The following is a 126,238-nucleotide window of genomic DNA, read 5'->3' on the forward strand; positions in this document are numbered from 1 at the left end:
TTTTTGTATTCTGCCTCTGGACTCACATTTCTCTTCTTGGAAATGTTTCTTCTTTCCTCCCCCACTCCACGTCTGTTTAAATCCCTGCTGGCTAAGGCCCTCCTTCCCACCCCCTCCCTTGCACACTCCGAATGATGTCTTCCCTTTGCAGACCAGGGCTCCTCCACCAAGTCAGTGTGGGGGGTGGGGTCACAGAGCCAGCGCTTTAGGGGCCGGATTGGGCTAGAACCCGGAAGGCAGTCCCTCTGTCTTCCAGCCCAGCTGTCCCCAGCCCCACGCCTCTCCCTAGGACTTCAAAGCCATGGTAGACCTTCCTTAGGCCTGTTTGAACCGCAGGTTTTTTGTGTGATGATAGAATGATGACATTCTGCATTTATCAAATCTTTTTTTTTTCTTCATTGTGTAGCTCAGTGAATGGTCAACTCGCTGCTGTGTGCGCTGTGACCCTTCTGCCTCCGCATTTAGCTGTATTGTGACACCCCTTTTAACCATTTCCTGTCTCCATCTGAGGAAGGCATTGCTATTTAAGCGGCAGTATCCCCTATCTCGGGCCAGCCTAGCCATGGGAGCTGGGAAACTGGGTGAGGGATAGGGATGGGGGAGTTTGCATGAGACCTCTCCTGAAATACCACCCCCTCCCCAATACGCAATTATCTCTTATTACTTGGCATTTCCTCTTAAAACGGGTGTGGAACATTACACTAGGCAGAAATTCAAAAATGATTAAGAAGGATGTTGAGCCTGAAAGGATAATTATCCTGATTAAATCATTATCATCCTCATTAATACCACCGATCTCTAAATACCATTGCAGGATGCCGATTCCATGTTTTGAAATTCAAATTGCTCAGCTGCCTTTAACTTTTATTTTTAATCCCACCATCTCCATTCCCCCCCCCCCCCCCAAACAACCACAACAATCCAACAAAACCAATTCTGCCTTCAGTCAAAGTTTTACTTTCAAGGCAAGCACGCCCACAGGAAATCCAAGGGCTGAGGGGAGAGTTGGGCTGCGGGTCAAATTTAGCACAATGTGACAAGAATGCCTGCATGACCTTTTGATAGAGGATACTAATGCTTACCCCAACAAGGTCCTAAACCACAATCTTCCTGTAAAACTATTAGGTAGTCTGCCAGCTTAAATCTGTTCTTTATGGTTTCATTGTAGTAGTGTAGGAGGTAGACCATTTCAGAATACATATAGAGAAATAACCATTTTTGTATCTTCATCTTGTTTAGCTGAGTACATTGCTCTGTAAATCCCTGTTAAGTGGATTCCTTTTGCCTTGACTTGGAGGCTGCTGTACCCCATTTCCTGTTATCTGGGTGGTCATCAGCACCTAACCGTACCCAGAAGTAACAGAAGAGATTACATTTAGTCGGAGGCAAAAAACAAGAAACAAAAAGCCATGAAATCTCTAGATTCTAAAGAAAAATCTTTGAAGAAATGACACTGAGGCTATGCCATAGTCACTCACAATTTGGTTCACAAAGATCCCTGGCTTAAGGGGGAGTCACTGCCATGGTGTCTTAACTGTTTAATTGTACAATATCGAGAGCATCTTTGGACATCCGCCCTGGCCCTTTAACAGCCGGCTCCCTTCTGCTGCCTCACCAGCTAGACCTGCTTGAAAACGGAAACAAAACAGCAGCAATCTTGAAAGAATAAGGCCCCTACTTGGAGGGCCCTTCCAAAATAAAGCCTCAAATAGCCTCCCCCCAGACTGCCATTTGGCAATCTGAAAAAGAAAGAAAGAAAAAAGAATTCCACCCCACCACTACCCCGCAAAATGGTTTTCCATTAAACAGGGATAGCGTGTTCTGCTGTGCTGAATTACTTCCTGTTCTTATTTTGTGGGTAATTTTTTCTGTATCAAATATCCTTTTGGTTGTGTATCTTTTTCACTTTTTCTTGTACTAAAACTAAAGCATGATCTGTATTTTTTTACATCCCCCCAGTTGACAATGTACAGCCCTCGGTTAGAGACGTTGCCCTGCTGAAATGTACTGTGGTCGTGTAGCCCGAGCCATCTGCTCATTGTACGCTGCTTTTGTTCTGTTGCCCTTCCGAAGCATGGTGGGCCCAGCCTTTTTTTTTTTTTTTTTTTTTTTTTTTGGTATCGTGTGCATGACGACATTGTTACACACAGAATCCACTAATACTAATATACAATCTCTCAATAAAGAACTAGTTTTCCTATATTAACCTAGTGTGCTTTTTCTCTTGCTGTTTTCCCATTTATTGTTGTATCCTGCTGTTTAGATTTTCCCCTTGCTTTTCTATCCCACCCTCACCCACCCCACCTCCCATTGTAAGATTCGAGTGAATGCCTTTTCTTTCTTCCTTTATTTTTCTTTTCTTTCTTTTCTCTTTTGTGGTACAGATATGGTGACTTGAAGCCTTTCTAGTCCATATCTTTTTACAGTAGAAGTCTGGGGTGAGGGGAGAGGGTTACTTGGCCTGTCACAATGCAACAGCTCAACTGCATAGAGAGAACCCCTAATTCTGGCCACCTGTGCACCCAACAGCCTCCCCATTTCATCCTGATTTCCACGTTACATGGATATGGGTCTATGGTGCCGTGAGAAAAGGGATACTGTTCTTAACTAGCAACCTTGTAGCATTTCAGACTCACCTGAACAACCAACCCATTTTCAGCTGTGTTTTTACTGTTTCATTGATTCACTGTCCTTTTAAATAATGCCGGGACTGATATGTTACATGACATTGAAGCCATCATCTGGAATTTTAAGGTACCCTTGTCTGTCTGTATATTTAAATTCTTGGGATCTGCAAGGTCTTTTGATTGAGATCCTGGATAGGTTTGAAACACAGATTCAAGCCAGCCCTGCATCCTACTTTAGGGCCCACAGCAGAATGAGGGCCTGGCCTGGTCTTTCCGCCTGAACCAGTTCAAGCTGATTACACTGCCTACTGCCCTGACAGCTGCTGCATCAGTGGCCTTAGGGCCTTCAAGAGAAAGCAAACCTGTCTCTGCCATTGCCTTAGGGGAGAGCATTGCATATGGGATAGGGAAACAAGGGTGGGAAGTCAGGATCCATTCTCAAATTGAATTGGAGAAAGAGCCCTTCAAATGTGCCAGATACCAACCCCCTGTCCCGCAACCCCGTCCACCAAAACTACCATTGAGAAACCAGTGGAGAGGTATTTTTTCCTCAGAATGGAATGCAAATTCAAGCATTGGTCAATTACACCTCTTCAGTTTCATCCTAGAACAAGACTTGCCAAATGGGGCATTTTAGACTGGAGGGAATCAGCTGGTTAAAGAACTTCACAATTCGTTCAAAGGGTTATCATTTTGGAGCCTCTTCTACTTTGGCTGTGGTGCCTGCTCTTTGCTCCTCTGGGCTGTCTCCCAGGCTTGCCTCTGCCCATGTTCCTCCCCTGAGCAGGTGCACCCCTGCCTGACCACAGTGCATCTTTGCTGCTTTTGTGGCTTTATGTGACTGTCTTCTTCCCCCATGACTGCTCTCTCTGCTCTGGCCCTTTGTTCTCCTGCTCTGCCCAGCCAGAGTGGGAAAGCTGAGCTGATTTACTGCGACACATGGACACACATGGATCTTCCCAGCGGAGACTCGGACTGTATTTGCATGAGTGCAGATATCCTTGTCTACAAGACTAGTCAGTCCTTCCAGGGTTTCATTTGTTTATTTCTTCTTCCTCTTCTTTTTGGTTTACCTGAAACAACTTTTAATTTTGCTTTTAGTTTGAAAAAGCAAAATAAAACATCCCCCAAAACCAGCTTCAAAATAATGGAACCCCAAATTAATAGGATCACCTTCATTTTATTCTAAGAGCAGACGTTCATTAGACTCCCATTAACCAACACTAAGATTTTATTTTTCCAAATTAGTGTTAAGTACAACCAGTCCTTGTGGTCCAAAAGTGATTTATGGACAACGCATACTTATTCATTAATGCTATGTAAACTTGTTCTCACTTTGAACCAACCCCTACTTGAAACAAATTCTCCTTCACAATCACACTAAAATAAGGCTAAATAAGAACCATTTGCACTTGTTTTGACTTACCTACAAACTCTACTTATAGACACCCTTAAGGCAGGGATCTCATTTGTAACCTGGGAACTGTTGGTTTGTCAGAATTGTTTGAGCAATTGATTACATTTTGAGGATGGTTTGGTAACTAATATATAGAAAGCTCTTGAATTAATGGGAAGTTATGTTTAACAATTTATCAAGTGCATATGTGTTTTGACCCAGGTTGTTAGAACTGAACACATGCATATTGTTGTTAAGTGCCATCGAGTTCGTTTTGACTCATAGCGACCCTGTATAGAGTTTCCTAGTAGCAACTGACGGGTTTGAACTGCCAACCTTGTGGCTCGCTGTCCAGTGCTGATCCTACAGTGCCACATCAGGAGTACGCATATACATACATAATGTTGTTGTAAGTGCCGTCGAGTTGGTTCCAACCCATAGCGACCCTGTATAAGGTTTCTGAGGAGCAGCTGGTAAGCTTGAAACACCGACCTTGCTGTTTAAGCCGACTTTGCAGTCCCCCACATTAACTCACAGCGCCACACCAGGACTCTACACGTACATGTTAAGGAGACCTTTTTCCTTGGACTTTTCCCAATAATCACTAAAGCATTGTACTTTATATTACTCTCTAAACCATCTGATGCAAATCCATTTTAATAACTTTAACTCCAGGATTTTGGGAAAGCCATCTGTTAAGTAGATCCCATGCCATCGACTTTGAAATAAGATGGAACACAGCTTTTGTTGACAGGTCTTGTTTTTGAAGGAAAGAACTCTCGCGAAACCAGCACCAGATAAGGCTTCCTTAGTTCATTCGTTTTCTGAAGTAATAGTTTTCCACAAACCAGCATCTAATTTTAATCATCCAGAGTTAGAGGAAAAGGCTGCCAAGGATCTTGACACCGTAATATGCAGAGGACAGAGTCTGGGCAAACTCTCCATTTGCATTTTGTTTACTTCCTGCCCACCCTTCTCCCATGCTCCCCATTTTAAAATAAGTGCATTGCTGTGTTGCATTGGCAGGTTTAATGGTTTTCTAGGCGAAGGAAGCATTGGCTCTGTGCTTCATCCAATACAGTGTGGGACCCCTTTCCTTGGGTGCAGGTCAGGGGAATAGCAGACCCTGCACCCTGATTTAGGGTGTGGCCTTGGTTCTCTGACCATAGTCAGGTAAATGTGCAAGATACTTGTGCCTTCTTTTCTCTAAGGATATAAATAGCTTTGGCCAATTCCTGGCTTCATATAGTTCTGACTGTTAATTCATATTTATTAGTTTCTGGTCTGGCTTAGCTATAGATGTATTTCCAAGAGAATTGAGAGGCAGGGGATTAAAATTAGAGAATTAAAAACAAACACACAGCACCCTGTAGCTAAACCACTCACAATGCTGGTACTTTCTTTTATTCATTCATTCATTCATTCATTCACTCATTCACTCCCTCACTTGTCTGTTCATTTAGTTAGTTAGTGTTTATTGAATACCATCTTGGGGCCCAGGATTGTACTAAAGGAGATACAAGAGAAATGTCAGGCCTAATCTCCTCTCCTGAGGCTCTTGCTGAGACTGGGAGAGAAATGCTGAGGAGGAAGATGCTGTGGGTCTACCCTATTCAATGCCAAAGCATCCAGGTGAATGGCGTAGAGTCCTGACCGGTGATGTAGAAAGCCTCGGAGCAGTCTGGGGGTCCAGTCCTAGCCTCCCCCTGACCTGAAGGGATGGCCCTAGGCCACTGGGCTGAACACCAGCTGAACAGTGGCCAGCAAAAAACCCAAACTTTCATCATAAAGTAGGTGTCTAGGACATGCTGGAGGCCTGGTGTGGCGCTGTGGGCTAATGCGCTGTACTACAAAGTCAGTTTGAACCACAAAGTTGGTGGTTCAAGCTCACCAGGTGCTCCTTAGAAACTTTATACAGAGTCGCTATGGGTCAGAACCGACTCGGCTCAGGAACAACAGGACATGCTAGATGCCTATTCTTCCCTCTCACAGTAGCAAGAGTTTACTGATCCAAGAGATCAGCCAAAGTCAGAGACAACCTTTCTGAGGTGGTAGGATTGAGATGTGCTTCAAAAGCTGGTATGGATAGGAGGTGAGGACAAAAATGGGAACTGCAGGAGGGCTGTGGGGACCGAGTGTGACTCCAGCTAAGGTCAATGGCTCTGCTGATTTGGTAAGAACAGGACATACTGTGAGAAGGTGTGTGTGTGTGTTGTGCACGCTCAAGAACCTGTTGCCTCACATGGCATTGGAGGCACCAGGTCATTGGCCTATATGTGACTGGCTCTCCCTAGAGCACAGCTCCAGAAGTTATGTAGCACCAAGTCTGGCCAATTTGGGTGAAGAAAGTTTTTAAAAGCTGTTGGAAGCCCCAGCAGAGATTAGACGTGAGCCTTCAGCATTGGGAACTTTCTGGGGAGAGTGTCGTTGAAACAACTTCTGCTGACCGCTGATGACCTGAGTGAGATTAGGAGTGGAGGCAAGGGAGGAGGCCATGGCAGGATTCAAGTGGGGATGGAGGCCTGGACCGGGGTGCTGGAGGATGGGAGGAGGCATGTGAGGCCTTACCACGAGGGAGACAGTGGGGAGGAGGCCGAGGGCAGGGAGGTCTCTCAGTGCCTGGGAGGATGTAAGATGACAAAGACCAACAGGGAACATGGGGGAACAGCAGTTTAGGGGAGACATGAATTCAGGGTTTAGGTGTACATACAAAATTTGAGATGCTGAAAGTCAGAGGGTCGGGAGCTATTGTTATGTCCTTGGAGGCAGAGATTCTAGTATTTTAAAATATAGATTACTAATTAGGGTGGGACACTTACTTTAATAACAAAAGTTCTTTCTTACTTACATAACTCCCTCCTTAAAAATCTGTCTTTGTGCCCAGACCTCCCTTACTTGATGATTCACACATAGCATTTGACTCTTGAAGAAACCTCTTAAACACTAGCTCCCTGGACACTGGACCACAGTGACTCTGACATCACCTTTGGATCAGATGGTACCTAACTGAGCCCTTTGTGAGTGAAGCAACCCCTGAGGCAGGCAGACAACAGCAGTGTTGTTGCCCTGCAGGGTGCCAAAAGGCCAGGTTCAAACTCACCAGCTGCTCCTCAGAAACCCTATACAGGGTCTATACAGGGTCGCTATGAGTTGGAACTAACTTGACAGCACTTTACAACAGCCATAACCAGGAGAGAACGTGGGACTGGAGGGGGCTGCTAAACACCAGACAGGGGCATAAAGGGCAGACAGAGGTGTGGTAATGAGGGGCTAGGGCCAGGATGAAAAGTGGGACCTGTCTTCAGAGAGCCCATTTCTAAGCTCACTCTGTTCTGTGACCTCATTTCCTCCTAGGCACTGCTGAAATAATTGGGGACCAGAGAGGAAACTGAGGCCTAGAAAGGCAAAACCCTTTGCACCCCCTCTCCCTGCCTCTCCCCCAACCAGTAAATGACTAAGTAGAACTAGACCACTCAGGTGTCCGGGTACCCCTTTATCAGCCCCCATACATAATCCCAGCTTTGCCTCTCTAAGTGGGGGAGCCATGTGGTCTTCTCACGCCGACCAAGCTACGAGGGGGTCTAAGTCCCTAACACTGAACCCCGCACCTTGCAGAAGGGACTGTGAGGGACAGGAAACCCCTGTCAGGAAGTGAACCTGACACCTTCAGACTGTCTCAGGAGACTCAGGGAGGTGAAGCTTTGCTCCTCAATGGTGGGCACATCCTGTGTTATTTTTTTCTCAAGATCACTTTGATGCCTTCATCAATGATGTCTGTGTTATATCATGGAAATAATAATCACATTTTGGAACACTGAGAAAAGAGACAAAAGTAAAAATAATCTAGCCCCGTGATCATGTTGGTGAAATGCCTTTGGGATTATCCACGTGGGTTTTTCTTTCTTTCTTTTTTTTGTAGCTCTGTAAACAAAGTGTTCATGCTACTTTACATCCTCCATTGTTGAGCTAACATTGATTGTATCACAAGTGTGTTCACATTTTGCTATACTGTTTTCACAAGCATACCTCTTAGAGGCTGCATAGTATTCCAGTGATTGGCAGCTAGACGCAAAGTTTGATGGATTCTGATAGACTTACACTGCTAAGGGCTGTAGGGTCAGTCCACGCTGGCCGCCAGTTCACCAGTTCTCTGGGCTGCTGTTTATTAGCAAGTAAGGAGGAGATGGTTAGTAGAACGGGTCTTACATCCCTCTCCAAGAGTTTCTGCCACCATTGTCCCCTTCCCCATAGACAGATGTGTATGTAGAATCAGATTCCATGGAGATTAGGGAAGGAATAAAATTTGGATAAACTGTCCCAAGACCTGGTTCTGGTCCTTGCTCTGTCACAGTCTTCTTTTGTGATCTTGAACGAGGCAGCCTTCACCAAGTTTCAGTTCCCTGTTCCATCAAATGGGGACAGTGTGCCCATTGTTTCTGCCCTACGGGACTTGCCATGTGAAATAACACATATGAAATAAACCAGGAAGCCAGTAAAGGCAGCAGTAGTAAGGACTCCTAGCACTGGGACACTGGACTCAGGCAGGTCATGCTGCATAGTTGGAAGAGGCCTGGCCTGCTTCCCTGAGACCTGGCTTCGAGTCTTGCTCTTAATAACACATGAGTGACGTTTGGGCACGTCTGACTACTGTGTCTTCCCGTCCTCATCTGCCAAGGGAGGTAATTGGCCTAATTGCCCCTTCCTACTCTAAAAAACTGTGATTTCCTCCCAGTGATGATATCTTCCATTTCCATTGCCTTTGGGCTTTTCATGGAGACAGTAGCTGCCCGCCCCTTAGTGTTCAGTAGACACGTGGCCATTCTGTGTTGTGTGGCAGGTGGGAAGATAGCTTATGGCAGGGGGTAAGTCAGTGAGGCCCAGAGCTGACCCAAGCTTAGGGTGGCTCGGGCTGTTCAGGTTGCATCTCAGCAGAAAGTCTCCCCCAACACTATTCTGTCCTAATGTTCCTTTGAGCACGCCCCCGGGGGGGGGACCACTGTTGGCCATTGCCAGTGGGAGGGGGTCAGAGGGGAGAACCCTTCAGCAGTGTGAAGACAGTCACCCAGGTGGTGGCAGGTCCCCAGATCCCACGCTTTACCACTCCCCCTGCGGCCTTAGTGAGGAAGAAGTGTCCTCAGCCTGCAGCAGCCTGCCTGGAGAGGGGGTGGAGGAGCCTGCTCATGCTCAGCAGGGAGGAAGTGAGAATCCAGCCAGCACCTGTCTCAAGGAAGGGCAGGAAGCTAGGGAACAGCTGCTTCTCCCCCTCTGGGGCTGAGAGTGGGAGGGCATCGGGTGGAGGCCTCTCCAAATCCTCACCCCCAAGCACACATGCCGCCTGCTTTGCTCCAGCTCCTATTCTCCACTGCCAGGGTCCCATCATGGCTCAGGAAGCCCCCTCTGCTGCCTGTTTCCAGTATCTTCCACCTCCTGCTCTCTAACTCTGTGGAGCTAATGGGTTCATGTCCCTCCCCCACCCCATCCCACCCCTTAAGATAGGGGTCCCTCAAAGCCATTCCTCTCAGGGTTGAGGTAAGAATAGACTGAAGGGAAGGGCCTCAGAGTCAGTCCACCATCCACCCCGTTCCCCTATGACCCATGGCTCTGCTGACAAGAGCTATAAAGCCAACTCTGAGGAAGGTGAGGTAGTGTTGGGGAAGGCTTCCCAACACTAACAACCACATTTTAGCTCAGCTCCTGGTGTGGCACTGTACGGCAAGCATTGGGCTACGAATCAAAAGGTCGGCAGTTCAAACCCACCAGATGCTCCTTGGAAACCCTATACAGGGTCACTATAGGTCAGAATGGACTCGGCGGCACTTTAACAACAACACTGTGTACCCAACTCTATGCGAAGGGTGGGGGAAAAGAGGGGAAGCTGGGATAGAACCTACTCTCTCGTCAGCCAACACTCCCCAGAGGCCTCTGGACACCAGGGTGCAGAGGTGTGGCCCCACTTTTGAGGACTCACATCACTCAGGGCTTAGGTGGACACCAGGGTGTGAAGGCATGGCCCCACTTTTGAGGACGCACATGGCTCAGACTCCCCTTGCCTGAGGTGGGACTTCGGTGGCCACAGGGCTGTGGGTCTAGAGGACAGGAGTGAAAGGGCTGTTGGAAACCCAGGGAAAAAGTGTGAGTCTGACCCCAGGAGGAATGGGGTTCCTAGAGGGGAAGGGATCAAGTGGAGAAAGACCATCAGCTTCACCTGACCCAACCATTAAGGTGAGAGTATGATCGGGAAGAGGCCAGTGGGGTTGTGGCTTTTTGCTCTGTCCGCACTCCATCCTGAGAGGCCCCCACAAGGGCAAGCTTCCCCCATGTGCAAGGTGAGGGAACAGAAGGGTAGGCAGGAAGAGGGGAGGTGGGAGGCAGGTATAGAGCTGGCTTCTGGAATACTGCCCCTCCCTTCTCAAAGGCATCGTTCATCTCTCACCTGGGTGTCACTAAGCCTGTGCCTGCTGTCTGCAGTGACCTGTGACCAGCAAGCCCAGGGTGGTGCCCTGCCCTCTGGAGAACCCATACTCTAGGGGAGGCAGACTCAGTGAAACCTGTGAGAGCCAGACCGGACGGGACTGCCTTGTTTTTCTGGGTCTCACAAGTCGTCTGTCTTTGAGAGGGTTCAGTCCTACCACTTTTTCATTGTTTTGTTGTTGTTGTTATGTGCCATGGAGTCGGTTCCGACTCATAGCGACCCTGTACAAGGTTTCTGAGGCTGTAAATCTTTATGGGAGCAGAAAGCCTCATCTTTCTCCCGCTGAACAGCTGGTAGTTTTGAACTGCTGACCTTGTGGCTCGCAGCCCGATTCTTAACCACTACGCTACCAGAGCGGGGGAAATATTTGAGTTTTCCTCCTCTGATGGGTTTCTACCTTACATAGGTTCCCTGCTCATGCAGGTTTTACTGTATGTACAGAAGGCAGAACCCTCAGTCTGAGGACAAAAGAGGGCCCTGCCTGGCCACAGGATAAGCAATGCAATTCCCATTTGTACCTTTAAATTTTGGGAAAAGGTGATGATTCTATTCAACCCAGCAGGAACTCTTTTTTCTTTTTCTCGAGATAACATTCACGTAATACTTAGTGTTTAAAGGGTGCAATTCAGTGGCCTTTGTGTAGTCATCTAGTTCCAGAACATTTTTATCACCCCAAAAGAAAACCCTGGACCCACTGAGCAGTGACCCTCCATTACTCCCTGCCCCCAGCTCCGGGCAATCCCTAACTGCTTTTTAAACCTGAAACTCTTATGTAGCCAGTTGCAAAGTTCGCGTGAAATTTGGAATGAAAACGTGGAGCTTCAGTGATTTATTTGCATTCTCTGAGAGCTGGGCATTTCTGAAGGAGTCTGAGGAGTACATACGGGGAAAACCCCTCCTCTCCACAGAGCTGGAAACCCAAACTGTCAAGGGGCTAGGCTCGCAAAGCCAGCTCCCGAAAGCCTCTCTGGCCTGGACTCCAGGTCTCTTCACTCCAAGGGCCCGTGGGGACTTGGATCTTGACTCAGGATCCTTGAGAAGCTGCAATAGCTCCATCCAGGTGTAGTCATCAGGGATGCTTGGTGGGTGAGACATGAAGACAGTGTGGGGTGTAACTGGGCAGAAGGGCGAAGGGAGGACGCTTCACTATGGTCTCACTCGCTCTCCTGCTTTGAAGAGCCACAGCTGGAATTGGAGTGAGTCCAAGTGGGGAGCTCAAGACACAGAGAGGAACCCCATGAGCAGAGGTGTGAGGGAGGCCTTCCTGTGGGGTGGGGGATCCTTAGGCACAGGGTGGCACTCACTGAGGGCTTGTTTGATTTTGGGGCTTACTCCTGGGCAGGGCAAGGCTACCCTTGCTAGGGCTCCTTAAGAATGCAGAAGAAGGTTGGCTGCATCAGTTTTGGCATCAGGAAATCTTGGGCTCAACTCTTGGCTTCACCACCTGCTGTCTGGCTGACGTTGACCCTCTCTGACCTTCAGTGTCTTCATCTGGAGATCACTGATAGTAATCCCAATGCCATGGGGAGGTGAGGATGAAATGAGTTATGGAGCATCTGAACTATGAGGCACACAAACCCTGGCACATGCTTACAAGAGATGGCCTGCCCTCCCACAAACATATCCCTGCTTGTCGGAACTTGGGGGAGTTCACCGGGGGCACTGGGCAGGCAGGAAAGGGCTGAGCATATTTCTGTTTCAGTTTATTTGTGTAAACCGTTGCCTCCCCTTACCAAGAGTCTCCCTTGGACTTTGGGCAAGCTAGGCAGAGAGTCTACCTGGGGAGACCCCTGAGCACACCTGAAGTGGGTGAAAAACATACAACCTTGGCTACACAGAGGGCCAGGTTGGTGGGTCACACTGGTCAGAAAGTGTGGCCCAACCTGGAGACATCCGGACAGGGTTGGCACACGGATCAGGGAGAGGTCCCAGCAGCCCTAAGAAGCCAGGATGGTCTCTTGGAGGAGGTGGGGACTGGGGCTGTCCCCAAGGAGGGAGCAACCCTCTCACTGTGTAGGCCCAAATCTGATCCAAGAGGTAAATGTTCAGAGCCCTGTGGCTGTCACCCTTGTCTGATTTTTCCTTCTGGAGCATTGGGCCTTCTCATTTCATTGTCATCCCACCCATTCAGTCCTCTCTTCCCTCCACGTCCCCAGGCCCAGGCAGCTTCCCATCATTCTCTGCCTCTTCGCCTGCCCTCTTCTCCTTGGAGCACAGCCCTGCAGAAGGATGTGACTGAGAGGCAAGCTGGTGGTTTCACGACCTCCCTCTGCAGTGACTCTGACTCTGGCTCTGCCCTCTATAGCACAGGTGCTCCTGCTCACCCGCTGGGGGCTGCAGGGGGGCCACTTATCTGCAGGGCACATGACGCACCCTCCATGGCGCCTGGCACAGCACGGCACTGCTCTGATTGCTCTATGAAGTCAACTTGACAGCAACTGTTTGGTTAGTTGGTTGGAACCTACTTGGGAAGTGCCACCTACAAAATGCTCCCACCTGCTCCTGGGAGGATTGGATTTCAAAGTGGATCATGGAGTAGAAGAAAAATGTCTGTGAGCGGCAGTATTCTCATCTGTAAAATGGGAGTGACCTAGTCTCTCCCCTCCCCCAATAGAGTTACGATGAAGCTCCAATTTGTTCAGCTTTTTTCATAGATTTTCCCGAGCACCTGCCTTGACCAGGCACTGTGTCAGATGCCTGAGTCGGAGGACAACAGCCACATAACAACAGTAGCAGATGTTTACATAGCACTTACGAGACCTGGTGGCACAATGGTTAAGTGCTTAGCTGTTAACCAGAAGGTTGGTGGCTTGAATCCACTAGCAGCCCCACGGGAGAAAAGACTGGTGATCTGCTCTCATCAAGGTTACAGCTTAGGAAACCCTATGGGACAGTTGCCTGTTTTGTAGGCCCTATGACTCAACGGTCCACACAACAATGACAAGGAAGTGCTAAATCTGTGCTAGCCAATTTGCCTGTCCCCAAGAAGCTCGGTCTTGTGGTTAATGGACACATGAAGGTGAAAGTACAGTTCTGTGTGAGCCAGATACTCTCTGGCCTGGGAGACACCTCCTAGAAGGGGCCGCCTAGAGGAGGGAATGTCTCGGCCAAATCTTAAAGGACACATGGGGTGGCCAGGAGAAGGGGCAGGGTAGAATACTATAGGCAAAAGAACTGACAGAGTAAAGGGCAGGCTGAGAAACAGGGTTCAAGGGGTCCCAGGAAGTGGGAACTAAGGTTAGCTCCCACTAAGGATCTGGGGCCTTGTCTGCCTAAGCCACACAGCAGTGGTGCCCGTTAGTATTGCTGAGGGCCAACAGGCTTTCGCTGACAACAAAGTGCACACAGTCTACCCAGAGTCTCTGTGTATCCAGAGCTAAGGGCTGTGGGTGAGACCTGGGAGCTGCCCTTGACAAGCTGGAGACTGAGGTGGGAGTCTGGACAGATGATCAGGCAGGACCCTCCATCATCAGGGGGGGTCCTCTGAGCTATTGACCAGAAGAGGGTATGGGGTCTGCAAGACCTCCTTGAGAAGAGCGATATTAGCTGACCTCCAAAGCCAGGGCCTGAGGCAGCATTTCTCACATTTACCAACCAAACACTGTCCACCTGGTAAAAATTGTTTCCGAAAAAGAGGAAACAATTTTTGGAAAATGCTACTATCATGCACATTAAAGACGCTAATAAGTCCCTACACACCTACATACGTGAACTCACAGAAACACAAGCTTACCTGTCTCCAGGTGCAGCCCCTTTCCCTTCTTCTCTCTGACCTGTCACCTGCTCCCCCATGAGGTCCCCACCCCAGTGAATTCATACAGTAAGTATCCCACCAAGGAGATGGAAGACTTCATCCACGATGACATAGGATTGAATGTACCACGTGCCCCAGCCAGGCAAGCGGAGTTAGTGAACCTCAGTGTCCGCCTGCAGCCTCGACTTGCCACTCTTCTCAGGGCTCTGCTGTCTCCAGGGGTGGTTTGGGTTCTGGTTAATTAGGGAGGTACAGCCGACTAGTATAGTCTCCACTCCAGCCAGGATAAAGCAACTGTACAAAACCCCCTTCAGAAGTTGTGTGGCCTGGGAGGGCTTCCTGAAGGCAGTAGCTCTTGAGTTTCCTGTCTGTGGCATGGGTCCAGTGTGGGCAGAGGTGGGAGAAGAGGCGGCAGGAAGGAGCTCTGCTCCTCCTTGGTTGGTGTTGCCCCGTGCCCGCTGGGGAGTGGCCCAGATGCCTGGCCTAGGTTGTCACTAGCCAAGAAACTCCTCAACCACTGTCAGCGGGCAGCTGGTGGAGTTAAAGAGACCTTCAGGTATTAATATTGCTGCTCAGTTTTATGAAGTAATCTAACAAGCTGGCAAGCTCCACACACTCATTCTTATTTACGGCCGATATTATTTCTCCGACATGGAGATTAATTTGACGATAGCTGGTTATAAGCTCTTCCATCATCAGATAGGCCCATTACCTGGGAGGAGAGCAGGACTGGATCTAATTTGTGAAGGGCTCGGGTTCCCCTGCTCCTGTAGCTTGTGTGGGAGCTGAGGCCATAAATCACAGGAGGCAGTGGGACTGAGTGAGTTCGCTGGCATGTGCTGGAGGGTGGGCCATCCTGACAGATGGGCTGGTCGCAGAGCCTGGAGAAGAGGCCCTGGGAGGTGAGCTGGCTGCATCTCTGAACCCTGACTCTGCACTAAATGAGAATGGTCTGAGAGCTCTTTAATAACACCATGTGCCTGCTCCCACCCTAGACCCATGGAGTGGCCCCCTCCAGGTAGGACTTGGGGCTCTGCATTTTATAAAGCCCCTACCCAGGAGATTCTGGTGCAAATGGGTGATCTTGAGTCACTCTGAGGTTTTATAGGTGGCTTGGAGAAGGGCCGGGGAGGGGGTGGGGGCAAAGTTTTTTTGGGACACACTGTGCGTTGAATGCAGAGCTGGATTGAGTCTGAGGTCTCTGATCCTTCAGTGGGTGGCCCAAGCACTGCCATCCGAGGAGGGGCATCTCTCGTGCTGCTATAACAGAAGTGGGTTATGGGCTGAGCTACTGACTGTAAGGTCAAAAAGTTCGAGTCCACTGGATGCTTTTCGGGAGAATGATGAGGCTTTCTGCCTTGGATTTACAGCCTTGGAAACCCTATATAGGTTGGCTATGGAGTCCTGGTGTGGCGCTGTGAGTTAATGTGCCAGACTTGCAAAGCTGTTTGAATTGCAAGGTTGGCAGTTCAAGCTTACCAGCTGCTCCTTGGAAACCTTATATAGGGTCGCTATGGGTCAGAACTGACTCGACAGCACTTCACAACAACACAAGTTAGAATCGACACCATAGCACACTACCAACCACCACCAACCACCACCACCACTACCACCATAGTGGGTGGCTTTAACAAACAAATGTGGCCCTGCGGGTTAATGCACTGGACTGCAAAGTCGGCTTGAACTGCAAGGTTGGTGGTTCAAGCTCACCATCGCTCCTTGGAAACCCTCTACATGCTTTGGGTTGGAACCAATTAGATGACATTGAAGACCAACAACAGGATAGAAATCTGAATTCAGGGGGTTGGCTTTAGAGAGAGGCGTTCTCTCCTCTCCTGTTATCTCTGGGGAAGGTCCTTGTCTCTTTCAGCATCTGTTTCTGGGGTCCTTGGCAATCTTCATGTGGCATGGCATCTGTCTTATACCATCTCTGCTAAATCTGCTCCTTCGGTATCGCAGAAGCTCCAAACACACCTGCACTCATGTTTCCAAATGGAGTGACCTTCATAGGCTTAAGGGTGAGGACTTAGAGCACACAAGTTTGAGGGGGACACAATCTGATCCTTAACACATGATTTTTCTCCTTTCTTCACCCAACTGAACCTCCCCAACACACACACACACACACACACACACACACACACACACAGAGTCCCTGCTCTCTGCCCCAGGCCTTCCCAGAGGGAGGAGCGGAGAAGCAGGAATTGCAAAATTCATTCGCTTTTTAGGTGGGTTTAAAGTGCCACCACTCTTAGGGGGAATCACCCAATAACCAAAGAGGACCCACCAAGGCAGAAATTCAAAGGAATGGTCTTGGTGGCGAAAATGTTCATACGTACAAGTAAATACATAGACTTACACCACTCTGTGTGCAAACACTTCACGACACCTCCACACGTGATCTCAGAAAGACAAGCTTAGAGTTCTCAGTGTCCCCCCACTGAATTCACACAATGGGTATCCTCACACAGAGACAGAGACTTTCCTCCAGGATAACATAGGAGGCCTGAGGGAGCCACATCACTAGTCTGTGAAGACATGAACATAGGGTGGTCTTCTGATTCAGTCATTCATCAGATACTTACAAAATGCGAATTATGTGCCTTAAGCACCTGGCTAACTGGAATGTCAGAAATTTGAATCCACCAGTTGTTCCTTAGGAGACAGATGTGGCAACTTGCTTCCGTGAAGACTCACAGTCTTGGGAACCCTGTGGGAGGTCTACTCCACCCTATAGGCTTGCTGGGAGTTAGAGTTAACTTGATGCAATGGGTTTGGTTTGAGATTTAGATGCCAGGCTCTGGGGTCAGGGGTTAGGAGATACAGAGGACAGCAATAGAGACAGCATCCCTGTCCTCATGGGGCTTGTTGTCTAGCAGGGACACTGATGAGAAGCCAATAGACATGCCAATAGACTCGGCTCCTCCAGGCAGGGCGTTGCCATGACGACAAGTTCCCTCAGGTCCACCCTTGGTCAGTTGCTGGTCTGGCATTAGTGTTGGGGTACACTCTCTCTCTACAGTGAAGTCATGGGCTATTTGCCAACTCTGTGTCCTAGGAGATGTCCTTCTCCTTCCTGGAAGGGCAGTGAAGTCCAGAGGAACGGGAGCCCTCGTCTGCTCATTGGCAAAGTAACCAGATGTCATCAAGTTGACTGACTCAGGGCAACTTCACACCAGTCAGAGTAGAACTGTGTTCTGTAGGGTTTTCAGTGGCTGATTTTTCAGAAGTAGATCACCAGGCCTTTCTTCCAAGGTATCACTGGGAGGAATCAAACCATCAACCTTTCAGTTAGCAGCTGAGTGTATTAGCTGTTTGTACCACCCAGGGACTCCACCACCCAGGGACTGAAGCAGGTGTTCGGTAATCATTTACAGAATAAATGCTCAAGGGGGAGGATTGATGACTGAGCAAACCAAGTCAGAATTGATTAACTGAGATATCACTCCAAGCTGTTAGAGACCACTCAGGCCAACCTTCCAATACCCAGCCAAGGCGGTGAGGACACACAGGAAGAGACCCCTCACAGAATCAGGTGGCAAATGGGAATCTTTTCCATTGAAGATGGCAGGTCTGGGAAGTGGGGAGGGGTGGGAGGAAGATGCTCCCTGGCATCCCCTTCTCACAACTATCTGTGATGACCCTAAGAACCAAGGACTACAAGGAGCATGGTCAGCTGGGTGTCAGTGTCCCTGGCACTGAGGTGAAGTCCTTGGGGGTCCACCTTGGCCCTTAGTCTCTTCCTCAGGATAGGGAGCTCTCAGAACTCAGTTGAGGGGGCCCCTGTCCCAAGCACCTATGTGGGTCCTGTCAAGTCACCTTGACTCATGGTGACTACATGTGACAAAAGGGAACTGCCCCATGGAGTTTTCTGGCTGTAATCTTTATAGAGAAGACTCACCAGGTCTTTCTCCAATGTAGCTGCTGGGTAAGTTCAAACGGCTAACCTTCAGTTAGCATCCATGCATTTAACTGTTGCATCACTAGGCTCTTAACTTTCTTTCTGGGGATAGATATGTTTTCCATGGGCTATGGGAGCAAGAAGTCTTCAGAATTTCCCACTGACCATCTCAGCTGGTTCAAAACACCTACATGCCAGCTCTTACCTGGATCCTGGTTAGCAGTTGCCTAGGGTCCACTACACTCTCTCAGTTTTAGAGGGGACTAGAAATTTCTCCATGGCTTCACCCAAGTAGGCAAGGACACAGTCTGAGGCAGGATGCAGGAAGCCACCCTCCAAGTTGGCTTTAAACCATCAACGTGTATTGATTGTGCTCAGTCATTTCATTACAAGTCCTCCTAGTTGTCCTTGTGACTGGTTCCCGTTTTCTACCTGCTCCACACGAATATAATAGTATGTTACAGCTAACTGCTGTGATGGGTTAGGGTGTAGTCTACAGTTGTTGTTAAGTGCCATCAAGTCGGTTCGGACACATAGCGACCCTGAACAGGGTTTCCGAGGCTGTAAATCTTTACGGGAGCAGAAAGCCTCATATTTCTCCCATAGAGCAGCTGGTAGTTTCGAACTGCTGACCTTGCGGTTCACAGCCCAATTGGTAACCACTATGCTACCCTCAATAAAAGCAGTGCGTCCTTGGGCAAGCCACGTAACCTCTGGTGCCTTCGTTTTCTTAGCTGAGCTATGGATGTAAGAGTCCACAGAAGGCACCTGGTGCCGAGTTGGGAACGGGAAATGTAGCTGCAAGGATGTGGGATGGCCAGGTGCACTGCTGGGTGAGAACTAAGCAAGACATATATCACACTGAGTCATTATGAGTCAGAAATCCACTTGATGGCACCTAACAATGGATATATTTGTCGGAGCCCTGGAGGTTCAATGGTTAAGCACTGGGTTACTAACCCAAAGGAACCCACCCAGTGACTCTCAAGGAGAAGAGATCTGGAAATCTGTTTCTGTAAAGATTTCTTGTTCTTGTTAAGTACCATTGAGTCTGTTCTGACTCATAGAACCCTGTATAGGGTTTCCAGTGAGTGGCTGGTGGGTTTGAAGTGTCATCCTTCCATTTAGTTATCCAGCGTTTATCCTACAGCGGCGCCTGGGACTCTGAAAGACCACAGCCAGGGAAAGTAGTTCTGCTTTGTCACTTGGAGCCGCTAAGAGTTGGAAATGACTTGACCTCACACAACAACTTTCACACACACACATGCACACATATACACCATGCCTAGCAAACAATATTGTTGTTGTTAAGTGCAGTCAAGTCGGTTTCCAAGCACACAGCTGGTGAGTTTGAACCACCGACCTTGCAGTCCAGTGCTTGTCCTATAGCACCATAAGCACTCCCTGAATGAGAGCCCTGGTGTGGTGCTGTAGGTTAAGCATGGACTGCTAACCACAAAGTCGATGGTTCAAGGTCACCAGCTGTGTACTTGGGAACCCCATACAAGGTCTCTATAAATTGGCACTCACTAGACCAACGGCACACAATAGTAACAAGTGCTTGTGTGTTCCTGTCTAACATCACACCACCACTGGTAAGGAACATTGCCTAAACATTCCTGAATTCCATCTCATCCATCTAGAGATGGTGGGAGCAGTGTTGGGGAGGACTCTGAGCATTGGAGAATCAAAACCAAGGGGCCAAGGCAGCCGATGGACCAGGACTCTGGCCCCTTAGGCCAGTGGAGTGTCATTCCTCCCCCTTGTCCCCCCCACCCCCCCATCCCCGCCATGCTCCTGTCATGGACCCTTCCAGTTGCTTACACACATGCTGTCCAGAGGAGATAACTGGAGGGTCCAGAGACCTGGGGCTGGGGGTGGGATAGCAGGGCTGCTGGCTTGGTCCTTAGGTGATTCTTTTGTCCTGTTCACCAAGACGCAGCACTCAGAGATTTTACTGAGCTTGAGATGAATGTAGGGCTGTGAAGAACTCCAGAGATATCCAACCCAACACCTACTCCTCATCTTACAGAAAGCAGAGGCCAAGAAGCTGTGTGCGAGACAAACACCTCAGTCTCCACTCTCCTCCCTCGGCCAAAGGACAAGCCACAGGGTCAATGCATTCCCTACCTCTCTCCTCTTTTCTCTTTCCAACTTCCAAGATGATGAATGATTCTGTTTCTTCCCATGAAGCAGAGACCCCGAGTCCAGGGAAGGGCTTGGGCCTTAGCAGAAGGCAGCTGCAGTGGATGGTGGACTTCCTTCAGAGGGGGGCAGCTGTGGTTGGAGGGAATGTTGCATGTCAGGGAGCAAAGCCCGTGCTCAGAGGCCAACTCTGCTTCTCACGGCATGTGCTGAAAGTCAAGAGGGGAAAAGCTAGCCCACCGCCTAGGTCAGGATGGAAATTCACCGAGACAGATGGGAAGCTGTCAGGGGCCTTTCAGACATAGGACGTTTGTTCATTCAGGATGTAAGGATGACATGTCTCATGTACAGACACAGGAAGGAGGAAGTGAGACCGGGGTCTGTAGGTGCTCAGATTGAACTGTAATTAACAACATCAAGAAACCTGCTGCCAGCGAGTCAATTCCAACTCACAGTGACACTGTAAGACAGAGTAGAACTGTCCCATGGGGGTTCCAAGACTGTCAGTCCTAATGGGGACAGACTGCCATGGTTTTCTCAGAGCAACTGGTGGGTGTGAACAACTGAACCCCAGTTAACAGCCCAGTGCGTAACACACAGCTCCGTCACGTTTCCTTCATTGACAGCATTGGGTTCCCTTATATTTTAGAGTTAAATTAGAACAATCTTGAAAAGATTGTCTCTAGGGTATCTTCTAGATAGGAGCCCTGGTAGCATAATGGATTCTGAGCTGAGTTGCCAACCACGAGGTCAGTAGTTTGAATTTACCAGCCACTCCATGGGAGAAAGATGAGGCTTTCTGCTCCCTTAGAGAGCCTCAGAAACCCTACATAGGGTTGCTATGAGTTGGAACCAACTCAGTGACACACAAACATTACCACCACCAGGGTCTACTTGATATTCTTGAGGGTTTCCAAAGAACAAGCATTACTGCCGCCCACAACACTGGTGCGATTTTAAGTCAGAGAAGCTTGTACGTCTTAAAATCTGGGATTGGGATGTGCTTGTATATCCTGGGTGTCTTAGTTGAATCATATTTTTCTTGCTTAGTGGTCCTGAGCGTGGTACAGCATGTTGTTGTTGGTCTGTCCCGGTTTCCTAGGGTTGCCATCACAAAATGCCACCGAGTGGGTGACTTTTAAGAATGGGAATGTATTTACTCATGGTTCTGGACATTAGAGGTTCAAATTCAGGGCTTCAGCCGAGGTTATGGCTGTTGTCAAGTGCCATCAAGTCGGTTCTGACTTACAGCAACCCTGTACTGTGTTTCCAAAGAGCAGCTGGTGAGCTTGAACTGCCAACCTTGTGGTGCAAACTGACCGTGCGGTCCAGCTCATTTATCCTCAGCGGCACACCAGGACTCCTCAGCCAAGGTGGGAGTGGTTATTTTATGTGACCCTCAGGAAATGTCTGGTTCCTCGTGTTGGCCAGACTCCTGAACTTGAGGCCAGAGAAAAGAGGAAGTCTGGGGGATCAGGGCTGAACGTGCCTTCCTTGTCATGGGTGGGATGTGGCATGGCACCTCATCAGCACAGGGTACCCACACTGTGACATCCTTCCTCCCTTCCTGGCACGGGTCCATGCTACCTCACCTAATTCTCACACAATCCACTGAGCTTGATGTTATAATTATCCCCGTTTTACAGAATAGGAGGCTGAGGTGCTGGGCAGTCACCAAAAGACACACTGGGAGGGGCTCATCCAGGTTTCACTCTTAGGCACAGGGACCCCAGAGTCTGAGTTGCTCCCAGTTTTTACCTTCAGGGCAGTTCCGAAGCTTCCTTCATGCAGGTTCCTTGTTGACCCCTCTTACAGATGAGGAAACAGAGGCTCAGATGCGCTCACATATTAATTAATGACCCAATAGTTTTGAGGATTTGATTTCTTTCTCTCATCCCTGCCTCTCACTTTGTCTAATATCTTGGCCATGGAGCTTCAGGGCAGGTGGCGGGGTCCTGAGTGGGGAGGTGGTGGTACCACAGCCCATCCTGGTTCTAGACACCGTCTCGGTAGACACAGTGTGTGTATCTGCAGATTTCCTCAGGAATTCCCATGAATTAAACCAGAAGCCAGGCAGTTGAGGGAGAGTTGATGAAGGGCGTGGGGGTCTCTCAGGTCTTCTGTCAGGTTCCTCGTTCCCAGGCCTTGCCATCTGCTCCCTCACACTGCCCCCTCTTCTCCTGCCCACTCCCTGCCTCCCTTCTAGACCTGGTCACATCTGGTTACAAGCTAAGGCAGATATAGCTTTCAGGGAAACTGAGATTCCTCAGGCTGACCAGGCTTCCTCTGAAGCCACTTGGTCTTGGTTGGAAAGACTGAGTTCTGGGTCTTATAGTTGCAGCGGGAGCTCAGTGGGGGCACCTGGTTTTTCCAGATCCTGTACCCATATTCCGAGGCCCACACTAGAACAATCTGTCTGAGGGAGGAATCTGTATTTCTGTGTATTTTAAGTAGAAACTAGTAATTTTGTCACTAAGGAGAAAGAACCGCACAAGGACAAGATTCAGATAGATGACTGACTGCTCTCCTCTTTGTTCCCTTCTCCACCCAGACTCTTTCCCCAGAGGTAACAGCTGTTAATATTCATTTCTTAAGGATCAGAACTATATCAGAGACTGTACAGTATCATCCATGCCAGAGCGAAAGGCACCAGGATAGGCACAGCAGGGACGAGGGGATCTTGGTGAACTATACTGAGGAGCTATGGTAAAGTACTTGACAACTAACTGGAAGGTCAGAGTTTGAACCCACCAGCTGCTCCACAGGAGAAAGATGTGGCTGCCTACTTCTGTGTAAAGACTTACAGCCTTGGAAACCCCACGAGGCAGTTCTACTCTTCCAGTAGGATCGCTAGGGGTCAGAAGCCACATAAAGGGTGACTGTAGGTTGGTTTGTTTGCTTTGTGCTGAGGAGGTGGTGGTGGGCAGGCAGAGGATGTCCTGACTTCCTTTCCAGAATCCAGCTTTGCAAAGCTCTTGAGTGACACTGAAGGAGCTGGTCTGTAAGCTGTGACTTGGAACCTTGGGTAAAGCCACAAGTCCTCTATTCTCCCTTCCTCCAAGGGCACTGGGCTCGATGCCGGGAGGGCCTTCCTGGTAGACAGGACTTCATCCATGATGCAGATGCCAGGACAGGAAGTCAGGCACTGGTCAGGGCTTCAGGAGTTCCTGCAAGTGTGTTGCTTGGGTCAGGCTTCAGGGAAGGAAGAGTCTCAGTGGGTTGGGAAGGTCCAGGCAGAGAGTAGCTGAATAAGTGGATACTTGTGGAGACCGGAGTACAAAGGGACGAGCCCAGACCTCCTCAGAGCCGCCTTCCAGGACTATGATCACGACAACGAGGCCATGGCAGTTTTGAAGCTGGTGGAGCACCCTAAAAGTAACCCACTTGTTCCTCTCCTGGAGGAAGTGGTGGGTGCCATAGTGGAAGTCTCAGCCTTCCTCTGTGACCGGTCTCATCACTTAAGGACTCTTGCCTTCGGGTATGGAGGCTGCAGATGAGGAACGACCCTCACTTGGGCTCCTGGGATGAACTGATGCATGTCTCTCTTAAACCTTCGGTTAACCCCAGAGTCTTTGTCCCTTGAGAACATTCTCCAGACACCCAGAACCATCCCTTTCATCTTTTCTTGTCCCCACACCAACCTGTCAAGGTGCTTTCTCTCCCTGCCCCACCACTCCCCTTCTCATATATTCCGGGGGCTGCCCAAAGGTGGGACCACACCTGCCTTGCTCATTACCATACCCCAGGTATTCAGAGCAGGCTTTCGAGAAATATTCTGCTGACGTAACGAAAGACCAGGGAGATGAAGAGAATCCTGTCAACCACACCCTTGGAATCTTGTCTCTGCCCAGCCCAGGTCCCATACCCCTTTGTCCACATCGCTGTGGCCATGACACCAAAACACTGCACTTACATGAATGCCTAGCGAGTCACTTCCACATCTCAGGCTTCAGCTGCCCTCTCTGCACAGCAGAGACAATAATGTGACAGTAATATCCACTTCATTGGGCGCACATGACAGCAAATGTGACCAGTCATCCAGAGGCTAGAAGAACCATGCAATTCAATTCAGTCTGACAATCTGGGTTCCCGCTCAGCAACTGAGCTCTCGTTACTGGGGACCCAGAGTGGACGAGACAGTAGTACTTCCTGTCTTTAGGGGTGATGGATCCTCTCTGCAGGGAGTTTAAAAAATGGTGACTGAGAAATGAAGTCTTGATACATGCTGCAACATCTGGATGAGCCTAGACGACATCCTGATGAATGAAAGAAGGCAGTTGAAATACTGGATGATCTCACTTATATACAGTAAGCATCTATATAGAAACCAAAGACTATTAGTAGCTACGAGGAGTGGAGTCCTGGTCTGGCTCTGCAGGTTAATGTGCTGGACTGCAAGGCTGATTTGAATGGCAAGGTCGGTGGTTCAAGCTCACCAGCCGCTCTTCCGAAACCCTATACAGGGTCGCTATGAGTTGAAACCAACTCGATGGCACCTAACAACAACAACAACAACAACCAGGGATAGGAAGGAGGGCACAAGGGGGAATTTTTGCACAGGACACATGGAGTTTCTGTACATGGTGGTAGAATGAATTGGAAAAACTTAGCAACAAATGTCGCACAACATGAAGAATGCACCTAATCAATGTCACTGAACTGTGTATGTGGAAATTGTTGAGCTGGTGAAGGTTTTGTTATATTTTCACATATGTTGGTATAGATGCTACCAAGGGATCGTACTAGCAGCTCTGGGGAGGGATAGCTGAACTTTAGCTTTTCCTCCCAGGTCAGTTAAAAGTCTCCCGTAGAGACAGCATGTACAAAGGGAAGTGGGTGATGAGGAGGAGTTAGCCAGACAAAGATTGGGAGAAGAATTCATGGTGGCTCGAAGTCATGGTCTGTGCAAGAAATAAGAGGAAGGAGGAAGTCAGAGCTGAGGCCAAGAGCCTAGATGGACTCCACCTGAGGCCACTGTATTAGTTAGCAGAGATTTGTTTCAAATTCTGTAGTTCATTTCTCTCACTTGTTTAGGAAGAAGTCTGGAGGTGGTAATCTAGGGTTGGTGTAGGTTCATAGTGTCGGGGACCCAGGTTCCTTCTACTTATTTCTCTGCCATTTATGACTTCTATGCCCAACATCATTCCTGCTCCAAGAAGGCTACTGAAGCCCTTGGACCACATCCAGCAAACAGGAAAGAAGAAGGGATGAAGATGTCTTCTCCACTAAGACAGCTGCAGGCACTAATTCTACTTAAGTCCTATTGGACAGATTTTAACCACGTGGTCACACTTAGCTGTAAGGGAAGCAGGAAAGTGTCTTTATCCCAGAACGCCATACACCAGCTAAGATTTCAGTTGGTGAAGGAGGGCCACTTTAGGATGGGCTATCTTGAGATGAACCAGGGAACATGTCTTAGTCAATAAGGGCTTCCAATTCATCCCTTACAGAGCCATTCTCTCTCTTACCAAAGTGGTTCATCCTCTCCTTCATGGACACACCATTCGTCACTGGGGCAGTGGGGATTTACTCTTGCTGCTTGGAAGAGAAGAGGGGGCAATGTTTTTGTGGCTCACCATTGAGGAACACAAAGAGTGTTCCCCTATGGTCAATGAACTGAATTGGGGATCAGGGCCACTGGAAAAAACATTATTACTGCATTTTGAGGGCTAACCTGGGAATCCTGGGCTCCTAAGGAAAATGTGATTGGAATTGCAAACACCTCATTTACAAACAAACGTTTAAGACCCAGGTTGCTTGTGTCCTTTTTGCAAAGACATTTCCATGGCAACCTGTGTGCCAGCCTGCCCTCTTCTCTTCTCCCCTCCTCTCTTCTCTTGGCAGCTCAAGCACCAGGCAAAAGACTTCTGCATTAGCGAAGTCTCGGAGTTTGCACGGGGCCAGGAGGTGGAGGTGTCCCTAAGGGCTGCCTCCACCATCTGTCTTTCCCAGGCCAATATGCCTGGGGGATGCGGTGGGAGTGTGGGGTTCTCTCTGAGGTTGAGTCTTCAGAGGGAGTCACAGGCCTGACTTGCAGTGGCAGGCTGGTCCCCAGGTGCCAAGGCTGGGTGGGAGCTGAATGCCATCTACAATAGGGGTGTTGAAGTGGCTCTTGGGGACTCTGGGGACTAAGATCTTTGGATGAAGAAGGGATAAGGAAGAGGACTTCATCCCCATCACAGGATTCCATATGACGTTTCATTTAAGAAAGTTCTTGAAGATTCCACAAAACCCTCTATGAACAGCTGTGGGGGAACAGGCACAGAGGGGGAAAGTGACTTGCTCATGATCACAGAGCTGGGCTGTGAACCCCTTTCTCCGGGTGCTCAGTGTGAAGGGTTTGGTGCCTCATCTGCTGCCCTCCGTCCTCTTCCCGCTGAGGGTATGAGGCCATCAGCTGTTGATCTTAGAGTACTTGTATGCTCTTAGCTGGGCTCCCTATGGGAAAACAAAAGCCAAAAACTGAGCCCTCCTCCCTGTGGCCTTGTTTCTAAAAAGAAAAAACGAACTTGATTGTATTTGCTATATTTTGGTTTAGGTGCCATGGAGTCAATTTTCAGTTCATTGTGACGCCATGTAACAGAGTAGACGTGCCCCATAGGGTTTACTAGGCTTCAATGTTTACATGAGCAGATCACAAGGTCTGTCTCTTGAGAAGCCATTGAGTGGATTTGAACCACCAACCTTTTGGCTAGCAGTCTTGTGCTTACCCTTTATGCCACCAGAGCACCTGTATACACTATGACGTTAATCTGTATTTTGTGTCTAGGTAAGGTTTCCACATAATAGAATGTCCCCAGGGTAGGATGGAAGCTGCGCAGAGGGAGGGACAAGGCCTCTTCCTCCCCAACTTCCTCTGGACCCTCTCAAAGCCTGTCACCCTCCATCCAAGTGGCCTCCTTGACCCCTGTTAACATGGAATCTTATGTTTATTAATTATACATGGTGATGGAAGAACAGAGCAAGCACACAGTCTAAGGAAAAGCCTGCCTCACTGAGCTGGTCCGGTGCTGCCTAGGGGTGAAGTCCCACCCCCAGCCCCCCACTAGGTGTGACCTAGAAGGTTCTGGTTACCCTTCACCTCCACTTCTGCTGGCTGTGTGCTCTCGGGTGAATCTCTGGCCTTTCCCTGACCTTTGTCTCCTGCACTATATAATAAGGAGTCTGAGAGATATGCTCTCAGAAGATCATTTTAGCTCAAATTTCCATGATCCTATTATCTACTTCATGCTCTGTCTCCTCGCTTAAAGAAATTAAGAATCTCAAAGGCATTTTCAGATTGCAGCAAAATGGAGTCTGGATGTAGCTGTAGTTAGCCTGCCAAAGGCACACTCAAGCCCCACCCCAATGACATGTGGAGAGTGACCAGGGACTCAGGCTTGGGGGCTGGTCCAACGGGACAGGAGGAGAAGGTGCAATGGCTTCCCCTTCCAAGGCCAGCTTTTTCTTCACCAGGCCGGAAGGTGGACCCCACCAGGCTATTGGGGAGGCCAGGTTTGACCAGAGTTGAATCCCTCAGGTTATTTGAGAAAGCTGTGTTCTACCCGACATTCCTTGGAGTCCTGGTGTGGCACTGTAGAATAAGCACTGGACTGCTAACCACAAGGCTGGAGGTTCAAACCCACCAGCCGCTCCTAGAAACCCTGTACAGGGTTGCTGTGAGTAGGAACTGACTTGATGGCACTTAACAACATAGGTTGACTGGCTTAAAGCATGAGTCCCCCAGGGCACATCTAAAAGGATTAACCAACTGTGGCCAGGGTGTTTGCCTTAGAGGGGTGGTGGAAAGGTCAGACAGCAGAGGCCCAGGGATGGCTGCACTCATTGGGAATGCCTGGAATTCCATCTTGGATAATCATCCTCCTGATGCATTTTCTATTCTTGAAAAGTAGGACCAGAAGTGTCAAAACATCAAAGTAGATGGTGGAAGGGCTAGACCTCACTCATTCGGACTTCAAGTTTTGGTATTTGTAGACACAGGGTAACTTGGCCTCGGCCTAGGAAATTTTGGGAACCTGTGTTGGTGAACAAACAAATGTGAGCTTGCAAGAATCACACCAAGTTCAAATTTGCTGAAGTATTATTGCTAGGTGCCCTGGAGTCGGCTTCTACTCATAGCTCCCTATGCACAACAGACTGAAACACTACCCTGTCCTTCCTCATCCTCAAACTGTTACATTTTAGCCCATTTGTGATGCCACTGTGTCAGTTAATCTTGCTGTGGGGGGGGGGGGTCTTCCTTTTTTTTTTACTGACCCTGCACTTTACCAAGCATCCTTCTCTAGGGATTGGTCCCTCCTGATAAGGTCTGAAGTATGACACATGTCTCCCCTTCTTGGCTTCTAAGAAGCACTCTGGCTGCACTTTTTCCAATACAGATTTCTTTGTTCTTCTGGCAGTCCATGGTACTTTTAATGTTCTACAACACCATAAATAAAATGCATCAGTTCTTCTACAATCTTCCTTATTCATTGTCCAATTTTCACATGTATATGAGGCTATTGAATACACCATGGTTTGGGTCTGGTGTGCCCTAGTCCACAAACTGGTATCTTTGCTCTTCAACTCTTTAAAGAGGTGCATTAAATTTGCTTAATGCAATACGTTGTTTGATTTCTTGACTGCTGTTTTCATAAGTGTTGATTGTAGATCCAAGCAAAATGAAGTCTTTGACAACTTCAATCTTTTCTCCAGTTATCATGTTGTTATTTAGTGATCCAGTGGTAAGGATCTTTTGTTTTCTTTACATTGAGGTGCAGTCCATACTGAAAGCTGGAGTCTTTTATCTTCATCAGTAAGTATTTTAAGTTCTCTTGGCTTCTATCAAGCAAGGTTGTATCATCTGCATATTGCATGTTGTTCACGAGTCTTCCTGTAATCCTGATGCCACGTTTTTCTTCATATAATCCAACTTCTCAGATTATTTTCTCTGGATACACATTGAATAAGTATGATGAAAGGATACAACCCTGGCACTCACCTTTCCTGATTCTAAACCATTCACTGTTCTTTTGTACTGTTCTAACAACTGCCTCTTGGTCTGTGTACAAGTTTCTCATGAACACAGTCAAGTGCTTGGGAACACCCATTCTTCACAAAGTCATACATAGCATGTCATGATCCACACAGTTGAAAGCCTGCACAAGTAAATGTCTTTCTGGTATTCTCTGCTTTCAGCCCAGATCTAGCTGAAGTCAGCAATGAAACCTCTAGTTTCACATCCTCTTCTGAATCTGGCTTGAATTTCTGACAGTTCCCTATCGATATACCCATGCAACAATTTTAAAATCATCTCCAGCAAAATTTTGCTTGCATGTCATATTATTGATGTTGTTCAAAGATTTTCTCATTCCGTTGGGTCACCTCTCTTTGGAATGGGCACAGATATGTTGTTGCTGTTGTTAAGTGCTGTCTAGTTGGTTCCAACCCATAGTGACCCTGCTTGAACCACCGACCTTGCAGTTCAAACGACTTTGAAGACTGGCGCATTAATCCACAGCGCCACACCAGGACAGATATGGATCTCTTCTAATTGGTTGGCCAGGTAGCTGTCTTCCAAATTTCTTGGCCTGTATGAGTGAGAGCCTCCAGCGTTGCATCAGTTTGTTAGAAGATTCCAATTTGTGTTCCATCAATTCCTGTAGTCTTGTTTTTTGTCAATATCTTCAGTGCTTGGACTTCTCCCTTTAGTACCATCAGTTCTTGATTTATGCTACCTCTTGAAATGCTTGAACATCGACCATTTCTTTTTGGTGTAGTGACTCTGTGTATTCCTTCCATGTTCTTGTGATGCTTTCTGCATTATTCAATTTTGTGCCCATAGAATCCTTCAATATTGAAATCCAAGTCTTGGCTATTTTCTTCAGTTCTTTCAGCTTGAGAAATGCAGAGCATCTTCTTCCCTTTTCGTTTTCTAACTCCAGGTCTTTGCATATATCATTATAATACTTCACTTTGTCTTCTCGAGCTGCCCTTTGAAATTTTCTGTTCAGTTCTTTAATTCCTCATTTCTTCTATACGTTTTAGGCGTCTATGTGTTCAAAAGCAAGTTTCAGTGTACCTTCTGACATCTGTTTTGGTCATTTCTTTCTTTCCTGTCTTTTTAATGACCTTTTGCTTTCTTTTTGTACAATGTTATTGATTTCGTTCCACAACTCTTCTGGTCTTTGATCATTAGTGTCTAATGCCTCAAAGCTGTTCTTGAGATGGTCTCTAAATTCAGCATCTATTCAAGGTCATGTTTTTGCTCTTGTTGACTTATTTTAATTTTCTTCAGCTTCAACCTGAACTTGCATATGAGCAACTGATGGTCTGTTTCGTTTCGGCTGATGATATTGAGCTTTTCCACCGTCTCTTCCCATAGATATAGTCAGTTTGATGATTCCTGTGTAGTCTGTCTGGTAAGCCCAAGTGTATAATCATCTTTTATGTTGTTTAAAAAAGGTATTTGCAACGAAGAAATCATTGGTCTTGCAAAATTCTATCATGCAATCTCCAACATCATTTCTATCACCAAGGCCATATTTTCCAACTACTGATCCTTCTTTGTTTCCAACTTTTTCATTCCAATCACCAGTAACTATCAATGCATCTTGATTGCATGTTTAATCAACTTTAGACTGAAGAAGTTTTTAGAATTCTTCAATTTTATCATCACTGGCTTTAGTGGTTGGTGTGTAAATCTGAATAATAGTTGTATTAACTGGTCTTCCTTTGAAGGGTATGGATATTATCCTATCACAGACAGCCCTGTACTTAAATTAGATATTGAAATGTTCTTTTTGATGATGACAGCAACTCCATACCTCTTGAATTTGTCATGCCTGGCACTGGGAACCATATGACTGCCAAATTTAAAAAATGACCAATGCCAGTTTATTTCAGATCACTAAGCCTAAGATATCTATCTTTATATATTCCATTTCATTATGACAACTTCCAGTTGTCCTAGATTCATATTTTGTACATTCTATGTAGGCTCCTTAGAGGCCAAGATGGCCAAACTTCGTCTCTCATACTTTGGACAGATTGTCAGGAGGGAACAGTCGTGGACAAGGATATCATGCTTTGTAAGATGGAGGGTCAGAGAAAAAGAGGAAGACCCCCAAAGAGATGGATTGGCCAGGTGGCAGCATTGATGGACTCAAGTGTGGCAGCGGTAGTGAGGTTGGCCTAGGATTGGACATTGTTTCATTCTGCTGTGCATGGGGTCACTGTGAGTCGGTTCAGACTCAATGGCACCTGACAACAACAACAACAGCATGATCTGATTAAGGAGCTCTGGTAGCGTAGTGGTTACGAATCGGGTTGCTAACCTCAAGGTTAACAGTTCGAAACTACCAGCTGTTTCAATGGAGAAAGATGAGGCTTTCTGCTCCCATAAATATTTACAGCCTCGAAAACCTTGTACAGGGTTGCTATAAGTCGGAACCGACTCCACAACACATAACCACCACCACCACCACCATGTTCTGATTATTAATGATGTTTTCAGCTGTTTATCCTCATTTTGAGTTGTGCCCCATCAGCCAATGAAGGTCCCGAAGTTTTACTCCATGTGCATTATCATGGTCTACTCTACTTTGAGGAGGCAGCTCTTCCCCCATCCTATTTTGAGTGCCTTCCAACCTGAGTGGCTCATTTTCTGGCATTATATCTGACAATGTTCTGTTCTAGTCGTAAGGTATTCAGTGACTAAACATTCAGAAGTGGTCTTCCTAGTCTGTCTTTCTAGTCTGTCTTAGTCCGGAAGCTCTGCTGAAACTTGTCCTCCATGGGTGACTCTACTCTATTCAAAATACCAGTGGCATAGTTTCTAGCGCCACAGCAACACCCAAGCCACCACGGTTCCACAAACTGACAGGTAGATGTGTGAGCCCTGATGGTCCAGTGGATAACATGCTAACCGAAAGGGTGCCTGTTCCAACCCACCCAGTGGTTCTGCATGAGAGAGATCTGATGCTCTGCTTCCTGCGGACGACAGCTGAGAAAGCCCTATGGTACAGTTGGTCACACAGGGTCCCTGTGTGTCGGAATTGGCTTGATGGTACCCAACAACAGAGATGTTCAAAGTTCTTGCTGAACTTCTCATTTCAACAGTCCTCTCCAGACATTTTTAGCACAGCACAGTGGAGCAGAAAGGAACTTTAGGGCAGGCTCACTCAGCGCCCCCCGCCCATTTTGCAAACTGAGCTTGAAGGTGAAAAGTCATAGGAAAGGCTAATGACAAAAGCCAAGCCAAACTTGTAGGGGTCATAGACATCTTCCCACACTGCAGGAAGGCCACCTCTCTGCACTGGAGTGGGCCTTTGTGAGAGCAGGGAGTTTGCCTGATTTGTTACTGTCATACATACCCCCAGTGCCTAGGCAGGTGCTGGCAGAGTAGCTCCATTGTCAGTTTCCACTTATGGCAACCTCATGTGTGTCAGTGACTTGGACCTTTCTCAGGCAGATAGCTCTGCCTTTCTTTTGAGATGCCTCTGGGTGTGTTCCAATTGCCAACTTTTTATTAGTAGTTAAGTGCTTAAACATCCTGTTGTTGCTAAGTGCCATCGAGTCAGTTCCAACTCATAGCAACCCTGTGTAGCGTTTCCAGGAGGGGGACGCTAGTGGGTTTAAACTGCTGACCTTATTAGAGGGCTTCAAAAACTTCGTGGAAAAATGGGAATAAAAGATAATGACATTTCCCCACAAACTTTTAAAAGCCCTCTTGTATTTATTGAATGAATGAGTGAAGATTACAACCAATTTGCATCCAAGGAGTCTGGATCAATGTAGCTTTGCTGTACTGTCAGACAAGAAAATCCCTTGCTCCCTGGGCTTAGTCCCGACACTTTGCAGGTATGGTTGCAGAAACAGGCTTATGCATAGCAATTAGCTCTCCTAATTCTTCCATTTGCTCTTGCTGCACAGGAAAATCTATGTTTTTAGCCTGGAAAGATTTCTAAATAATGAAAGTCTCTAAGACATATCTGTTTATAAGATAGCTTCATCTTTCATGGGAGCTATGCTTGTCTGTACTCACAGTGTAGGGTAAGGGATTCTTCGAGTCTGCCACATTATCAACAGCCAGCTAGATAATGTGGTGTCTGTCTGATCATTCAGACCCACATGTGTTGGAGCAGAGCTGTTGCTACATAGGGCTTTCAATGGCTGTTTTTTCACAAATCGGTCACAAGACCTTTATTCCAAGGTTCCTCTGAGTGGACTAGAACCTCCAACTTTAGCTAACAGCTGAGCATATTAACTAGAAACTCCCTTAATAACACAGGGGTTATTAAAAACTGACACCATGAGACAGAGGAGTAGCAAGGTTGTCTTGGAGCCTTCTGAGCTGGGAGAAAGTCATCATTTTCTGCGATAGCTTAAGGATGGCTCTACCTTGAGACCTTTCACTGCATTCATTCATGAACTCATTCATTCATTCATTTATTCACACACATATGGACTGTCTACCATATATCAGGCACTTTCCTAAGAGCTAGGCAAACAGCAGCAAAAACACAGTTTGGACAGGGAAAATCTATGTCTAGCAAAAGGCTTTCTGTGTCCTGCTGGAAAGAATGGATTTTATGAAACTGGCTTAGGGCCCAGTACTCTGCTTGGGCTTCTGGGATTCACACCAAGAGGAAATTCATCATATACCTAATTTCTAAGAAAAAGAAAATAAATCACCAAGCAAAACAATACTGTGGCCCTTATTAAGCAAACAACAGGAAGACACTGGGGTTAGATGGATGAAAATCTCCTTCCAGGTTGTTCATCTGCTGGGGGATGTGGGGTGTCTTCTTACAAACACAGACCTTTGGGGGTTTTCCAAGGGATTTATGGGATGTGGGATCTCTTCTTACAAACACAAGAGTTTTGGGGGGTTTCCAAGGGCTTTATGGGACTTAGCTTCCTAGTCAACTGACTCAACTCTGCTTCTCCTCCCATCCTGACTCTTATTACCTGTGTCTTCAGATATTGGGTTGACCAGATGACCTCTGAGGAGTCTACCTGGGCTAAAAGTCAAGAATTCAGAATTTTCAGGTTAATTTAAGATTTATACTATAAGCACTGAACTTCAAACCACAAGATCTGTAGTTCGAGTCCACCAACCTCTCCACTGGAGAAAGATGAGGCTTTCTGCTCCCACAAAGACTTATAACTTTGGGAACCCTATATGGGGTTGCTATAAGTCAGCACTTGATGGCACTTAACAAGAACAAGCTTGGTAAAGTGGACGGTCAGTGAAAAAGAGCAAGACCTCCAATGAAATAGACTGACACAGTGGTAGCAACAATGGACTCAAGCACCGCAGTGATTGTGAGGAGGGCGCAGGACTGGGCAGTGGTCCATTCTGTTAAGCAAAGTGTCGTTATGAAATGGAACCTACTCGATGGCACCTAACCACTAAGCTTAGATAGAAAACTGCGTTAATGGTCAGCATGGGTGGGGTGGGACAATTTGTCCAGAGTAGTGACCTGGAAAGGCCTTGGGCTCCTGCTTGGAAGAAAAGTGGCTGTTTCCCTGCAACTATGGTGAATCTTTGTGCTGATATGCTGAGGCAGGGTGATATTGGATGATTGTTTGGGTTTGTTGCACCCATTGCCTGGTGTCCTCTTACACAATTTCACAGAAGAGGTGGTTTTTCTGGAGCAATTCAGCTCTGTTCTCTTTGGGGCAATGCCATGGGACTAAGCCTCGGAGCCTTGCTCAGTTCCACAGGGGCTGTTAAATGCCTGGTTGTAAATAACGAATTGTACAACATATACTGAGAATCTAGCATGGTAGTTGGGAATGTAGAGTCTAGAGTGAGACTGTCTGGGTCCAGTCACTTAATTTTTTCCAATCTCACTGTCATCATGTTAAAAATGAGAATGACAATAACCTTCCCTCATAGGAATAGCTGAAATGAGTTGATCTATGTAGAGTTTAGAGCATGCCACAAAGTCATTGCTTAGTAAATGTTTACTATAATGATTCCAAAGGGTGGCTTGAAAAGACAGAGTAAAGTATTATGATGAAATATATGAAGATCTGGAGTTAGAAAACCAAAAGGGAGGAGCTCACGTAGTATTTATCAAGCTGAAGAAATTGGAAGAAAACATTTAAGCCTTAAGTTGCTGTATTGAAGGATTCTATAGAAGAAATCTTCAAAAGAAGATGAAAGGAATACACAGAGTCACTGAACGAAAAAGAACTGGTCGACAATCAGCCATGTCAAGAGGTATCATATGATCAAGAACCAATGGAAGAAATCCTAGGTGCACTGAAGGCAGTGATGAAAAACAAGGAACTGATGGAATACTAATTGAAATATTTCAACAAACTGATACAGATGACATAACCTTGCTTGTTGAAAGCGAAGAAGACTTGAAGCACTACATTAATATCAAAGAATATAGCCTTTCATATGGGTTACAGCTCAGTATATATGTCTATATATAGATCGCTCTGGTAGCGTAGTGGGTACGAATTGGGCCGCGAACCTCAAGGTTAGCAGTTCGAAACTACCAGCGTGGGAGAAGATGAGGCTTTCTGCTGCCTTAAAGATTTACAGCCTCGGAAACCCAGTACAGGGTCACTATGAGTCGGAACGGACTCCACGGCACATAACAACAACAACAATATATATATATGGCCTCACAATTGGACCAATGAGCAGCATCATGATAAATGGGAAAACGATTGAAATAGTTCAGGATTTCATTTTACTTGAATTAACAATCAATGCCCATGGAAGCAGTAGTCAAGAAATAAAATGATTTTTTGCATTTGGCAAATCTACTGCCAAAAAACCCTCTTTAAAGTGTTAAAAAGCAAAAATGTCACCTTGAGATTTAATGTGCACCTAACACAAGTCATAGTTTTTTAGTCACCTCCTATGCATGGGAAAACTGGGCAATGAATAAGGAGGACCAAAGCAAAAGTGATGCTCTTAAATTATAGTGCTCGTGAAGAATATTGACTATACCATGGACTGGTTGTTGTTGTTATGTGCCGTGGAGTCGGTTCTGACTCATAGCGACCCTGTACAGGGTTTCCGAGGCTGTAAATCTTTACGGGAGCAGAAAGCCTTATCTTTCTCCCGCGGAGCAGCTGGTAGTTTCGAACTGCTGACTCTGAGGTTCGCAGCCCGATTCGTAACCACTACGCTACCAGAGCTCCTTACCATGGACTGGTAGAAGAACAAATCATTCTTTCCTGGTGGAAGTACAGCCAGAATGTCCCTTAAAAGGAGAATGGCAAGACTTTGTCTTACGAACTTTGGACATGTAGTCAGTAAAGGCTCCATCTCTGGAAAAGGACACCATGCTTGGGAAAGTGTAGGGTCAGTGAGTGAAAAAGAGGAAGACTCTCAATGAGATGGACTGACACTGAGGCTACCACAGTGGGCTTATGCATAGCAATGATGATGTGGATGTTGCAGGTCCAAGCACTATTTCATTCTGTTGTGCCTGGGCTCCCTATGCGTTGGAACTGACTCTATAGCACCCAACAACAACAACAACCATTAGTTATAAGTGTCAGGTACGATAAGTACTCATTTGGGTTGTTTGATAACATTTAACTGTGAAGTTTAAGTATTATTTTATTGAGATAACTCACAGCCCAGAGAATTTAAGCTCTTGGCCCAAGTTCGTACAGGTAATCAATAGCAGGCCAGGATTCGAATTGCTCTTTCCAATGCATGAGTCTGCTGTGGAAAACAAGGACAGCTCTCTATGCATCTGGAAAACATGTGTGACTGCTTATAGGTCTCCATGAGCCAATTGGAGAGGGATTCAAGATGGCAGCACCTCATGGACTAGACTGAGCCAAGGGCGGATGCAACAGGGCTCGCTGGAGGAGCACTATGAATGGGCTGAGAAGAGACCAGCAAGAAGAAGCCTGGTGTGTGTAAGCAGAAGAGGACAGGACAAAGAGAAAGTGCTTAGAGAGGCAGGTGTGTGTGTGCAGGAAGAGGGTGACACAGGATAGATTCTGGAGAATGCTGAAGTTTTGCAGCGGGCAGGTGACAGATGTGTTAGCAGGCCACTGCTGGAAAATGAGGCATTGATTTATGTTTGCAGAGCAGAATCTGGCCCGACTGCTCTTCACCACCAAACACACACACACACACACACACACACACACACACACACACACTCACACACACTTTAGTTCAAACTTTGTCCTTGGGATAGTTCCTTGGTGGAGGTTGGTGACATTTTTCTAGCTAACCTCACTTTGTCCCATTTTATCCCAAAGCTTCAATTTCCAATGGAAATTTTGCACGTGCATTTCCTCAAGGAGTTGCTCAGGGAGCCTTTGCTTGCCTTCCCTCCTGAGAGTCCCATATCAGGGTGTGGCCCACCCCCCTCAGGCCCATCTGTTACTATTTAACCTTTCCGGGAGCTATGGGGCCTCCTTACACCCTTGAGAGTGGAGTGTGAGCTACCCTTCAGCACATCTGCGTACCTCAGACTGGAAGCCGATTCTGGAGACACATTTAGATGTCTGGGTGATGGCTCTCCTTGCCTGGAGGAGATTCCTGCTGTCTTCAGCCCTTTAAGGTGAAAGATTGGAAAAGGCCTTGTCCCTCTTCCCTCAGAGTCTCTTTCTAGGGTTATTTTCCTCTCTGGGTTCCCAGGTCCTGTCTTGCCCTGACAGAAGGGAAGAATAAAATAAAATAAAACCTCCAATCATTCACATTAGCGAAGCTTACAATGAACCAGCCTTGTGTTAAGGATTTCACATATAATCCTTATTACACCCCTATGGGACAGGGATTTCTGGTGTGGCGTTGTAGGAACAGCATTGGACTGTGAACCACAAGGTCAACAGTTCAAACCCTCTAGCTGCTCCTTGGAAACCCTACACAGGATCATATGAGTCAGAACTGACTTGATGACATTTAACAACAACACAGACAGCATCATTATCCCCATTTTGCAGATGAGAAAACCCCGAGAGACTTTGAAGGGTCAATCTTTTTATCGAAGACAAAGCAAATTTCAATGAGATGCCAGTGAGCTGCAGAGCTAGAATTTGAACTGTGGAAGACAGGCTGCAGAACTCAGACTCTCAACCAATTTCTCCTGGAAGCTGAGGCAGATGGTGGACAGAGGTGTGGGAGACTCTGTTCCCCATTTAGGAATGCCTTCTGCCATCAGCCATGAGGAAAAAGTCATTTCAAGACTCAGGGTGCAGGGTGTGACTGATCTCAGACTGCAGTTCTCTGTAGCTGCTACACATTCTCCAGCTCTGATCCTGGACAATCCATCGCAGGTGTGGGTGAGGCTTCCCTAGACCCTGCCCCACACTAGGTGCTACACAGGATCCAAGAATAGGATGAGATACCTGCTCTCTTCTCTCTCGGAGCTACCTTCTAGGCAACAAGATCCAGCTGCCAGTTGTGGTATGATAGAGGTCCACATGTGGCAGAGTGCCAACCCAGGCCGACCTGGGAGGCCAAGAGCCCACTGGTTGTTAGAGCCCAGGGAACAGCGAAGTGAACCTTCAGGAGCCAATGGGAATTGGATACAGGAAGGAAGGAGGGGCAGGGAAGGATAAGGAGAGGCTAGAGAAGGCAAGAATTTGCATAGCGTGCTCCTGACCAAGGAGAAGGTTCAGTTAGGGACCAACTGAGGGGCACAGGTGACTGAGGCCAGCTGGAGAGGAGAGCTGGGACATCCTGCAGGCCACTGGAATTTTGATCATGACACTCCATCTGAGTGAGGACCCTTTCTGGATCCTCAATGTCACTCTGTTTAAGGGAACAGGAGTTAAGGGAAGTCAGACATTTGAAGACATATTTCCAACCAAAAGAGGGGTTGATTATTCCCAACACACAGGGTCCTTATGAGCAGTGGACGATGCCATGGGTGTAAAGTCCCCATCCAGACATGGTAGCCAGCAGATGGCAGCTGTTAGTATTGACAGGCAACAGTCCTGGTGTGACGCTGTGGGCTCATGCGCTGGACTGCAAAGTCATTTGAACTGCAAGGTCGGTGGTTCAAGCTCACCAGTTGCTCCTTGGAAACCCTATACAGGGTCACTATGGGTCGGAATCAACTCGACGGCACTTAACAACAACAACATAGGCAACAACATAGAGGAAATAATGAGTTAGAAATCCTTTCCGTAGCTTGGAAAAGCAACTAGTATTTACCCTAAAGCTGTTTTTGCTGTTAAGAGCTGTCAAGTTGGTTCCGACCCATGGGACTCTGTGCAGGGTTTCCAAGGCTGTAAATCTTTATGGGAGCAGAAAAACTCATCTTTCTCTCGCGGAGCAGCTGGTAGTTTCGAATTGCTGACCTTAAGGTTTACAGCCCGATTCGTAACCACTACGCTACCATCTTTATGTAGGTTTTATTTTGCAGCGTGGTGCTGTAGGATAAGCACTGGACCACAAGGTCGGTTTGAACCACAAGGTCAGTGGTTCAAACTCACTAGCCACTCCTCAGAAACCCTGAATTGGAACCAACTCGACAGTACTTACTAACAACAATATTACAGATGAGGAGATTGAGGATAGAAGAGGCCAAGTCCACCCTGGGTTTAGTGCCTTTGCTGATAACCCTTCGGATCCTGGCAGTTTGTGTGGCTTTTGGAAACCAACTGAGTCACCATTTGTTGATATGTCAGGTTAGAGCTAATGAATCACCAGCTCTTTGTTAAATTCTCACTCACAGTGAACTGACCTTGGGCTCAGGGATCCCTGGACGGGTGGGTCAGGAGGCCTCTGGGATGTGGCGATACCTCTCCTCGAGGAGTCTTTAGGGCAGGAAGAAGGGGCCCGTATATACACTGTTGTTATGTGCCGTGGAGTCGGTTCCTATTCATAGTGACCTTGTACAGGGTTTCCGAGGCTGTAAATCTTTACGGGAGCAGAAAGTCTTATCTTTCTCCTGCTGAACAGCTGGTAGTTTCGAACTGCTGACCTTGCAGTTCGCAGCCCGATTCGTAACCACTACGCTACCAGAGCTCCTTCAGTACTAGAGGTGGGGAATGTCCGGCCCAGGGACCCTATAAGGTGTGCAAAATCATTTGGTTTGGGCCTACCCAGGCAGCTGCAGTTCCAACCATCACATTGTTGTTAAGTACCGTCAAGTCAGTTCCAACTCATAGCAACCCTATATAGGGTTTCCAAGGAACAGCTGGCAGGTTTGAACTGCCGACTTTGTGGTTTGCAGTTCACTGCTATCCTATAGCACCACACTGAGCCATAGCGTTGTTGTTGTTGTTGTTACGTGCATTGAGTTGGTACCGACTCATAACGACCTTATGCACAGCAGAACGAAACACTGCCCGATCCTGGGACAACCTCACTACTGTTGCCACGCTTGAGTCCATCAATGCTGCCACTTGGCCAATCAATCTCATTAGGGGTCTTCCTCTTTTCCTCTGACCCTCCACCTTACCAAACATGATATCCTTTTCCAGTGACTGGTCCCTCCTGACAATATGTTCAAAGTATAAGAGACGAAGTTTGGCCATCTACGTTTGACAAAATATAGCAGGCTAATTTTAAGTCAATGATTTGATGTCATAAATTTTAGCAGAAAAAAGGTTCCCCACTCTTGGTCCGTTGTTGTTGTTGTCAGGTGCCATCGAGTCAGAACCGACTCATTGCGACCCCATGCACAGCAGAACGAAACAATGTCCGATCCTGGGCCAACCTCACTACTGCTGCCACACTTGATGCCATCAATGATGCCACCTGGCCAATCCATCTCGTTAGGGGTCTTTCTCTTTTTCTCTGACCCTCCACCTTACCTAGCATGACATCCTTCTCCAGCGACTGTTCCCTCCGGACAATATGTCCAAAGTATGAAAGATGAAGCTTAGTCATCTTGGCCTCCAAGGAGCACTCTGGCTGCACTTCTTCCAAAACACATCTATTGGTTCTTTTGGCAGTCCATGGCACTTTAAGTATTCTCCTCCAACATCACAACTCAAAGGCATCTATTCTTCTATGATCTTCTTTATTCACTGACCAGCTCTCGCATCCATATGAGGTTACTGAAAATACCATGGCTTGGGTCAGGCTCACCTTAGTCCTCAAGCTGACATCTCTGCTCTTCAATACTTTAAAAAGTTCCTGTACAGCAGATTTGCCCAATGCAATACGTTGTCTGATCTCTTGACTGCTGCTTCCGCGAGTGTTGATAGTTGATCCAAGAAGAATGAAGTCCTTGACAACCTCAATCTCTTCTCCATTGATAAGAATGTTGTTTATTGGTCCAGTGGTGAGGATTTTTGTTTTCTTGACATTGAGATGCAATCCGTACCGAAGGCTGTGCTCTTTGATCTTCATTAGTAAATATTTTAAGTCCTCTTCACTTTCAGCAAGCAAGGTTGTATCATCGGCATATCGCAGGTTGTTAATGAGTCTTCCTCCAATCCTGACGCCACGTTTTTCTTCATAGAACCCAGCTTCTCATATTATTTGCTCAGCATACAGGTTGAATAAGTATGGCGAAAGAACACAACCTTGTTGCACACCTTTCCCAATTTTAAAACATTCAGTGTTCCCATGCTCTGTTCGAACAACTGCTTCTTGGTCTAGGTACAGATTTCTCAGAAATACAATTAAGTGTTCTGGAATACTCATACTTCTCAGTGTTGTCCATAGCTTGTCATGATCCACACAATCAAAAGCCTTCGCGTAGTCAATAAAGCATAGGTAAACATCCTTCTGGTATTCTCGGTTTTCAGCCAAGATCCATCAGACATCAGCAATGATATCTCTTGTTCCTGGCCTCTTCTGAATCCAGCTTGAACCTCTGGAAGTTCTCTGTCAATGTATGATTGTAGCCATTTCTGTATTACCTTTAGCAAAACTTTTCTCGCTTGAGATATCAACGAGATTGTCTGATGATTTTCAGAAGAAATATTGGAAGAGATCAATATTTGTGCCCATTCCAAAGAGAGGTGACCCTTGGTCCATAGTGGTAACAAATTTGACTGTGAACCTCAAGGTCAGCAGTTCGAAATTACCAGCTGTTCCATGGTAGAAAGATGAGGTTTTCTGCTCCCATAAAAATTTACAGCCTCTGAAACCCTGTACAGGGTCACTGTGAGTCAAAACCGACTCCATAGCACATAACCACCACCACCACCCCTGGTCTATACAGAAGTGCGCTGTGGGCAGTGTGTGGATTGGCTGGTCCTTGAAGCTTGGGTGGTTGCCCTGCTCATGGAACACCGTGTCTGGGGGAACTCTAGGACAGCAGGTCTCACTTGGGGTTCTGCAGAAGGCACAGTTCAGGTCCAGGGGAACATTTCTAGAATGTGGATAGCTACGGTTTATTGCTGCCCTTGACAATCACTTGCTGTGCACCCACTCCATCCCAGAAGCGTGTGTGAGGATCCAGGGGCAAAGTTCGCTGCGATGCATATTATTGTCATTTCCACCATCCCTGTGGGAGCCCCTTTATGTGCTCCCCCAGCTTATCCCAACTTCCAGCTTGTTGAGAGCCTGGAAGAAGGGGTCACACTATGTGGAAGAGAAGCCTGGGTTACCATAGTAACAGGCAGGTGTCAGATTCAAACCTAGGTGAGGCCTGGAGAGGGGTAGGGCAGGGCACCCTGAGGGCTAGGGGGTCTTCTATTCCTTGAGGAGTTAAGGAGCCTAGTGTTAGAACTCAGCAGTGGAGGGGGTGTAGGGTTAGGAATCCGAATCTCCTCTTATTTTGGAACACAAAGCAGCTATTACCTTTGGCAAAACAGTTTAATCCACACTTTATAAACCCCGTTCTGTTTGAGAGGGACAAAATCCATATGTTTCCTCTATACTAAACACACTGCGGTGCTGTTACGTAAGAGCTGCATGGTGTCCAGAGAGCCACCAGGGGCACAGGAAATAGGAACATTCTCACCAAGGCGCCCCTCCACCTTGCCCTTGGTTTTCCAGAGCCTCCTAATGAGTGGAGGCTCCTCCCTGTAGAGGGAGGAGGACCTTCCTGCTCTGAACAGGAAACTGTGTGTGTGTGTGTGTGTGTAGGAGGATGCACCAAGAGAAACCCAAGGTGGGCTTAAAACCCAAAAGATAACACACAAGAGGGATTCTTCCCTATCCTCAGCACACACACTGAGGTAGATCAGATCTTCCTCTGCCCCATTCACTCAGCCCCTGCAAGAATGCTGTCTCCTCCAGTGCCCCCTGGGACTTAAGTCTGACACCAGGACTCATGATCTGGCATGGCTGCTGCCTGCTCTTTAGGGGTCATCACAACAACGTGCCTCTCCACGGAGCCTAACTCAGCTTCTACCATTCCATTACTGACTTCCATCCTGACAACCATTCTGTAAAGGTGTTGGTCGCCAAGCAGATGAAGAAAGTGAGGCCCAGAGAGGCTGAGGGACTGGGCTAGAGTCGTCCAGCTAGTCCTCCTGACGCCAGGCCACCCCACTGTGTTCTGGGGTGGAAGATGAGTCCTAGCTGGATACACACTGAATGGTCACGGCAATTCAGTGTGTCTCTTGTAGTATAAGACATGGATGCCTTCAGGAGTTCCTGCTGACTCCCTGGCCAAGGGCTGAGCCCCAACACTGGCTCCACGGACACCAGGGAGCGTCACAGAAATTCCCACATAGACCTTTGATGACCCTTTACTGTTCCTCCCAGGCTGTGGTCCTCCCCACAGTCCCCAGGGAGGGCGTGCTTTCTGCGTCACACATGTGGGGAAACTCAGCTGGAGCAGGGGGGCTGTCTGCTCCCAGACCCCAGACCCCATGCCCTTCAGCACTCGGCAGCTGCCTGTGTTCCCAGGAGCAGATGGACGGTGGCTCTGACAAAGGGGATGTGTGGTAATAGAGCTTCGTTCCCATGGCAAGTCTAGGCCCTCGTGTTTCTAATGACTCCCCACAGTGTGAGCCCGACACACGGGACACTCTTGTCCTGTCTCCCTCCCCTTCACCAGTATGTGTCCTCTAAGGAAACCTGGGCCCTGCAGCTCGGGGACCAGGTGGTTGCTGGATGCCTTCTATTCTGTCCCCAATGCTTGGGCTTTCAAACTTCAAAACAAATAAGCAATGGGCCTTCCTTCCCACCCTCCTTTTTGCCTCCAAAAAAATCTTACCTGGAGGCCCCGTAAATAAAACTTACAAAAGCAGAGGATCTCTGGGCTCCTTGGACTCTGTCCTTTGCTTCCATGGAACTCCTGGGATCTGCTGGGCTTTGGCCCCAAGAAAGCCTGCATGGTCAGGCAAGATGGGGACAATTTGACTCCAGTGAGAACTCCCAGATCCTTCTCATACAAGTGGTAGACCAGAGAAACTTTCTTGACTGGGGCCTTGAGGTTTCATCTGGCAAATGTCTCCCAGGCTGGGTTTGTCCAGATCTGTCTGCCAGAGTCTCTTCTGGAACCAGATAGAGGGTCACAGTCCCGGTCCCCTTCCTGCACCCCCCTCCCCACTCAGCTATGCTTGCCAAGCCCCCTCTGTTCTGCTCATTGGCCTCATCTGTATTTTGACTCTAGACATTTCCTTTCATTTCATAAAAAAAAAAAAACGATTTGTCCCAAACCTCCATTTCTCTTTCCGTAAGAGAAGAAATTGCACTGCAATTGATACACCCTGGGGTGATTCTTGCTTACAGGCAGGAGCCTTTTCCGAAGGTCCAGAGCGCATGTAGAATTTCAGACCCCGTGACCGGCAAGGTGGGAGAGAGATGTTAGGAATTTACGGGTGTCTCTTAAATCTTTCCTGGCAACTCCTGACTTGGTTAATATCCAACAACTATGTGTTGACCACCTCTGGATTAAATGCCAAGCCCGGGCTAAACTCTGGGGCTCAAATTAAACTAGTCCCTGTTCTCAGAGGGTCTGCGTGACACTGGGCAAGTTACTGAATCTCTTTCTTCAGTTTCCTTATCTGTGAAATGGGATAATAACTTCTCATAGGGTTGTCTGAGGATTAAATGAGATGGTACTTCCTACAGGGCCTGGCACAGAATCCATGCTCAGCAAGCTGTGTCTCCTGAGTGTGATCCTCACCTCTGGCTGAGGAGCCAACAGACTAAGGTCCTCTAGGGCCCTGCCTGACTTTAGTTTGTTGTGGTTGTTAAGTACTGTCGAGTCAGCTCTGACTCACAGCCAACCTGTGTAGGGTTTCCAAGGAGCGGCTGGTGAGTTTGAACTGCCAGCCTTGTGGTTATCAGTCCAAATGTGAGCCCTTCAAAGTGTTGATAGTAAAACCTGCCCTTTCCTATACGCTATGAGTCCTTTTTAGAATCAGCACACCACAGGGAGGGAACCAACGTTCACAGGATACCGTCTCTGTGTCAGGAATCTCTGGGAGATAGGTGTTAATATGCCCACTTTATAGACATGCCCACTTTACCGACACTTTACAGACATGGACACTAAAGGAACATGCCCAGAACAATGCTGCCAGGATAGGGTAGCAGCCACAGCCAACCTTGGTTTGCCCATCATGAGTCAGTGTTCTTGATGTGTGAGGCAGGGGATTCTGGGCATAAAGGAACTAAAGGTGCAGTCCCTTGGGAGGGAGGGACTTTTGTCAGTCTCCCCAGGTGTCCCCAGACCCCAACTGTGCAATGGGCTAGTAGATCAGTTTGTGGGTTAGTGTAAAATCATGCCGCAGGAGAGTTTCCTGTGGGGCCTCTAGGCAGTTCATTTGAAGTGAATTCAGCAAGTGATTCTTGGCTAAGAATCTTTCTGTGCAGGGAGGTGGTGTGAGATTTGCAGATGTGTCAACTCAGCCCCTGCCTCCAGGGAGCGTCCAGGCTGTTGGGAAGAGGCAGCTGACATTAGCGATGCTGTATCACAACTTAGAATCCACACTGGAGCAGACCACGCATAATTTAAAATTGTGAATTATATGAAAGGTCTTAAGCTTGTATAAAATGTATTACATTTAGCTACATCTTGAGTAAATAGCCTTTAATGAAAAGACTAATCTTTCATAAAATAGGGACTGGAAGTCAGAGACCTGTAGTTAATGTCTTCGATCCCTCTCAGCTACCACTCCTTCCTCCTTTTTCCTTCCTCCCTCCTTCTTTCCTTTTCCCCTTGAATTCCTTCTTTCATTCAGAAAGTGTTTACTGGGTCCTGTTAGGTACCAGGCATTGTGCTGATGCACCTAAATTAGGAGCTTTCAGTTTAGTGAGGGAGACAGACAAATAAATGTCAGCATTTCTCCCAAATGAACTCACATGGGTGTTGCAGAGCCACAGGAAGATACTTTACACAAGCCTGGGGCAGGTAACCATGTGGGGGAACACACAGTATTTTATCAGGTGAAGGGGCAGAGGTGGAGCTGGGAGCTGGGGACAGTTACCAGGGAGAGGGAAAGCCATGCGTAAAGACTGCAGGGACCCAGTGTAATGGGAGGTCAGAGAAAGCTGTGATTACTTTTGCTTGAGGACAAAGGCTTCAGGGAAGGGTAGGTATTTGACTGGGGCCTTGTGGGATGGGTAGAAGTTTTATAAGCAAAGCAGGTCTTCTGGGGCAGAGAGCAGCATGAGCCAAAAAATGCCTGGTTTGGTCAGGGTGTAAGGTTCAGTCCACCAGCATGAAGGGTACAAGAGAGTGAGAATGGTGGCCCTCTCAGAGATGGTGAATGGGGACTTGGCACAGGACTGGGGGTTTGAGAGGACATTCTGGGGCCAGAGGACTGACTGCTAGCTGTGGTGGTGGCCTGCATGAGGGCTGTGGCTCAGCAACAGAGAGGAGAGGTGGGTTCAAGAAGCACTTTGGAAAAGGGTGACAGGTTTGGCAACTGATGAGTTGCAGTGATTGGAGGCCAGTTGCAGATGGCTTTGGAGCTTTCTTTTAGCTAACTACTCTGCTAGGTCCTAATGCAGACTCCCTCCATCAGTGCCAAGGGAACCCCAAGTGATCTATAGCAATTTGCATTGGGGGAACAGTCTTGAGGGCATGGGATTCCTCAGGGAGACAAGAAGCCCTTCGATTTCTCTTGGGCAGCTTAGCTTTTGTCTGTACAGTGCCACAAAATAGGTCTTCCTTTGCCTACTGGACGATGAGAAAATGAGGCAACAGCGCTAGAGTGGTAGAACTCTCACCTTCTGTAAGGAGACCTGAGTTTGATTCCCAGTCAGTGAACCTCGTGCCCTGTCTTCCAGTGGACTCTTCATGCTGCTATGATGCTAAACTGGTTTTAGTGAAGCCTCCAGACTAGGAGGAAAGACCTGGTGATCTTCTGAAAATTCACTAAGAAACCTTATGGATCCCAGTGGTCTGATCTACAACCAATCAGGAGCCTGGTGGGGGACCTGGCACCATTTAGTTCGGTTGTGCATGTGGTTACTGTGAGCCAGGGCCAGCTTGAGAGCAGTCAGCCACAACAGGTGACGAACCATCTGGGTGGCTGCTGAAGGCCAGAGCTGGGGCTAGCGGTCAGGCCCCTGGACTTCCAGCCTGGGTACATCCTCCAGAACACTAGTCCTCTAACATGCTTTATGGGGAGGTCAGGGTGAGATTCGGTGGGCTTTCCCCCTTTCTCCATAAATCACCACCAAAATTGGAAAGAACTTGGGGAGCCTGGTCTTTGGGGGTGAAGTGCTAAGTCTGTGCTGCTGAACATTTAACTGTTCACCCACCCTCACCCCAGGCCCTGCTCAGATGAGTAAGCAGCTGAAAACCATATGTCAATGCAGGCGATCCCAGGCCCCGCCCATGTGGGCTCACCTGCTCCTAATTAGGACCAGAGTGGGGCGGGTGAGAGCACCAGGAGCGGCAGCTCCATCTGGTCCCCGGGATGGACAGGCGAAGGAGAGGGAAGGGCCTCACTGCCCCTGCTGGGCCCCCAGTCTTCCCCTTTCTCCATGCTAGAAGAGGGGAGTTATGAACCTTACTGGCCTGTTGGATCACTGGATCAGGAAAAACCCTCTTCCCTCACTTTTTGGGGCTTTGATCTAGTTTGGTGGTTTTCAGGATGTTGACTTGTTCATTCGCTTTGACAACACAAACCCTCTCATTTAAACTTGAACTTTTAAAAAAGGAATGGCTTTCATAGGACAAAGCATTAGTGTCATCTCAAGGTTTATTGCTCCTCACTCCAGATTCTGAGAGGCCCCTACTTAACCCTGATTCATTTACAGATGAGGAAACAAGTTCAGAAAGGTTAAGTGACCTGCTCAAGGTCCCACAGTGATCGTCTTTCCACTAGGTGCCCCCATGATGAGGGTCCTGCCTTCTGCACACTTGACGTCCATGTGGTCGAAACTGTATCCAGGGGGAGGTGACCCAGTAAGCAACATAATTAGCACACAGAGAAACCCTGAAATTCTTCACACAGATTAGTAAGTAAGCACAGGTAAACCCGTGCTTACCTTGCTTATTAGGGAATCTGAGACTGAGTACACTTTCTGCTCTGGTCTCTCTGGCAGTGTGATGTCAGTGCTGGGGGAGAAAGCCCATTTGGCTTCCACTAGATGCTCAGTATTTTCTGGGTCCCAAGTCAAACGGCACAGAAAGGAGGGCTTCATCGGGAAGCTCTCCTGGGCCATGGACTGACTCATTCTCCACTGGGTCTAAACCACAGATAGCAGCTGCTTGCTGGTCCAGAGGGCTCTGAGCACTCACTGGACTGTGTGTGTATGTGTGTGTGCTGTTCCCAGGAGGAATGAACAGAATATGGAAGCTGAGACTGGGAACGTCCCACATTGATTTTGCTGACTCTAGGGGGCAGTAGACCAGCCTCTGGAGCCCCAAAGTCTTTGACTCTACTCCTTTCTGCTGATAGGCATTAGGTAGGAGGATCAAGCCTTGTCTTAAAATGCACAGAGAACATCTAACACCAGCCCACAGCCCTGGGTCTGGAAGCATCAGCTCTCACCCCTGCTCCCTAGCTCCTTCCTGCTGTTTTGGAAAAGGAACTCCTGGAAGCAATTAATTAATAAATCAGTGTTTGCCTTCCTCTTGGAGAGTGATTTTATTTTCCCCCTCTAAGTGATACATGTTTCAGTTGAGCCTGGTGCGATATCTGGGGCTGGAAGAGTTGCTTTTATTAATATGTGTCAAAAGTAAAACAAAACAAAAATCCCACTGCCATGGACTCAATTCCGACTCATAGCAACCTTACATAGGGCTTCCAAAACTATTCATCTTTATGGGAGCAGACAGCCTCCCCCTTTCTCCTCCAGACTGACTAGTGGGTTTGAACTGTCAACCTTGTGGTTAGCAGCCTAACACCTAACCTGGAGTGCCATCAGGGCTGTAATATTGCCTCTAATAAAGGACGGGACTGGGCCAGGTGACCTCATGGTGGTCTCTGTCAGTCCATGATACATGTTTCAGTTGTAGGAAGAAGTTGCTTCCAGGCCATTGGACTCTCTCTCAGTTATTCTGCCAAAAAAGAGGTTGGGGTTCAGCCACAGCTTCACGGAGCTCATCAGTATCAGGGGCGTGTTCCTAAGGATGAGTGGGGAATGCTACGGGATCCCCACTATGCCAGGGTTGACCTCCTCCAATACCTTGGTGCTAACAATAGAGAGGCAGATGGAGTGAAATGTTCCCCCACCCATATACAAGGACCTGTAGACTCTCTGACACCCACTCCCAGCTATTCTTTACTGATTAACATTGTCATCATCATCACCATCGCCTTCAGCATTTATCATATACATAGTCATCCTGTTTGAGATGCAAACTCCCTCCATGAGGGACTCACACAGGTACCACCATCTTTGTTTTCTGTGATGCAGAGGCTCAGAGAAGTTAATACTAGATTTCTATTAAGGCCAGTAAGTACTGGGGCCCATAGAACCCAGAACTCTTTCTTTAGTCTCTATGCCTTAACCTAATTCTCACCTTCTGTGGGGTAGACTCAGGTTCAATTTCTGCCTAATGCACTTCACGCACAGCCACCACCCATTGTCAGTGAAGGCTTCAGTATTGCTATGATGATGAATGAGTTTCAATGGAGATTTCAGACTAAGAAAGACTAGGAAGAAAGGCCTGGCAATCTACTTCCAAAAACCAGCCAATGACAACCATATGGATCCTAGCAGGTTATAAAAAAATAAACCTTTTTATTTTGAATTGAGTGAAGGTTTACAGAGCAGATCATCAGTTTTACATTCAACAAATCATATACTTTGCTTCATTATATGGTTGCAATCCCCTCCATGCACCAATAGCCAACAGTATTTACTTCTATTCATTCCAACCACTGCGTTCCTCCCTGCGTCTCCTGCCACCCCGTCTTTACTCTGCTAAACTCCCTCTGGTTGTATATTGTCTGCCCCATCACCCATGTCAACGTGGGTCTACCCTGTGGCGCATGTATCATTTCCGCCTCCCCACAAAACCATCACAGATTGTTTCTTTTATCAAGAAACCCACCCCTTCCTTTTCTTTTATGTGCAAAACCAAAAACAAACAGACTGAAAAAAAACCCCAAAAAACAAAGAAACTACGCAGGGATATATAATTGTTTAAACAACCACAGGGCCTATTCTGGAAGCCAGTCTCCTGGCCACCAGCACACAGCCTTTCACTTTCCATGATTCTAGAGTCCTCAGCTGCTCAATCTTTCCATGTCCTCACTTCTGCCTCCATCTCTGGTGTCACTGTTTCTCTGGTTAGGGTCCCATGTTGATCTCATGCTCTTCTCTCTTGATGGTCTTAGGGTCTTCTCTTCCTGGAATGCAAGATTAACTACTCACTCTTTTTGTTACACAACCTCTACCTTTACAGTTGTGATAATTGCAATTAGGTATGATAACAACTACTCACTATTGAATCAATGAATCCTATCCCCATCTCCTTACACCAGAATCATCTAGACAAGAAGAAAACTATTCAATGGGGATTCTACTTTCCCCCACACACTCTGAAACTAAACTCCCTTTTGAAAACTTGTAAGCCAGCCACTTCATGCCTTTATAGCTCCACCCCCCACCCCACCCCAGTGTCTAAGTTGCCAGTCCCTATCAACCCTGTGTACAGAGGGGATAGGTTTGATCCTTGATGTGAGGACTCCTTCCTTCTCAATTGTATTTTGAGCTACTCCATCCATAAGTATAGGTCAAGTTCATCAAATTGTAGCAATTTACACTTGCTTCCTTAATTAAATTTATCTTCCTCTAGTCGAGTTCTGATCATCAAACCATCGAAGCTCCATCAAATGGGTACTATCTACAAGTTTGGGCGTTCTTATATGTCTGCCCTCACTTCATATTAGCTGGACACTTCACTCTTAGCTATAGCTTTCCATGGCTAGGTCCTTGTCAATGGGTTCAGGAGTTCTCAAGTCTCACTACACTTCAGATCAAGCAGCCCTTCTTCTTCTCTCTCTCGTCTCAAGGTCAATGGAAGTCTATGGAATGTGGTAGAAATTAGACCATATCTTCATTGCTGCCTTTCCCCCATTTCCATTCACCAGTAGACCAACATGGTCAACAGCGAGCTTACATGCCAGGAGTCACCATGAGTGTGTGTGTGTGTGAGGGGGAGGAGAGTCACCACGAGTGTGTGTTTGGGGTGGGGGAGGGCCAGGGACAACAACACAGCTTGAAGTTAACAACACACCTGGACCCAGATCAGATCAAGCCATCCATTCCTCCATCTTCAGTAATTATCAAGTGGCTCATTTCATGCCAAGTACCTAGGTCAGGGTGGTGGTTGTGTGCCATGGAGTCTGGTTCAGACTCATAGTGACCCTGCATAGGGTTTCCGAGGCTGTAAATATTTATGGGAGCAGAAAGCCTCATTTTTCTCCTACGGAACAGCTGGTAGTTTTGAACGGTTGGTAGTTTTGAACTGCTGACCTTGAGGTTAGCAGCCTGACTTGGAACCAGAGCTCCTTAGGAAAGGGTAGTGGGGCGAACAATAATGGGCCTACCCCTGCTTGCAGAAACAGTACTGCCTCTGAACATAGGGCAGGCCAGGTGCGTACTGGGAAGTTTGGCTGTGCAGCCTCAGGAGAATGGTCTGTTTTCATTCCCCACTTCTTCCTCCTCCCTTTTGTCCACAACTGACGCAATTTAGCTCATTCAGGGAGCCTTCCACTTCTGGTTTCTAGAACCTTTGGCAGGGTGAGTGAGAACTGGATGGATGGGGAAGCAGCTAACTTGTTAGTAGAGTGAAGGACAGAAATGAACCTTCATGGCCACTTCTGGGTGCAGGCACTAAACCAGGCACTTTGCAAACATCTCATGACGGACTCCTCACCCCAACCCTGAGGAGCAGTGGGCAGCACTGGAAGTGAGGTGGCCCCGGGGTGGGCTGGACTAGGCCAGCAGTGATTCTGGTGGATTCCAAATGGGCCCAGCTTAGAGGACAAGTTTCTTTCCTGTCTTTCAACCACTTGTGATCCTCAAACTTGAGGGTATGCCTGAGGCATGCATGAGAAATGTGGATAACCAGGCTCTACCTGTAGGTTCAGCTAGTGGAAGTGGGACAAGGAATCTGCATTAAAACAAGTCCCCGCCTCCACCCCCGCCCCACCACCCCTCCTTAAGGAAAACAGCCTCTTTAGAGACTGGAGGTTGAGGCCTGTGGGTACATCAGTACATGCAGCACCCACTAAGCCCACTGCCACTGAAGTGATTTCAGTTCACAGCGACTCCTATAGGACAAAGTAGAATGGCCCCACAGAGTTTCCAAGATTGCAAATCTTCATGGAAACAGACTGCCTCATCTTTCTCCCAGGGATCTACTGGCGGGTTTGAACTGTCGACTTTGAGATTAGCTGACCAACATTTAAACTATGATGCTACCAGGGCTCCTGCATCTTGTACAAAAAAAATGATACTTAGCTCTGGGAACAAGGAATTGGTACAGAATTTGAAATATTCTGGAACTTGTAGCGGGGAAACATGTCCAACTTTGATGCCATATTCCCCTGGAGGCTGAGAGAAATGTGGAAACCCCTATCCTTCTGTAGGTCTGGAGGGTGTGAAGGAAGGAAAATATCGTGGAAATAGAGGAAGTCCAGAGCTGAGCAAGCCAGCTGAGGGTTGCAAGGACCTGTGGGATGGGGGCAGACCAGAATCCCAGCCCTCTGCAGGCAAAGGCCGTGAGGGGAGAGGGTCAGACATGACCATCAAGGACTTCTAAGTCCTTGTCAGGGACTGGTGACCTACCTAAGCAGACTTTTCAGAAGAAAGTGACCATAGGGGTTATCTAGTTACAGGGACACCATTGTGAGGTGTGCAGACTGTCAGGCTGGATCCTGGATCAAGACAACAAGAGAATATAGACCCGTGGTCTTTTGAGTTGATTCTGGCTCTGGGTGACCAAGATTCTGCCTCACAGGGTTTTGAGTCTGTAAATCTTTTTGGGAGAAGACAGCCTCATCTTGTCTCCACAGAGCTGTTGTTGGATTTGAACTGCCAACCTTGTGGTTAGCAGCCTGACACATAACCCACAACGTCACCAGAGCTCCTCTGGTTCAGGGCAGAGATAGCTAATTGAGCACAACCAGTTCCCAGCATCAGCACTTGCTTCACATAGCACTGCAGGCTGGGCCGCCCTAAGACTGAGTTCCATACAAACCCCTTTGCCAGTCCCAGTCTAGATTAGCACCCTCATCGGATGGAGGAAGTATCTGAGACCCAGAGAGAGAAAGTGAAGGTGGGAAGATGGTCAGTCACATGGTTATTTAGCATTAGAGCTGAGAAGTGAAAGGAAAAGCAAACAGTGATTCCATGGTGGCCCCATGTGTGTCAGGGTGGAATTACTCCATAGAGTCTCAATGTTGGTTTTTCAGAAGTAGATCACCAGACTTTTCTTACTAGTGTCTCTTGGTGGACTCAAGCTTCTAACCTTTCCGTTAGCAGCTCAGCATGTTAGCACCTACAAGGGACCATGAAAGGAGGTAGCTTGGGTTTCCTGGCTGGGTAAGTGTGAGAAAGCTGGTTAGTAACATTTCCTAGGTCTTGAAGATCCACAATTCATATCATATAGTTCAGAAGAGTTTAGCAAGAGAGAAACCTGCTCAACTTTTTTAAACCAGTGTTTTCTAGATGTATTTGGTCCTGGGACACTTGTATCAGAAAATCCATTTGATTGTGCTGAACACTTTGCTCCTGGAACACATGGTGGGTCCTGCTGGTTGAGCAGAAGGAGTTAGGTGGCAAGAACCCTTCTGTTTTCAGGGTAGAGTTCAGCCAGGGGTAGGAGGTATTGAAGCTCTCAGTTGGCGCTGAATTTGAGATTTGCAGAGAAATTGCCCTTTATGGCTTTTTGCCTGCAGTTTAGCTTTCGTAATTGGGAGAGGTGGGGAAGGCCAAATCCTAATAGGAAAAAGCGGCTTTTTGGGAAAGATACTTATAGGATACCCACTGCAGTAGAGTCAGTTCCGACTTACAGTGACCCTATAGCACAGAGTGGAACTGCCCTATAGGGTTTCCAAAGCTGTGGAGTCCTGGTGGGATGCTGCAGGATAATGCACTGGATCAAAAGGTCAGCTTGAACTGCAAGGTCATCTGCTTAAACCCTACCAGCTGTTCCTTGGAAATTCTAGACAGGGTTGTTATTAGTTGGAACTGACTCGATGGAACTTAACAACAATAAACGATCTTTACAGATGCAGGTTGCCACATCCTACTCCCCAAGAACCACTGGTGGGTTTGAACTACTGACCTTTTGGTCAGCAGCTGAGTGCTTTAACCACTGCACCACCATGGCGCTGTAGTTTGAAGAGACATCAAAGATTGTTCCATTTCCCGGTGTGAGGTGTGTTTGTGTGGATAGGTGGGTGTGAGGGAAAATTTGACACCCCACACCCCACTTAGCACATCCACTGCCAACTCATAGCGATCCTATAGAAGGTTTGTGAGACTATCAATCTTTACAGGAGCAGACAGCCTCTTCTTTCTCTTGAGGAACGCCTGGTGGATTTGAACTGTCAACCTTTCAATTAACAGCTCAACACCTCGCTTACTGTGCCACCTGGGCTCCTTACACCCCACTTAGGTGGATCCCAAAGCAAAGCTAAGAACAAAGAAGTAGTAACAACAGTAACCAAAGACAGGGAATACTGAAAGTCACCATGAAACTCACACCCCTAACTGTGGTGCAATCTCTTCTAGTCTTAAACAGTTTATACTGATGGCTGCTCAGTTGCCACCGACTCCCGACAACCCCATGTATGTCCAGGGGGTTTTCAATGACGGACTTTTTTTTTTTTTTTTATGTTTTATTGTGAATTATGTGATAATTTACATGACAGAGCATTAGTTTTACATTCATTCTATGGTATATCGTTTCATTGCTATGGTTACAATCCCCTCCATGCATCATCATCATCAACCAAACAAAGGGTATACACTACAAGCCTGCCCGCCCCAGTCGTCAGCACACAGCCCCTCTCCCTCTGTGAGTGATGGACGTTTTTTGAAAGTAGATTGCCAGGCTTTTGTCCAAGGTACCTGTGGATGGACTCAAGCTTTCAAACTTTGGTTTGGCAGCCCAGTGTGTTAAATGTTCATATCACCCAGGAACTCTCCTTTTCATAGTTTATTGACTCCTAATTTGCAATGTCCTACCAATCTTGGTGCTCAGTTCTCACAGGTTAGAAACAACCAAATGGGAGGAGACGCACCAGCTTGGGAACAACAGGCATTATGACCAAGAGGAGCCGGTACAAAACTATCCTGTGTCTTAATTCAGGATTGTAATGGGGACCAAAAGGAAACAGGGAAGGTTAGTCACTGTTTAAGGAGCTGGAGAAGTGTGTGAGCATTTCAGAAAGATTTCCAGACTGTGACGATGGAAGTTGAATGACTAAGTTTCTATTATGGGGAACATTCACTTAGGTGAGTCACACCCAACAATGCTGATACATGAACCGTCTCTGAAGTTCTAACTGCTCTGGATAAATTCCTGCCAGAAACACATATGATGTTACAGGAAACAAAGTATGGCGGAGTCCCTTCATTTTGTCGACACAGAAGGAGAGAAGGAGTTGGAGGAAGCCCTCAAGCTGAAGGTCCATCCAGATTGGGGCGGGGATGGGCTCCTATTCTTGGTCCAGCATTAGCTGTCGTCAAGGACAACCGTGGGGTTGGACTATTACACCTGCCCCAGCCCACTTCTCAGCGCTTCTCCATAGACTTCCAGATGGCTAGGAGCGGGGGCTCACTCAGGGGCCTTTCACGAATCTTCCTTAGACTTAGTTCAAACAAGAACAGTCTTTCTGAGAAGCACAAGGACCGTGTGTAACCAGTGATCCCCGTTTTTACCCACTCTGGCTTCCCAGATTCTGGAGGGCGTGTGCTTGTGCCTTTCTGTACTCCCCTGGTGGCTGGTCTGTGTGGAACCGGTTGACACTGCTCCGTCTCTTACCCGAGTGTTCTGTTTCTCCTTACTCTTTATCTGAATCTTTATCTCCTCAGCCCTACTTAACTCTCTCCAGACCCTGGGGTATTTCTCCTTCCTGGTTTCTGTAGAGTTGGCCCAGGAATGGGGAACTGTGGGAGTCTCTCAGGCAACAGCCATCCCTGGCCTGACAGCAGGGTAGCAAATGACAGTGCTTGGAGATGGGTCATTGCTCCTGGTGCAGCTGCTGTCATGGCAGCTTTGGCATAGATATCTTCTATTTATTTTCAGTGGAACTAGAATTTAAAGCTTCATGGAGTTCCAGCTTTCTGTGAAACGGAACTCTAAGCCTTCTCTGAGTGATGCAAAGAGGTCAGTTTCTTCACTTGTTGTAGTTTTTTCTATAGGACAGTTAGTCCATCATGAGTGGGATACAAGACAAAGGAATCACAAAGGAGACACATGGAGCAGTCATTCAGAATTCCAGGCCATACCACTTCTGATCTGGACGCCCTTGGTCTTGGTACTTAACTTCCCTCATCTGTAAATGAGGATCAAATGGAATAGTAGAAAGTTTCAATACATGGGAGACATTACTCTACCAAAGGGGAGTTTTGGTTAGCCTGCACCTCCACCATCTATAACAGTGGTCCTTGAAATTCATAAAGACATTAAGTGTAATGGAGCTACTTTCCACTTGATTATGGTCTGAACTGGAATCCTGGCTCTGCTTTTGCCAGCTTGATGGTTCTGGATGAGAGTTTCCGCCTCCTAGGAATGAGAACAAAATGGTGCCAGTAATCATGCCATAAATGGAAACCACCCTTCCTTATTCATTATTTACATTGTATGGTTCTTGGAGCATGTACTTATGGATTCTCATGGTTCACATGAATTATTTCAATTATTCTTGAGGAAGGAACCTGGGACTTTAGACTCAACAATTCACTTGTAGCATGTGACCTGGAGCAAGCCCTTTAACCTGTTTGTGGCTCCGGCTCTCCACCTGTACAATGGGAATAATGCTACGGACCTAAGAGTTTAAAGTGACGCTCAAGTTCAGCTCAGTACCTGGCTTACTGCACACGGATGTTAAAGGACAACATCGATAAATACTGTTGTCATTACTACACCCTAAATCTCCTCATTGGTCATGTGTGTTGGGCAAGTTCTGTCTTCCCTATTTCTGCCCTGGGAAGATCTAGGTCTCCTAGGGGCTTTCATGGAGCAGATGCTGATGGAACAGAGTAGTTTGGGCAGTCAGGTTCTCCCACCTTAACTTTAACCTAAGCTGGTCTGGTATGTCTGTTTGTATGCTAAAATGAATTTGTTCATCACCAACTAGGGTTCACCCAGATGCTTTCCAGGTCTGGGTTGTAGGTAGAACTTGGGACATGGCTGTCTCCCTACAGCAGCCTGCAGTTGGACTCATGCTATCTGCTCCCCCACCTGCCAACCACGTCCTATCCCACACACCCCACGTCCATTCCTGCCTCCTCCATGCTGGTTTCCATGCCCAGTCCCTCTCACTCCATCAGTCGACCTGGACTTCGCCTTAAGACTGCCTCTTCCCCAGATATACTGCAGGACTTCAATCCATATGCACCCCTCTCCTTCCTGAATTCTCAGTCGGGCATGTGTCAGGATTCAGCCTGGACTCTTTGCTGCCCCGAGTCACCCTATGCCTCCTTTAGGTAGTTGTTGATGAGAGTAGACAAGACATGAACTCAGAATATTTTATTGTTGGTTAGCTCTTGCAGGGCCGCTTATGGAACCTGCAGAGGCTGCCTGTGGTCTCTATTTCTGTCCTGCCGGGCAGTGACTATGGTCTTAGCTGAAGTTGTTTCATGGAGCCCATGTGTGGGTTGTTGGACCAGTCCACAGGAGAAGACCCTTGGATTGAGGTAAAGGCTGGCGGATGCTGGACCAACCCCTGGGATGATTGTGATATGGGCCCTGTCCCCTTCAGCCCTGTCTCCACTTCCAAGTGCCAGGACCCTTAATTCAATATTTCATTACACCCCTGCCAAGTACCCAGCCCTGGGCTAGGTGTGGATGAGGTGCAGGTACTTAGTACACGTCTGCCTCCAGGGTGCAGATGCATCTGTGTGGAGCTGCCCTTAAAGGGAGGAGGCCCACCCCTGCCTCTTCTAGTCACGCGGCCTCCGTAAGTAACCCTCCGCGTGTGCAACCTCCATAAGTAACCCTCCGCATGTGAGAGTTGGGAGGGAACAGGAGACAGGAGGGGCTCAGGGTCCTGCTCAAGTGTCACAGGGTTGCTGCGACAGAATGAATCTTCCTGATCGTGGGGTACTCCAGCATTGGCTTCATCAATTTGCATGGTTCTTGGGTCAGATTTGCTTAAACCATGGGTCTGTCTTTAAAGGCAGCACTAAGAAAGGGCACTACATTATGAACGTTAATATTTGTCAAGAGCATATGTCCACAGCGACCAATGAAGTGGAATGAGGATTTGGTGGTGTGGACATTCCTGGTTCTTTGAAGGGGAGGGCAGTCTGAGGTGTGAGGGCTTCAGATGCTAGACAGTTCGTCAGGTCCCATCTGACAAGACTAACATCTTCCTTCTAGCCAAGAACTTGCTGTAGGAGGTAGGCCCAGAAAGGGGCCCAGTTTCCCTTCTTCCCAGGACAGTTGTTGTTGTTGTTAGGTGCCATCGAGTTGGTACCGACTCATAGCGACCTTATGCACAGCAGAACGAAACACTGCCCCATCCTGGGCCAATCTCACTACTGCTACCACGCTTGAGTCCCAGCTCAGTGGGGGTTCCCTTCTCTTTCCTCCATTGCCTCATGCCAAGCCTGGCCCACCCCTCCCTTTCCCGCTCCTCCAGGCAAGACTGGAGCTGATCCTTGAAGAAAACAAAAAGCAAACGAGTCACTGGTGAGTCGACTCCTACTCATGGCGACCCCGCGTGGGTCAGAGTAGAACTGTGCTCCATAGGGTTTCTAGCAGCTAATTTTTTGGAAGTTGATTTGCAGGCTTGTCTTCCAAGGCATCTCTGGTTGATTAAAACCTCCAACCTGTCCATTAGTAGCCAAATGTTTAACTGTTTGCCCATTGAGGGACTCAGAGCTAAGGATGCATACTTTCCTTTAGCTCATCAAAGTGGGAGGTCTCAGAACTGTTGTTACCTGGCTCCAAATACAGACACTTAGAATTTGATGCATCCGCCTAGATTCTAGAAACTTCCACCTTGGGAGTTGCACAGCCTCACACAAGCCATATCCTAATACTCAGAAGGATGAACAACTCTGTGAAGGTCAGCGGGGAGATGGTCCGTATGTAGGAAAGACCATGAACTCATGCACTGGTGCAAAGCTGGCTGGTGGATCTGGGTTTTAAGTTCGCCTCTGCCACTGAATAGCTGTGAACCTTAGAGGGTTAGTGGAGACACTGTACCCACTGCCTTACAGGGGTCTAGGAGGCTCTGTGGGACTGGCCCTGGCAAACAGAAGCAGGCAGAGCTTGCCTGTGGTGCCCTCAACCTTCCTCACTGACTTCTTGCTTTCCTCACTGGAGACCACCCTGCTGCAAACTAATTTCCTTTCCCCCAGAACCTTCTTCCTACTAGGGATGGTGATACAAGTGTGGATGGGGGTAGGGTGACTGGGGTAGACTGGAAACAAGTAAAAACCTTAATGTAAAATGAAAAAAAGTATAAACTCTGATTCCACTGAGACAAGAGAAAGAACCTCGGTCTAGGCTGGAGTTGTGTCCCTGCCCAACTCACTAAACTCAGCAATGAGTTGGGTGGCACCTAGTCAACAACGAAGAGATAGGGTTGATAGCAGTCCCCACCCAAGGTATTCTTGAGATTATCTGTGCCAGGCAGGGTTCACTCCTGGAGTGACACGCTTCTCCCCTCCCTCCTAAACACTGGCTGAAGCCCAGGTAATCCTAGGAGGCTCTCTGTGGGTGGGTGGCCTTCCTCCTAGCCTCACTCCACCCCAGCCAGAGCCCTGTACTGAACTCTCAGTTCTCCCCTTCTCTGCAGAGGAGTTGATTTCTCAGGGCCCTTAATCCATCAAACGGAATGCATTTTCACAGTGCCCTGGTGGGTTTTTCTGCTTGCTCCTCATTTGGCTCTAATAGATCCCTCTGTCCACCACCTCAGATGGAAACAAGCAGAAAATCCAGAGGCAGAGTCATTCCTTCTTGCCCCTGCGAGGATAACTGTGGCTCCTAATAATGGTCCCAAGGCTGTTTCTGCAGGACTCAGGCCAAGTGAGTCAACAAAGAAAGGTTGCAGTGCATTTTATTCCAGGCTAGTTCTTAGAAAACAGATGCCCTGGTGGAGAAGGCAGGAGAACTCTGTGAATCCAGAGTGCTCAGTTAATGTGACTTCTATAAGGTGAGGTTTTGCTCTGAATGGTTCCCTCGGGCACCGACCATATTCCAGATCATCCGTGGCAGGGACTCAGGCTTACATCAGTCTACACCAAAGAGATGCTCCCATTTTATGGATTTATAGTGTGAGTACTGATGAGTACAGTGATTAAGCACTTGGCTGCTAACCAGAAAGTTGGTACTTTGAACCTACCAGTCTCTCCCTGGGAAAAAAATGTGTTTGATTCACAGCTTTGGAAACCCTGTGGGGCTGTTTTACTGTGTCCAATAGGGTCAAAGAGCTAGTAGAGTAGTTAGCAGTCCCTGGATAGAGCAAACAGTTAACGCACTTGACGGCTCACAAGTGTTGGAAGTTTAAGTCAAATCAGAAGTGCCTCAGAAGAAGGACCTGGCAATGCTTGTGAAACACCAGCCATTGAGAACTCTATGGAGCCCCGTTCTACTGTGGTGAGCTGGGACTGACTTAACACACTGGTTTCACAGTGTGAAGAGACTGAAGGTGGCTCAGCTTTCATCAGCACCAAACTTGCTCTCACCACTTTACCCAGGACCTTTTCTCTTCTTCAAGGGTCTGTGTGACTGTCTCCACTGCCATACTGTGCACCAGGGACAGGGTGAGATGCTGAAATTAGGGTTTCTTAAATTCCACACTACTGACATTTGGGGCCAGATAAGTTCCGTGGTAGGGTTCTGTCTTGTGTGTTGTAGAATGGTTAGCAGCATCCCAGGCTTCTAGTCACCTGATTCCAGTAGCAACCACCCTCCCAATCTACTATACGATGTATTTGTGACAACCAAAAATATCCTTAGATATTGTCAACTGTCCCCTATGGGGCTAAATGATTCCCTGTTGAGAATCACTGCTTTACATATATCATCATACATATCATCATACATACCACGGCTTTACATATATCATCATACATACATTAAGACACAGGATAGGGGCCCTTTAAGGGACCAACTATCATTATCATCCCCGCTTTACAGATGTATTCACTGAGGCTGTGGGAGCTCAAATAACTGTTTGTAGTTAGTAGATATCAGAGCCAGACCCATGTCTGCCTGATACCAAAGACCACAATTTTAACCATGATTCCTACTGCAGGGCTGAGAGCTTATCTATTCTCTGAAGCTCCAAGGAGCCCAGGACTTCAGGTGGTATTCACCTGGAAGAATACTTAAGCTTGGTTTGGGTAGAAGAACATGTATTGGTCTCCCAGGGCTGCCAGAACACAAGAGCAAAAAGTGGGTGTCTTTGAAGGACAGACATTTCCGTCTCATAGCTGTGGAAGCTGGGAGGCAGAACTCAGGGTATGTGCTTTGGGGTAAGACCCTTTCTTGTCTCTTCCAGCTGCTGGTAGCCACAGGTGTTTGTCACCTGACTAATGCTCCTGTGTGACTGAATGTGTGTTTTAGGTACCACTCAGGGGATTTATAGGGTGGAAGGATTCAAGGATAAACCCTCTGAACCTTCCCAGAAGAATGGGGTCTTCAGTCCCCTTGCTCTGGCATAATCTCATTAGCATAATAGATAACATTTTCAAAGAAATGGCCAGTTTCCAAACACGGTCACAGGTGTTAGGACATCTTTTGTGGGAACAGAATTCAAACCCTAACAGCTGTATTCTACCCAAGGATCCCAGCCAATGAATTCCCTTCTTTCAGGTCTGATGAAGATGGTTAGAGTAGGTGGATAGTAAATCTGCTATCCTTCTGCAACAGGCTGACTGAATTTGGGGACCAATAAAGCTATGTAATAAGTCACCCCAACACGCATCATCTAAGAACTGTATCATTTATTATTGCTCACCATTCTCTAGGGAAGCGGGAGAGCTCTTCTGGTCTTGTTTGAGCTCAGCAGGTTCACTCTTGGCTGGGTTCTCAATGTGTCAGTGGCCTTGGCAGGGACAGCTGGGCTGACTCCCCTTCATATCACAGGGTGTGTCATCCTCCAGAAGGTTAGCTTGGGCTTGTTCACATGACAGAGACCCGAGTCTGAGAAAGTGAGAGGCAAAGAGAAAAGTGTGAGACCCACTGAGCTCCAGGCCTCAAATTAGAACACTGTCACATTTATTGTCCAAATCAGGTCACAAGTCTCGGCCAGATTCAAGGGCTTGAGGAGGTAGCCTCTACCTGATTATGGGAGGAGCTGCAAAGTCACCTTCTGAGTGGGTGGTCCCAGAGTGGAGGGTTGAGGCCCTTTCTCTTTCTGTTCTCTAGTAGGTGTTCATGTAGACTTCTGGCTTAGCCCCTGGAAGCCCAGACTCATTCAATGAGAGAGGGAAGAGAAACATCAGCAAGATCAGACCGGCTTCCGCTTGGACACAGAGCTGGTCATGGGGAGTTCTTTACCCCTGAATCCTACGAACTGACCATGTGCCCTGCACACGGGGCTAAGACATGTGAGGAGTTCTTGAGTAGGCACTCAGCTAATAGTAGAGAAATGTGCCCAGGTCACTCTGGCTCAATGACAGTGGCTGAAATGTGGCTTTGTCAGCTGCCATTGAGCACCACTGACCGCCCAGGCCCAATGGAACAAAATGCTGCTCAATCTGTCCATCCCCAGATGACCGGATACAGCTCAGACTGTTGTGATCGTCAGGGTTTCTGTTGACTGATGTTTGGAAGTAGATCAGCAGGCCTATCTTTCTAGTCTGTCATAGCAACACGCAGGCCTCTGTAGGCGGATGGCAGGTGACTTGGCTGGAAATTGAACCTGAGCTTCCTGCATAGAAGGCAGGAATTCTGCCACTGGACCAGCATGGCCCTCTGTCTGTGGTAGCTGATGTCTAGTGCGTTCAGCCAGTAGCCTGCAGTCAGGGCCATGCGTCATAGTTCAGCCTGACCCATAGGAGCCTACACAGGATTCAAATGGGCTTGAAAAATCACATCTCCAGCGTTGGCCTGAGCCTTCCCAGGAAAGCAGGGCAGAGGCCTGTGTCTTTGGAAACTGTTCCCAAGTGCTTGGCACAGAAAGGTGGGCTGGGTGGATTTTCCAACTGGCTCAGCTTAGTCACATCCAGCAGGCGACCTGCATGGCCTGCTGGCTTCCCTTCCCTTTGAAAGCCAGTGTGCTCTGGAAAGAAACCTGAGCCGCCTGGAGAACCACACAATGCTGTTTGTGTGAGGCTGGAGGGCCCTTCAAAGGCACAGATTCTTAGAGACCCGGAAGCTGCCTCTGCCAGGAGTCCTGAGGTTCTCCTCTCATGGGTGGCCTTGAGCCAGGCTTCATGTGGCCAGGAGGGGTAGGGCATTCCGTGGATGCCCCCTTGCTTCCTGTTCCCCAGCATGGCCTTGATGAGACTTCATCCCTCTCTCACCCTTCCCTTGGGTTGGGTGGGGCTGAGGTAGGAGGTGAAGGGATTCCTTCCAGATCAGGGATTCCCCGTGGGAGACTGGGGAGTAGGGATCACTGTGTTAGACCTTGTGATGGGGTGGAGGGTGTGAGAGTGTGTGTTTGTGCACATATGTGAGTGTGAAAATGTATGTGTGCATACATGTGTGTGTACACATGTGTGGGTGTGAGTGTGAGCGTGTGTGTGAATTGTGTGAGAGAGTACATGTGCATGTGAGTGTGAGCGTTTCGTGTGTGTGTGTGTGATCGAGCTGAGGTGGGAGTGCGGGAAGAGGAAGTAGACGGGAAGGAAGAACAGATGGCAGCCGCAGGTACTAATGGAGTCTGTCCAGAAGCTGTGGATGGTCCAGGAGAAGAAAGCCAGCCCACTGTCTCCAGAGTATCCACTGTCCATGAGGACACAAATCTAACTTGCATGGTGTCACGTGTGGCATCAGATGGTGTGGCTAGGACTTTAGGGCTAGAGGAACACAGAGCCAGAGTCTGAGAACATTTGAAGAAGAGGAAGACTTGAACCGTACTGACGTCCTTTGGTGGGTCTTGAATTGCAGAGGGGTCCAGCACGGGTCACCTGCTGTTCAGTTGAGCGCACGTTGTTCAGACCCAGGGGCTCTCGTGAGATAGTGGCTTATACCTGCTGACATCTGAGGGTCTGTGCTGGAGAGCCCACAATTCCAGACACCGTGCCTCCTCCCTCCTCCTGGGTGGGCAAAAAGTAATTACTATCCTCTTCCCTCTGGCATTTGTCCTTTCTTTTCTGATCCCCACTTCAACTAGACAAGTCAGTCACCCCAGGACTCAGTGGAAGGCCGTGGCTCTAAACCGTGGCAGTACAAACCCATCTCCAGGGAGTGTTCTGAAATGCAGGTGACAGACGGCCCCAGGACCTGAGAATCTGCATTCTTCCAAAGTCCCTAGGAAACTGGTGTCTAAGAAACTGCTTTCGTGTTTAATGACTGACAAAATCTCTTTAGTGAGGGTTTCCTCTGGGCTCACTGCAGCCCTAAGAGGTCAGCTATGCAAGGACAGGCAGGTCTGTTTTCTGGATGGGGGCAGGGGCATCTTCTAGGAGAAGGACTTGCCCTGGGCCACACGAGCAGCATGTGGTAGAGCCGGGACTAGAAAAGTGGACCCCTGACATCAGGACAGAGCCTGTGGGCAGTAAGCAGGCTGAGCGTGGCTGGGACTCAGGGATGCTAGGTGTCCTCCTCCCCTCCAGTGAATCCATTAGACAGGTCAGGGGTCTCCTGGGAATGCAGGCAATTGAATCCAGCGAGGACATGTTAGGAGTCCCTGGTAGTACAAATGGTTGACTACTAACTGAAAATTTGGAGGCTCAAGTTCACTTAGAGGAGACTCAGAAGAAAGGTCTGGCAATCTACTTCCCAAAACCCCCAGCCACTGAAGACCCTATGGAGCACTATTTAATCTGACACACATGAGGTCACCATGAGTTGGAGTTACCTTGATGACAACTGTCGTTCTTAAGGCATATGATTGCCCAGAAGAGACAGTTTTATCTGATTAGCTTGTATTGCTGTGTGTTCTCTGCTGGCAGAGAAGAGTCTGGGGCACTGAGACACAGGTGGATAAGCTTTGACAGGAGGAGTGAGGGAGGGACAGGCTGCAGTGATAGTGTTCCGGGCTGTGTCCAGTCCTGGAACACATATTGGCCTTCTTCCCCTTCTTACCTCTGGGAGGACTGTCGAAACTGTTGGAATCATATGCTGTGAAAATGGAAGGGATTTCATACCATGGATGAGTGAACGCAGACTTTGAGAGGGGAAATGACTCACACAAGGCCATGCCACTCACTAAGAGCAAAGTCAGGGCCCATGCTCAGATGCTGTGTTTCAGATTCAGCTGCCATTCATTAAGCACCAATGCACTATTTATCCTAACAGCTCTATGAGGGTGGCATTCTCCTGAGTATATAAATGAGAAACTTCACCCATAGAAGTTTCCTCATCCATGGGGGAGCAGGACAGCCCTGGATAACAGATCTTCCCTCCTGGTGAAAGTGGTTAATGTGCTCCGCTGTTAACTGAAGGTACCTCAGAAGAAAGGCCTGGTGATCTGGTTTCAAAAATCTAGTCACTGAAAACCCTGTGGAGCACAGTTTTACTCTGACACACATGGGGGTCACCATGAGTTAGATCCAACTCAAGGGTGAACTAGCTTTTCTTGGAGTAGGAAAATTTATCTTAGCTACCACTTCCTCTTACATCCTCCCCACCTCCCCAGCTGCTGTCTCTACCCCTGGGCACTTCCCCAAGACCCCTCTAGAACTCTTTACAGACCTCATCATGATCCCCACCTTTCCTGGCACTAAGGACACCTGGTGTGAGCTGCCCCTCCCTCTTACTGGAGTCTCCATGGCAACACCTCCCTGAATCAGACCACTAGGGTAATTCAGGGCTGTGTTCTTCAGAGTGGGTCTCACAGAAGGTCCCCCAACAGCACAGACACTGTGTTGTGCACCTCACCTCCCATGATCAAACCCTACTGATGGGTTTCAGGACACAATTCTCAATTGCCTGGTTGATTTCTCCATGGGTTGGCAGATCTGGTGGACAAATACAAGAGACGTGTACATACTCAGGGAAGCCTGGGGTAGGGTGGGAAGTGAATCCAGCAGACCTGGGGTGGTCAGGACCTGCCTTTGAGGGGTTTGTGCCTAAGTGTGCATTTGACATAAGGATGTTGTCAGCCCCTCAAGGAAGATCCCAGAGACAGGGGTGCCTGCAGGCACAAGCAAACACCCAGAGGCTGCAAAACGCAATGCAGCAACACCTTCATCATCTACATCATCTGTGGGCTCAGTTATCCCTCCTCCTACCTACCCCCACCCCCAAAGCACTGTTTGATCCTCAAGATCTGCTTTGGCCACAGCTCTCTCCTTTCCTCTCCAGGCAAATGTCTCCAGTTACCCTGACTTGGTCACCCCAGATGGGCACTTTCCTGTCACTCTTCATCCCTCTGCAGTCTGACCTCAGCTCTTTGCACCACCCAGGGAATCCGCCCTCTCTCTAGGGTGACATTAAACAACATTCATTGGGCCAACTCACCTAAGTGTATTATCATTACCCAGACTACATTTCTCATTTGTATCTATAAACATTCTCTAACAACCTTCTTCAGTTTTCGGATTCATTCATTCTTGCGAATCATTATTGAACGCTTCCTGTGTAATGTGCCAGGTGCCTGGGGACAATCAGATGAATTATATTTTCGAGTTCTCATCTACCAACCTAGGCGGCCCCATCACAAGCTTCAGCTCTTTTCATCTTTCCTTCCTATTCTTTTTTTTTTTCTTTAAATTTTGTTTGTTTTGTTGTCAAGAGTTTATACCACAAACATATGCCAATTCAACCATTTCTACATGTAAAATGTAGCAACATCAGTTATATTCTAGATGGGTGGCCATTCTTACCTGGTTTATTTCACTCTCATTAACATAAACCCAATGTCCCCTGGGGTTCCCATCTCATCTGTGGAATTGTTCAATTTGATTCTGTATAGATAGTTCTTAAAAGATCATAATATCTAGCGCAGATTTTTTTTTTTACTAGTTAACTATTGTTTGGTTTTAAGAAGACCTCATGGGATGTTTTTGACGTCAGGCTATCTCAGGGTAGTGGTTTTAGGGGTTCACTAACCCTCTATGGTTCCAGAAATTCTAGAGTCTCAGAGAGTTTAAAAATTCTGTTCTGTGTTTAGACTCCTTTTGATCAGGATTATTCTATGGAATCCTTGATCAAAATATTCAGTAATGGCGGCCTGTCACCATCCGGTTCTGGTCTCATGGCAAAGGAGGCCTTTGTTCATGGAAACAATTAGCACACACTCTGAATCCTCCTCCTATTCACGACTCTCCATCCCCTCTGATTTCTGGTGGATAGAGACCAATTCTTGTGCCTTCATTGGCTGCTTACAAGTTTTTTAAGACCCCAAACACTAAGCATTGAATTTGGAGATAGAACAGAAGTAGTAAGCATACAACATTAGGCCAATTAAACTGGGATGTTCCATGAAACCATGACCCTAAGTCTCCAAACCAAGTGACCATATCCCATGAGGCGTTTGGGTATATATAAGCAGCCTCAGTGGCGTCTCTTTTTTGACCATTGTTGTCAATATATCGATCACACAATGTTTGCCTACTCAAGTTATCGACAACAATTACAGTAGTCAGCTGTGCAACCCTACCCTTAACCAATGAAATTTTCCATCACTGTTAACCTCAGCCCCTGCTTCATTCCTGCCCCTGGTAACCACTAAAACTTTGGCTTCTATACATTTGCCCTTGTTTGTCTTTTTGTATAAGTATTTTTGTTGTTGTTGTTAGGTGCCATCGAGTCAGTACTGACTCATAGCGACCCTATGCACAACAGAACGAAACACTGCCTGGTCCTGGGCCAACCTCACTATCATTGCCACACTTGAGCCCACTGATGCAGCCACTTTACCAATCCATCTCGCTTGGGGTCTTCCTCTTTTTCTCTGACCCTCCACCTTACCAAATATGATACTCTTCTCCAGCAACTGGTCCTTCCTGGCAATAAGTCCGAAGTATGAGAGACGAAGTTTGTCCATCGTGGCCTTTAAGGAGCACTCTGGCTGCACTTCTTCCAACACAGATCTGTTGGTTCTTTTGGCAGTACATGGCACCTCCAATATTCTCCTCCTACACCATAACTCAAAAGCATCAATTCTCCTATGGTCTTCCTTATTTGCATGCATATGAGGTTAGTGAAAATACCATGGCTTGGGTCAGGTGCACCTTAGTCTTCAAGCTGACATCTTTGCTCTTCAACACTTTAAAAAGGTCTTGTGCAGCAGATTTGCCTAATGCAATACGTCATTTGATTTCTTGACTGCTGCTTCCATCTGTGTTGATAGGTGATTCAGGAAAAATGAAGTCCTTGACAACTTCAATCTTCTCCATTGACAAGAATGTTATTGATTGGTCCAGTGGTGAGGATTTTTGTTTTCTTTACATTCTGAGATGCAATCCGTACTGAAGACTGTGATCTTTGATCTTCATCAGTAAATGTTTTAAGTCCTCTTCACTTTCAGCAAGCAAGATTATATCATCTGCATTTCACAGGTTGTTAATGAGTCTTCCTCCAATCCTAATGCCATGTTTTTCTTCATAGAACCCAGCTTCTCAGATTATTTGCTCAGCATACAGGTTGAGTAAGTATGGTAAAAGAATACAACCCTCTCGCACACCGTTCTTAATTTTAAACCATTCAGTGTTCCCATGTTCTGTTCGAGCAACTGCCTCTTGGTCTACGTACAGATTCCTTATGAGCACAATTAAGTGTTCTGGAATACTCACATTCTGCAATGTTGTCCATAGCTTGTCATGATCCACACAATCGAAAGCCTTTGCATAATCAATAAAGCACAGGTAAACATCTTTCTGATATTCTTTGCTTTCAGCCAAGATCCATCGGACATCAGCGATGATATCCCTCATTCCACATCCTCTTCTGAATCCATCTTGAACCTCTGGAAGTTCTCTGTCAATGTATGCTTGCAGAGCTTTCTGTTTTACCTTTAGTAAAACTTTACTTGCATGGGGTATCAAAGAGATTGTCCGATGATTTCCACATTCTGTTGGGTCACCTCTCTTTGGAATGGGCACAAATATGGATTTTTTCTAGTCAGTCAGCCAGAGAGTTGTTTTCCAAATTTCTTGGCATAGATGAGTGAGTACCTCCTGTGCCATGTCACTTTCTTGAAAGATTTCAATTTTTATTCCATCAGTTCCTGGTGCCTTCAGTCTTAGAGGGGAGTTTGTCCTGAAGGGACTTGATTGCTTGCTTTGATGGCTTCCCAGTGAACAACTTGCTTATTCTTGTAGTAGCCAATCAGACTGCCATATTTGTTTTGGGTTTTTCCTGCTGATCTTTCTTTGAAGATGTATTTTCTGTTGCTCTAGCTGTTCCAGGCTGGTCTGCTTGTCTTTTCTAGTGGGAAGGTCCCATCTCAGAAGGTTCTGGATGGGGCTCAGGATTCTATCTAAGGTCCTATTTACTGCAAATGTTGCCTTTACTCTTGTACTCCGCCCCCACCCCCCCAGTGTTTTCCCCTGCCTCTGTCATTTTTAATGACCTCTGTCTTATTGTATATTGCCTTCCCCTTTATCCAAGTTAACACATGTCTATTCTCTAGCCAGTAATTTGCACTCCCTTCCTCTTCCATCATGGGTAACCATCAAAGAACATTCCTTTTAATGTGAAAACCTTTTCTTGACTTTCTACAATACTGGTTTCATACTGTATTTGTCCTTTTGTGATTAACTAATTTCACTCATGGAGTCCTGGTGTGGCGCTGTGGGTTAATGCGTTGGACTGCAAGGTTGGTTTAAACAGCAAGGCTGGAGGTTCAAGCTCACCAGTTGCTCCTTGGAAACCCTATACAGGTTTGCTATGAGTCGTAACCAACCTGTTAACAAAATAACATGCAATTTGATACCATGTTGTATAACCAGTTCTATCGCCAATAATCCTGACTATACACCAGTTGCTTCTCAGAAACCCTATACAGGGTCGCTGTGAGTCAGAACCGACTCGCCAACACTTAACAATTTCACTCAGCATCATGTCCTTTCAGGTAAAGTCTTTCATTGGACAAAATTCGTAATTTCATGAGGGTGTATTTACTTAAGTGCTAATTCTTTAGGGAACTCAAGTGGGCCCCAGTGATAATCCATCCTGATTCTTACCCCTCCCCCACCCCCATTTAAGTGAAAACAGACTATTTTAAAATCCATTAAAATATATCAAGATATTTTATGTTCTAAAATGTGAAGTTTCTGGGTTCTTTTTCTTTTCCTTGTGGGGAAATGTGGATACAATTTATGGACTGACACATCTGTCCCTCTATCTCTCAGCAATTGCTCAGTAGTTCAAAGGTCGTATCCTTTCCCCAGCTGCACTATAATTTCACATTTGGGCAAGATGTAGGCTGCATGGCTCTCCTTCTCTTTCTGACTTGATCTAATAAATTACCACTAAGTAATTTTGGTGGATGTAGGTCAGGGACAGGAGAAAAGAAATGGAAGAAACGGACAGCTCTAACGCGCTGATTCTGTGTCAGACACGCAATGCATTCAGTATTCATTATTCATTATTGTGCTCCCACAAAACTTTTATCAAGTACAATGATGAGCCTCATTTTCAAGTTGGAGAAACTGAGGCTGAGGGAATCCAGAGAGGTTAAATGAGTTGTTCAAGGTCACATAGCTGGTATGGTGGCGTGGTATAGACAGAGTTCATATTCACCTCTGTTTGACTTCAAAGCTTGAGTTCTTTCCACTGTACCAGAGCTGAGCTTATCTATACTGGTTGCCATTGAGTTGAGTCTGTCTCCCGGCGACCCCATGTGTTTCTGAGTGGAGCTGTACTCTGTAGGGTTTTCAGTGCCTGAGGGTTTGAAGTTTATTGCCAGGCCTTTCTTCAGAGGTACTCCTGGATGGACTCAGACCTCCAACATTTTAGTTAGTAGCTGAGTGCCTTAACCGTTCGTACCACTCAAGAACTCCAAACTTCATTTTAATAAAGTGTGATATGGCAAAAGGAGCACTAGTGGCTCTGTGAGTTAGGCGCTGGGCTGATAACTGCAAGGTCGGTGCTTCAAATCCCCTAGCTACTCCACAGGAGAAAGAAGAGACTGTCTGCTTCTGTAAAGATATAGAATAAGCACTCAACCATAGGTTGGTTTGAACTGCAAGATCAGCGGTTCGAACTCACCAGCCACTTCTCAGAAACTCTTTAGAGTTGCTGAGTCAAAACTGACTTGACGGCACTTAACAACAACAACAATGAATCCAAACTGGCTTGATGGTAAGGGGTTTGGTGCCTTAGTTTACACTCTGGCAAAACCCACTGGGGGTTGAGTAGGATTGGCTTATCATATAACTCCTTTATATAGGATAGGATTCATAAGCCTGTCCATGGTGGGCACTGTAGCAGACTTGAGCTGTTGCCCTCTGGGACATAAGAAGAGTGAGTGGCTTGTTGGGTGCCCCATAGCAGAATTCTTAGCTCAGGACTCAGCAATTATTCAACTAGGAGGCATCTCGGTTCTCAGTTCAGAAATAGCACAGTGAGGGAGGAGCCTGTGGCCAGAAAAGCAGTCGGAGCCCTGGAAGCTTCACCAGGTGACAGGCTGGCACTGGGAGGTGGCCTGGCTGCAGCAAGGGCCAGACAGGAGGTGGGGTCAATGGGGGGACCACAGCTGCAGTGCAGCCACCAAAGATGGATGGAGCGGTGTGGGGGGTTAGCTGAGGAGATGACAGAATTGACAACAGTGGGTAAGGATTGAGCAGAAAGGGTGAAGGAGGAAGAGAGCAAGAGGGAAAATGCTAGGAAGGGTCCCAGGATTCTGACCAGGACCACTAGGTCAGAATGAGTGCTGCGCACCTTAAGGGAAAGCAGGTGGAGGAGCAGGTGGGAAGGGAAATGCATTTCATGTAGCTGGACTGAGTGAGGAGTGCACGTGGGATACCCAACTTCTTAATGCCTATAGCTGGCAGGAGAGATTTTGGGGTTACTGCTCTGTGGGCAGCTGTCTCCCAGAGTTATTGGTGCAGAAGAACTTTCTGCAATAAAGTCCTCTGGTAGAAGCAACATTCCCTATCTCCCACCCAGGGGGAGTGCCGCCTCATACGCATGCTCACTCCCAGACTCCTGTCATACATGCATTCTTACACACATTCACACGTGCTCACCCACTTATACACACATTGGGTGCACCCTTGTGCAATCCCATGCACACACTTCCAGATGGAACTACACCCACAATACCCACAGACACTCTGCACACACACTCAGCTACATACCCTCACAGACCTACAAACCCACGTAGCCTCACTCACTCCACTCTCCCACTCATAAGCACACACACACACACACACACACTCTACACACGGATCTACACTAATACATCTAAACACAGCCCCTCAGATATGCATTCCCCCACATGTGCACCCTGACTCACTTATACACTTCCACTCACAAACACACACTCACGCATATTCAAGCACATGTCCTACTCGAATGCACTTGTTCACATTCATACACTCACACACTCAGACACATGCATTCTTGCTCCTACTACACACACACGTTCATCTCTCTACAGATACACCCGCTCCCACATACGCACACCATCTAACACACCCACATTCATCCTGGGGGCTCTTCCTCACACTGCTCTTGCTGTTTGCAGTCAGTCCCTGCTTGACCTCCCCAGAGAGGGCTCATCACCAGGGCAGGTTCAGTCCCACAGCCAGGCCACCCACCCTGGAATGGTTACCAGCCCTCCAGGGCCACTGATCCTATGCATGCTGGCTAGGCTGGAGTTGGATTTCAGAGGGACTTTATGTTCTCTGGCCTTTTAAATTCCAGGCTTCCAGGAAATGTAAGGCCAGGACGTCCTTGGACTGGAGCAAAATGTTGGAACTAGAAGAGCTCATAGAGAGCTTCTCATCTGACCCATTGTACAGATGAGCAAATGAAGGGCCAGAGTAGGGCTGACTTGCCCAGTAGGTGGCAGGTTTGGGAATAGAACACCAGGCTGCCTTTTATCTGGGTGGCAGCAGATTCTCAGTGTGCCCTACTAACAAGTTTGACCCCAGAGGAATCAGATGTGGACCTAGGTTTGGGGAGCAGGTCCCAGGGTCCAGCAAATAGCAGTGAAGCCAGATGTTGGACTCTGGGAGCCCTTTGTAGCCCTTGGCCTGTCCCAAGGGGAACTGTCTTCCCAGGGGGCAGTAAGTGGCACTGAGAGCAGGTTCCAGGCAGCGTAGACTCGGGTCTCTCTAGCCCCTGAGGACATGCAAAAATGGGGGATTTCTGTCCTTCTGGATATAGCTAGCCTTCACCATACCCCTGAACAGCCTAGTTTCCCTTTTAAAACATCTATTTATGGAGCTGCTATTTAAGACTTATCTGTGACCTTCTGGAACCTGACTTTTGCCCCTGCCTCTACCACCTCTTGAGAAGAAATGAACACCATACTATAAATTGCATCCCATTGCTGATAGTTGGGCTTCCTTTGATTTGTCTTGAATGCCCTGTGTTTGAGGTCTATTTGAAGAATCTGGCAGATGCAGTGACAAGGGCTTCGACTCCCTTCCCAGGGCATATGAAGTCCAGTCCTGACTGTTCCAGACCTACCCGGGTCCTGGCAGGCTCAGCCAGTCTCCTGACACCACACACTGGTGACCTACTGTGCTGTGGTCTGGGAGTTAGTTCTTCTTTTGCTCTGGTACACATTGTTTCTATTATTATTAAACAGCTTTGCTTCTTCCCCCATTATAATATTCTGTAACAAGAAACTAGGAGAATATCACTCCTAATCCTATCACCAAACAACCTATGTGAACCTGCTGCTAACTTCTGTGTAGGTCTTCTCATGCAGATGGGATCTTGTTTTGTGCTGCTGTTTTGAGGTTGGAGGTCCATCCCTTCTAATGCAGCAGGCATTTCTAGACTTGCAGCTCAATGGGCTAAATGAATCACAGCTGCTATTCATAGCGGGGCTTTAAACCTGAAGAGCAGGGAAGCACTTGCTGGTGGCTGGCACTGGGCTACATGCCTCAGGGTGTATCAGGTGACTCCTGCCTCTAAAGAACTTACATTCCAGTTTGGACGACAAGACCCACTCATGTAAAAAGTTAGGTGGCATCACAGGCTTTGCAGCACAGCACATGTTGTGTGGCTGCTTGGGGTAGGGGTCGTGGGGGTTGTCTCTTGAGAAACACAGAGATGAATGGCGTCTCCAAGAATTCAGGGTGGCAGAGGTCCAGGGAGAGTGGATCTGGGAAGCTGCTTTGGGGGAAATTAAATGGCGGTTGAGTTAGTTTGGGCAACATGGGTTGGAGGATAGATAGGTATTTCAGATTGGAGAAAGAGTCTGGGAGAGGTTTGGAGGTGAGAAAGTCCCAGCATGTCCAAAGGCCTGGAAGTAGCTGAGTCAGGCAGGGGTGGTGGGCTCCAGAGTGAAGGGCTGACCTGGAGGAAATAGGGACCCACAGAGGATGCTGATAAAGGCTCCGTTTTGGAAGCTGCCAGAGTTGTGGGGGAGGAATCTTAGATCTGCCTTAAGGGATGGTGAGAAGGTAATGGAATCCACCAACAAGCCACCTGTTGGTCCTACCTCCCATCTGCCTGGTGCCAGCTGATCTGACCAGCATCAACTGGGCCCACGATACCTACAAATCACAACCTAGAGGCAGACAGATGCCCAGGTTAAACACGTAGCTCACAACGCCAGACTTCCTAGGTCCAAGTTCAGGTTTATCACATTAAAACATGCAAGTCCAAGACCACACATGCTAAGGCAGGATTATTAACCGTAGCAGAGTGATCACGAGTCAGGCTGCTTGCCTCAAGGTCAGCAGTTCTAAACTACCAGCTGTTCCAAGGGAGAAAGAAAGATGAGGCTTTCTGCTCCTGTAAAGATTTACAGCCTCGGAAACCCTATCCAAGGTTGCTATGAGTTGGAACTGACTCCAAGGTATACCACCAGCACCACAACGTAGAATACTCCCCACAGGAAGCTCTCCAGGTTTGCATCCCATGATTATCTGGAAAGAGGGAGACAAAGAAAGGGAGCTACTAGAGTGTGGAGACTGAGGTGAATTGTAGTCTGGTCTTGACTGGAGTTTGTAAACTGGGGAGTTGCTGTAACAGTCTCCAGCCTTATCTGTAGAATGCACAGGCTTATATGGAATTCCTGCTAGATCAGTTTGTCTGTGGTCTTATCTCGGAACATACCGGTGTGTATGAGCTAGTGTCAGAAGAACTGAGCTGAGAGAGTTTGTGATGAACACCATGGTCTGTTTGGTGCCGTTTTTCTGTGTTATGAGTCATGGCACGTTTTTTGTTTATGTTGTAGTTTCTGTTGCAAGTCTAGCTGTCTGCATGGCCAGTTTCCATGTTATCACCACCTACTGAAAGTGTGTCCTTGGGCAAGTTGCTTGGCCTCTCTGTGCCCTGGCTGTATCATTGGTTATAAATTGAGGTAATGACAGTAACTAACCATGGATCTCCGAGGGTCATGCAAGTTCATCTATTCCAAGTGCTTGGCACAATGTTGTTGTTGTTGTTAGGTGCCATCGAGTCAGTACCGACTCAGTGATCTTATGCACAGCAGAATGAAACCCTGCCCGATCCTGGTCCAACCTCACTACTGTTGCCATGCTTGAGTCCATTGATGCTGCTACTTGGCCAATCCATCTCGTTGGCACAATGAGTGCTAGATAAATGTCATCTAGTTGTTGTAACTATAAGTCTTTGAGATTGAGTAAAGAAAGCTGATAGCTTCATTGCCCCCAAAGAAAGAATGTTGTTGTTAAGTGTCATCAAGTTGGCACCGACTCACAGCAACCCTGTATAGGGTTTCTGAGGAGTGGCTGGTGGGTTTGAACCGCTGAGCTTGTGGTTAACAGTCCAGTGCTTTTACTACAGCACCATTCCAAGAGTCTAAAGGAAGAACGGTCTGCAAGTTTATTCCCCACTAAGGGGAAGAAGCAGTGACAGCCATATGAGACACCTGGACAGAAGAGGGACAGAGTTCCAGGGAGCAACACCAGAGTCTGGAGTGAGGAGGTCTTGCTTGACAGATACGACTCGAGGCAGAGGGAAGGAAGGGGGCACCGAGGATGCTCTGAGATGTTTGAACACATCTGTAGGTCAAGGTGGTGGCACACTCTTCTCTAGTTTAGCCCAAGAGAGTACAGGAGGAAATGGACCAGAGCAGTGTACCCAAAGAATCTGGATTGGAAGAATCTGACTCCGTAGGTTGTAAAGGTTTGGGGCAGGAGTGGTAAGAGGAGGTAAAAGAGGTCTTGTCTACATCTGTCCAGGGTGCAGTGGAGGGGCCTTTGGGTTGGGAGACAGGCAGTCTGGTTCTAGCACTGACCTGGTCTCTGAGAGTCAAGGGAAGGTTCTCTGGGTCTTGGCATCAGGCTGCTCTGACTATAGTAAGCTTGGCCCATGACACTGTGTTGACAACGCAAAGGCTAGGTATAGATATAGATACAGATACACATACACATGCAGATACACATACACATACAGATACAGCTATAGAGGTTATGTACTCCACATACAAGGCCAGTCTTCCTAGATGCAAGTTCCAGGTATAAAATGAAGAATTTGGGGTAGGTGCTCTTGGAGAGCCTTTCAGACTCCTTGTTTTCTTTATACAGCATCCTGGAGATGGCTGCCATTCATTCTTTCTCACAACTGCCCAATATCCCCTCGAATGCACACAATTCTTATGTTTATTTCCAGGCTTTTGCATATCTTTTCCAAGCTGTCTTCATGGAGTTGTATTATCACTTCATCTGTAGGATGTAAAACAGAGTTGCTAGTTCATGGGGTGGGGGTGATGTTAGTGTTTTTCATGGATATTGTCAAGTATGTTGTTAAGTGCCGTCAAGTCCACATAGCGACCCTGTATAGTGTTTCCAAGGCTTTTAAATCTTTGAGGGAACAGAAAGCCTCATCTTTCTCCCACAGAGCAGTTGGTGGGCTTGAACTGTGGACCTTGTGGCTCAAAGTCCTGTGCTTATTGTGTGGAGCCACCACGTTCCCACTCTGCATAGAGGGTGCACCAAATAATAATCCTCCTTTAGGTCCTACGGTTTGACCTGGTGAAGAAGGTTACATGATATCTGGGTCTTACTCTGCTCTTGCCTCAGTTTTTCAAGGTACCAAATGTTTAGCCAGGCTTGCTTCATTGCACCTCAGCCCGGCTGATGCTCTAGCTCTTGCTTCTCTGCTCTTCATTTACCCCTGATGATACGAGAGAGAAAGGAAGAGAGAGAGTTTCGGGTGCTGAATGTCTTACCAGCGCTCTGCCAACAACTGGCCTCATTATAGCTGCTGTGCACACACATCTGGCTTCCCACAGGGTGCAGGGGGTGGCGGTCATCCAGCCACATGTGTCCAGAATCCCTTAGCAGTGACACCTGTGGGCAACCTCACTATCCAGGATTTTATTAAAGCCCTCAGTGGAAGCATCATTTCACCTCAGATCTTGTAGCCCAGCCCAAGAATGCTCAAATGGATTGTCAATAACTGTCCATGAACCAGAGAGTTGTTGTTGTTGTTAAGTGCTGTGGAGTCGGTTCTGACTCATAGCAACCATGTATAGGGTTTCTGAGGAGCAGCTGGTGAGCTTGAAACACTGGTCTTGAGATTCAAACTGATGTTGTGATCCATTGCTTATCCTGATATCGCCCACAGTAAACTCACTGTATGCATCATTTACTCCAATTGTACAGGCTCACTAAAGTGATCAGCAAGTCACCCCGAGGATCTTTACACAGGACCCCTCCCCACGTCTGTTCATTAATCAGACATATCCTGAGCACCAGCGTGTGCCAAGTGCTGGCTATGCATGGGGGCGTGGATGACCCTGTCTCCACCCTGGGGAAATTGCTGAGATGAGGCTCATTGGGACAAAGCAGAGGACAGAAAGTGACAAGTATTATAAACAAGGCAAGTGAGACATGCCCGATGGATTCAGGCACATCCTTAATGATAGCTCTCCAGGTTTGCATCCCCTGATTATCTGGTAATTTCGAGAGCTTAATGAAGTGGAGAGCCAAGCAGAAAGGGGACAGCTCCGTGGAGAGGTGGGATGAGGCCTTGCAGGAGAGACTCTTAACTCTAGGTGAGCGCTGGTTTAATGGGCTCACCCGCTAGTGACTTTGGGTCAGCTGAGTGTGCTGAAATTATAACTGCAGTGGCATTGTATGAAGACAGGAAAGAAACTATTTCTTAGGAGTCTCCATACTTGACCTCTGTTGATGAGATGAATCCATCTGACCAACAGTAATAGGCATGTGCGTCTGATTCGGTTAGTTCTTCTCATTCTTAGAGCTGAGAAGGGGTTGCCTTGGAGTCATTTGCATTCATGCCAAGTCCTTTGATTACACATCTATTCATTCAACACACATTTGGTAAGTGCCTACTGTGGGCCACTGGACAGCTGGGGGTTGACATTCTGTGTGTGCAAGCTCTGTGACCAAGTACCCATTCCAGGGAGGGCAATGACATTTTATTGGGGGACCTTGAAAAAGTCTTTACATCCCAAACAGGTGAGGCTCTGCTGGTGGAACCTCAGACATGGCTCAGATAGCTGATGCTCACCCAATGAGAATGAAAGGAGGGGCTTGAGGAGACCGGTTCAGCAAGTAGGTGGATGCGCAGGGACTGGGGCCTGGGACCCAGCCATGTGTGCCTGTGATCTTTACACCCCTCTGTCCCTTTCTACTGGGCCCTGAGCTGACCACTGGACAGAGGAGAGGACCGGAGACCATGGAGCATTGCTCCCTGGAATGGCATTGCCACTACCAGGCTCCTGGGCTAAGAGCCTCTTGTCAGCACAGTAATTGGATCTGACTTGCAGCAGGCAGGGAGCAGAGGTTCCCAGTCAGTCAGTGCTATTTTTAAATGCTCTCTCTTCCCCAAGTGCAGTTCTCAGCGCTGTGGGAGAGCTGCGCATCCTGAGCTTTGGGGATCAAAGCACGATGGCCTTCCTCCCTCTCCTGCCCCAGGCTCAAAACCCTCACCCTCATCCTTCAAAACTCAGACCTCAAATTGGGCAATTGTCCATGAATCTGCCACAGCCACAGATGAGGGGGCTTCTAAAGCTTGTGGGGAAATGGACTGAAAAGATAATGGAATTTTTTCCATGAACTTTTGGAAGCCCCTTTGTACTGGCCCTGGCTTTAAGATGGTGAACTCCAGGGGACATGGAATGGGGGTGGAGCTAAACCTGCCTAGCTGGGCGGTGTAGGTCTTGCAGCCTTGGTCTCTTGGTTGCCTGCAGCCATCTGTGACTGTCTTTGAGTCAGAGCAGAGAGCCAACACCCTCCTGTCCAGTGTCCTGCTGGGAGCTGGGCCTCATACTGTGCACCGCCCAGAGCGGTGGAGAGAGGCTTCCGTCTCAGTCACACCACTGATTAGGCTGTTCTGCACGTCTGTCCCTTCTTGCCCTCCGGCTCCCACCCCAGTAGCCTACAGCCTAGGGTGAGGCCCCACCCCAGCCACAACTGACTGTAAATGTTCCCTATGACGGTTGCTGGTGGTCCTTGCAGCTGTCTTGGGGAAAGTCTAACCTATCCCAAGCATGAGCCATCCTGAAGAGAGAGGCTGCTAACAGCCACACCCACTGAATACCCCCTACACACCAGATGTCACACTCTTGCCACCTCTGTGGGGGACAGACAGACCCTACTGGCAGATCCTCCCCCCTCCCTGGAAAATCCACGGCCATCAAGTCGATTCTGACTCATAGTGACCCTATTGTTTTTGTTAAGTGCCTTCGCCTTCGAGTTGAGTCGTTCCAACTCACAGTGACCCAGCATAGAGTTTTCCAAAGAGCAGCTGGTGGGTTTGAACCTCTGACCCTGTAGTTAGCAGTCCAGTGCTGATCCTACAGCACCACACCAGAGCTCCTACAGGACGGAGGAAGACTGTTGCCCAGGGTTTCTGAGACTCTAAATATTGACAAGAGAAGACTGCCTTTTCTTTCTCCAGCAGAGCAGCTGGTGGGTTTGAACCGCTGACTCTGCAGTTAGCAGCCCAATTTGTAACTCACCGCACCTCCCGGCTCTTATCAGGGATCCTCTTCCCTGATAAGAGCCTTCAAAATCTCCAAATGCAAAGAAGGAGGTGGCTTCAACTTTAACAAACACCACCCCCTCTGAGAAGCTGGAGGGGTTCCAGGTGACCTCCCTCCTGACCTGGGGATTCAGGTTCTGTGGCTCTCTCTCTTTTTTTCTTTTTAATGTTTTATTGTGAATTATGTGGTAGTTTACATGGGAGAACATTAGTTTTACACTCATCCTATCACATATATCGTTTCATTCACATGCATCAGCAACCAACCAAGGGGTATATCCTACAAGCCTGATCCTCCCCCTTACCCCCCCCCTCCCCCCCAGTTGTCAGCATACAGCCCCTCTCCCTCTCTGGGTATAAAGTTCCCAGCAGCTCCATTTCTCCACGTCATCATCTCTGCCTCCATATCAGGCATCACTGCTTCTCTGGGTAGGGTCCCACTCTCCACTCTTCTCCCTTCATGGTCCCAGGGACCTCCGCTCCTAGACTGCAAAGTTAATCACTCCCCTCCTTGTTATATCTTCCTTTACACTTCCAACCCTCACAATCAGTCCTGATAACAGTTATTCACTATTGTATCACAAGAGACCTATCCGCATTTTCTTTTATCAGTCCCACCTAGACAGATTGAATACTACTCAGTGGAGAGTCTACCTTCCTCCACGTCTGTGGCTCTCTTAAGGGTGGTATTTTAAGTAACAGATCTTGAACTCAAGTTTCAAAATTATTTGGAGAAAACATTGCAGTCTGGAAATATTGCCAACCTCCCACTCTTCTAGAGTGGGATCAGGACATGGCCAGGGTTGTCCCACCCTTTCCAGAGGTACAGAGTCTCCAGTTGACCCCCAAGCACCTGCTTATAAAACAGTGCCACTCAAGACCAGCCCTACCTGGAGGCGGAACAGGTGGTGACTCCTGAGAAGCCCCAGGAAGAACCAATGCACCCGAAAACTTACCTGCTGTGGCTGTCACACAGTGACCCCATTGGAGGCCACCCCTTTGACTTTATAGCCAGTTCTCAGCTACAGTTTCTGAGTGGGATAGGGGCCGCACCTCACAGAGCTGAACCTCTGTTAGTTACGTGACCTGGGCTATGTAATAGTGTCATTTATTTGTTTTGAGTCTCAGTTGATTTGTTTCATAAATGGGGAGACAAGGAGAGCTGGAATTGGAGGAGAGTGCTGGGACAAGGCCAGGGATGGGGGGTGGTCCTATGAACCTGAGGGAAAGGGGTCATCACTTAGGCCTAGGGCTTTGGAGGGAATATGTGGGGTCAGGGCCTGGTCTGAGGGGAGTCACAAGCCCTGTTGGGCTACCAAAGAACGTGGCAAGATGTGCCACTCATGGGCATCCCACTAGCTTTAGATGAAAGCTTGGGTCAAATCTCAGGGGCAGAAACCAAGGTCGCCATGTGGTCAGGGTAGCTTCTGGGCCTGAGAAAGTTCTTTCTCTCCAAGAGAGGAGGGAACTTTACCCAGAATTTGTATATGGAGACCCCTCCTCAGTGTACTGAGCCCTTCACTGAGAAGCCATGGCTGCAATGATGCCAACTGTGAAGAAAGCAGGCTTGAAATTCCCAACCATGGGCCAAGTGATGTTGGGCAAGTCTTTCTAATCTAAGTTGCAGTTTCTTTTCTTTACCTTTAAAATGGGGATAGTCTGCACAATTCCCTGCACTGAATGGCTGTGGAGGTGAATTTGGGAAATGCTTTGTGAGAATAAATCGATGCTCTGACAAGTTCTGTCACCATCACCAAGAAAGTAGAGCTCACTCCGGCTCTGCGGCCCCAGGGTGAGGCTGAAAGCAGAAGCAAGAGCCTGGAAATGGAAACCAACCTTGGATGGAAGAGCTGGGGCACCAAGGGCTGTACCCACTGCCTCCGGAGAGGTATGGCTGTCCTCAGCCTTCTTGACTGAGTTGCTGGCTTTTCCACCACTAATTAGTTATGGGGGTGGAAAGGAAGAAAAACTCAAAACAATTGATTTGTCTACTTGCCAGTACATCTGGGAAAAGACTGGATGGGGGAGGTCAAAACTGAGGCTAAGAATCAGTGTTTCGTGCTCTCATGGAGAGACATACATCTGTGGGTTTGCATTTTCTATTGCTATGGTGGGCAGACGTTCTAAGAAACCAAGGCATAGCTGCAAACGCTCCAGGTAGCCAAGAGGCATTTAAAGGTCTTCTAGCTTTGTCAGAGAAAGGCAACTCAGGGACCTGGCTCCCCTTGTTCTGCTGTTGTGTGCTCTCTGACTCATAGTGACCCTGTGTAGGGTTTCCGAGGCTGTAATTCTTTACAGGAGTAGAAAGACTCATCTTTCTTCTGCGGCATAGTTGGTGGATTCAAACTGCTGACCTTGCATTTAGCAGCCCAACTTGTAACCCACTACTGTACCAGGCCTCCTTGGTTCCTGCTAAGGGAGTCAATTGGTGTCCTTATCTGCCTTTCTATTCACATATCCACCTATCCAGCCATCCATCCATACATCCATACATCCATGCAGTGCTAACTGAGCTTCCAGATTGCATACAGCCTGTTTTGGGTTGCTCTGGAATTTCCAGGGAGAGAAGACAATGTTTTTGCTCTCTAAGTGTCTAACATCACACTTGAAACAGAGAATAACTCAAAATTGGGTCCCCACCTCAATAAATGACAACACCATGCATATCAGTTCGTGTTTGCTGTGGGACAATCCAATCCAAAAATTGTTATTGTTGTTATCTACCATTGAGTCAGGCCTCCGCTCACAAAGACCCCCTGCACAATGGAAGAAAACACTGCTTAGTCTAGTCCCATCCTCATGATTAGTGTGGATCACACTGCTGCAGATTGGGCCATAAGGGTTTTACTGGGTGATTTTTGGGTATAGATCCCCAGGCCTCTCATCCTAGCTCACCTTGTCTGGACGCTCTGCTGGTACCTGCTTGTCAGAGCAGGACACACGCCTCACTCACAGGTGGGTGGAGTTGACACCTGAGGAGTATTGATTGGGAATCGAGCTGCCCTGACTGTTGTTGTTGTTGTTAAGCTCCACTGAGCTGGTTCTGAACCATAGTGACCCTCTATAAGGTTTCCAAGGAGCAGCTAGTGAGTTTGAACCACCGAACTTGTGGTTTAAACTGATCTTGCAGTCAAGCACATTAAGCTGCAGCACCACACCAGGACTCTCCTCCTACCATGGAGCCACCAATGCCTCATCTCCAAAACAACAATCACTTCTTCAACTCGCAACTCAGTGGGTCGGTATTTTAGGTTGGGCCCAGCTGGAAAGTTCTTTTGGTCTTATCTAGGCTCATTCTTAAATTTGTAGCCAGCTGTTGGGTCAGCTAAAACTGTCCGGCGTTGAATGGCCTCAGCTAGGACAGTGTGTCTGCTTCACACAAGCTCTCATCCTCCAACAGGTTAGCCCGGGCTTGCTCAAATGGTAGAGGCAGCGCTGCGTTCCAAAGAGAAAGTGGAAAGTAAGAACTCCTGAGAACTAGGCTCAAAACTGGTATGATGTCACTTCTGCTACGTTCTATTGGTCAACTCAGATTTAAGGGCTAGAGAAATAGACTGCCTCTTGATGGGAGGAGCTACAAAGTCATCTCACATGAGGTGTGCCTATAGGGAGAGCAGGAATTGGGGCCATTTTTGTAAATTATCACACCATATTTCTAGTTTCTCAGGACAAACATTCTGGAGCTGTCCTTGTCCTCTGTCTTTCACATTCCACACGAAGCCATCAGCAAATCCGTTAATGCTATTGAAAGAGATCTAGGATATGACCAAGTCCTACCATTTCTTCTCCCAAACCCTTCTTCATTACCACCTTTGTCCGAGTCTGGTCCCTTGAGTCCTCTTCCCTTGTCACCCTGCAATCTGTTCTTAACACAGTCACCAGAATGAATCAATTCCTACCACTTCTCTGCTCAGACACCTCCCAATCTTGCTCAGAATAAAAGTCAACATCCTACAATGGTCAAGGAGGTACTGCAGAATCTATCCCCCACCTCAATCCATCCATCCAAACTGAATTCCTCCCATTCTCCCCTTGGCTCACTTTGCTTTGATCACACTAGCTTCCTTGATGTTCCTCGAAACTCCATACATGTGCTACCACAGGGCCTTTGCATGTGCACTTCCATCTACCTGGACACTTCTTCCCCAGGATACGTGCATCCTCAGCCCTTCACCTCCTTTATGCCTTTACCCAAAGGTCACTTTTTCAGTGATGGCTCACCTGGCCATCTTATTTGAAATTTACTTCATCCACTTCAATTTTCTCCATATTTCTTACTATCATTGTCAATAAACAACATATTTTTCTTATATATCAGCTTATTGTCTAGCCAAAACACAGTCAGAAATAAAATGCAAGACATACATGTAATTTTATTTTCTAGCAGCTGCATATAAATAAAAAGACACAGGTGAAATTTGTGTTAATTCACATATTATTTCATCAAATGCATCAAAATATCATTTTAACATGTAGCCAATGAAAAATTCATTTTTAAGGCATTTTTCTGTTTTAGTTTTTGAAGTTGTGTGTATATTTAACACCTATAGCATATAGTAAGGAGCTCTGGTAGTGTAGTGTTTACAAATCAGGCTGCAAACCACAAGGTCAGCAGTTTGAAACTACCAGCTGTTCCACAGGAGAAAGATGAGGCGTTCTGCTCCTGTAAAGGATTACAGCCTCGGAAACCCTGTACAGGGTCCCTATGAGGTGGAACCGACTCCACGGCACACGGCCACATAGCATATACTAAGGAGCTCTGGTAGCGTAGTTGTTACCAGTTGGGCTGCTAATCTCATGGTCAGCAGTTCAAAACTACCATCTGTTCTGCAGGAGAAAGATGAGTTTTTCTGCTCCCGTAAAGGTTTACAGCCTTGGATATACAGGGTCACTATGAGTCGGCACATACTCGATGGCACCTAACAACAACAAAACAGCAATGAGTTGGAACCGACTCCACGGCACATAACCACCACCACCAAGCATATACTACATTGATCTAGCCGCATTTCACAAGCTGATTACAGGCTTGTAGTATCCAGTCCAGGCCATGCAAACTAGAATGGTGCCTGGTGCACAGTTGTTGTTGTTGTTGTTAAGCGGGTTCTGACTCATAGCAACCCTGTATAGGGTTTCCGAGGCTGTAAATCTTTACAGTGACAGAAAGCCTCACCTTTCTCCTGAGTAACAGCTGGTAGTTTTGAACTTCTGACCTTGAGGTTCGCAGCCCAATTTGTAACCACTACGCTACCAGAGCTCCTCCCTGGTGCACAGTAGGCATGCAATAAATGTTTTCTGAATGAATAAGACAAATTCTGAATCAAACACAAGTATGTGACAAGACAATTTCAGACCCCAAGCCGAGTTGTTGACTGGCTAGCTTCCTTCTCAGGGTGCTGGGGCAGATGTGGGTAGGAGATCAGGTTGCATTTTCATCTTCTAGCCTTCTCTGCCTCATTTAGCACCTCTGTGGTTTTCATTCTCCCTGGACAAGAAGAAAATCTCACTAGTTGGCCCCTGTTGAGCTGAGCATTAGGGACTTGAGTGCTGCCCTCTTGGGGACATTTGCATCTTAAAAGTGGAAACAGAGAGTGTAGTGCTGACTCCAAAACTCTGTTCTGCTCCCTCTTGGGAAATTTCTGGATCCAGTGGGAAAGCCATTCCTGGACCCAAGTCACGCTGGTGGCCCTGTGTTTGCCCCAGGTGGAGGATGTCAACCATTGCCTCTGTGGATAGGGCTGCCCTTGAGTGGCCTGTTGCTGGGCACTGTGGCCACACATCCCTGCCTAGGGTTGAGTGTGTTTCCCTATGGTCCCTACTTGGGATTTGATGAGAAGTGAGGGAACTTGGGAGGAGTAGATGTTTGTAGAAATTGGGGGAGTTCCCAATTCAAGTAAATTCCTGAGTCCACTCTCCCCAGCCCAGCTGAGGGCCAGGTGCAGAGAAGAGAAGCAGCATGTGTTTTGGGGAGACACTTCCACAGGTAGTGTCTTGTAGTGCTCACCTGCCTGGTGGACCAGCTGAGGATTTCCGTGCTCAGATTTGCAGACCCGGAAGCTGAAGTCCAGTGGGAGGAAGCATGGAGCCCAGCACTTTCTGGAGGGCTCTCCCCATTGGAGCAGCAGTCTTGGAAGGCAAAAGCTCTTGGTCTGGCTGGACTGGCCCAGCACAAGAGACACTGGCCTCTCATATACACATTACACACAGCACACTTACACACTCAACACATACACACATCACACACTTATACACACTCACCATATACACATCACATATGTACACACACATTCATCACCACACACAAACACATACATACACAGCACACTTACACATATTCCCCACATACACCACATACAGACACTCCACACATACCACACATACATTCTTACACACACCACATACATACACTACCACACATGCAATACCATGCATACACACACACAAAGACCACACATACTTACACAACACACCTCACATGTTCACACAAAACACCACTGGGTGCTAGACTGGGTGTCCCATGAACAGAATTTGTTGGGAAGCTAGTTCCATTGGCTTTTTCTGTGATTTGATGTCAGGGGCCTGGCGAGGCCAGGGCCTCCCACCAATTCACTGGCTGACTTCTGAAATCCCACCATCTGAGCTTCATAACTTTCCCTCTTAAAAAATGTAACCATTCCTGAGAAAAGCCACTATCTCAACTCCTTTCCGCCATTCTCTTCAGAGTGGACGGGCAACGGGTGCTGAGAACCAGACTGAGCAAAGCGGGCAGAAAGGCAGAATTCTCCAGGAAGGAAATGGAGGTCAGAGGGGCAGAGTGAGCCCATACCTGCCCACAGATTCATAGAGCTGGGCCTTGGGGCAAGTGATTCGAATGCATGCACCTCAAACCTGAGAGCAAGGGACCCAGTGAAAGACCTTCTGAAGTTGGTTGGCTTTGGGCCCAGGTAGCTGTCTTGCTCTTCTGGACAGTTCTTGAGGTTTGGCTCTTGCTTTTTCATTTTTCTAACTGGAGTCTTTCCCCGGAATTCCATAATAGGAGGCTATCTGAACTCAGGACCTGGGAGGGAAGAACTGCACATGGTTTACAAAGAGTCGACAGTGCAGGCCCCTCCTTACCTGGCGTCTGTTCTGGATTATGTTCTGGGTCAAAACTACTTCTTCCTTTGGCTTGGTTCACACTGACCACCTCGCACAGCAGACTTGCAGGGGCGCAGGTGCCTTTAGCTCCTTTAGCTTCCTGTGCTCCTCTGCCACCATGCAAATCCACACAGGACAGAAATACTGGGAGGTAGCTGTTTTGCACACTAAAAAAGTTATTTGCTATAGAATCAACTTTTGCCTCATGGCGATCCTATGTAGTCCAGAGCAGAACTGTGCTTCATAGGTTTCCAATGACTGATTTTTCAGAGGAAAATTTCCAGGCCTTTCTTCTGAGGTGCCTCGGGTTGGACTTGAACAGCCAACCTTTTTGTTAACTGTTTGTACCACTTAGTGTGCACACTACCAAAGCTTTTGAGCAAGATTCTGCTTCCTACATGTTTGTCTGTTCGTGATCACTCACTCACCCATTCATTCAGTGAATTCCTGGGATGCATTAGGACCTATATCAGACACTAGGGGTATAGGTGAACAATTCAACCCCTGGTCCTGCCCTCATTGAGTGTGCAGTCTTTTGATTCCAAGCCCCTCCACAAAATGCCTTGTTATGAATCAGGAGGGATGCCCACAAACCTCGCTGACTTTGGGTGGAGAAATACATCTTCTGGGGTGAATGATGCCTGGAAGACTGTTATCCAGAGGGTTTTGCTTCTGTAACTGTATCCTGTCTCCCACCCACTGCTCCTGCCTTTGCCCTGGTCCACCAGGGCAACTGGAGCTCAAAATGAGCCTTTGCTGCCCAGCTGGAAGTTTGCTGTTTAATTGTTTTGTAGCCATGTGCTAGCAGCCTTCCTCAGGATGAAGTCTCCTCCCATCCACATTTTGAGAATCAGGAATCCAGTCCCTTGGAGAAGCAGAACTTTTCATTAGAGATTAAAGGCTGGCCCTGGGGAAGCATTCTGGAAGCTGCTCTGGCTGCAGAGGGTCCCTTTGGGCCTATCACTTCCTTTCTGGGCCTGAGCAACATCCATTTGACAGGGAACCAAAACATGGAGGGGGGGAGAAAGCAGAGGGAACAAGCCTCTTGGGGCTGATCAGATGGAGCTAAGAGGCTAAAGCAATTTACCTTGAGTAGGTAAGGAAAGCAGGAAGAACAGCTGATGAAGCCAGGTTCTATGCAGATGGCACACTTGCTCTCCTTCCGCTCTGGTTTGTGGTGTAGGAGTTGGCTCATGAAGTTACCCCAGACTCATGCTTCTGCCTTTCGTTGTCCCTCCACCGTCTTTCCCTTGTTACCTCCCCAAGCATCCAACATAAGTGAACCGCAAAAGATGCATGACTAGTCCCATGAAGCTTAAATGTCTCCCAGGCTGGAGAAGTCAGCAAGCTACTGGGAGGCTCAGAGATACAAGAAGTGGCATTTGGAGCTGAATCAGTGCAGAGGAAAGAGAGGCTCCTGAAGAGGCCCAGTCGAGTAGAACATGGATTTGTCTCTGGACATCTGCCTGTGTTTGTTTCTCCATCTTCCACTACGGCCCAGGCTTCCCAGCAGAGGCCCTGAAGCACTCATGGCTGTCTTTCTTTTTGCTCCTCCTTCACTTTCTCCATCACTGAGGCCCAGGTCTCTATGCATGGTGGCCAGTCAGCTTGGATTATGACTAGGTAGACTGCATGTGGCGGGTGGGGTGGGTGGTTAATTTGCATCAACTTATAAAGAAACAATAACCCCTCCTCCTCCCCAAAAATTCAAACTGCCACTGAGTCAATTTCAACTCACAATGATCCTATAGAACAGAGTAGAACTGCCCCAGAGGGTTTCCAAGATGGTAAATCTTTATAGAAGCAGACTGCCACAATCTTTGGTTAGCAGCTGAACGCTTGAGCCACTGTGCCACCAGGGCTCAGAGGAGGTGCTCCAATCCTTCTCCCCCTCAGCGTCTATGGTCCCTTGTCAGCTTGTTCTGTGCCAACATCACCAGTGATGGGTAACCAGGGGGTTAAGGCAAATTCTGAAAACTGTCTTTGTTTTGGTTTGCTAAGACTGTTGTAACTAAATTCCACAAATAGGTGGCTTTGAAGAGCAGCAATTTATATTGTCACACTCAGGAGGCTGTAAGTCCAAATTGAGGGCATCCGCTCATGGGGAAGGTAATTCTTTGACTTTTTTGACAAGCCTCAGTGTCCCTAGAATCCTAGATGCATCTGTCTCCCCCTCCCTCCCCATCCCTATCTTTGTATCCACTGAAAAGTGATTAGGTTTAGGACCCACCTCCCCATCCCTGCATGATTCCATTAACATAACTAAAGAAAACCTTTATTTCTACACCATGTGGGGAGCTCAGTGGCTCTGAAGGGTAAACACTGGACTTCACACCACTGAGGAGCTCACCAGTTACTACTCTAGAGAAAGATGAGGCTTTCTGCTCCCGAAATGATTTACAGCTTTGGAAATCCTATACAGGATCACTATGATTCGGAACCAACTCTACGTAAGGACTTCCGGATCTTTTTTTTTTTTGAGACATCGTTCCATGACAAACTTCTTTATGTTGTTCCCAAACCTGCCGATCAGAAAGAGCTCGATCTTTGATGGCCCCAGAGTCTCCTCTTCCTATTCACACCAGATTCTTCAGTCGTTCCTCACCCGAGACAACTCACGTTCCCTCATAACCTTCCTCTTTATCATCAGGTCCATTTTAAATGTCCATCTTGATATGAGGTGCTTAGAATTTGTTCCAGTACCCCCAGAAATTTCCTCCATCCTTTTCCATCAATTGTTGTTGTTGTTGTTAGGTGCCATTGAGTCAGTACCAACTCACAGTGACCCTATCTATGCACAACAGAACGAAACACTGCCTGGTTCTGTGCCAGCCTCATAATCGTTGCTACACTTGAGTCAATTGCTACTGCCACTGTGCCAATCCATCTCCTCTTCTTCTCCAACCTTCTACTTTATCAAGCATGATGTCCTTCTCCAAGGACTGGTCCCTCTTGATTATATGTCCAAAGTATGAGAGACGAAGTCCGGCTATCCTGGCTTTCAAGGAGCATCCTGGCTATACTTCTTCTAACACAGATTGGTTTGTTCTTTTGGCAGTACATAGTACTTTTAATATTCTCCTCCAACACCATAACTCATATGCATCAATTCTTCTATGGTCTTCCTTATGCACTGTCCAGCTTTCGCATGCATATGAGGTGATTGAAAATATCATGACTTGGGTCAGGCGCACCTTAGTACTCAGACTGACATCTTTGCTCTTCAACACTTTAAAGAGGTCTTGTACAGCAGATTTGCCCAATGCAATATGTCATTTAATTTCTTGACTGCTGCTTCCGTGAGTGCTGATAGTTGATTTGAGCAAAATGAAGCCTTTGACAGCTTCAATCTTTTCTCCATTTATTTATATGGATGTTGTTTATTGGTCTAGTAGTGAGGATTTTTTATTTTCTTTACACTGAGGTGTAAATCAATGAAGACCTATGAAACGGAAGGTCCAAAGCCTTTCACAGGGGCATTTCCAGGCCCCCACAGGAATTGCTGGGCTACAGATGTGCCCAAAGGGCTGGAGACACTTGGGCCTGCTCTATAAACATGGGGATTGTCTTGGACATTTCCTTAGGACAGGGAGGAGGCCTGGGGTATTGGCCAAGGCTGACTAAACTGCACTAATAAATCTCACTCAGCAAGGACAGTTCTCAGAATTTCCTGTAGAAGACATTCCAAACTGTTCAGGTTACTTTCTTGAGCATAAATAAGATTTTCCTGGGTACAGCTTAGGGGGGCTCTGGATATGAAGAGGGGAGATGGGACCACCCAGACCATAGCATGTTATTGCCATTCAGAGGCACATGCAAGCCCAGGCTGGTACATGCCAGCTGAGAGTTTTCAGCAGGCGTGTTGGGTAGGACAGCACAGATGTTGGCCACATGTCTAGGACACTGAGGCCCGGAGGTCACATGGTCATTGCAGGTGTGACTGTGAATGGAGGCATTTGCCATCTGGGCTCTGCTGGTCGATGAAAGTCTCTTTGGTAGAGGAGGTCATGCTCACTAGCCGTTGTGGGCACACATCTGCTTGAGAGACAACTTTTAAACGAAGAGCAGGGACTGAGCTCCGACCTCTTTGAGGGCTGACACAACACAGCTTGTGCTTTCTTCCGAAACCTGTGGGGCCCCACCACCGTCTCTCCACATTCGTGCTCTCCCGGCTGCTGGGAAGGGAGGCTCTGGGCCCTCCACCCTCTGACTGCCACGGGCCCCTCTCCAGCTCCCCTCCCCTTCCCTTTGCTCCTGTGTCCTCACCCTGGGGGTGGGGGGAGACTTTGGGACTGTGAGCTGGGGGCACAGGACACCTGACACTCTGAGAACTGAGCTGAGGAGGATGGACATGCCAGATGGCTTCCCTGGAGACCCAGCAGGTTCCCTTCCCATTCTCTGACCTGGGAGGAGTCGCAAGGTTTGGGCCTAGTTGGCTGGTGGGCCTGGGCAGTCTTGAGCCTGAGACACCTGCAGAGGCCTAGGGAGACAGACAGCCTACAGGGGCTGAAGAGAGCTCAAGTGCCCACCCTTACTGTCTCACAGCATAGCCCATCCTTGCCTTTGTCAGCCCCTTTTTCTTTCCAGGGCTTCAAGTGCCACCTCTCACTGAAGCAAGCTGCCTAGCTCCCTGTGCTCTGCTCCCTCTCAGCAACACTTGGCTTCAGGAAAGACAGGAGTTCAAATCTCCACTCTGTCACTTACCAGATAGGGGCCCCAGGCAAGTCTGTGAACCTTCCAGAGACTCAGTGCCTTTGGAGGTGAAATCAGGTTTCATGGAGTCAATTCCAACTCACGTTGAGCCTGTGTGTGTGTGTCAAGGTCAGACTGTGTGCCACAGGGTTTTCAAAGGTTGTGATGTTTTGGAAGTAGATCTCCAGGCCTTTCTTCTGCGGTACCTCTGAGTAGATTTATTCAGTTAGCAGCAGAGCACATGAACTGTTTACAGCACTCAGGGACTCCGGCAACGATTTAAAAATAAAACAAACTTCTTGCTGTTGTGTCAATTCAGACTTACAGACTCACAGCAATGCTGTAGGACAAGTAGAAGGGCCCCAGATGGTTTCCAAGACTGTAATCCCTACAGAAGCAGACTGCCACCTCTTCCTCTTACACAATGACTGGGGGGTTCAAATTGCTGAACTTTTAGTGCTTAACCACTGTGCCACCAGGGCTCCGGCAACTAGAAAGCCCTTGTTGTTGTTAAGTACCGTGGAGTCAGTTCTGACTCATAGCCACCCTAAATAGGGTTTCCAAGGAGCTACTAGTGGCTCAAATCGACCTTGTAGTCCCGCGCTTATCCTATAGCATCACACCTTGGCTACTGTTTTCTTCACTCACCTTCCCCATTGCGTCTCCATTACCTTTCCCTCTCCTGTATGGTCTCTTCTGCCCTCTGATCCACCCGCTGACCAGCTGCCAGTCTCCCTGGGCTCCCAGCCCATGAGCACGGATCATCACCCACCCCTGGCCTTGCTCAGTACCTGCTGCATGTCCACACCATGCCAGGCTTCCGTTCCCTAGCCCAACTGTGCCTCCCTGTCTCCCAGCCTGTTCCCACCTGTCTTGTGGCCCCGGTCCCTTGCTTCAAGGTACTGCTCTGGCCAGCTGTCGTGAGACGCTGACAGTTATCATCTCTTTCTAGGGTCCTAAAATGCACATTTCTACTTTCATGTTCCTGAAACAAGTTCATGTCTTACAACCCATATATATGTCCAATGCACTGCTCTGTTTTGTGTCTTGGAGACCCTTCTTTCTCCCCATCCTTCAGAAATGTTATTTAGCTCATGATGAATGTGTCAACTGACAGCATCGTAGCTCTGCGGAACTTTGATAAGTGGATAGTGTGTGGAAATCCCGAGGTTACTTTTTAACCCCAAACCCAAACCTACTGCTTTCAAGTTGATTCCGGCTCATAGCGACCCTGTAAGATGAATAGAAGCCCCACAGGGTTTCTGAGGCTGTAAATCTTTATGGAGACAGACTGCAGCATCGTTTTTCTCAAGGAGAAGCTGGTGGCTTCAAACCACCCATCTTTTCGTTAGCAATCGAACATTTAAACCACTGTGCTACCAGGGTTCCTCTTAGTAACTCTATGGGCTGTCTACTTATGGGATGTTTTGGGATATAAGTGTTCAGCCATCACTAGTCAGTGGCTTGTTGACCCTTAGACTTGGACTCCGAAATCTACCCTTAGAGCTTCACGCCTTTGGTCTGAGAAACTGTTGGGAACCCTTCATTAAACTAAAACTCCTCCTGGAACAAATATTACCTGAGACTTTCACAGAGGGCTGAGGACAGGTACAAGGGGCCCACATGGGCATCTCCTAGCCTTGGTTCCATTCTGAGCATGATGATGAGATGCCCGACTCTGGAGGGAGATGGTAGGGGCAAGGACACCCAGCCCCAGAATGGAGAACAAAGGTCTCTGCAGGAAAGTGCCTGAAATGCTGTGGGACTCCTAGATGCCCTTGCCCTGCTGGCTCACACTGTCCAATGGGAGAAGGCACCTGCTCTCACTTCCCAAGAGAACACAGGTGACAGGAGAATAGAAACTTCCAGACCAGGTAGCTAGTGTCTTCCTCATAGCCTCCATGGAAACCTGAAGGCTCCCCTTCTCAGCACAGGGCTTAGAGGAGGAAGGCAGCTGCTACTTCTAGCAGTGGGAGAGGCTGAGGGGGAAGGGGCTGCTTAGCCTTGCCACAGCTTGGAAACCCCAAGAGCTTGCTGGGACCCTACCTGCCACTTTTTGGTCCCAGCAAATTTCAAAAGTAGTCAATCTTCACCCATTCTCCATAGAGCCTGAGTCTCTGAGTCCTTCACTCAGCCAACCAGGTGTTTAGCAACCGCACGCTCCCAGTGAGGCGCGTGGGGGTCTAGAAGCAGCAAGACACAGTCCGTCTAGTGGGGGTGGCAAGTGTGAAGAAGCAGCTCAAGGTAGCCACTGCCTGGTGCCAAATGAGTGGGGGAGGCAGGGTGTTCTACAGGAGCTCAGAGGAGGGAGCCATCGCTGGGGTAGGGGGGCGGAAAGATGGGGGAGAGAGTTTTGGAGGAGCGGAGAGGTGACGCAGGCCTTTAAAGATGAGGGTGGCAGCTGGTGAGGAGCCGTGAGCAAAGGCCCCCTGGTGGGTGTGAGGGGTGGGTGTGCAGGATGGAGTCATCTAACTGGGTGGCTGCAGAGAGGGCTTGATGGGGGAATAGTGGGAAATAAGGAGTCTGGACCACGGGCTTTGATATCAGGCTAATGGCCTGGGATTTCACCAAGGGCTTGGAGCTCCCCACTGGAAGGAGAAATGCTTTATTTATTCATCAAGTTGACTTCATGTGGCCAGAGTCGAACTATGCTCCACAGGGTTTTCTGTGCCTGACTTTATGGAAGTAGATTGTCTGATCTTTCTTCCAAGGTGCTTTTCTATTAACAGGTGAGTGTGTTAACCCTTTGCCCCACCCAGCAACTCCTGCGCTACTTCTGGGGACAACTAGCCACAGGTGCCAAGTATGACTTGGCAACATGACTCATCCAAATGGCGAGGTGCTCAAATGGCAAAACATGACTAAAAAACTGCTAAGTATCTCAATGGTTTTTTTTCTTTTCATATTGTGTACATGTTGAAATAATAACATTTTAGGCATATTGAGTTACATGTTGTTAAATACCATCGAGTCACTTGGGACTCATGGTGACCCTGTATTAAGTTATACAAAGAATGTTGTTGCCTTCAAGTCAGTTCCAACTCATAGAGACTCTGTATAGGGTTTCTGAGGAGCGGCTGCTGAGTTTGAACCGCCAACCTTGTGGTTCAAACTGACCTTGCAGTCTAGTGCATTGTCCCACAGTGCCTATGATTCAAACTCATGTCACTTGTTTCTTTTTTACTTTTTTAATGTGACTACTAGACAATTTAAACTCACCTGTGTGACTCACATTATAATTTTTTTGGACAGCACCGGTGTAGAGTTTCCATACCATCCTGTTTTTCATCCCATTGCAGTTGTCTGTCTTAACTTTCCCCTTCTTTCTCTCTTTTCTGCTGTCCCCTCCTCTTTCTATTGAAGGTAGAGTAAGGGGTCAGAAGAAATCCAGTGCTTGCTTTCTCAGGACACAAGCCCCTGGACTCAGCAAAACCAAAATTCACAAGGCAGGGATGCCTGAATTATCCAAAATGCTTATGGGAATGAAGTTCTAGATAATTATTTTCTGGCTAATGTGAAGACAGGCAGAAATCCTTTTTAATTTCATTCCTCTTTGCAAACCTGTATTTTTTTTTTTTTTGTAATTTTTTAATAATGCTGTTGTTGTTAAGTGCCATTGAGTCGGTTCTGACCCAATCCCACCCTGTATAGGGTTTTTAACGAGCAGCTGGTGATCTTGAACTGCCTACCTTGCAGTTCAAACAGCTTTGCAGTCTGGCGCATTAACCCACAACGCCACACCAGGACTACATGCACATAATGTACGTAGTTGGCACCAGTATATGGCACATCTAGCAAAACAACTACCGTCTGTCCATGGTCCTCCCCATAAACCTGCCTCACCCTGGTCCCAGTCCTGTTCCTTAACACTTTCAAGTCTTCTTCAGGTATTTCCTTCCTGAAGGAGATGTTTTCCTACGTTAATCAATAAATGAAGCGTTATTGATGTTTGCGGATTTTTCCTTTTCTTGTCATTGTCTATTTTCTACCTATCTTGGAAGAAATGCCCCTTTCTGTTCTCCTAAATAGTATTCACTGTTTTATTATTAATATATATTGTTCACTGCTGAGCCAAGTAACCAGACCCCAAACCCACTGTCATCGTTGAGTGGAACCCAACCATAGCAACCTTACAGGCCAGAGCAGAGCTGCCCCTGAGGGTTTTCCAGGCTGTCAATCTTTATGGAGCAGATTACCTCATCTTTCTCCCTCGATCTGCTGATGGGTTTGAACCAATGATCCGTCAGTTAGTAGCCCAAGGCTTAACCCACTGTGCCACCAGTTTTCCTTGCTGTGTTAAGTTGTGTAGTAGGGAGGTAATAAAAGCCTCATGATTTTGTTTGCCTTTTTTTTTTTTTTGATGACATTTTTATAAACTCTTGATCAAATTGTAAAATTCCTTCAAATACTAAAATACTATTTTCACACAAACTTATCCATAATGCTATCTTTCCATTTCCCTTCCTCCTATTATCTTACAGGCCCCCGCCCCCACACTTCTCTATGAACTCTACCTCTGGGCCCCTACGCAGCGGTTCAATGTGTGCTTGGAATCCCCCCACCTCTTCTGAGTGCAAGCCCCCATTTTTTGACTCTTCTATCTTGGTTCACCTCAGTATCTCTTTGAGAAAGGGTGCTGGAAAATTTGACAGTTTTTTGGATCCTGCATATTGGAAAGTGTCTATTGTTTTCTCATCTTTGATTAATAGTTTTTTGTTTTTTTAGGTGCAGAATTCTAGCTTTGATTTTGTTTTTCTCAGTATCTACAAGGGAGTTGAAAGAGCTCTGGTAGCGTAGTGGTTACAAGTCGGGCTGCCAACCACAAGGTCAGCAGGTTGAAACCACCAGCGGTTCCGTGGGAGAAAGATGAGGCTTTCTGCTCCCGTAAAGATTTATAGCCTCGGAAACCCTGTGCAGGGTCGCTATGAGTCAGAACCAACTCCACAGCACTTAAAACAACAACAACAAGGCAGTTGAGGTCCTGTTGTTTCATGAACTCAGCATCTTATTTCTCTGAGGATATTATCATGTTTTTAAGTTTATTTTTTTCTTGCATTGTCTCTGTTCCACCGTGTTCATTAAAATTATTATTAAAATTATTATTATTATTATTATCATGTGTCTCCTCTTTGTCTTTTCACTTTGTAATCTTCCTCAAGAGACTGATCACCTTTGGATTGTTTATTCATATTTCAGAGCAGGTTACTTACTAAAAGCTACCCAGACACTCTGTGTGAGTATGTGTGATGGTGGACTTTTCAGTTTATTGGCTTCATTATAGAGTGACCAGTTGGGAAATCAACCATTTATTGGGGGTGCCTGCAGTGTTGTTGATATTAAGTGCCATTGAGTCAGCTCCAACTCATAGTGACCTTATAGGGTTTCCAAGGAGTAGGGTTTGAACTGCCGACCTTGTGACTTGCAGTGCAGTGCTGATCCAACAGTGTTGTACCTGGAGCCCCAGCCAGCAATATCTGGCACCAATTAGTTTCCATCCTGGGCTGCCGAGTGGACAGAGATGGGGACATGAACCAAGTGGCAGTGTTTCTAAAGGTCAATATATAGACTTTTGGTGCTGGAGTCCTGGTGTGGCACTGTGGGATAAAGCACTGGACTGCAACATTGGTTTGAACTACTATGTCAGTAGTTCAAGCTTACCAACTGCTCCTTGGAAACCCGAAACAGGGTCACTATGCATTGGAACCGACTTGACAGCTCTAAACAACAACAGTGTAGTGCTACATCCTGTCCTCCTCTGCCTACTGTTCTCCATCCCACAACCTCATGGGAACCTCTCTAGTTCAATTGCTTCAGGATGAGGGAGGGAGAGCCACTGAGCTGCATGAGAAAGGGAAGGAGACTTGGGCATCGTTGCTCTTTGGTGATAGATACTCATCTCCCATGCAGGGGATCTGGGTTTGATTCCAGTCAATGCACCACATGTGAAGCCACCACCCACCCATCAGTTGAGGCGTTCGTGTTACTGTGAGGTTAAACAGTTCCCAGCCGAGTTTCCAGACTAAGATGGACTAAGACAAAAGGCCTGGCAACTTACTTCTGAAAACTCAGCCAATTGAAGCCTTATGGATCACAATAGTCCATTTCCCAACCTATCATGGCATTCAACAACCAATCATGATTGTGGAAAGCAGAACCTGACAGTGTTTCATGCCCAAATCGGGGCAAACTTGACTGCAACGAAAAACTACCACACACAATTCTCACCTCTGTGCCCCCTCCTGTCTCGGGACAGGCTTTATACCCACTTCTTGTTGACTGCCCCTCCTGAACATGCTTGGTTTCAGATTTCTCAGTCCTGCTAATTCCTCCATCTGCTTCCATCTTCCCCCAATCTGCTGACATCTGTTGCCAACTGACGTCACCTTTGCATGCTGTCCTTGTGTGTTTTTACATCCTTTTATCTCTTTGCTCTCATTTCAGTGGGCCTGGGAGGAAGCAGACAGGTGTTGAATTGGTCATGCAAAGCAGGATGTCTTACATATCTTCCTGAAGAGACTGCCCTCCTGCCTTGCCTCGTGCCTAGAGCTGGACCTTTGTTCGTGGAGAATCAAGGCTTCCTGTCATTAAGCTCCACTTTACTTAGAAAAGTAGTGAGGACTAGACTAAATGCAGTCTGAGCCCAGTGAAACCTGGAAGTGTTTACAGTAAAATAAATCCCAGGGAGGATCTTATTTTTTGTGTGATTTTTTTTCTTTCTTAAGGCTGAGTGAGAAACATCTTCTGATGAGCTAGGGCTCCTTCTGGACTTGGTCCTAATAATCATGACTTCGGACATGTTCCAATCTTGGATGTTGTTGTTGTCAGTGCTGTCGAGTCGATTACGACCCATAGCGACCCTGTTTAGGGTTTCCAAGGAGCAGACGGTGATCTTGAACCGCTCACCTTGTAGTTCAAGCGGCTTTACAGTCTGGTGCATTAACCCACAGTGCCACATCAGGACTCCATGGAAGGACATCTTTTTTTTTTTTTTTTTTTTTCCAAAAAGGCAGTAAGGCCAATGAGGTTGTGTTCTAACTAATTCAAGAAAGCCAAACTGTATCCCAGGGGAAGGAAATTCCTTTAATAAGGGAGCTTAGGTTTCTTGTTGTTGTTACGTGCTATCGAGTCAGTTCCAACTCAGCGATCCTGTATAAGGTTTTGAGGAGCAGCTAGTGAGTTTGAACCATTGACCTTATGGTTCAAACTGACTTTGCAGTCCAGTGCTTTATCCCAAAGCACCACACCAGGTCTCTTACTTATTCATTAAAGCAAACACTCCTCCCGACTCCAGGACACACACACAGAGCCTTTATTAGGCAGCACTGAAGACCGCTGTTATGAGTTGCTGTAGAATTGGTTCCGACTTACGGCCACCCCACAGACAACAGAATAAAACACTGCCTGGTGCTGGGAGCCTGTGCCCAATGTTGATATACTCAATCCCATTGTGTCAGTCCTGGGTGGCACACATGGTTGGTCTCTTGACTACTAGATGAAAGGATATCAGTTCAAACCCAGGTGAAGGCTCCTTGAAAGACAATTGATAATCTGGTTCTGAAAGATCACACCGTGAACCCTGGTTCTGCTTTGCATACACGGGGTCGCCATAAACTGGAGCCAATTAATGGCAACCAAAAAAATTGTGTGACCACTGTGTATTTTGAGTGTGGTCCAAAAGGTTTGCACAGGCTAACTGTTAGATCACCAAGTCTTTCTTCCTAGTCTTAGTCTGGAAGCGCTGCTAAAACCTGTTCAACTTGGTTGACCTTGCTGGTATTTGGAATATTTATTGGTGACATAGCTTTCAACATCATAGCAATACACAAACTGCAACTGTGTGACAGACAAGTAGTGGATTACAGATTACTTTATGGTGGATTACAGTTTACCACTGGTATTGTGGGCGGCAGTAATGCTTGGTCTTTGGAAACTCTCAAGAGTATCAAGTAGACCCTGGTGGTGGTAATGTTTGTGTGTCACTGAGCCGGTTACAACTCAAAGCAACCCTATGTAGGGTTTTCAAGGCGATAAATCTTTACTGGAGCAGAAAGCCTCATCTTTCTCCCGTGGTGTGGCCAGTAAATTCAAACTACTGACCTCGTGGTTGGCAACTCAGCTCAGAATGTATTATGCTACCAGAGCTCCTATCTAGAAGATACCCTTGTTGTTGTCATGTGCCGTAGAGTCGGTTCCAACTCATAGCGGACCCTGTACAGGGTTTCCGAAGTTGTAACATCTTTACGGGAGCAGAAAGCCTCATCTTTCTCCCGCGGAACAGCTGGTAGTTTCGAACTGCTGACCTTGAGGTTTGCAGCCCGATTCGTAACCACTACGCTACCAGAGCTCATAGACTGTATATAAAAGTAGGTGGGGTTTCTGGGGGAGGAGCCGTGCTGGTCTCACAGTGTCTTCTCTGTCCTTGCCTCTCCAGGTGCCCCCTTTCAAAGGTCTCAGCATCCTCACACTACCTCCTGCCGCCACTTCCACCTGGGCCCCCCGCAGCCACAGCCACTCACCCCCGACTTCCCCCTGGCTCACCCTGTGCAGTCGCAGCCGGGCCTCAGCGCCCACATGGCCCCGGCCCACCAGCACAGCAGCGCCCTGCACCAGTCGCTGACCCCGCTGCCCACCCTCCAGTTCCAAGATGTCACAGGTCCCTCCTTCCTACCTCAGGCCCTGCACCAGCAATACCTCCTGCAACAGCAGCTCCTGGAAGCCCAGCATCGCAGGCTGGTCTCGCACCCCCGGTGAGTGCTGCCCGGCGCCGGTGGTCTGGCTCCTACCCCGTCAGTAAAATGTGTTGAGGACCCCAACTGTAGGGGTTGAGATGCATGAGGCAGAGTGGGTGTTCGAGGAGGTCAGAGGGAAGAGGGATCACCATGAGCTGGAGTGTTCGAGGAGGCCTTTGTGGAGGAGGTGGGTTTTGACTGGGAAGAGTGTGAAGAGGGTTCGGGGAGGAGAAAAGGGTGTGTACATGAGAGGGTGTGTACAGAGGTGGGAAAACCTGCAGAAGTGGGTCTGTGTGCCTTGAAGACAGAGATGGAGTAGAGGGAGAGGGGCCAGAGGAGCCAGGTGAGATCTTAATCCATCCTGGGGTCTGAGTTAACAGTAGGCCACCCAGCTTGGAAGCCTTCCTTGGGGTTTGAGAGGAGGAGTGAAGTCCACTGCTCCATGACTGTACGACTCCGTTCAGGGACTGCAGGAGGGGCTCCCTCAGACTGGCTGGGGTTACTCAGTCCTCCAGGAAGCTGGGGTGGTCCCAGTGGCCCCGATATCATGGGGACTCTTTCCTTCCTGTGTAGGCGGAGTCAGGAGCGTGTGTCTGTCCACCCCCACCGCCCCCACCCCAGCTTTGACTTCGGCCACCAACTGCAGACACCTCAGCCCAGGTATTTGGCTGAGGGCACTGACTGGTAAGTCTTTGGGGGTACTGGGGGAGCGGTCATCAGAAGAAAGGAAGTTCTTTCTTTAGAACATTGCCAGAGGTCCAGTCCTCAGGCCCCGGCCTTTGCTCCTGCACCCAGGGGACCCTGTACCCAATCACCCTCGGGGACAGGGGGCCAAGAGCTCAGCTGTATTGGGCGCCATCTTGTGCCCAGCCTGGCTGGGGTTGCCAGTGTGGCAAAGGAAGGAGACTAGGTTAGAAAACATTTCCCAAGGCTAATTAAGTTCCCAAGGAGGAGGGCAGAAAGGAGAGTTCCAACAGCAAAGGTGCCTGGACATGGGTCTTTAGGGAGGCGCAGAGAAGTACCGGGAACTGCCAGCCAGGCCCTCAGCAGGAAGGTCCTGTAAGCACAGACTCACAGCATAGAGGGTGGTGTCAGACCGGAAGCACAAGGACAGAGACTGATGGGCTGGGACAGAGGTTGAAGGTTTTGTTGTGTGTCTTTGTAGGCAATGGGGGTCCTCTGATGTCACCCCACTATCTCCTCCACTTAGAACAGAGGTCTTTGCTGGCCTGGGCTGCAGTATTGCTTGGTTTTGACTCCTTGGTCCTACCCACATCTGGTTCTAGCTCAGTTGTTGTTGTTAAGTGCCATCAAGTAGGTTCCGACCCATAGTGACCCTGAATAGGGTTTTTGAGGCTGTAAATCTTTACGGGAGCAGAAAGCCTCATCTTTCTCCCACAGAGCAACTGGTAGTTTCGAACTGCTGACCTTGCAGTTTGCAGCCCAATTCGTAACCACTACGCTACCAGAGCTCCTTTCTAGCTCAGTAGAGGGCTGATTTAAATGATAGTCAGATCTGAACACTCAAAACTTAAAAAAAGATGATGTGCATTTCACAGAAGTGTTTACAGGTATAGGGCATTATGTCTGCAACTCATGTTTAAATTATTTTAAAAAATTTAAATATAAATTTATAAAATATACATGATATCTATCTATATACATATATAATATCTGTCTGTCTGGAGACCTGGTGTGGTGCTGTAAGATTAGCACTGGACTGCTAACAACAAGGTCAGCGGTTCAAACCCACCAGCTACTCCTTGGAAACCCTATACAGGGTCACTATGAGCTGGAACCAACTCAGCAGCACTCAACAACAATCTATTTATCTTGCTAGGTGGATATTTACATCTCCATAGAGATGTGTGTGTGTGCACATGCATATGCTTGTAGAAACTTTGAGAGAGACAGAGAAGGATATAGAATTATAGTAAAATGTTAACATTTAGGGAATCTGGGTAAAGGCTAAGGAGCCCTGGTTTAAGTACTCAGCTACTAACGGAAAGGTTTCAGGTTTGAACCTACCAGCCACTCCACAAGAGAAAGATGTGGCAGTCTGCTTCTGTAAATATTTACAGCCTTGGAACCCCATGGGACAGTTCTCCTCTCTCTTTAGGGTTGTTATGTGTTGGAATGAACCAGGCAGTGATGGGCTTGGTAAAGAGTATCCAGAGGTTCTTTGTACTATTCTTGCAAATTTTATGTTTCTAAAAAAAAATTTTTGTATGAATGTTGAAAATAAAAATCAGTGGGAAAAAAATGGACTATTTTGAAATAGTCCAAAATCAGTTGTGAGATTTGACAGCTGTTTAGTTAGCCCAACTCTTCATTAAGTTTTGCTTTGGGAGCTTTTTTCATAGACACCCTGGAGTAATTCAAGAAGTAACTCTGATTGAGTGACACTCTTATGAATTGAATTGTGTCTCCCCAAATTGTGTGTTGTAAATCCTAATCTGTGTGCCTGTGGTTATGGTCCCATTTGGGAATAATTTGCCTTTGTTATGTTAATGAGACAGGATTAGCAGGGTGTGTTTTGAGCCAATCTCTTTTGAGATAGAAAAGATTTTAAACAAACAAGCTAGAGAAGCAGAGAAGGGCAAAATCAGATGCCAAAACCACAGAAACATTACCAAGGAGCCGAAGCTCAAATGATACAAGGACGTTCCCTCCAGAATTGACACAGGGGGAAAGCCTTCCCTAGAGCCAGTATCTTGAATTTGGACTTCTAACCTCCCAAACTGTGAGAAAATAAAATTTCTGCTTGTGAAAATCACCCATTTGTGATATTTCTGTTCCAGCTTGTAGTTAAGTGCTGTCAAGTCGGTTCTGATTCATATCAACCCTGTATAGGGTTTCCGTGGAGCAGCTGGTGGGTTTGAACTTCTGACCTTGTGCTTCACATTCCAGTGCTGATCCTACATCTACATTAACTAAGACAAGCACGAAGGATGCTTCTGGGTGCAGGGAACTATTGTTCAGCATGTTCCTTGTATTGTTTCTCACTCTCGGCTCATTCTCAGACACATCTCCATTAAGCTGAAGAATCCTTTAGAAGACAGATTGCACTATAGCCAACTTCAGCTGAGCTTTTTTCTAATTAGCAGGATTCAAATTATGAGCTTTAATTGCAGCTTGGATTAAATTATATCTCTCAGTAGTTGAATCAGTTTAACTCATTTTAACACACATGGAGTAATCAGGGTCTTTGCTTACGGCTGAAATGATTTGAACAAACACACAAGGTCCAAGGTGATAAGTGTGGCTTTACAGGTGACAGAGGTGGGACATCTTTCCTGAAGAGATATCAGGAGAAGCCACACAAACAGTAACTGTTGTTTCCAGCATTCTTTATTTAGCCAAACTTCATTGTCCTTCTCGTTCCAACCACCCTGTATTTCTGACTCACACTTGCTGTGAGAAACAGCAAAAATGAGGCCCTGTGTGGCAGATCCTGCCCTAGCTGGGTAGCTAGAAGGACCCTGGACTTGAGTTCAGCTTGCGTTGACCCCTTTCTGCCTATTCTGTCCCTGTTTCCCAGAGGAGGAGGCAACCCCTCCCCATGTAATTGCTAGCTACGCACTAGCCAAGGGCCAGACTAGTGGTACCGAGGGGCTTCTGTAATTGTGATAATGCTTGCTGCACCCTCAACCCACTCTTCTGGAATAGCCTCTCTGCCGGAGAAGAGCAACCTGATAAATGGAATACTGGGCATGCATTATAGGAGGGGCCACTGCGAGGGGGGAGGGACGAGTGTCTGAAGCTGCACTCCTCGCCCCCACCTTTCAAAGACACTTCGGAAACCACGGAGTTCTGCTCTAGGTCATTCCAGGTATTGGGCCATAGACTCTTGTCCAGCTCCAAGTGAGGCTGCCCTGGACTTTGACATATCTCAACCCAACCCATCGCAAGCAGCTTCTCCCAGCTGAGCATCCTGGCCTGAGAGTGTGAAAAGAAATGGAAGAAGACCCCAATAAATGGAGAGGTATTTTGTGTTCATGGAGTCCTGGTGTAACTGCAAAGTCAGTTTGAACCGCAAGGTCGGTGGTTCAAGCTCACCAGCCGCTCCTTGGAAACCCTATACTGAGTCTCTTTGGATTGGAACCGACTCAATGGCACTTAACAACAATTGTGTTCCTAGATCAGGAGATTCAAAATTTTATTGAGTGGTCAGCAAGGACTTAATTATATTTTTTGTGATTAAAACATTTTAAAAAAAAAGCTTTTTATTGTGAAATGAGTCAAGGTTTACACAGCAGATCATCAGTTTTACATTCACCAAATCACCTTCATTACAATGGTTGCAATCCCCTCCATGTACCGTCAGCTAACGGTATCTCTATTAACTGTAAGTCTTGCATTCCTCCCTGTTTTGTACTACCTTCCTATATCCTCTGTCAACCTCTGTTTTGTTGAGTATTGCTTGCCTCGTCACTATGTTAACATGTGTCTACCCTCTACTATAAGAAATTTTCAGAACATAGTTCTGGCTTAATCTTGTGCTAAGTTCCAGGCAAGAAGTCCTGTGGGTAAGCACTGGACTGATAACCACCAGGTTGGCAGTTTAAACCCATCAGCTGTTCCTCAGAAACCCTATACAGGGTTGATATGCATTGATACTGATTTGTCAGTGCTTAACAACAACAACTTCCAAACAAAGGCTTCAGACCTCTTGGATGTTTTCTTGAGCCTCCAAACTCAACCATGTTCTCCTAAGCTGTTGGCAATAGTGGAAAAGTGGGAGAAAAAGTGGCTTTTCAAGGAGCTAATGTTTCCTCGGAGTCCTGGTATGACTTTGTAGAATAAGCACTGAACTGCTAACTTCAAGTCAATGTTTCAAACTCACCAACTGCTCCTTGGAAACCCTAAACTGGGTTGCATATGAGTTGGAATCAACTTGATAGCACCTAACAACAACATTTCCTTTGGGTAAATTTTCAATTCGGACTTCCTGAGGTTCCATGGCACTGCACCCTACTGAGGGACCCTGGGTAGAGGAAGGGATTTTCTAATGGGATTATAAGGGGAATTCCAGAGTCCACCTAGACCCAACCAGAACATACTATTCCACCTAGCTCAAGTGCAAGGTACCATTGACTTTTCCAGTTAACATTCTTGGAACTGTTGTGACTCTGTTCGTCCTACACCTCAAGGTCCTTGTCTCCTTGCTTTTGGTGTAATTACCTGAACATATCTTTCCTTCTGATGTAGTTGTTAAGTGCCATCAAGTTGGTTCTGACCCATAGCGACTCTATATAGGGTTTCCAAGGAGCGGCTGGTGAGCTTGAACCACCGACCTAGCAGTTCAAACTGACTTTGCAGTCCAGCACATTAACCCACAGTGCCACACAGGACTCTAAGACTGCTGGAAGTCAACACTTCAGCCATATGATGATGTCCCGCGGAACTCCTTTCCCTGAAGTGGTACAATGAGATGAGCTTGGGTAAGGTTCAGACACCCTAGTAGCTAAGGATCTTGGATAGGACAAGTCCTTTCTTCATGCCATAGATGAGCTGTGCAAATGAAGATACTGGGCTACTTGGTTTCTAAGTTTGCTTCCAACTGACTCCAAGAGTTTTTAGCTCATTTTCCAAATGACAGATTCATAATGAGTTATTTCAGGGATTTGGGCTAATAATAGCCCCTTGCATTTGTAAGTGCTCTGCAAAGGGCTTTCGCATCCATTTTCCCATATGATCCTCCCAACATCACTGTGAAGAGCTACTGATGTCATCAATTTAGATGACGCTCAAAGAGGTGAATTTACTGGAGAGGGTCTCACAGTGGAGGAGGCAGAACTGGGATGAGGACCTGGGCTTTCTGACAATGGGTTCCTGCAGCTGCTTGGACAGTGGTGTGTGTGTAGCCTGTGAGGATGGTGGTCAGTCCTGCCTTCCTGAAGCAGCTGATCTAGGCTGTGGAGAGAGCAGAGAGTGGAGCTGGGGCCATTACAGGAGCTATGCTAATGATCTTTGTTGTTGTTGTTGGTACCGACTCATAGCAACCCTCTGCACAGCAGAACGAAACACTGCCTGATCCTGGGCCAACCTCACAATTGTTGCCACACTTGAGCCCATTGATGCTGCCACTTTGCCAATCCATCTCACTGGGGGTCTTCCTCTCTTTCTCTGACCCTCCACCATACCCAACATGATATCCTTCTCCAGCGACTGGTCCCTCCTGACAATGTGTCGAAAGTATGAAAGACGAAGTTTGGCCATCCTGGCCTCCAAGGAGCACTCTGGCTGCACTTCTTTCAACACAGACCTGTTGGTTCTTTTGGCAGCCCATGGCACTTTCAATATTCTTCTCCAACACCATAACTCAAAAGCATCAATTCTTCTACCATCTTCCTTATTCATTGTCCAGCTTTCGCATGCGTATGAGGTTATTGAAAATACCATGGCTTGGGTCAGGCACACCTTAGTCCTCAAGGTGACATCTTTGCTCTTCAACACTTTAATGTTGAATGACAATACTCTTTTGTTGTTGTTGTTGTTAGTTGCCATCGAGTCGGTGCCAACTCATAACGACCTTACGCACAGCAGAATGAAACACTGCCCAATCCTGGGTCAACCTCACTACTGTTGCCACGCTTGAGTCCATTGATGCTGCCACTTTGCCAATCCATCTCGTTGGGGATCTTCCTCTTTTTCTCTGACCCTCCACCTTACCAAACATGATATCCTTCTCCAGCGACTGGTTTACTACCTCACAAATACGACTGGCTCAAGGAGCAGAACTCAGGCCCCTTGAAGGTTGATGGATTTATTGGGCTTTCACCCACAGAACCATCTGAGGGGACATTGTCCAAGATGAGGTATAGCCAAACCCACGTTTCACAATCTGCGGGAACCAGCAGCTTGTGCAGTGCAGGCACAATGGGAGCTAAAAGAGTTCACAGTCAGGGCCTACCCAAGGCAGGAAGAGAAAGGGAAACTCTGAGTCCCAGTACCTCCTGCCATCTTGCCCACTTAGGATCTAAGGTTGCACCTCAGAAGCCATGGGTTTTCAGGACCTGGCTGCTGTATGGTGATCCCAAAGGGGACGCTATGTCTGGTCAACCATCATTAGCTCTGTCATTTCTTGTCTTAGGGTATTTCTAGTGACAGATTTTCCGCGTGGTTATGAGACATAGTATCCTGTTTCTTGGTATGTCTGGTAATTTTTTACTGAATAATGGATATTATAAGGAGCTCTGGTAACGTAGTTGTTACAAATTGGGCTGGTAACCTCAAGGTTGGCAGTTCGAAACTACCAGCCATTCCACAGGAGAAAGATGAGGCTTTCTGTTCCTGTAAAGATTTACAGCCTAGGAAACCCTGTGCAGGGTCACTATGAGTTGGAACTGACTCCACGGTACTTAACAACGATAATAACAATGGATATTGTGAATTATACATTGTTGAGAAAATCGATTTATTTGAGTCTTGGGCTTTGTTCTGGCTTTGTTCTAGTACTGCTTGCAAATTTGATTCTTTTGAGGTTTGTTTTTTAGCAAATCTAGAGTATCTCTGAAGGAACTCTGGGTTCGTAATGAGTTACGTGTTGGGCTGCTAACTGCCAGGTGAGCAGTTAGAATTTACCAGCAGCTCCACAGGAGGAAGATGAGGATTTCCGCTTCTGTCAAGATGTACAGCCTTGGAAACCCCAGACAGATTCACTATGAGTCAGAATCGACTCAGCGTCACACCACCTCCACTACCACCAGCGTATCTCTGAGCCAGTTTATTCCAACACACATGGGGTTGCCATGAGTTGGAATTGACTTGATGACAGTTGGTTTGGAGTAATTCTAGAGTAAAGCTTACTGTTAAGTGTTGGTTCCAATTTATAGTGACTCTGTATAGAGCCTACTGTAGACTTACCCTAATGAAGCTTGCAAACACACCTCAGGAGGTCTCTGCTGAATATCCTGAATGATCAACAAGGACTCTACTCCCGTGGTTTGGAACACAAATGCTTCCCAGCCCTGCTGAGCTCTGGGATCAAGTCTCTGTTCCTTGGCTGCTCTTTGCTGTATCTGATGGATTCGTACCCCATGTGCACTCCTCTTCGTATTCTGCAGTCATGGGAGCCTCTCTGCAAACGTCTGGAGCTTCAGGCTGCATAGCTTCTTCCTTTCAAAAGCTTCAAAGATAATTTGCATATCAATGAACATAACTGAAAATTTTAGAGACCTAAAATTCTCTGAATTAAGATTCTCTAAATCTTCTATTCATCAAGACCACAGTGTCTGGAACACATCTGCAGGAAAAAATCCAGGGAAGTGGGAGGGCTCACCTTGCTTCTTTCTCTTTCCCCCCAGATCACAGTTCTGAATGTCTGTTGACCAATGTCTGAAAAGACTTGTATCATGTATTTCATCTAGTTTCCTCATCATCGACAGTGGAAAAGTAAATCTGATTCCTGTTAGTCCATCATAGCTGGAAGTGGAAATTCTTTTAATTCTCCTTCATAAGTATGTTTTTAAGTGTTTATTTTTACTGTGCTAAGTATATGTGGATTCCTGGGGTGCACTGTTGGATCAGCACTGGACTGTGAATCACAAGTTAGCAGTTCAAACCCACCAGCTGCTCCTCAGAAAACCTTATACAGGAGCTCTATGAGTCAGAATTAACTCCTCAGCATTGACAGCAACAAGAAGTAGATACATAACAAAACATTTGTGCTATCGTAACATTTTTGCACGTAGATTTCAGTGATATTATTTGCATTCGTTCATCATCACTACTACCCATTTGTTTGTGTGCATTTATTTGTTGAGTAAATGAGGTGGGCTTTCCTGTGGAGATTCTCAGGCTATCTGGATATGGCTGCTATACTGCCCTGCTGTTACTTAGCAATACTTAACGAACTCACGTGCCTATATTTCCTGTATATTGGCTTGATCGATTTAGGTTAAAATTTTCTTTCTTGGCAAAAATACTTCCTAGATGATGGTTGAGCCACATGGGGAGTGTACATGGTGTGGTTGGATTTTGTCTATGTATTACCCCAAAGTGGCAGCATCAATGAGCTCAAGAGTCACAACAATTGTGAGGTTGACCCAGGACCAGGCAGTGTTTCATTCTGTTGTAATAGGGTCGCTATGAGTCGGTACCAACTTGATGACACCTAACAACAACAACAGCATCAATACATTGCTACAATAAACAATAAAAAATAAATACTTCATAGGTGGTTTTGTATTCTTCCACCAAAAAACACTTAATGTCTTTATATGATGCTAGCAGCGATTGTTGATCTCTGCCTGTTGTTGTTAAGTACCGTGGAGTCAGTTCTGACTCATAGTGACCCTACAAAGGGTTTCCGAGGCTGTAAATCTTTACGGGAGCAGACTGCCTCATCTTTCTCCCGTGGAACCGCTGATAGTTTCGAACTGCCAACCTTGAGGTTAGCAGCCTGATTTGTAACCACTACACTACCAGAGGTCCTTTAATTCTTTCAAAACAAAAACCCTCAAACCCACTACTATGCAGTCAGTTCTAATCATAGCAACTCGGCACAGGGTTTCTGAGCCTGTAAATCTTTACAGAAGTAGACAACTTCATCTTTCACCTATGGAAGCAGTTGGTGGGTTTGAACCTTTGACCTTATAGTTAGCAGCCAAACACCTAACCCAAAGAGCCATCAGGACTCCTTTATTGGGGTGCATATAATGAACTGCGTGGCCCTGGGGCTCCTCACTGTAGCTCTGTCCCTGCAGGGATCTCAGTGTGGATGCCGGCTTGAGTCCTGCCCAGTTCCAGGTGCGGTCCATCCCTCAGCACTATCAGCATTACCTAGCAACCCCGCGAATGCACCACTTCCCCAGAAACTCCTCCTCCACGCAGATGGTAAGTGAATGAGCTCTGCCAAGAGGTGATGCCCCTTTTTCTTGGACTGGGACCTATGGCTCCAGGTGCTGGGGCTCCCAGGCAGACCAACTGCCAGCCGCTCCCCTACGTCCGAGCTTGAGGGGAGTAGGAGTCAGACATCCAAGGTGTGGAAAAGGGCAGTGTAGCAGGCTGTTCTGTCCGGGAAAGGCTCAGGGCTAGGAGCGGGCAAGAGAGTCCGTGTACCTGCTGGAACCTCACTTAGTTAACTTCTGGAGCATAACACCTCCCTGGGTTTGGGTTGTACTGATCTATGAAATGGAAATGGAGATGACTGACCCTAGAGGGTCCTGAGACTGGCCTCTAGATCTGGTTCTGCCTTTTCATCACTGCAGAGTGCTGGGGGGAAGGGGGTGTCTTTGGGTTCCTGACTTTGAAGGTTGCATGAAATTACAGTGAAGATTTCCGGCTAAAGCAGACTGACAGCTTCTTTCCTAATAGCTTCGTGTTGCTGCCCTAAGACATAATGCTGCCCTCTAGTGCTTGTCTCTGTCTGTGCCCATGCAGTTTCCTTATTTGTCTAAGGGGCTTAGACAAGTAGTTTCTGATGCCATTTGATTTTCTGTGGTTTGCGCTATGAAGCACCATCTCCTAGGAATAATTATTGAGCACTTACTACATACCAGGTACTGTTCCGAGTACTTCACATGAATTAACTCATTTAATCTTCTTAATGCCTATAAGAAAGGGATTAGTACTATTTTACAGCTTGACAAGCTGAGACATAAAGTTAAATGACTGGCCCAGGGTCACAGAAGAGTAGAAATGCTTTCTTGGGAGTCTCCCTTAACTCCTAGCTGAAGTTAGGGTGAGGTGAGTGAGGCAGAACCATTACAAGAACAGGGACTTATTTAAATTTTTGATGTGTTTTGTATTAAGCGTTTCTTTCTTTCTTTTGCTTTCCTCTTGATTTGGGGGAAACATTTCAGTAAAATATTTCTCTTGATTATTGAGATTTTTGGTGCCCTTCTAAATTTCAGTGAGTGCCTTATTTCCGTACCCTGGTTCTGGCCCAAGGACTCAGCCTCTGGGCTGCATTCTGAGGCAGGTAAAGGTGTGAACTTCTTGCTCTTACCATTTGATTGTATAACTTTGGGCCAGTTGCTTCATCTATCTGTGCCTCACTTACCCTGTCAATAAAATGGGTATAAGAACTGCACCCACCTTTCTGGAGAATGATGTCACATGATCAAGTAAAAGGTCAGCAAAAAACAAAAAGGGAGACCTTCAGTAAGGTGGACTGATACAGTGGCTGTAGCAATGGGGTCATGCATACCTACTATTTTGAGGATGTTCCAGGACCTGGTACTATTTCATTCTGTTCTACATAAGGTTGTTATGGGTGGGAATTAGCTAGAGGGCTAACCACGACACCAATTGCATCCACACTATATATCAGGTGAGATCATGAAATGGGTTAATCATGTGAAGTGCTTAAAACAGTGTCTGCCATGAAGTGAGTGTCAGTCTGAATTAGTTATTACTACTGATTTTGTTAAGAGTCCTGGGGCTGGTCTAGGCATAGCTTGGCTCTTGACACAGAAGGAAAAGACAGTGTCTCTGCCCATAACATGTTGGGTGTACAGGCTGGTGGGTCCAGAAAAAGGAGGTCACCCTGGGCTCTAGCCAAGCATTTTCTCCCTCAACAGGTCATTCATGAAATCCGTAACTACCCTTACCCTCAACTCCACTTCCTGGCTCTCCAGGGATTGAACCCCAGCAGACACACCTCTGCCGTGCGGGAAAGCTACGAGGTATGTCCCTCTGTCTGGGAATCCTCCTGCCAGCCAGGCACCAAGTAGGTTGCTAGAGACACCATATTGTCATCATCTTTTCTTCCTCCCCACTGGGTAGAGGGTGGGCAGTGGGGCATATATAAGGGTGACAGAGAGAGGAGGAGAGAGGAGAGGTGTGGCAGTCTTCCCCAGCAGACGAATTCTTGATGGTTTTTGTAACTGCCTCCTGCTCAGACCTTTCAGCGCCCCTCACCCCGGGGCCGTGCACATGCCGAGTGCACAACGTGTCTGATTTTGTCCTTTCTGTAGGAACTGCTGCAGCTTGAGGACAGGCTGGGAAATGTGACTCGGGGGGCTGTGCAGAACATCATTGAGAGGTTCACCTTCCCCCACAAGTACAAGAAGGTGAGTCAGCCCGCAGACTGAGGTGTCTAACTGATCCAGAGAGGCCCAGCCCCAAACCTAGAAGCCTTTGTTCAGATTAGATGCTCTGAAGCTGTGATGTTGTCTTGGGGGTTTCTTACATGCCTGTGCCAAGGGGTAATCAGGACGAGAGATGGGGGTCCTCCTAGCAGTAAAGTATGTGCTATGGGCTTGAGACAAGGACTGTGATGCGTGTGTACCAGCACCTGCACTCTGATGTTTGAAGGAGCTGGGTGGAGGGCACTTTCACAGAAGGCTAGTATTTGCCTTAGGAAATAATTCCAAGTCCAAGTTCAGATCATGGGAAGTCCAATTTTCAGATACAAAAAAGAGAAAACTAAAAACCAGAAGACCTAAAAGATTAGAATACCAAATAGGCAAGAGGAGAAGAATTGAAAAGAGAAAAGAATTTAAAGAAAAGTATAAATTTGACATAATAGAACAAGGTAAGACTATTCAGCTAAAATTATTAACTACAAATAGGAAATCACCAATCATGAAAGAATACACACTGGGAAAAACACAGTAGGTAACTGATCAGTAGTTGGGTCGTAACACTCTTTTCTTCTGGCCATCCCTCTTGTCTAGCGGGGGCCAACAAAATGAAATCCCTCCTAGCAAATCCAGCTGGACTCGGGCAGGCAGATCACTATAAATTGGCTCATAGTTAAAAGTCAGGACAATTATATGGGATTGTGAAGCCCTGGTAGTACAGTGGTTAAAGCACTTGGCTGATAACCTAAATGTTGGTGGCTTGTGCCCACCAGCCTCCTCAGTAAAGATTTGCAGTCTTAGAAACCCTACGTTGTTGTTGCTAAGTGCCGTCGAGTCGGTTCTGACCCATAGCGACCCTGTACAGGGTTTCCGAGGCTGTAAATCTTTACGGGAGCAGAACGCCTCATCTTTCTCCCGTGGAGCAACTGGTAGTTTCGAACCGCTGACCTTAAGGTTCGCAGCCCGATTCGTAACCACTACGCTACCAGAGCTCCTTGCAGGGCAGTCTTATTCTAGGTCGATATGGGTTAGAATTGGCTGGACGGCAGTTGGTTTTGGTATTTTGATGGCTGTGATTCTGGATTCTGGGAAGGTGGAAACTTGTTCTAGAAGCCTGGCATGGTTCACAGTGGAGTATATGGGCACAGCAAGGCTGAGCACAGGAGGAATGGCTGTTCTTGGGTGTCCCGGTGAGGTTACAGGATGTCCCAGGCTAAGTCAGAATAGGGACCAGATCTGCCACCTGGGCCTGGTCCTAAGGTCATTCTCTGGGTGGTCTTCATCTTGTGATACTCCCGATTTCTCTCTTTGCAAAATGACCTTTAAGTTAGCTTACTCATGGAGAGGGCACAGAATAGGCAGGTTTTTACCCGTGGACATTATCAGTAGCAGACCTTCCACTGCACTGCATGGAGAAAGGAACTCAAAAGATGGGTTGATTTCATTCACTGACCAGATTCTGGCCTCCCCAGATCATTAACTAAGCACTAACGATAGTATTGTGCTTGGCCAAGTGTGGTGTAAGCCATTGTCCATACCATCTAAGAACTTGGAACTTTATCCACGGAAACACAGAGAAGGCTAACTATTTTCATATAGAGTTTAACTATTTTCAAATAATGAGCACATAATTGAAAAAGCCAGCAAGTATAAACAGAGTACCTACAGAAGGGACTAGAACCTACTTTAAAGGAACTTTCTAGATGGGGAGAGAGATCCAGCAGTATAAGACCTTTCATGACAGTATAGTACAGATGACAGGAGTTAGGACCAGGTAGAGGAATCTTGACTTCACCTTCTCATTGTTGCTATCATAGCAACCTCAGGTATTACAGAACTGAATGTTGCCTGGACCTGCATCATTCTCACACTCATTGCTATGTTTGAGCTCATTGTCTTCCTCTAGTAATGGATAAATACATACGCTGACATTAGCTAAATGAATAAATAAATGAAGGAATGGACCTGCAGGTGGAGGGAGAAGCCTGGAGGCAGGGACCTGGGATGAAAAGAACGTGAGAAGAAATGGATAGCAAGAGCAGAACAGAAAGGGGAAGTTCTTCATGCACAAGTGATTGACTTGTTAGGTGCCCAGTGCCTTTCCAAATCCCGGGCCCCTAGAAAGTGCCAGTAAGTGCTGGACTGTGAACCACAAGATCAGCAGTTTGAGCCCACCAGTCGCTCCGCAGGAGAAAGATGAGGCTTTCTGCTCCTGCAAAGATTGAAAGTCTCAGAAATTCTATGCAGGGTTGCTGTGAGTCAGAACTAATTTGATGGCACATAACAAGAAAGTGGTTGAGGTCCTGGTGTGGCACTGTAGGATAAGCACTGGACCAATGTTGGGAGGAGGAGGAGGGGAGAAGAGAACTGGGAAGATGCCAGAAGTCTAGGCTTTATGCAAGAACTTAAAAAGGAACATGGAGAGAGGTGGCTGCCAGGAGGAAAGAACCTATGTAGGAAAGGCAATGGCCACTGAACGAATCTGCTGTTCTCTCCGCCTCTCATAGAGAAGACCCCAGGATGGCAAGGGCAAGAAAGAAGAGGGGGAGGAGTCCGACACAGATGAGAAATGCACAATTTGTCTGTCTATGCTCGAAGATGGAGAAGATGTGAGGTAGGAGGCCAGCCTCTTCAGTTTCCTCTCCCTTCTCTAAATGGGTGCTGCACTGCAACTGGGGGTGAGGGCTGTTTGCTTGCTCACTTACATGTGAGTGTGTCTAGTGCACAATAGTGTGTGGCATGGTTGCCCTGTGAAGGTGGGCTGTGGAATATTCTCTATGTGTGGTGCCCGTGGGTATGACTAGTAGATGCAAAAGGTAAGAGAACACCAGTGTGATGTTGGCCTTGGATGGGTCATGGTTTGCTTCAGGTTGACCTGAAAGAGCTCCATGGAAGAAGAGGGCTTTGAGCTCCACTTCCTGATTTGCTCTTCCATCTCAGCCACAAAAGATGCCTCTTTGACCAGTGTCACAGTGGCCATGCATGTATGCTTCTGGGTACCCTCAGTGACCCACCCTTTGCCCATCCTCAGCTCCTATTCCCCTTCTCCCCTCCCAGTCTCTGACCTGCCCACTCTTCTCTTCCAGACGCTTACCTTGTATGCATCTCTTCCATCAACTGTGCGTGGACCAGTGGCTCGCCATGAGCAAGAAATGCCCCATCTGCCGAGTGGACATTGAGACACAATTGGGAGCCGACAGCTGAGGGAGGAGTTAGCCAGTGAATGCCCCATTTTCCTTCACCAGGTCCCCCCGCGGCCATAGCCCTTGCAGCCAAACTTTGCCTTCTGAGCCATTTGATGTAGAGGAAAAGCCTGCAAGCACATTTTGTGGAAAGAGGAGTTGGTGGTGTCAGTGTCTGAGGGAAAGCAGGGGGTTGGGGAAGCATCCACCCATGCAGAATGGTGACTGCCTCCATCAGCCTTGCTGCACGGGAGGGAGGAGCTGGCTGTGTCCAGAGCAGGGGTGGGAAGGGGGGGCCCACACTGCTGAGGGTGTAGATGTGATCCTGAAGGTTCTAGCTGATAGACCGGCCCCTCAATCCTGTCCTTTGAAGGATTGTATATATATACCTCTCGACCACGTAGAAACCATGTAGGGGTCTCTAGTTATTTCTGTGGACGGCAGCCGGAGCATGTTAGCTTAAGACAAACGTTGTGTGTGGTGCTCTAGTCGTCTGTGGTGGACATGTCCCTATTACTGAATCCGCACCAAATATTTTTCATTGAGTTCCTTGTTTTGGTGCCTGACTGAATCAATCAATGACAGCCCAAATCTTCCTGTCTTTATGAGAGAAAAGGAAAAATGAAAAAAAAAACAAACACAAAAAAAGCCAAATCCTGTTTACGGTGAAAAAAGATGTTTGTTTTGTTTTCATCCAGGTTAGGAGGCAGGAGGTTGAGGGGGGTGGGGTCTCGTATTTTGTGTCTTGTTTTTTTCCTTTGCTTTTGTTTTTCTCATGTTTACAATGCACGGAGTGTGGGAGGGGGCATTTGAGGAAAAGAGAGTGACTGACTGGAGGCCTTATTCGGGCCTCTCAGGGGCTGAGCTATGGTCAGGAAGGTAGAGATGGAATAGATGAATGGGGAAGTTTTGTTTTGAGGAAGGGCTCCCCAGTTCCAGGGCTCGTTTGTTTGGCTTCAGCTAAAACCTCCATAATCACTGGACCAGAGAGGGGCCAGCTTTTAGCTACAACCCTTCCCTGGGTTCCTCAGAGCCAGGATACCCAAGCTCATGCTACCTTATGCATGTCACAGAGAGGCATTTAGCCACGCCTCCCTATGCAAAACCAGATGCTGATGCTAGACAACAGGTGAGACCACTTGGACTTGGCCAAAGTGCTGTCAGCTAGCACTCAGAGGCTGAGACTAACCATCATGAATATTGAGAAGTTGGCATCCTTTGGGATGTCTCCAGTCCTGATGCAGTCTTTCAGAACACTGATACCAGATGGATTGGGTTTGGATTTGGGAAGCTAACCTCTGGCTCTTCCTCTGACTCTCTGATTACCTTGGGCAAGTCCCTTTCTTTCTCTGTGCCTCAGCTTCCTTCTCCTTAGATTGGAGAAAAATCACAGTACATCCCCATTTTCACTCCCTTTACCTGGTGTGCCACTGTAGGATAAACACTGGGAAAGCTAATCATAAGGTTGGTGGTTCAAACCCACCAGCCGCTCCTTGGAAACCCTATACAGGGTCGCTATGAGTCAGAATTGACTTGATGGCACTTAACAACAGCAACTTTAATTAGATGTTGTGAGGATTAACACCATGTGTCCAATGAGCTCTATGCTAGCTCCTAGAAATCTTCTTGGTATTTAGGGGTGGGATATGGTAGAAGAGACACACCTGGAAGTTCTAAATATCACCATACCATGGGTCTTTCTGCACAATCTCATGTTTCCTGAACCCCAGGAGAGCAAGGGGTTGGGAAGGCAGGAGAATGGAGGTGGGAAAATCCACCAAGTTCCACCCCAAACCCAACTTTCTTTATTCAGATGTAGAACACACTAGGTCAGTTGGAATTCTGCTATCTTCCTTTGCCCTTTTGCATCCTCTCCCCTCATTTGCACTGCTCTAAAAGCCCCTCTGCCTCATCTTAGCCCTTACCTCCATTTCAATGCCCATATATCAAGAGAAGACCAAGGAAGATAGGAGACTTACCATCACATATATGAAGAACTTCCGTAAGATGAAGGAAATTTGAGTTTGTATTGCTGCTGCAGAGGTTGCCATGAGTAGGAATGGACTCAATGGCACCTAATAACAAAAACCAGGACCAGTGGATCAAAGTGATAGGAAAGACTACCGCTTGAGGTTGAGCTTTGTAACACCTCTGGAGCTGTCCAGCAGAGGAATGGCTGCTCTGGACACCTGTAATCAGCAAGTGCTGGTGGCTTAAATGAAGAACCTCACTCAAAGACCAAGGTCTCTTCCAGCACCAATATCCTGGGCTCTTTAAAATCTTTATTGAATGCCTACTGGTGCAGGTGCTGGGAAAGCCTTGAGGAGCATATAGTCTAGCTAAGGAGAGAAGACAGACGACATTTTGCAATAGTGCAAAAATGGTGAACATTTTGAAGATTCAGGGTCAACTGTAATGAACATTGCATAGCTAAATTCTGTGATTCCAGTATGTGAACATGTCTCCAGAGCTAAAGGTTGATCATCCTACAAGGAGGGAAAGTTCATCTGAGTCAGAATTGTGGGAAAAGCTACTTACTAATTAGCCACAGGAAGTTTTCCCCATTCTTCTAAGTGACTGAGTCAAAACCAAGCATTCCACCAGAAGATGGCTTTGGCCTGAAGGTACCTAGGTAGTCTATGAAAATTCACTCCTCTCTATGGCTCAGTCTTTTGTTCTTCCTTCTGAGAATGATTTGAAAGGCTAGCAGGTAGAAGGAAGTCACTAGATGGGAGGCCAAGATGGAGCTAGAGTTGAACATCTGGGTTCCAGTGTTGGCTCTTCACTGACAAAGTGTGCATTGTTAGAAGCCCCCTTCTCTCTGGGCCTCAGTTTCCTCAGTTATAACACAAGGAGGTTGGAGTGGATGCTTGCTAAATTTCTTTCCAACTGTGATCCTCCTTAACATCAATACATCTCCTTCCAAGCTCGTAGCAGAACAGAGGGCCAACTGAGCTGCTGCTATGACCTTCTGTGAGAGGAACATCTGTTTCAGAGGCTGAGGGTACAAGTGCTAAGTGAGAGAGTGGGACTTCCTTCTCTCCTCCCTCCCAGTTCTCTGCAAGCTCCCTATGTGCCCCTAGGCTAATATTAGGGGCTGGGGGTGTGGGGATTATCCAGAGGGAAGAGCTAAACAGCTTACATTGCAGGGTAGCTACATCCTGAAGCCCCCATCTCCTTCCCATCTCTCTGGGGCCCATGTACCCTTCAAGTAGGGACAGGAGGTGATGTGGATGGAGTTCCCCCAGCTCCTGACTGTCTTAGGCAGGCAGCCATTTGGGTGAGAAGAAAGGACAGAGGTATTTGCTTCTGATCCCCAAGGTCTCCCCAGTGGACCAGTGGGGAGCCCTAAGGAGACAGAGAAGAGGCAGAGTCAGGCCTCAGCATCTCATATCCACCACCCCAGGAGGGGAAACCACCTGTAGTCCTCCTTCTGCTCAACTTAAGGGACTCAGACCCTTTTTTGACTGAGACGCATGAGTGCCTTCTGGGACAAGAGCTGCCCCAGGATTCAAGGTGGGCCTCCTAGCCGAAGCCGGCCCATGAGGACACCAATCAATCAAACCAACGCCACGAGCCCAGCTGGACAGGCAGGCAGAGGGCCCGGCAGGGTCTAAAGGACTCCCCACCCAGCCAGGACCCCCTCCGGCCCCTTTAGCCCTTGTCCACCGCCTGCGGCAGGACTCAAGCTCCTCTCCTGTAAGTGTCCCCAGCCTCCGTGCAAGTATTCTTAACTCTTTACGCCTAATGAACAAACAAGCACAGTTTTTTCAATGGTGAAGAAAAGCACCAGACTTTTGATTTTTTTTCCTGAAGAAATCCCAAGTCCCCCTCCACCAGGCGGGACAAACACTCCCCGCGTGGGGCTGTAGCAACGTATGTCAGGCCCCCCCCTCCCTTGTGTTTCATCTCTGCGCGCGTAGAGCAAATGCTAGAGCGATTTCAGCCGATAGAAAAACAAAACTGAAAAAAAAAAAAAACCACAAAAAAAAAACAAAAAAAAACAACAACCATGGCACGTTGCTAGTTTACAGGGTTTTGTGAGTTTAAATGCCTTATATTTAACAATCATAATTTATGACTAACTTGTAGATATCGTGGGTTCTTATTTAATTATTTTTATAGTTGTTTTGCATTTTTAATTATAATTTATTTCTTTAGAAAGAATACTAATTTTTTTTATTACTCCTATTACCTCATTTTGGCGTTGTTTCTGGGAGTGGAATGCTTTTGCATGCATTAGTACGATGACAAACAACTACGAATACAAAAAAAAACAACAAAAAAACAAAAAAATTTAAATTCCGCAAACTTTATTTCGTCCAAACTATCAGGGTGTGTGATCGCAAGCTGTCCTACTGTGGTGCTGGCCTCTTTGGATACATTCCATACGAAATGCAAACCTTTGATTCTGTATGCTGTGATCTAGTGGAAAACTGCAATATAGTGACTGTATTTAGCACATATATAAATATAATTTGCACTCGTCAGTCGACTGGGGTAATCCTTTCACTTGCTACTCTTGGCATCCCCTTCCCCCAATTAAATATAACCCTGCTTTTCCTTCCTCCCTCACCCCTCTCACAACCTCAGTGACTTGGTCTCTGTCTGCTGAGGAAACACCCACTCTCTACCTTGGACTTTGAGTCTCTATGGTCCCAGGCTGATGTTTTAGGATGACCTCTGGAGGTTAGGAGGCGTGGGTTCTCAGAGCAGCCCTACTGCAGGCTTCTGTGTGACCTTGAGCAAGTCATTTGGCCCCCCTGAGACTCAGTTTTCTGTGCCAGACAGATGGAGGTGACCTGGAGAGTCTTAAACATCCCTGATTTAGCATACCACCCTGAGACTGGCCTCACACAGCTCTTGTGGGAAACCGCTCTGCTGTGCCTGTCTTGCCGTTTGGGGAGTAAAAGGGGAAGGAGAAAGGATGGAGGGATGGAGGAAGGAAAAAGAAGTGGAACAGAATGAGTAGATTGGGTTTATCTGGTGGATTTTCTCAGTGTAGACAGCCAGGAGGGTTACTGTCCTTACTGGTAGCTGGGAAATATGTTAGGAGACACATCCCTACACACGGGGCATGTACTTTCATGGACAGAAAGTGGCCTGAGCCCCAGGGGCTGCACAAGCAGAGTATGAGCCCAAACTATGGTTTCTGGAGTTGGCACTACCACCCAGCCCCTTCGGAGGCCTCTATCATTGACAATATACTGGGGCAACGATTTTGGAATCATGTTCTCTTCTCTTAGCACTTCCTTCTCCACCCTCTGCTTTTGCTCCACAGGGGCAGTGGGCACAAAGGGCTGCTGAGAAGGACCAGGGTGGGGTGGGTCTCCAGTCATAGCACCCCCAAGAGGAGTGATAAGAGGAGGGTTTGGGAAAGCAGAGTCATCAAAAGTTGGCACAGTGTTGAGCCCAGATGCCTTGGAGCCATAGAGAGAGAGAGATGTTCACTCCCAGGGACCCTGGCCAGGAGTGGAGGACCGACCACTGCTGTGCTCTGCAGGGCTGCCTTCGCCCCCTTCACTCCCCACTCCTTGCCAGTTCATGCTTCCTCTTGCCTCTACACATCACTGCCTTTGCCTATGGGGTGATTCAGGCTCCATGAGGCCCCTGAGGATGGGGCTGGCATAGTGGGAGGGGTTGAGGCCCAGATGAACCACACTGCCTGACCTTGTTCTCCTAATGGCTGGGCCTCATGTGGTCCAAGAACCCCAGCTTTGCTCCGGCTAGTTAATTGGTGCCCTCCCAGGCTTTCTGCCCACTGCCTGCCCAGCTTCTCCTCTGCCTCCACCCTGGAGCCTTGCTCTCTGCTTCCTTAGGAACAGCCTGTGGAGTCCCCCATCTGGGACGCAGACCTCCACACTGCCAGGCCTGGCAGACACTGCCCCATTGGCTGGGCTCCTGGACAGACATGCCCTTATGCTGCTCTCGGGGTCAGTGGGAAGGGGCCTCTGCCTGGCTGGTCTGAGTCCCTACCCCTGGAGCCTCCTCACCCTACTCTACTCCCTCCTTCAACCCCACCTCTGGCCTTGGATGTGACTCATTTCTCAGCTACGGAGCTAGCCGCACCAGGCCCTCAAGGTAAAGAGGTTGCCCCTGGTAAGTGAAAGGATTAACCTCAGTGTTGATTGTCCTTTTTTGTAAATCCTCCTGCTGTTCAGTTCTGTTGTGCTGTGCAACATTTTGCTACATAGACTATTTTATAGCAGAAAGCTAGAAGAATATTTATTATGAATATTAAAGCAATAGTGCATCAGTGGAAAAGGCGGAGACATTAGGAATTGTGTAAATGCTTAGATTCACTTTTGGTGGATTTTTTGTACTTTATTTATAACTAATAAAAACAAACTGCATTGCTAACTACACTCCACTTGTGCGAATGTTTATTTCTATACTTGCCTGGGGTATTTCCTAACAAAGTTTCTCATGGACTTCAGTCTTGTCCAAGGTATGAGAGCTATCCTAATCCCCACCCATAGTCCTGTTCCCTCTCTGTCTTTTTGACGTCTTTCCCTACTTCCATTTTTGGTCTCTTATTTAGTTCTCTCTTTATCTCTCAAGCATCTGTTGTATAGCTATGGGTCAGTCATCTAATTGACCTGTTTTCTAAATGTTGCCATTAGGTGCCATTGAGTATGGGCACTCAATGTGACAGAGTAAAACAGCCTCGCTGGGGTACCTAGGCTGTAATCTTTATTAGACCCAGTATGGCACTGTGGGTTAATACGCTGGGCTGCAAGGTCAGTTTGAACTACAAGGTCGGCAGTTCAAGCTCACCAGCTGTTCTTTGAAAACCCTATACAGCGTCGCTATAAGTTGAAACTGACTCGACGGCACTTAACAACAACAATCTTTATGAGAGCAGATCACCAGATCATTCTCCTACAGAGCCACTAGGTGCGTAACAAGGCTTCTTTCTTAAACATTACTAATGTACAAATGTATCTTAAAAACAAATGCATCTTAAAGAGGAAAGTTTCCATTTTTGACCAGTTCTCCACAGAAAGCTCTCCTATGCTTGAGCTGGAGGGCTCCTTACTTCATTCTTGTCTCCCAATGGGTGCAAAGGAGTTTGAATTTCAAAAGTTGGTGTGGATTTCTTATTTCTTTGTAGGAGCCCAAACTCCAATATTGTTTTTATTGTCTATAGTCTATTCTTAGCAAAGTATGGTATAAGTGAACTGCAAAAGGCTTTCTTCTATAAATTGCACACAAGACTGTAAAAACTGAGTACTAAATCATCCCAGCCACAGCCCTCTCTTCTCGGCTGGTTGGATAATTCATTGCAATGGCTGCACAGAACTCAGACATCGCACTAACAGTGATGGGCTTTATTAGGGAAGTTACAGGTTACAGTTCAGGGTCGGAAATGTCCAGGGCACAGTTCTCCCAGTCAGGACAGCCTCTCTGCTGTGACCATTGACAGACTTCTCTCTGGCTCTGAACCCCTTGGAGTCTACCCCATCCTGGCAGTGTTACAAAGCTCTTTTAAGGCTGCTGATAGATACCCACAGGGCACACCACTCCGCCCTAAGCCTCAGCCTGCAAGTACTTGGCTCTAGCCAGGTCCCATATTAATGCACTTTTATTAAAAGACCTCATTCTGTGACATGTAGCCTTCCAAATATTTCCATCTTTTGATCCATGAACCAGAGCTTCTAAGTCCTTGTCCTGGTTCTAGCCAGGTTCTTACCTTGCCCTAGTACTAACCAGCTATGTGAATGTGGGCAAAACATTTTCCTTCCTTGGTTTTCCCAACTGTAAAGATGCTCATGGGAAACCAGGGTTCCTGCCAGCTCTGAAATCCCAGAGGTTTCCATTTTCAGACGCTGTCTCCCTCTGCTATCTACCAACTTGATCCTATCACACACATGGGTGACCCTGGCTACTTTCAAAGGAAGTAGAGATCTTGAAAAGAAGCCCTGGTGATGCGGTGGTTAAGCCACTCATCTGCTACTCAGGTTGATGGTTCAAACCCATCAACTGTTCCACAGGAGAAAGATGTGGCAGTCTTCTTCTGTAAAGATAACCCTTCTCTTGTCCTTGTTCGGGGCACTTGGAGTATATGCACATGATGCCTTGTACCAAAGGGGCTAAGAGTACTGGGGGTGTCTGTTCAGGATGGAGATGTCTGGGACCCTTAAGAAGTGGAACACCCCTGGAACAGTCTGACCTTATCCATTTGGACCTCACCTACTCGGAATCCAGAAGGCTCATGCCTGGACTGGCTGGGTGTTATTGTTGTGTGTCTTAGAGTTGGTTCTGACTCATTGTGATCCTGTATAGGGTTTCTGAGGAGTAGATGGTGAGTTTGAACTGCCAACCTTGTGGTTAGTAGTCCAGTGCTGATCCTACAGCACCAGACCATGACTCCTGGACTAGCTGAGTGTACTTTTCATCAAAATATTGGGAGAAAAGAGTTGTTCAGCCAAAGAACTGAGAAAAATGTTTGGAAGGTTTGTGTTTGCCTTATTCTTAATAAGTTAAGAACAAACATGTTTTTCAGACAGTTTGTATGGAAATTTCTTGTGCTAATTGCAAATGAGTCTAGTTTTTCAGCTCTAAAGTGACCCTCAGGGATATTTATTTGGAAATACTTTGTTAGATGTTACTCGAAAGCAATACAACTGCAGTTCTCTCCAAAGATTCCTTAAGACAGACTTCTCTCAGTCAGGGGAGGAAAGATAGAAGGATATAAGACTGTCACTCAAGAAGCCAGGCCATAGAAGGAAGAACTGGGCTGTCATTACCCAGGGGGCTGTGGGCGGCAGAGCATAGCTCCTTCTCGGGTGCAGAACATGGACGAGAGAAGCTAGGGAAGGAAGAGACCCACCTTTCTTTTGTTCCTTTCACTGCAGCCCTCACTGAGAGGCTGTGTCTACGGCAGAGGACAGATGGCATTCAACCCCACAGACATGACCTACAAGGCCATATTGGCAGAGGGGACATTTGAGTGAGACCAATTCATGGGGGGACAGGTTCAGAATGTTCATGCTTACAATGTCTGTCTGTTGGGTCTCAGTCTCAAAATTAGCACAATGGGAGTTCAGAGCTTTGTGGGACTATGAGTAGAATATCTTTCTGAGCAGGCCAGGATTAAGGTGAGACAAACAGCACCCAGGCTGCACAAGTTAAGACCTCTCAGCACCTGCCCCCTTACTAATATGTGCCTGAGAGTGAGCACCTCCCTAAGGGTTGTACTATGGCACTTGTTGATTTGCCTCACCTGAACCCCAGCCTTGCTTTCTGCCCTTGCCAAGCAGGGTGCTTCTGTGACTGCAGGAAAATGAGAGGCAGGAATGAAAAGGCAAAGTTCACAGGTGTGTGTGTTGTTATTGTTGTTAAGTGCCATCAAGTTGGTTCTGACTCATAGCGACCCTGTATAGGGTTTCTGAGGAGAAGCTGGTGGATTTGAACTGCCAACCTTGTGATTCAAACCAACCTTGTGATCTATTACTTATCCTACAGAGCCACAGCAACACTCCCACAGGTGTGTGTACTGGTATGCATATGTGATTATATATGAGGGCAAGTAAAAAAATATTGCTAGTAAGGTTCATACA

The 126,238-nt window shown here is 47.3% G+C and overlaps 1 protein-coding gene across 1 annotated transcript; it reads left to right on the forward strand.

Annotated features, from left to right (window-relative positions):
- The first annotated feature begins 6,537 nt into the window (after positions 1 to 6,537).
- On the forward strand, positions 6,538 to 116,697 carry RNF165 (ring finger protein 165). Its single transcript, XM_006835144.1, has 10 exons — positions 6,538 to 6,652; positions 9,037 to 9,221; positions 26,140 to 26,269; positions 101,164 to 101,479; positions 102,035 to 102,145; positions 111,172 to 111,301; positions 112,990 to 113,094; positions 113,386 to 113,481; positions 116,001 to 116,107; positions 116,580 to 116,697. The coding sequence occupies exons 1-10, from the start codon at positions 6,538 to 6,540 to the stop codon at positions 116,695 to 116,697; spliced, it is 1,413 nt and encodes a 470-aa protein (XP_006835207.1).
- Positions 116,698 to 126,238: the final 9,541 nt, after the last annotated feature.

Source organism: Chrysochloris asiatica, unplaced genomic scaffold, assembly GCF_000296735.1.
Source record: "Chrysochloris asiatica unplaced genomic scaffold, ChrAsi1.0 scaffold00015, whole genome shotgun sequence".
Lineage (NCBI taxonomy): Eukaryota > Metazoa > Chordata > Mammalia > Afrosoricida > Chrysochloridae > Chrysochloris > Chrysochloris asiatica.

What these genes read in the sequence shown, in the direction of transcription:
- RNF165 (XM_006835144.1), top strand. Translation starts at nt 6,538, where the DNA reads ATGGAGGCCTGGACCGGGGTGCTGGAGGATGGGAGGAGGCATGTGAGG. An exon ending in CTCTCAGTGCCTGGGAGGAT is followed by an intron (nt 6,653 to 9,036) that starts GTAAGATGACAA and finishes GGCCATTGCCAG; the next exon opens with TGGGAGGGGGTCAGAGGGGA. An exon ending in GAAGATGGAGAAGATGTGAG is followed by an intron (nt 116,108 to 116,579) that starts GTAGGAGGCCAG and finishes CTTCTCTTCCAG; the next exon opens with ACGCTTACCTTGTATGCATC.